The sequence below is a fragment of the Sebastes umbrosus genome, chromosome 19 (genome assembly GCF_015220745.1).
Source record: "Sebastes umbrosus isolate fSebUmb1 chromosome 19, fSebUmb1.pri, whole genome shotgun sequence".
Classification (NCBI taxonomy): Eukaryota; Metazoa; Chordata; class Actinopteri; order Perciformes; family Sebastidae; genus Sebastes; species Sebastes umbrosus.
The window spans coordinates 16,503,048-16,647,226 of NC_051287.1; the positions used below are offsets into that span (position 1 = coordinate 16,503,048).

Genomic DNA, 144,179 nt, shown 5'->3' on the forward strand with positions numbered 1-144,179 from the left:
TTATTAGCCACACTTTACTTATTATATATATATATATATATATATATATATATATATATATATGCCTATGTTTATTTATTCATGGACGTCATTTCCAGCTTTCCTAACCACGTATGTTTAAAAGTGTGGCTAATAAAATTACCACACACCTCATATTTAGTTATTAATGTTTCTGATAGATGATGATTTAGTGGGCGTGACTAGTGAGTTTCATTTGGCAGAGAGCGAGCTGTACACGTGCTGCGTCTTGTCCAATGGCCCTGGCAGAACAGCAGAGCAGCGTGGGACTCTGCTGCGATGTTTTTGGATAGGTTTGGCGCTTTTACGCACGGACAAAACAAAATCACAATAAAAAATAATCAAAGCTTTGTAGTTCCCCATGAGCTCTTTCTTCTTTCTTTAGATGCCAAGTGTGCCGTTTGAACTTATGAATGGGCAACGATCAGCTGGCGTGTCTGACGTCATTAATGTCCCTTTCATGCTGCTGTCAATGATCATAGCATATTTTTGGTGTTTTATGAAATATATTTTCAATGAAGCTGTCCAGAATGTTTGACTCTTACAACTTTCCTAAATATTGCTTTGCAGATCTATAAATGACTACCTCCCAGTGCTCACAGCAGGTAAGGTAATTTACGCATTTTGGGTAGCTTTTACGCACAGAACGAATTACTAATTATTATTGTATTGTTGCCTTTTCTTTAATTAAACAAACTAACAGTAGCCTACATGGTTCTCCCTCTTTCCTATAATGTGAGGATGTGGTCTGAGCCATGGAAGAAGCGCAGCTGTTTATGTGCCTTTATAATACAATGATATGAACTCATTCAATACTTTTGAAATTGTCATTCTCATAAATTAAATTCACTCTACTGACAATTTGAAAATGCTGGTTCGTGTTATTCATCTACAACAGTGATTGAGTGATAAAATAATTTATTTTTGTATTAAGTTATTTTTTACTTTCATTCCAAAACCCTAAACGTGCAGCAAAGTATAGCTTAAAACAAAAGTGTGTTTCATGTTGTGACTATAAATAACTTTCAAAGAACAAGTCTAATACAGTACTAATGGCTTTTTCTTTCATTCTTTTCACACCTCATGCTCATCAAAAAGAATCAAGGCTTTGTAGTACTTTGTTCTTTCCTTTGAGGTCCAGTGTGCAGTTTGACTTTTGAATGGACAACGATCAGCTGATGACATTAATGTCCCTTTCATGCTGCTGTCAATTATCACGGCGGATTTTAGACTCGGATGTAGGAAAATCTTTTAATTGAAATCCTCCAAAATTGTTGATTTATACAACTCAACTGAAGATTTATATACAGCGTAAATACCCAGTAATTAAATGGTTGCCATTAGCTCTATAAACACATTGTTCTCCATTCAAAAATAGTCTATTTACAGAAAACAGAAATACAAAAAATATCCTGACATTTTCCTTATTTTATGTTTATTTATTGATAGATAATTATGAATTTATTGAAAATGTTCAAATGTTTTCTCCTGTTCGGTTCCAATTTCATTGTCTTGAATTTTATGTCTTTAGTTTAAACACACATATACTGTCTGCATCTTTATTATTTACTATTTATGGTTATTCTATTTATTATATCTAATTAGCACTGACAATATAAAAAATGTACTTATGGGCATGCGCAATAGACATATTATGCAAAAGTATTAGGTTCCTGTGTACTTTTAAAAAAAGACAAAAATGACAAAATAATCAATACAAATTAACCAGTAATTAAAATGCAACATGGAACTTATTGAGATTTCTTTTTTTCTGCATTTGATTTGTGTCAATTATTGACCTTAACTTGCCCCCTTTGGTTTAGTCTTTCTCCTCTTTGTCCTAACAGGCTCCTAACAGGTTTCCTCATTTCTGATTAACTCCCGTGTTACTTCCCCATTAATCACAGCGCAGTTGTGCAGCTCGTAATCTCCTTAACTAATATTATTGTCATGGCTTCTTATCAAAGGGATCTTTAATATGCATTTCACACCTCTGCACACCACGTTGACCATTTGGTTTCGATACACAACGACCATGTTACATTTAGGTCTTGGATCACACACACACCCTCTGCAACCATCTGCAGAGTGACAGATCTCTTCAGAAGACGTCAGGAGAAGAAGGGGTGTGTGATTATAAAATCCCAGTCTCAGCATCTGACCTGGAGCATTTGGATTCTACCTGTGGAAGAAACAACATCGCATCTTTTGGAATTATGAAGGGACTAGCTGTGGATTTCTCTTTTGCGCTTCTTGTTCTGTTGGGTTTGGTTGTGCGCTTCGACGCACAGCCACCACCTGACGCGCTGCTCCGCGGGATGAGAGTCGTGCAGAGGCAGCAGGCCAGCAGGCTGCCCCTTTACATGATGCAGCTCTACCGGACCATGCTGACCGTGGACCGGGCTAGGACTCCGGCTGCCAGCGTGAGACACACCAGGACGGAGGACAACCCAAGTCTGCATGCCTTGGACTCTGTGATCAGCCTTGTTGCTAAGAGTGAGTACAAGTTTTTTTTTTTTTTTAAAAAGTCATTTTTTTGAATGGAGTTTGGTGTGGCTGTGAAGTTTTTTTCCCCCTATAATAAATATATACAGTGCACATGGGCTATATGTTATTCTAATTAAAGGGGACATATCATGCTCATTTTCAGGTTCATATTTGTATTTTTGGTTTCTACTAGAACATGTTTACATGCTGTAATGTTATAAAAAAACTTTATTTTCCTCATGCTGTCTGCTTGAATATACCTGTATTCACCCTCTGTCTGAAATGCTCCGTTTTAGTACATTTCAATGGAATTGCAACGGAACTGCGTTGCTAGGCAACAGCTTGGGTCCATGTTTATTCCTGTTAGCTGATTTCACTCACGTACACTGAAACAGGAAATAAACTGGGACCTATTTAGAATGTTTACGCTTAAAAAACTTTGAAATGGTCTAAATATTGTAGATTTGTGACATCACAAATGGACAGAAATCCTAACGGCTTGTTTCAAACGCACAGTTTCCGAATACGGGCTGTGTGTATTTCTCTGTGGATTAAGCGTTTTGATACTTTCCCAGTATTTATATATCACTTAAACCTTCTTTATAATATAAAAGACATGAAAATGTCACTTTTTACAATATGGGACCTTTAAAACATAAGGCGCACTCCTTAATTTAATCAGTTGTCTAATCAAACTTGATGAATGCATTTTTACCACTTGTGCAAGTCCCTATTGGGAATAAAAGCTGTGAAGTAATCACATGTTTACAGGTGAGGAATTGGTCTTGCTGGCAAATATTTTGCAAGCCCAAAGTCAAATGACAAGTCACGAATAATGTTGTTAACCAATTTTCTCTACTCGTATTTCTTTCAGGCTGCCAGCACGTTGGCAAAAGGTGGTCGGTCACCTTCGACATGTCCTCCATGTCTGCAAGCGACAACGTCCAACTGGCTGAACTCCGCGTCCGCCTGCCTGTCTTCGCAGAGTCTTCCCGAGCCTCAGTGGACATCTACCACCACTCCAACGGGGACGGGTGCTCCGGCATGCACTGCCCAGAGAACAGGCAGTTCTTGGGCCGCCTGAGCGCTCGTCCCAGTTCGATGGTCTCCCCGTCCTCCTGGAAGGTGTTCAACATGACGGAGATGCTCAGTCGCTGGCTGCTGGGGGAGCACTCGACACAGAGGATGGAGGAGGCTGAGGCTGAGGCGAAGGAGCAGGAGGGGGTCCAACACCCTACAGCAGACCGGGTCATGATGGTGGTCTTCTCGGGGCAGAACTCAAACAGCCGACGGATGCCAACGCTCATTCGCACGGCAAAGCACTCCAAGTACGTGGCGGTGGACTCTGGTTCCAGGCCGAGGAGCCGCAGGTCCAAGAGGCATCAACACACCTGGCAGCAGAGAGTGGCTGGAGCTGCTCCTGCCAGCAAGCCCACGGCGGAGGAGGAGAAGAAGGGTCCTGTCTGCAGGAAGGTGGACATGATGGTGGACTTTTTGAAGCTTGGCTGGAGCGAGTGGATCGTCTATCCCAAACAGTACAACGCCTATCGCTGTGAAGGGAGCTGTCCTACACCAGTAGATGAGACCTTCACCCCAACCAACCATGCATACATGCAGGTAAGACTGAATTCAAGAATTGTATTGTACAGTATTTGCTGCAACGGGACATGATACATCAATACCCTACATGTGTTCTAATCAATGATTTTCTTCTCTTTCTTTCTCCAGAGCCTTCTGAGACTTCGCCACCCAGACAAGGTGCCATGTGTGTCCTGTGTGCCAACACGCCTCGCACCACTTTCCATGTTGTACTTTGAGAACGGGAGGATGGTCATGAGACATCACGAGAACATGGTGGTGGAGGAGTGCGGCTGCCACTGAGCAAAAAGACACCGAAAACCTTTTGGTTAAAGTTTCAGATAGACTGGAGCCACTGAGGCCCAGAAGTGTCTTCAGCCACAGGACTGAGCTGCTCAGAGGCACAAAGTGGACGCATGTCCACTGGCACTTTACAGAGACGTCCAGTTTGACGCTGGGACAGAGGCTGCTGCTACGATGCAAGGCATGAAAGAAGTGAACTATGCTGGACACAGCTTTCTAGATTATGGATTTTAAAAATCAAGAGTTCCAAATTGTTGGTACTTTTTGTAGAAGATTAGGTGATCTAAATTGTGCTTTTGGATTGCAAGTGGATGAGCTACAATTCAGGTTTATAAGGACTGATTATGGTGATAGATTAATCCAGTCAAGATGAAGGAGAACAAGACAAAAGCACAATATGGTCACTGATTAAAGCACTATAGAAGATTCACAAAAACAGTCATACGAACTGTTCTTTTTATGATTGAAGACTGACTTTTTTAATGCCATTGAAAAGATAAATGCAAATGTCATGGTGTATAAGCGCTTTTAACTTTTTTTTAACTTATTGAAATGTTTGGGTCACATTGACCCATATGTATGTTTTCTATGTACAATAATACAATAAATTATTTCTTATCTTGAACAAGGTGTTTGAGGGTTTTTATTACTGTGTTTTAAGCTGCTCATTGGGAAAATAATAATAGACGTTTTTGGAGGAACCTTTTCATAGTTCTAAGAAAATATTTCTAAGAACCCCCCCTTTTTATTGTGTCCGCACTACAAGAACTAGGTATGATCGTAGTTCTTAGAACGCCGTTTTGAGGGACTTTTTAAGCTCCTATTTCAGAGTAGGCACTTTTGTGTACCTACGGTGATTGGTCAAACATATAAGCCAATGCAGCATTGGCAACCGCCATTTTTACAAACCCGTTAGCCGTGTCAACAACAGACAACACAAAACACAAACAACAACTCGTAATGAAAAAGAATGGAAGAAAACGCGGACAAAAGGACCGACAGTGAAGTCCAGAAGTTCAGAAGCACACCCGCTGAGACCTCCTATGTGACCAGTGAGATAACTTCTGTTATGATTTGGCGCTATATAAATAAAATTGAATTGAAAATGTAATATATTTTTAGTTATTTTATATATTTTATTTCAGTTCTACGACTGTTACCTACACAATATGGCTAAATAATAATTTCAGTAATTTATTTGTATAACATTTAATATTTTAAAGACACGTTTAAAGTAATTAAATGAATCAAATCACATAAAATATTAAAGGTTTAATTTCAACAAGACTTTGACTTACTTGTCAAATATTTCACAGGTCATACAAAGTCAAGTGTATTCAAAGTAAAAGAAACAAATTTATGCATCAGTTAGTGTTGTTTGATAACAGAACAACATTTGAACACATATTAAGTATTACAAAAAAAATGCCACATTGTTTTCAGAACGAGTCTGAAAGTGGATTACACTGAGCTCAGTAAGACTACGTAGGCTTCTCATTTTTTACCTTCATCTCCGTAAACAAAAGAGCCATAAAAATGTTGGGAATCACGTTTATTCTTGCAGCCGAATCTCTTCAGATGTCCATTTCAAACTGGTCATCTACAAGAAAAGGAAAGACATTGTAGTTGAGTAGAGGGAAGTAGACAATTAGAGAAACACATGAAAGACTGCAGCTCATCATTTTATATATGCAGATATACGTTTACCTGCGCTATCCGCTCTGTGCAGGCTGTGGTTGGTGCTATTGCTGAGTGTCTGTTCGGGCTGTTTTGCGTCGTTGGTTTTGAGCGGCGTGGTGACTCCTGGGATATCAGGCAGATTGGGAGGCGTACGAGCCAGAGGAGACGTCCGACACTGCAGGAGGAACTTTCTGTCGTAGATGATCCTGGTACCTGCAGGCAGCAACAGCAAAAAAAAACTAAAGTTACTTATTGCAAGTAAAATTTCAAGTGATCAATATTTGCAGCAGCTGTGTTCATATTGTACATTTAGTTTCATGGAAATGTTTCCACTAATACTGACCTTTTTATTTTGGCTATACGCTTGGGTCAATTTGACTTAAAAATAAAATAACATAAAATAAGTTAAAATAAAATGCATCTGCTAACTTTCACATTTTACATTTTTAAGTGGTTTAATGGTGGAAATAAAATAAAATGCAGCAACTAATTTGATCAAATAAAAAAATAATTCAGAAGCTAAAATTGACTTTGCCACTCACTTGTAACTCAAATTAATTTATTTAGGTACAAAATAAAATTCAAATTCTATCTAATATAATAAAATTCTAATTCAATAAAATTCGGCGGCTAATTTTGACATTAAATAATTGTAACTAGTTAAAAGGATAAGAAATGAAGTAAAGTAAAATAAAATAAAATACAATTCAGCTGCTAATCTCAACATTAAACTCTTGTAACTAGTGGGAAAATGATTGAATTAATTAAATTAAATTCAGCAGTTAATATTGACATTTTCACTTGCTTGTAACTCATTTCAACAGGTACAAAATAAAATAAAAATTTAATTTAATTCTATCTAATATAATAAAATTCAAATTAAAGTAAAAATAAATCCAATAGCTAACCTCAACATAAAAGACCTGTAATTAGTTGAAAAGAATAAAACAAAATAAAGTAAAAAAAATAAAAACATATTGTATGAACCACCTCCACAGTATTGTGGAGACCTACTTTTTCTCTGTCAAAGGACTACTTTGTCTTTACTGTATACACACACACGTCCATACATGCCCATGACCAATGACCTAGTTTTTTTTTCATCCATATCAGTGACGTCGAGACACCTTCACTGACCTCATCCAGTTTTATCAGAGTAAATCTGTCCCCATATGCTGCAGGACACAGTATCAGTGAGACTGGACATGTGCACGCTGCGTCAACTTTCTCACAACCACGGAGGAAAAAAAAATATTCTGTTTTACTTCCCAAGGTGTTTAAATAGTAAAATACTGAATAAACGGGTCAAACAACTGGTGAGAGTGAGACTGTCCTTTAGTCGTATAGTCGGTTGTTCTGCGTGCTGAGCCAAAAATTATATACATTTATATCTCTATATATTTAATTTTGTTTTTTGTAGAAAGCTATAATCGTGGTTAGTGGTTGAAATGTTCTCATTTTTATCAGATTCCATGTGTCCACGGAAAAATATGTTGCATTCACAACACGTAAAGTGATTATAAGCTCATTTTCTTCCTCTTTAACATACAGTAACCAGAGTGTCCTAGTGGAGGCAACACCTAGTAAACATGTTGCTGCAGCTCAACAACAGCCAGCTGTACTAACAAAACTATTAATAGGATACGACGCAGTACGCGCCTATATTTGACCATACAGTCGTTGATTGTGTAAGTATTCTACAGCTACACACTGAATTCAGAAGTCTGCCATTCATAACTGACCGATGAATGTTTATCCACATAACAAAACAATGCTCAACAGATCATGGAAGAAGACATACATTCAATTTCTATTGAAATGGAAAATGTTAATTAAGTTTGTACACCTACTTCCCCGTTAGAATAAATGAAGAAATACATCTGCAAAAAGCCACGGAGAAGATGAAATTAATGTATGAAATATTGATTGTATTACTAATTCCACTGGTGTGTTATTTCAGAGATAGGGTCTGGCAAACGTCATGTTGTCTGTCAGTATACAGACAATGAAAGCAGTTCAAAACAGTCACTTTCTATAGAAACCTACAGTGGAATGTAGGAAAACAAGCATGTCTGTAGTGAAAGGACTGTGCAGTTTGCAGACTGCATGATTTGGGAGGCGAGGACGGCTCTAATAAGTTTCCTTTAACTCGGTTATAACTGGTGGTCTTTAGCCTTCAGGAAGCACCAACATTGTCAAACATTAACAGGACGACAGACCACACAACTATAGCCTGGCTCTCAAAAGGGTTTCCTTTACAATGAACTGTTTTTTATGCCACAATAAAGGAATACTATTTATTTTCTCCTCAGTTATCCATTTACTCTTTGTTCTATCTTACTCTTCTGTTCTCTATGTATCACTGGGTGTATACTTTTTTATTTTTTTGCAAATATACTATTGCAAATACTGCATATATTGTGGATGTTTAATTCATGAGTAATTTACAATAAAAGTGAAAAAATAAAATAAAAATAAATAAATAATATATAGTATTATTATTATTATTAATAATGTTATCAATAAATAATAATAATACTAATATTACTAATAATACTAATCAAATAATCATGAGTAATTTGCAATAAAAGTAAAAAAAACAAAAACAACAAATACATAATATTAATAACACTATTATTATTATTATTATTATTATTAATAATGTTATCAATAAATACTAATAATACTAATCAAATAATCATGAGTAATTTGCAATAAAAGTAAAAAAAACAAAAACAACAAATACATAATATTAATAACATTATTATTGTTATTATTATTATTAATAATGTTATCAATAAATAATAATAATACTAATCAAATAATCATGAGTAATTTGCAATAAAAGTACAAAATAAAATAAAAACAAATACATAATATTAATAACATTATTATTATTAATGATATCAATAAATAATAATAATAATAATAATAATAAAATAATAATAATAATTCTTAACTGATCGTAACTTTTCACTTTTATCTCTATAGTGTAACAAAATCAAACACCAAGAGGTACAACCCATCCACTTCAATGTTTGCCTAGATATCACAGCTAACAAACATAGCCTACTACTGTGTGATGTTTGTGTGGAGTATCAGAGTAAAAATATGAGGCAACTTTCTGGGTCATAACTCATATCTCCACCCCACTGCCTCCACTGTCAACTTACCCTTTGCCAGATCTTCTAATTTCCATGTTTACTCTCATTTAACAGACCCATTTTCTTGTCCTTGTGTCTTGTCATTTTATGTGTCCCTTTAACATCAGTCTCCTCTGTTATTACTGCACCTTTTTTGTTAACCCTTTGTTTTTATAATTCCTGATAAGATGTGTTGAAAAAGTGTGTTGAATAGATCCCAGTTACCTCCAGGAGTAGTGCTGAACAGAGTCCCTCCAGGAGTGGTGGAGTAGTCCTGGGGCATGTGGGCAGCATCGTGGATGGTGACCCGTCTGACGGCCGGGATAGCCCGGCTACTGGTGGTCTTTCCTCCCGCTGACATGGCTCACAACACTGGGTCGGATAGTTCAAGTGTGAAGGACGTTATGAAGCTACAGTCAGGACAGCAGCTAAGCTACCTTGTGGTGCCTCCACGTGGTGCGCACACATCCAAAACAACTCCTTCAAAACAACACGTGGAGCGGAGAGCTGTGATTGGCTCAAAACAGGGGGCGTCACAACCACGTGGAGGAAGTAGTTGTTTCCTGATGCAGGCTGCTCTATCGATCACAGATGATCTATATTCAATCTATTATTCAGTCTGAAACAAGAACAGAGTCATAATAAGAACAAGAATATATATTTTTTATGTAATCAAAAAAATATGTGTAGTCATAGTAAACATAGTATATAATAACCCAATAAAATTTCGCACATATGCAGTAAGAATAAATAAATAAATTAATGGATAAATAAATAAATAAATAAATAAATGTGTATGTATGTCAGTCAATTAAAAATATTTAATTATTATATTTTAAAAATATTTAAATATATAATTTAATGATGTTTAAACATATTTTCTGTCATTATCTGTTCAAAATGTACCTTAAAGGGAGATTTGTCAAGTATTTAATACGCTTATCAACGAGAGTGGGCAAATTTGCTTGCTTTTTTGCAAATGTACGTGTATATTTATTATTGGAAATCAATTAACAACACAAAACCATGACAAATATTGTCCTGAAACCCTCACAGGTACTGCATTAAGCATACAAAATATGCTCAAATCATAACATGGCAAACTCAAGCCCAACAGGCAACAACAGCTGTCAGTGTGTCAGTGTGCTGACTTGACTATGACTTGGCCCAAACTGCATGTGATTATCATAAAGTGGGCATGTCTGTAAAGGGGAGATTCGTGGGTACCCAGAGAACCCATTTTCATTCACAAATCTTGAGGTCAGAGGTCAAGGGACCCATTTGAAAATGTCCATGGCAGTTTTTCCTCGCCAAAATTTTGTGTAAGTTTGGAGGAACATGATGACATGGTTGGTACCAATGGATTCCTTACGTTTTCTAGTGTCATATGATACCAGTATCTTCACTGTAACTGAGCCCGCTACAACCTAAAAAGCACAAGTTGCATTAATGCGTTAAAGAAATTAGTGGCGTCAAAACAAACTTGCGTTAACAGCCCTAATACTGTATGTATAATTGAAAACAAATCAGCAAAATCAGAGGGCACCAAATAATTATGAGGATGGCCTCATATGACTTATGTAAATGGAAATTCATATGAAGTTCCCTGGAAAAGACTATAATATACTAATTTCAAGGAAAACGCAGTGTTCAGGTGGTACACTTCCTAATTATTTCAGTCAGTACAGAGCAGCTCATGCAAAATCTGAGATTTGTCTCATGCAAAAAGGTAAAATTGACATGGTTAAGTGTCAACATATATGGAAAATAAATAATAATTAATTGATACCTACTTGGGTTTCAATGGAGCAGTTCTTTCAAAGAAATTCCTCTGTAAATCAACAACTGCTAATAAACTTAAAGTTCCTTTTCAGAACACATCTTAAGAAGATATTAGGATATTTTGGACCCATAAAATAAAGCATTAGATATATGAGATACATATACAGCATCAGTTAAACGTACATTGAATACACAATAGTCCATATAGGAATATTACAGAAAAAAATATACAAAAGGCTGCACTAATATCACTTTTTACAAAAACAGGACACATTGTTTATGTCACATCTTTGTTTATTAATTCTTGTAAATGGTTTGAGCTGGTGTACAGGGTAAGATGATCTATACATATCTTCATGATTGAAAGGCTTGTATACATATTCACGTTTGTTTCTCCTCTCTCCAGGACAATACAAAAGAAAAGAAAACAAGTGGTCATAGCTACGAAGCCTCTACATTCCCCATGATGTGGGCGTTGGCCTACTCTAGATAATGCTTAAAGAACATCCATAACAACTCTATGAGGGTGCATAGCATTCTAATTAAATAGATTTTGTCATATATTTATACATATATTTTCATAAAAACATCTTTTTTTTGTGCATGTGCGCAGTTGCATTCCTTAGGATAGAGTAATATGATATTGCGTTTACATTGTCATGTATCCATTCTAAAGGAGTATAGGTGATCTCTATTCTTTCGCGACAGTTTTAATTTTTTACAACACTTTTTTTTTTTTAAAGTACACCGTCGAAGGTTACACGTCCTCTCGAGTCACAAGTTTGGTAAAAACTTTCTCTCTTCTTCCCCCTGATCCAACAAGGTTTGGAACCACACACACTCACACACACATACAACACAAACATGGTGGAGTTAAATTCATCCTAGTGCACGGGCTCACTAATTCAGAAATTCCAAATTATTATTATTACTCTTATTATCCACCTCAGAGATTTCCATTAAAATACACTTCATACATCATTTCACTCGGTGGCTAAGTGTAAATTTCCTCTGGATCTAAAATTGATCAATATCTTTTAACTGTAAGTTATACAAGAGGATAATGGTTCAGAGTTAAAGTTATAATCCTTAAGATTTTAGTCTTGGTTGATCTGGCGCCACCAGTGGTTACTGGAGGTAACACGTGTGTTTTAAAGAGGACCTATTATGCTTTTGTGCTTTTTCCCTTTCCTTTCTTTCACCAGCCATAGTCTGTTTGGTTAATCCGCATCACCGAGAAATTTATACTTTTGATTAGTTTTCTATCTAGTCTGGTTCAGTTTCACATCACTCAAATTGACAAAATAAATGATCGAATAAAAAAATAATTTGCTGAGGGGCGTTTACGAAAGAGCGAATTTATCTTTTTTGTCTCGAGGGCTGCCACTTCTATCGCAGACTTTTATATATTGCTGTGTTTTCACGTTGACTCTGCACTGATCTACTGTGCGTACGAATCCCTTCTCCAGATTATCTCGAATGACTTTACAAACATCACTATTTCTGTGGACTTTATTTTGCATATTCTGTGTGTTCTCTTCAGCCCAGATGTCAAGCAAACATCAGACTTCTGCAGAACTCCAGGTCCGTCCTCTCCCGCTCATGTTAACCTGTCGTTTAACTGCGTCCATCTCGACAAATGCCTGTGCAGGCAGCCTGCTTTTTGGTTCGTAAAACCACCTCTCGCAAGCGGTCTCGGAATGGTTGTTTTGGTCCTCACTAGATTACGATTACTGCGTTCACAACTGCCCAAACGACCCGCACCAGAGTTTGATTAAAACGGACTAAATGTTGGCTTGTGAAAGTGCCTTTAGTGTGTTATATCGTTTTTGAAAGGTCTTAAAAGGTCTGCAAAGTTATAAAGCCCAAAGCTCCTGAACTTTCTGAAACACCTTGCTTCAAGTCCTGCCTTTTCTTCCGTAACGTGGTGATGTCACCAAGTAACACATTTGCATAATACCTGTCTAGCGGCTAGTTTAGCACACCCTGAAAACAAAGCTAGTTAGAGCAGAGCTGGAGCGGAGTTTGGTTCGGTTGACCAATCACAACCATGGATCAGCTGACCAATCAGAGCAGACTGGGCTTTTTTAGAGGAGGGGAGGGGGGGGGTGCATTTCAGACAGAGGGTGAAAAGAGGTGCTGCTAATTCTGATCGAATGCTATCTTGCACATTACTTGAGACGTAAATGCACCATTTTTTTCGTCTTCTGCATCACGTTCAGCACAATGCATCATCTCCAGTGAATCCTTCTTGTGTGTATGCAATTTAAATCCCATGAAGGAAAGGCCGACTCCGCCACTAACAATGACAACTACTACAGTATATACTGTGGAGGTAATCCTCCATGCAAATACATTGAATGGCTATTGCTAAAAAATGCCGCAAAGAGTTTAAATATTAGGTTTGAAATCTTAAAATCTTAAGGATTAGGGCTTTATTTTCTTTAAAATGCCCAAATCCAACCTCTTTCTTGCACTGATACACTACAAGATGTCATATTAGTCATATTACATCATCCTAAAGATGTAAACTGCATCAATCCTGCTAGTTAAGAGTTTAGACATTGTTAATATAAAGAGAGGGTGTCTTGTTTGTCCTCTGGTGGGTGGATTCAAGGCTCAGAATTATAAACTTTACTTCATGTGAGCAGCTGATTCAATAAGATTACATAAGGGGTAAAAAAAAAAAAAAGATTAACTCAAATAAAACGAATGAATTAAATGAAACTGTCTTGTTTAACTTGGTGTACTTCTTTGACTTTTTTGGTGAATTTTTGTTCATTGTCACTTTGCCCTGCAAATTTGCATGTACAGGGTAAAGAGCTGACCACATGCTCAATACTTTGTCTCCTCTTTGGTCTTATTTGAATCAAAGAGCTCCCCACCACACACACACACACACACTCACTTACACACAAACCATCCTGCTTCTCCCCCCCCCTAATCCCCGTGCATCCCCATCCCGCCTTAAATGGCCCCCAACACCAAAGTCATATTCAGAAACACTCGCTTTTGCGTCCCAACACTCGTCTCTGAGAGGAGGACTTGGAACTTAAAAAGGAAAACATTTTGATTCTGACGCAGCAGAACTGAAAACCTGAGTGGAGTAACAGTGGAAAACGTGTGATATGTCAATAAAACATGTGCTATATATCGGATGAGGCTCTCGTGTGCACGGACTGGGCATGGAAAATATGTGCATTTGTGTGATGCGTAACTAATGGATTCATTCGCTCGGTGTCTCACTCATTCAGGCTACAGTAACATTTACAGTACTTGAATATTGTGTTTTTTGATTTCCAGGAAATGTGTGCTACTATGACATGACCCCTTCGTAGTACCGCCGTCAGGTTTCTGCATAAAGGAAGTGCTTCGGAGATGAAGAGGACGATGGGTGTATGAAAACAGTGAAACACAAACAACTTAAAATGGAGCTTGGTGGTTTCCACCTCACGGCAGCAGCAGACTCCTCTGATAGGTATTAAGTTAACATGTCCTGGTTTATATTTTGCTACGTTAGGTGCTGAAAAAAAACTCTCAGGCCTCCACAGTCCCGCACTGCTACAGCCGAATCATCTGATCTCGCATCAGTGCATCAAGGTCGATGGAACCGGTCAGATACAAGCTGCCCAAACTCGAATGCTGTTCGTCCATAACGGAGTTTCTGTCTTCACTGAGGAGCTTTCAGTTCCAAATCCTTCATGTCGATATCCAGAACTTCCATCTTCTGTGTTCATGTTAGGTATTATTGCTGTGGCAAACCTCCAAAGTCTAACACTCAGACTCAGGCAATAACTATTTAATCATTATGTAATGTGTTTCTGATTATGTGTGTGCATATGCGTGCGTGTGTGTGTGTGCTTTTGTTTGTATGTCTTCACAGTTCACGAGTCTGGGGTCAGTGTTAATAAGACGATCACAGTGCTACCTGTCTGTCCTCCTATCGCAATCACATGTTGCACTGCAGTTGCGTCGTGCTACTTTACACTTGCTACCAAATCACTCACATGAATCCGATCCTCCGTGTTGTTTTCGCTTCGTTCTCTTTGTTTTCAAATGACCTAAATTCGACAGTGAGGCGCTACAGCCGTTGCGAACAGATAAAGAAGGGAGCCACACACACACAACGTTTTTTTTTTTAGCATTAGATGGAGGAGCTGTAAATGCTGATGAAGAGGCCGGTGACTTTACTGCATATTGACTGAGGCTACTGATAAAAGATTGTGAATCAAGATGACGCGCTACTGGGGAGAAATGACGGGAAGAAGGTAGAAAAGGTCACGAAGGTGGAGGGGGGGGGAGGGGAAACGTTGTGTTAGTAGAGCTGCTGCACAATACAATCAAGCAACCAACCTTTTTTTTCCAAAGAAAACACGAGGGAGGTGAACGAGATTCACTTTCCCTGTCATGGATAGACAATATTGTGGACAGAAAAAACGAAAAAACACGAAACGAGCTTCATCCACAAAAGGTAAAAAAAAAAAAGACGTCAGCGCACGCAGACGGGAACACTCACGAAGCAGGGGAGCACAGCGGCTTTCTCATTCCAGCACTGAGCGTGCCATGACATCACAGGGGCCAAAAAGAGACAATCATGAGGCAGGGCTCAGCGCCAAGCCAGAGGGCAAGAAACACATGCGGTAGAAGAAGAATACGCGCACACATACGCACACATACGCACACATACACACACTGACACATGTCCACGTAGCATAGAGTGCATATATCACATTGAGAATAATAGGGGAAAGGGTCCAGTGAAAGAAGCATCGGTAGGCTCAGCAGAAGCTTAGCTGTATACAGAACCATCCATTGAGGGACTTTTTTTTTTTTTTTTTGGCTGTAGTGTTATTGGACTCGACTTGCTGACACAAACCACTCCAGTTGGGGGGGGGGTAGGTCCTTGAAATGGCCTCAGGCCCAAGCGTGGGCCAGCCCCGTACCTTGTACCCCTTCAGTTTGTAGATAATGACAGTTCAAAAGGTCAAAGGGCATGCACCAGCAGTCATCATGCGATTACAGTTCACAGGAAGCACTTTTTGTTGCTTTTTTTTTTTTCTTGGTTGTTTTACTGACATTTATGTTTTTTTGTATAAAAAAAAAAAAAAAAAAGTCATGCCTTAAGTCTAGTTGATATTTTTCTTTACAAATGTTATAAAACTACAAGTTGAACTCCTCTTTTGTTTTTTTTTTCCTTTTCTTTTGAGGTGCCCCGCGGTCACACGTTGAGGATGATTCTGTGTTTGTCATTTTGTAGTTTGCGCTTGTTATTAGTCTTTTGTCTTACTCTTCCTCTCCTCCCTTGCATCATTTTCCTCTTCTGTCCGGTTGTGTTTTTGTGTAGGATGATTTGGCAGTGGCTTTCCGGTCCTAGAAAGACAGAAACAGACGGCATTTACGCATACAACACAGGTAGAATTCATTTGGCCTCCTAAAAAAAAAAAAGGGTACTGAATGCCAAATCTAGGGTTTCTAATTTTGAAAAGAAATGAAAAGAACAGCATGTGAGAGACTATTGAGCTCTAATAGAGTCCATTCTATCCAAGCACTGGGATGCACAAGTGCTTGTCGTGTGTCCCGTACCTGGAGGACCGGGTAGTATGTGTATTTCAGTGTTTAACTCTCCGCAGACTGGTGCGCTGCGCTGACTGAGCGCCCTTTCTCACATCCACCCCCACCTGGAGAGCAAGGAGGGAGGGAGGAGGGAAGGAAACAACACTCGGACCAGTTAACTGCTGAAGCCTCTACATGTAACCAGAGCAGAAAACTAACGCTCGGGCCACACAGTGATGTGCGTGATGTGCGGATCATAGCAAAAGTGAAAATGATCTTTTGACAGTATATTGACATCATACCAGCAACATTATTACAGTTTCAAGGTCCATATCTGTAGGATATGATATAATAACTTAACACTTCCTGTTTCCGTTTCAAAATAAAAACCCTTATAGCATTTTTTCTGTAGACAGAATTCCTTCATTTGTTAAAACAAGGCTTTTATTCTGAAATTTGTGCAGGAGAGTGTTGTAGAAAATGCAGTGACTTGTACAGCTCCATAAATGAATAGAGTACTGGCTTTTAAATGTGGATTATTATTTACAAATGAGCACACGCTTCTTTACCTTTTTCTGTCTAAAATAAATATAAATCACATTTATAATGAAATGAAATGGCCATTATGAAACGAAAAATCTATGTAGAAAAAGAAAGTTCTGGCTGTCTGTGTGGACACCACACGAGTGAGAGACGCAGCAGTTCAAGAGATCACCACCACGCGCTACTATTGCATCCAGTGTGGCCAGGGCATAACTTGTCTGTCCGCTGGCCAGCCAATGCGGCTCGCTGCAGTCCCAAAATACAAACAAATGTGCAAGCATTTCGCCAATGATGTTGAATGTCTGGTGGCTGCTGTTAATTTCCCACTCTTTTGTGCCAGACTATGTGACTGATTCACAGTAATCTGCTTGGGTTGACAGTGTTTATGTGTGAATATGACTCACATGACAAACACGAATGACTCACCTTTCTGGCAAGCGTGCGTCCGTGTTCATCAACAAACTGCGCCCCAGCAGTATAGTCCTCTTTCTCCTCTCTCTGTACAAAAAAAACACAATTTACATATAAACAGCAATTCACATTACTCATATTTTAACAACAATAAATTGTTTGCAATCAGAAATGTCAAACAAAACCAAAAAGTGCTGGACATGGTGAATATTCCCCATGTGTTACACCACACAACACATAATTCTGGTCAGGTTCCTTCATCAAAATAATACATTTTGATGATTGTTGACCTGTGAGACTAAATTTGTTGATTGTCGTGAGCAAAGAAATCAAATTGAATGACTTTGTCCTCCCGTCTGATTATTCTAAAAAGATACAAAGGATGGACAAAGGTGTTCCCCCTCCGGGCGCAGGAAGCGGCGGGTGGTCGGCGACCTGACCTGGCCCCGCCTCTGCTCCTGTTCCCAAGAACGCTGGCCCGCCTCCTGGTGAGAGAAGCCCAGCCCCTTGTCAAAGGGCTGCGTGCCCTGCAGGAGGCGCCCACGCAGCACATGAGAGTAACCCGTGTCACACACCGGAGTCAGCAGGACTTCCTGGGCCACGCGCAAGCCTTGCACGCTGCCGTCGCGTCCTGATGACACAGAGCCCACCCAGCCCTGCAGGGAGTCTTTGTCTGGTAGGTAGGGTTGAAACGCTCCGCCTCCCACCACCCTGGAGAGCAAATACAGTAAAGGCAGAAAGAAAGTTGTCATTCTGAAACAGTGGAAAACAACACGTAATGTTCGACTACATTTATAGCTAACGTACCGGTTGTCTCCGTTGTGCTCCGAAGCCCGACTCAGTCCCGACACCTCACACCGCTGGGCATACACCTGCTGGCCTGCAACAACAGAAATCCCTTCCACTGAACCCAGCACTACACCTCCTCCTTTTGCTCCTCCTCCTCCTGCGAGGACCTCCCCTCTGCTCCCATCCAACCTCTGACCTCCCAGCTGGCCGTTTAGGTTGACCTTGGGAACGGCGCCACTGGCCCTCACCCTGTCCCATTCTGCCAGTAGAGTTACTGGCTTCTGTGGCGCCTCCTCCTCCTCAACCTCCCCTTCCTCCTCCTCCTCCTCCTCCTCCTCCTCCAGCTCCATGATGGAGCCACTGGCCCCGCTGGCTCCGCTGCTCGGGCGACCCAAGCTGCAGGGGAGGGAGAGCGTGGCGCCCTCCGAGTCGTCGGCCCGACTGCTGCCGTCCAGCGACGAGTCCTCCACCGTGACCAGCGAGGGGCTGACCCCCGCCGGCCACACCTGAACGTCCGACATCTCCATTAACGTGTCTTCCTCGGTGGTGGCGATGGGGGCGCACTCGAGGCTGGACACCTCCTGCCAGTAGGGCTCTGAGCCCAGCGGGGAGGGCAAGCTGTACAGCATGGAGGCCGGGGACAGCAGCTCCTCCTGCACCAGCCCATAACCTGAGGGAAGACAGGGGCGAGACAAGAGAAAGACTAACACCACGCGGGCATAGCCAGGGGGAGGATGGGGAGGTGGTGGATCGACTGTTTCTCCAACCTATGAGGAAACAGTGGGGCTCAGCCCTGTCCCAATACACCAACAAAGAGACTAGAGTCCGTCTTTGTAAAGCCACTAATTTAGGATTGAGATATCCTTCAATCCATTTCATTAAAGCTGCAGTCGGTAACTTTGAGCAAATACGATAAAAAGCTATTCTTATAAAACTGTCACTATATCCTGACAGTAGGACATGAGCAAGCGGCAACCTCCGGTGCTGAGAAATGAAGTGCCAAAAATTGCAGTTCTTCAAATGGCCACTAGAGGCTGGTTCCAAAAGCTTGTCAATCCCCAGAGACCTCCCATGTTAAAATGCTTTACAGCAGAAATAAACATGTTTACAGCTTGGTACAAAAAACGTTTTTTTGGTCTCTATAGCTAATATCCCCGTTCATGACAACCGTACTCACTCGTTTCACTTATAATAAGGCTTAAAGTTAGGCATAATAAGGGCGTGGCTGCTTTGATTGACAGGTGGGTACCGTACCAGGTCACTAGCTGCTAGCTGTCTGCTCTGCTGCACCCAGGCTGCCTCAGCTCCACGGACGATCCACCTCTTTGCCCATTTTTGGTGTCGTCACTGCCAAGATGACGGCCGAAGCCGCCCACTTTGAGCTCCACAACGGCTCTTCAGAAACCTATGGGTGACGTCACGCAGACTACGTCCTATATTTTATACAGTCTATGTACTTGAGGCAGGTAATCTGTGAAAAAAATACTCCAGTGCTCCTAATAGCTTTTGCAACGTGCCCGAAGGAAAACAACCAATCAGAGATGAGCAGTTTCTTGGCAGCTGTCAATCATTCCCGGCAAAACTCGCAAACTCTGATCAAATGGTCAAACTAGGCAGCGCTGATCAAATATGAATCAAAATTCGGTTACTGTAATGACTATTTCTCGCCTCAAATGTTTTCAGAAACATCTTGTAGTGTACTGTTTAGCTATAAAATGAGAAAGTTTGTGATCCGGCCGCCATGTTGAAAACAGTCGAGCCAAAACCAAGCACCGCCCACCGGCCGGAGCAAACTTTCTCATTTTACAGCTAAACAGTTCACTAAAATATGTTTATGAAAACATTTGAGGTGAGAAATAGGCATTACAGTAACAGAATATTGATTTATATTCACAAGTTCACGAGTTTCGCAAGCAGTGATTGACAGCTGCTGTAGAGACTGCTCGGCTCTGATTGGTTGTTTTCCTTCGGGCACGTTGAAATCTTGTAAATGCCATTAGCAGGACACAGAGGAACATGATTTTTTCCACAGTGTATCTATCTCATGCACTACCGTCAGGATATAGTGACAGCTTTTTAAAAAATGTATAATTTTTTTATCATATTTGCTCAAAAATTACCAGCTGCACCTTTAAATGTGAAAAGAAATCTATATTGAACCAGCAGTCTGACTCCAATAAATCCCCGCCAGAATGTTTTGTACTACTTTCAGTTTGAAAGGTAGTGCACAAGAACAATACTTGTCTTTCACTCTGAAATCAGCTTCTTTTGTCTTTCCAACGTTGATTTGTCTAATTGATGTTTTGTGGGTTTGATCCAAGTACTTTTAGGTTATCGTCATTGGGACACAGCAATAAGAGTGAGGTGAGGGTCAAAGGGGTTTTGGTGTATCACCCATCGTCCGTGAGGTGAACGGTGCAGGGCTCTAGAGTTTGCTGCCGTGTAAGAAAGTGAATCTGCAGAACATACACGGTGTTCCTCGATAAGCGAAGGAAGTCTAGAGAGCATATTGATCGTGGGGTTGGCACGATATACATTTATCGTTAGTAACATCTGTGAAAAGTGTTCCAATTGGATTTTAGTATCCAGATTGCGTCTGGAGTTCATTAAGAGGCTGATTAGCAAAAATGCCCATAAAAGCTGTTGGATTTATATAATAGCCAATAATGAAATTACAATATTTAAAGTAAATACTGTACATTTGAAATCTGGCCATCACAGATATGTGTTCAGATCATTTCAAAAAGCATTTTCAAATTTGTTCTTCCTTAGGCAACTAACTGTTCGTTGACCAATCAAGGCAGAAGCTGGGGGCTGTGCTTTTTCAGGAATGACAACATGTTCTAGACAGCTGATTAAGTCCTTTTTCTACGATATCCCAGCAGCTGGGATACAAATACCAACGCCGTAATAACACGTCTATTATCGTTCCAACCCTTGTCACGCGTTCCTGATTGGGAGTCAGCAGCATCTTGCAGATTCTGCAGAGGAAAATGCAAGTTACTGTTGCTCTTTGCATTATCAGAGCCATGCATTTACTGTACGTGTCTGCATCCCAAGCATCCAAATAAAGGCCATCGTACACGCACACACACTCACTAATACATACGCACACAACAAATTTGTTACTTTTAAAGAGTTTTGAGTAATTGGTTTTGCCTGTCAATGAAGGCAATTTACAGCATTATAACTTGGTCTACTTTTTATTATGAACTGACGGGGTAATTTCTAAAAGGAATTATCAGCATGTATTATTTTGTGTTATTCTGCTGAGCCTTTTTCAGATTCAGGAGGACTTAATTGATTATAAATCAATAAATTACATTATTTGGCTAACAAACATTATTCTACCACTAGAATATAATAAGCAATATACTGTATAAATACTTTTATTACACACTGTTGGATGCTTGATAATACATTTTTGTACTACTTTGATTACCAAGACGTCATTCATTGCACACAACGCAATCAAAATACACAAGAACACACACAAACACACATTATATTAATTTTTCTATTATTGTTTATACTATTAATTTCAGGGCAAAACTAATGTGTAGTAAATTGTAATAATGTGATTCATATTATATCATTTATATTTTGATTTATTGTACATACAGTATAACAACAGGTTTGTTATCTGAGTCATTTAGGTTCAGTCTTTTTTGGATCTCAATAATTTTTATGATATGCAATTTCTTTTCCACAGCTGGTGTTTTTTTTTCTTTTTTCACTTTTAATAATAATAAATATTTTCATTCATTATCTATGATCTAAGTTTAACATAAAAGACATGGCTAAATGTCTATCTAAAAATAAATATTGAAACCAATATACTTTGGAAATGCTATGTGAATTAAGCTTATAATTCATGTGCTTTCTTTGGTGATATTTGAAGACCATAATACTCTTACAGTTTTGTACATGTGACCGGTTTGAATTGGGGATTGCCGGATTACTCTTAAATTGATAATATGTTGCATCAATGAGTTCGGATGAATGAAATAAGGTGAAATTGAACAGTAAAGGAGTACTTCACCCAAAATCAAAGTTAGGATGCGTTCACACTGTTCTGCTTCAGAGCCATAATCCACTTTAGAGTGCAACATTTTCAGCGAGGCACCAAGGTGTGATGTGATGTCAGCTTGTGTATCAAGCTGTCAGGTTAAAACCACAAACATCTGAAAACTAAGTAGAGGCTTAGTGTGTCTGAGGAGGGGCTTTCAAGGAGCAACCCAAGGTATAAATAACTCAACCTTAAAGTGTTATGACAATCCTGTCAGTTTAAATTTCCAGGCAGTTTTTTCTTTTTTATAAATTTATTATTTATTGTAATACAAACCTAACATAACTAGTATTTCTTGTCCTTATGCTAACCAGGCCGAAACAGAGAAAAGACAAGCAAAAGGGATTTGTTTGTAGGAACCAGCTAATTACAGCTCATGTGTCTGAGGAGTTGCAATAACTATAGCTATATTTCACAATCCCATTCATTTTAAAAAACAGCTTTTTTGTACTTTGATTATGGTTGTGAAGGAATATGATTTGTCTTATAATCTAATTATATATAATCACAAAGAATGCTCACTAAGAAATAATGACTTTAACAAAATTCGATCTATCTGTACATTTATTGTATGGAAACTGCCGTAATGTACAGCTGTGGAAACAGAAAGTTAGAGGCATCGCTACCTAGACACTGACAATGATTAACCTGATAGTTGTGCATAACAACTAGATCTTCAGAATGGTTTGATGCATTTTGTAAAATGTTTCAGCAAAGCTGACATGTTTTTTGCAGAAAAAAATCAATGGTATATATAGCCAGTAAGTCATTAAGGTCCAACTATGGGAAGAAAATGAGTAAAACAATATAGAAAAGTCTACCTTACCTCACCTGCCAATACATGCATTTTCTATTTTCAGATTTCAAATGCTTCCAGGTCAAATTAATTATTGCAGATAAGTTGAATTTTACTAGCACCTGTTCTACCATAATTAAAATATAACAGCAAATTGTTTCAAATAGAGCTGTGTAGCTGAAAGCTAACATAATCCATAACAACTCTGACCAGTAAATCAAAGTATGTATTAACGGGTGAAATACCTCTTTACTGTGTAAATAATTGGAGTTTTGTGCTAAGATGTACTAAAATGTGAGTAAGCATGTGTGTGTGTGTGTGTGTGTTTCTGGGATGGTACAGGGCCGGGATTATGAGATGTGGCGTCAGAATGAGGTGAGATGGGAGGAATGAGTCAGAGTTAGAATGAGAGTTAGAATGAGTTAGATGAATCTGGGTTAGCCTTTTCCCTTCACTCCTATTTAAACACAAACATACAAACACACACACACACACACACACAGGTGTCAAAGGCACAGGATGTAGTGAAGCACAAATAAACTCCACAGAGATTGTCATGGCACAAGAAAAACAAACAGACCAAAAAACAAAGACGACACACTGCATAGCACGCTACTTACTTCACCACTGTACACGCACTCACGTACACACGATACTGCACACGTATTAACACAGAGATGAGGACACACACTTTCGGCTCACAGGTGAGCCTCAAATGTATACGGAAATAATCACACACACCCAAAAGCAATACACGAACACACCTCACAGCAATATCCTAACTGGCAGATAACATTCAGACAATGTTAACAGTGAGTCTGTCATCAGACATGGGCAAAACAGAGTTTCTGAGAAATTAAATATCTGGATGTAGATTGATTTTAAAGGGTAGGGAGTTCATTTTTGGTATAATTGGGCAAAAATTCCATAATAAACTTTCATCATATTGCGATTCCAGTAGTCTGGGAGATAACTAGACTTCTGTATCTTGGCTCTGTTTTCAGGCTTTAAAAAATTTAGCTTGTGACGGGAGTTTTTGGCCAATCACAGGTCATTTCAGAGAGAGAGAGCGTTCCTATTGGCTGTTCTACAAATGGAGATGCGTGTTCAAGTCCCTTCAGTGAAAAAGGACGTGTTCTTTCAACGGAATGAATATCCTGCAGGAAAAGTTGCTATTCCAGCATTGGCACCAACCCAAATCAGGAAGATGGACTTATCAAAGAGAGAGTCTTACAATATCGGCGAAGTGTTTCAGAGATGGAGAGAAAATGTTGCTCTCCATCTCTGAAATGCTGCGCCGATATTGTAGCTCGCTAGAGCCTCAGACAAGAGAAAAAAAGTGTTCAAACTAGACCACGCTAAAGTCCCGTTTATCAAACACCGAGAATAATTTACAGTTAGTCATTTTGCCCATGAATGAAAGACGATCATGTCACAGCAACATTGTCCAGTGAACATTATGAACTACGCAGCTGACCATGTGTTACAGCGTAGCGTTAAACAACACACCATTTATTTGACAGGTAAAGAAAAAAAACAAAAAAACATTTGTTTGTTAATATAGCATTAAAAACAAGACTGCATTACACCCATTTAACAGAGAAAACATGTTACACTGTGAACAAAACTTCATACATTGAAAGCATGCCATGCACATAAAGTCAGAATCAAAAACAGCAAACCGCAAACTTTTATTTTGTTAAGGAAACACTCCTCACTCACAAGTCCCAGTCACTGCACAGACAAAAATCATCTGGAGTAGACCTGGGTAAAAAATGTATTTTAAGATATTCATTACGTATCTGGAAGTATTAAATGGAGCCTACTTTATCTTGCAAGGCATTTCAAACACTTCTTGTATAAAAAAAATATAATTTACTTATAATTTATAAAAATATATGCTATTCAAACACATAAAATCCTTGCAAGATGAACTAAACTAAAAGTGATTTTCTTGACTTTCTTTGAATACTAATAAATTAAGATAAAACTAACCAAAGCCCAGGTCTGACACACACTCACACAAACACACACACACACACACACACACACACAAACAGATACTGTAACAGCGATGCATGCAGCATGCACGTGCACAAACTGTAGTACACACACAGAGCTGGATTGAGAGAAGGAGGAGGAGAGGGTCCCCGCTCGACTGAACGAGGGAGGAGGAGCGCGGGAAAATAAGATGACAAGAGAAGGAGGAGGCCCAGAGGTCAACATGAGGTCATATGAGGTCAGAGGTCGGACAGGAAGAGCTGTGAGGAAGAAGAGCAGGAGAGGAGGAAGAGGAGGAGGAGGAGGAGCAGGGCGGCTGTGCAGCAGATATGACATGTTATAGGTTCACAGACAGACTGAAAGTATAGGATGAGAGAGAGATTGTCCTGAGCAAAAGACACAATTGTGAGACCGCTAGAACATTGCAGTTACATTAAATTCTGTCTTGTTCTCAGGGAAAGAAAGAGAAAGAGGGAAGGATAGAAACAAGGTATGAAGGCCCAGAGCACACTATCATCTGTGTACTAGCGCCACTTTTAACTAGTGTATCCATCCCGGACACAAATGTATGCACACACACACACCTCCGCATGTATGTGTGCACACACTCACACAGACACACATGTACTCTATAAACACATCTCAAACGTCCTTACTTGAAAATCAGAAATTACCCATGTGTTAAGTGTCGGCTTGAATAAATGTCTCTTCTAAAATCCTACCAGTAATAGCAAAAAAGGAGTTATCCTCGTTTCTCATATTGAGTATAAGAAGAATAAGAAGCGTCATGTTCCGGGCTTTAAGTATGAGGTGTGAAAAAGTGTAACTGAAAATAAATGACTTGTGCCCCAGTGAGGAGGAATGAGGCGGTGTTAGTGCATGCTGCAAAAAAGGCCGGGTGTATGGTGGGAGAATGACACCATTCCTCAGACCTCAAAAACATCATCTGAGATTCATTATCAATCATCATCATCACCATCATCATCATCATGTACATGTCATGAGCAGCAAACCACCATGCAGCCCGAGTCCCCCTTCAACTTACCCCTTCTGAAAAACGGGGGTCTAATAACTCTCGGCTTGTGCACTAGGCGCGCTGGCCTTTTCTCCGTGACCTCTTGTGGAGCAACAGAAACAAGGTGAAACGGCTTGTTACCCAGACTCAAGGGAAGCAGGGAGATTTTCAGAGGTGGAAAGTAAATGAGAACAACAGCTCACCTTATTGAGCTGAAGAATTTTGTCTCCGATTTTTTAGTAGTGCTGCTGACTATACTCAGCTGTTGCGACCAATACGCTTGTTTACAAAAAAATAGTTTATTAAAGGTCCCATATTGTGCTCATTTTCAAGTTCATACTTGTATTTTGTGTTTCTACTAGAACATGTTTACATGCTTTAATGTTCAAAAAGCCCTTTATTTTCCTCATACTGTCGAACTGAATATACCTGTATTTACCCTCTGTCTGAAACGCTCCGTTTTAGCGCATTTTGACGGAGTGCAACAGAATTGCATTAACATTGCTAGTCAACAGCTTGGGTCCATGAGTACTTCCTGTCAGCTGATGACATTCACATACACAGCAACAGGAATAAACTGGAACACATTTAGAATGTTTTACGTTTAAAATTGTGTCAATGATCTAAATATTGTATATTCGTGACATCATGAATGGGCAGAAATCCTAACGGCTTGTTTCAAATGCAGAGTTTCTGAATACGGGCTGTGTGAATTTCCCTGTGGATTGAGTGTTTCGATACTTTCACAGTATTTATATAGGACTTAAGCCTGCTTTATAATAAAAAAACATGAAAATCTCACCTTTTTATAATATGGGACCTTTAAGTAAATAAATCCTGGAGGCATTATTGTGAAATAAGGGTAGAATCCCAGTGATTTTTTTAATCAACACGGTGAAGTTATTTTTTTTTCAGAGAATATTCTTGTTATATTCAGTATGTTTTGAAATTCTCTTTGAGCCATTGAATTCCTAATCCTTTATATATATCTGCAAATATTACCACGTACACCAAATACTGTACATGGCAATTGATGTAATTAACTTTCCTTCCAAATTCTGCTTAAGTTTCTTTTAAACTTTCCATTTCTGATCGTTACAGATCGTCATGGCACAATCAAACAAGCTTAACATCAGTCTCTTCTCTATTATTAATGTCTTACATCTTGAATGAGGGATACTTTCTATTATTAACACAAATGGATCCATAACTTGCTATTGAAAAAAAAATTAAGTTATCCTTGGTGATAGATTAGCTTTAAGGTAACAAGGTGTTAATACAAGATTAAATCACTTGTTTAAGCACATTCTGCAGTCTAAATGTAGTGGGGGTAATTCGCTGTTCATTGATAAGGACACTGATTTGAATACTGCACGTCTTGTGGTGATGTTTGATGTGTTTGTGGGTCTTACCATTGAGGACGCTGGGGGACAGCAGGGTGGAGTCGCGGTCGCCGAGTCGGCAGGCGCCTTCGTCCAAAGAACCGGGCACCGGCTGTGGAGCCTGACCCTCCAGGGATGTTACAATGTCCGCACGATCGATGTTTCTCAGAGCGGTGTACAGGCTCTCCACTGAGAGGGGGAACACAATGGACGGCGGGTGGGAGACAGATAACAAAGTATGGAAGTATGTGCACGAGGACAGGGAAGGTCAAGAAAGGTCGGAAGTCAGAGAGCGTTAGTCTTGTAGACAGCCAGAGTAAAAAAATATAGTTAATCTGACAATTAAATAGTACAAATTTACAGCAGTTTGTATGTACTAATAAATTCTAAGTAGCATTAACAACATTAGCTATTAGTAGCTAATTTCGAAGAGATAAACAGTAGTGTCGGACTCACTCTTGGCCCTTTTGCCTTCTCTGCTGGCCCACAGGTTGAGCAGGGCGGAGCTTTGGTCCAGCAGGGAGTTGGGATTCTCCACCCGGATCCTGTTGATGTCGTCCACACCGAACAGGAGCTCGCGTGCCAACTCTGACAAACGGACAGTCAAGTCAATAAAGAAATGTATAAAAAAAAAAAAAACAGTACATACAGTCGCTACATTAGAAGCTTGTTTGATCTTTTACATGACTAACCTGCCCAGCTCAGACCCAGCTGTTCAGATATGATGTTGATCTTGAGCTCGGTCCTCTCCATGGCATTCACTGTGGCTAAAATGAAAAAAGAAAACAAACAGCCACATTAGACACTATAGCTGCTATGCCAGTGTCAAGAAGACAAATAAGTGACTGAACTTTGGAGACTGTACCCCTGACTCTAATTAAAGTAAATAAATAGAGTATGTCAAAAGGCCTTTACACACCGGTGGCGTGATGAATAAACAACACGAAAATGCGAAATACACGCCTATGAATATTATATGTCTAGGGCTTTTATTGTGAAAGAGGTTTTATTTTGCAAGATAATCTTCACAAATGAATCATCACTTTTATGATTTTTGAAGTGTGAATGCAATCACCAGAAGTCAAAAGCTAACGTTAGGCTGTAAACGAACTACACAACGGTCGCATGAGCGCGAATATACACAACGAGGCTGTAAAGGCGAACAAGTTGACGTGATGATGTTTAGTAGTCTCATTTAGCCACTTGTTAGCAACCGTCTTTTTTAAGACACAAAGGCTTAAAAATTCACGAGTGAGGTATTTATTGATGTATTTTATGTCATAGAACAAAACGTTAAAATCTCTCCAGCTTGTGTTAACCACAGAGCTTAATTCAGACATCTAGCTAAAAACCCATTCGAAAAACCCACTAATTTCCATAAGAGGGAACGGGACATGCTAAAATGCTAAATCATTTCCGGGTTTGCGGACTCATTCCTGCAGCACTCTCTTTAGGCATCAGGCAACTCGTTCCACACAATGTGATTGGTTGATGCCTTTATTCGCTTGGCGAAAGCTCAGAAAATTGAGCTTGATCTGAAAAAAAAAGTCGCTTTTTCGCAGCGTAGTATTCGCATTCTGTGTGAAAGTACTCATGATAAGAACAACAGTTAGAAAAAATAAATTGACGCGCAAATGAATTGCTCGAAAAAAAAACGCTGCCGATGTGTTAAGACCTTAATTCACAATTTATTTGGACGGTCCAGCTGATATTCAAGTGACAACAAATTTGGGACTCAGTGGATAGATAGTATCAACTTTGGACCATTCAAATGTGTGTTATTGACAAATATTAAAATAGTTTCACGCAGTTGCTAGTATTTTTTATTATTTTCCCTTTTTTGTTTCAATAAATCTTCTTTGAGTTGCTATTAAAATTGTTAATAGCAATACTTACCTTGTCAAAAGCATTGCTCTGTTGAAGGAAATACCCAAAACATTGTTTTTTGTCCAAATAATCTCCAGGGTTAAAACACCATTATGGACAGGGGGGAGGTTAGAATTTGGGGTTCATTCAGGTGCTATAGTCCCACCAATCAAAGTAGCATTCAGTAACCATTACAGTAGGGACTGAGGTGCAATGTAGCAGCGCTGTGTGATAGACAGAAAAGGCCTTTCCCTCTTCAACCCAACCACCCGCCATCAGCAACGTTTAAACCAAACCAGAGCGGCCATCTTGGCTCTGTTCATTTACCACAGGCCAATCAATATAAGGGCTCCTCTGTCTAGCTCCACTGCGAGGTCCTGCCCATTCCCGGTGCTAAGCTACGGTGCTAATGCTAGCAGTATATGCTGCCATGCCATTGGAAATCGCAGTGGAGACACTAGCGCCATGCAAACCAATCACAGAAGTCATTCATCTGTTGTCATAGCTACCAGGACACTCAACACTCAGAAAAGGCTAATGTGCCGTGGTGCCATTTTGGGCCATGTTGGGGGACGGCTGTTCATCTTTTGGTCGCGCATTCAATACGGTTTCGTCTAACGGCACTGCAAAGAACTCTGGGGCATACTTTGTGCCATGCGTGCACGCGAGACAGATAGGGGGGGAAATAGAGAGGGCAGAGTAGGAAGCAAAGGGTTGTGGGTAAAGGGGCGGTGCAACATTCAGTGCCCGTCTCCACTGTGAATAAATCAGGAGAGGGCTGAAGGTCAGGCAGTGAAGGACTCACCCAGACCAGGCTCGTTCAGTGCACTGTAGCGTTCCCTCAGGGCGAGGGGGGTTAAGGTTCGCCTGCGCTCTTCACTTCCAACAACCTAAAATATAAATAAAAACAGCAAAAGGACATTATGATCAATTTATAATTATTATTAAGTGTCATAAATGTAGCACTTTTTAACCTTTTTAACGCCCTCTGTTTGGCCCGCAGGACATTAGCACCATAAAAAAAACAATAGAAAACTACTAGTACAATGAAAAGCTGCATGAATATGCACATGTAATATATGTATCAATAGATTGGACTTTCATCTTTTTGGTCATTTTCAAAAAGACTGCCCTGTTGTAACAATAATCCAAGTTTAATGCACAGCAGAGTATACAAGTGAAACCTTAGAAATATGATTTCCCCCCACTTTTAAAGCGTCAGTCTCAACGATGTAATAAATCCTTGGAAACTAAATGTCCAAATTCATCAAAAGGGTCAAACAATCCACTTAAATTTTATGAAATCACTTTTTTTATTGACGTGACTGGGAGGTAATGTTTCTAAATGTAATCCAAATATTTTGTTGGGGTTTCATTCTGTCAGCAGAGTTTTGCAGACATAAAATACACACTGGTCTCTCCGCATCTCCCACCGCAATCACTGTGAACCCAAGAGCAAGAAAGGCTTCGAATATCTGTCGTCATATTTTACGACGTTATCACCCTAAAGAAATGGGGGGAAAATAGGATTCTGTGTTACTGTGGTCATATAAATGTAATTTATGGTGCTGTTAGATTGCTGCTAGACTGCTTGAACCGTTTTTGACCGCAGTGTAAATGTTGCTTTTGAAAGGCTAAACGGCAACAAATATGGATTGAAGCAGGATATTTCGTCAGATAAAAAACATGATGGGAATTTTGGATATTATTACATCCATCTTTTTTCAAAAACTTTTGACTTTTGGGCTGAGGCTATATTACAGAGACGGACTAAGCGCTACGTTGCTCGCCATGTGTGTGTGTTTGAGAGAGAAGGTGGAAGGTAATGTTTCTGTACGTTTTTAATAATAATAATTTGAATGTCAGCATTATGAAACTTCGATGCTCTGAGCTACTCAATGCAGCCCTACTTGGTAATATATTTCTTTCGATTACTGTCAACTGAGCACGTTGTTTTGTTCGTCTACGAAGCATCATCTGTTTTTCTTTTTGCCCCTGTCAAATATCTGCCTGTTCTGTAAACCTACAGACTACCTGTCTGAATGAACACCATTGCTATAGTCGTGAAAAAGATTCCGACGTTATCATCACATTTTCTACCCGGTTACACACGCGCCTCACCTTTCACACCTCTCGCGACACACACCTTGAGAACCACTGATTTAGGTGAACCACCCCAATAACGGGGGGAGATGTTAAATGGGTAAAGAAGTGCTGCATACTGTTTTACTATTCTCCAAGCAGAATTTGAATAGCGCACACACCGGTATACAGTATGTTGAATGACTGAAATTGACTTCCAATATCACATTTTTTTTTTTGTTAAAGTGCAAATGTAGTGTATATATATGCAGTACTGGCATTCATTTTGCAAAATTGCTTTCAGTTTATTTAAAATCAAAGATACACATTATACACAGTTTCAACCAATGACAAATATTGGACAAGCCAATAGTTCATCCAGTAGTAATAAGTATAGTCTTACTGTTCTCTAGCCAATCAGGTGTGGCAAGTAACGGCTGACAAAATCCCACCTCACACTTGGTAAGTAAGACATAATAGCTAATGTAGATATTGTGCTATACCTTAAAGAAAACCTTCAGAATAACTGATTTCTTAATTGGAGAATGCCACGAAACGACCTCTGTCTCATCAAGCAGATGGACATCTAAGGAAATTCAAGAGCAAAAGTTTGTGTATGTGTGCTTGCGCGGAGTTGCTTAAGTTCTTACCTTGACACAAGGTGGCATGGCTATGTTTAGGTTACACAGTACATGCTGCACGTCCTCGTACTTGGTGCACTTCCGCAGAAAGGATAAAAACCCAGCGGCATCCTTGTTACTATCTCTGACCTAACATAGAGAAGTGATGGACAGAGAGGAGAAGAGAAAGAAAGAGGAGAATATGGAGAGAGAAAACCAGAGAGAGGAACGGAAGAGAGAAGGGCGAACAAAGATTTTAAGCGAAGAGAGATGGAGCAAAGAAGGGAGTGAAAGAAAGAGACAGGGTTGAGAAAAGAAGAGAATGAAAAAGAACAAGACAGAGGAGGAGGAGGAGGAGGAAGATGGAAAAACAGATCAAAACGGGTATTAGAGCCCTCCACAATGTCTCGAACATGTGGCGCAGTTACATGGGACGAGAAGCAGGGGGAAACAGGGATGGAAGCAGTCCACAGGCAGGCGAGAGGGAGAGATTTACCTGCACATTTTACCTGGACGTCTGTCAGACCAGACAGTTACAGAGTGACCGTGAGAGAGAGAAAGAGAGACAGTGAGACAGACACGTACAGACAGGCAAGGCCGCAAAGATAGGAAGGCAGGCAAAGAAAGTGAGGGAGTCACACAGGACATGCAAACAATTACCCAAGAGAGTCGACAGGTAAGACAGGTAAGTTGTTTGTCGCTTGGCTACACCATTAATGAAACGATATTTATCAAAGTAGTCATCTAGCTGATACTGAGCAGTAGTGTGTGTCACTCTGACGGACAGAAACACACTGATAGACAAATAGATGGATTATTTATCAAATCAAATTAACAAACCAATGAAAAGACATGAAAAACATGCACAGTATGAAACAGACAAGTTATCTGTGCAAGAGAAGGGGTTTAAAGAGCATCAATAAAATGCAGAGGGTGAAGAAGTGACAATTACGATCAGAAAGAAGGACTACATGTACAGTGATGCATCTGCAACCAAAGGGACACACTTAAAAAACAGTGTATCATTATATATTAGGGAGGTGTTTATTATTGTATTACACATTCAATTAAAATAAAAAAAAAAACACACAAAAAAAATCAGGGATGCATTTGTTTAAAGGGACTGTTTGAAACTTCTTACACGTGTAAATCAATCCGGGTCGCTGTCCCATGCGCGCGTTCGTGTGTGGCTACGCCGTTCAGACAAGACTCCGACACAAACTACACGGAAGCACCAAAACCGCAAAGTTATATCTAATGAAGCCCGTCTTGCAAAACAGTGTTGGCCGCGGTCGGAGGGCCGGAGTCTCTGCTGTACTCTGCTCCTCTGCCTACCTGCTTGCCTTAACTCACACACCACGCTCGTTCTCGCTCAGCTTGCTCCACCTCACGTGGATGCGCACAAACTCCACACTGCAGAAGAGTTAGTTTAGCTCTGAGAATATCTAGTGAATGTACAGTGGACGTTTGTGCAGAAATAAATGCTGCAGCTCCTCCAGACCAACAGAGGTTTTCCGTGTCTTGTGAAGTGACGGTGCTCCGCAGCAAGAAACGTTATCGTCTCTGACCGGGTGCCGGTGTCTCCCCTGTTTCCTCCGGCCGCGGTCGGGAGGCTGAAGCAGGAAAAGCCAACACTAAGATCAGCATTGATTCATGGAAAGACCTTCGTCTGGTCAGCTAACATTACTGCCAAGCAGCTGAAATATAGAGTGATATTGTGGTTTTAGCTGACGTGTGTCGCCTCACTGTTGTGAGCGATGCTCGTTCATGTCTATGTAGAGCGAGCACAAGCGCGAGCCCGAGCAACAGGACGCTGACTTTCGTTGACTTAACGGCCACAGGTGTCGCTGTTAACAAGCATTTCTGATTCTTACAAACAGTCCCTTTAAAGGTCTTATTGATAACATAATTATATGGACAAATATTTAAAAATAATAACAATAATACATCCACAGAGCCTTTACAAAGGTGACGAATAAAAAGTATGGCTTTTCCTGAAAAAAAAAAGAGATTATGATTGTGAATTAATCATTTTATAAATGTTGGCAGGTCCAACAAGGCTTGTGAGCCAATAGTAAAACCACGTTGGTATCACGTGGTGTCTCTGTGTCGTCAGTTAGTGTGGAACAAACGGGATAAATGGCTGAGATTGACAGTAAGAGCCTGGCAACGACTTGTTGTGAAGTGAATGCAATGGAACTGGGGAAGGAGACATCTAATGGCTAAATGATATCAATAGCACCTTTAACTTGTCATTTGTTTAGGAAGAATGATTTGACAAACACGATTTGACACCCACGAAGAAGAATGAACTGACTGACAAACATACACAGATCAAGAAATGTGTTCATCAATATGTTAAAAATCATCAATAATAACAATTTGTAATGAAATACCTTCATGCTGTATGGATATATGGTGAAATTCACATGTTTTCTTAACCTTAGGATTGTTAGGATGTTATTCTGTCAATTTTTTTTTTTACTTTCACTGCGTGGTGTTGCTGATTAACTGCAGAGAGTGCACAGCGCTGTACTGTACATGTTAATGGTGAGACAAACTGATAGAAACGACAGTGAAAAGCACACATAAAAAACCACCGTACGAACAGGTTGTTTGGGTGATCAGCAGGTGGGGGCTCAGGAGGAAAACTGACTAACACGGCGAGAGGATCCTTGGCACACTGAATCCAACAGCTGAACATCAAAACCACAGTACTGTACAGTATGAATACGTAGCGAGTGACAGAAAAAGCAGGCATGTGAACAGTCAGATAGAGACAGACCTTGACAGAGACGGGCAGCCGGTTATCTCGGAAGGCCTGGAAGCTGAAGCTGCGAGGCTGCTGGGTGGCCTTCCTGATCGGCACCAGGTTCCCAGAGCACTCCAGGTGCAGCGGCATGCCCTCCATCAGCTGGGGAAAGTTTCACAAAATGTTAAGGGTGACAAGATTAGAGCCGAGACGATTAGGCGAGAAAACGATTAGTCGATAGGCAGGAAAAATAATCGTCAACTATTTTGATAATCAATCAAGCAGAAATAGCCCAACAATTATAATATTCTCTGATTCCAGCCTCTCAAATGAGAGACTTTTCTTCATCATATCTCATTCTAAACCACGGCTGCCCAAAGTGGGGCCCGCGGGCTAAAATTGGCCCACCATCAGGTTCAATTTGGCCCGCCAGATGTTAGCGGATTTTGTTTTTATAATTAAAAGGCCCACGGGATTAGCGGCGATCCCGACCAACTTTACTGTCTTTTGGAGGCTGTAGCAGGCTCAGTCTTAGAGTTAGGCGAATGCACTGGTATCATATGAAACTACAAAACCTAAGGAATCCATTGCACTATGCCATGTTAGCTTGTCGGGAAGGATGCTAAATAATGCTCCAAAGTGGCGAGGGAAAACTGGGTATGACTGGAAATGAGCCCAATTGTGTTCAGCAGGTGGGTTTTAAGGGTTAACTACAGTATGTAAAAGCTAAAACAATATTAAATTAGGAGAACTTGGGATCCTAGTACCATTTTGAATCTTAACAATACAATACATTAGCTATGTACTTTTGGTCCATGGCCCACCATTAAGTTACAGTTTTGGCCCTCCAAGGGAAAATGTTTGGGCCCCCCTGTTTTATACTAAATATTTTTGGGTATTTGGACTTCTGGTAGAACAAAGCAAGACATTTGAAAACGTCATGTTTGGTGAAGTTGTAATGGCCATTTTTTCACAACTTTTTGACGATTCACAGATTAAATGATTATCGTTTAAAGCTGCAGTGGGTATAAATGGAGCAAATGGTGTTAGGCGTCTTTCTTTTCGTCTTGAAAATGAAAAAAAAGAAGATTCTTTTCTTGCATCTTCTAACCTAAGTATTACTTTTGAGTAGCCACAATTAAATTTATATTATATAAATTATTCTTTAGAAACAATAGCCAATCAAAGTGAGTAGATAAAAAATATATGTCACATGTTATATATGCACTGTCTAGGATAACTCCTACTGCTTTCCGCAACACCTTTCCCGTTTTGTGATCTTGGCAACATTTTCCGTTTCGCACTGTGCTGCTGACCTCGATGTCTCGACTTCGGGCAACTTCGGTGAAGTTTTCGTGCAGCTCCAGCGTTTTGTCCATCTTGTCATCTGTCATGCAGTAACAACGCAAGCGTCCCTCCCGCGCTTCGTTCATCTTAGCGAAAATAACAAACTTGGCCATGTACGGGACGGACATCAGCTCCCGGTACAGCAAATTGGCAAAGGTCACTGCCTCTGCCGTGCGTGGGCAGTCTGCCAGCCAGAATCTGGATAAAGGTAGGAGAAGACGAATAAGAAGTGTGCGAAAGAGAGCAGGGAAAGAAAGCTCGCCTTGATTACTGCTGAGGTGCTCACCTTGCAGATACATTGGTAGTAAAGTTGGCACAGCTATGGGCATACATTAGCTTGGTGGTTCCAGTGATGTCCTCCCACTGAGCTGGCGCTGTGCCACCTGAGACACACCAAGCACACTGTGTCATTCATGCCATGATAACCACGGTAACAGATGCCAACATAAATGCTCTTGCAGCACATTTTATGCTTTAAGTACATCAAAACCAATACAGAAAGTCATTGGATCCTACCAATGACACTGCAGAGGAGGCGCAAGCTGGTGGTGTCACCCTCCCCAGCATCCCGAGGACTCTCCCGCCAGGACGGTGGCAGAGGGATGCGCAACCCGATTGGCCGGTGGAATTTGCGTCGGCGGGGCTCGATGGTAACCACTGGGCTGAAGGTCGCCTGGTTACCAAGCTGCCGAGTCAGCAGTTCATCAGGGATTGGCTGCGCCTGAGGTGGGAGCGGTGGTGCAGGGGAAAGCTTATTAAAAAGGAGGATGCTAAAAAAAAAAAAGACAGTTTAAAGGATATGGAGTGCAAGAAGGCTGGGGTGCATAAAATATATGAAAGATAAGCTCAAGCACAAACACAATATAAAAGATCCAAATGGATAGTAAATAGGCAGGGAATAGAAATAAGGGGTACAAAAAGAAAATCTGTGCAATAGACTGAAACATCAAACTCACAGCCATACTCACACATGCAACCAATTCATATTTCACACCTGACCCAACTCAGATCAGTGCATCAGCTCGGTCAGTGTGGCTCACAACTTAAATCAGGCAACTGAAGAGTGATGAATGGCTGGATAAAAGGAAAACATAAACAGAGCAGCATAAGGCAAAGCAAAACTCAGTCCCATGCAGTTTCCTTAAATAACATCAGTGCTGTGACAAAATCTGACAGACAATGTAAACAATGTATGCTGAAGTGACCAAAAAAAAACGGAAATGTAGAACCCATAATCCGTCATAATCTCTCTGTCATGAGAAACAAAACCAAGCGGAGGTTCCGGGGTGAAAAGAGACAGTCAGCATGAGTGTTCGCCAAGTTCCCATATGTGTGTCTGTGGAGGTCTGGATGAGTGACAGTCGGCCACACGTTTGCCAAAAGCTCCTGTTTGGCAGGACGGACACCACGTGTTGTAAATGCTAATTTAGAAATGGTGCAGTATGGCATGACAGGCTGAGACACTCCACAGGTCTAGTTCTTGGCACCTATATGCATGGTGATGTATTGAATTGTAAAACTTTGTTATTTTGTATTTTGAAGGCACTGAAAACCTTTTTTTCTCAATCACTGTTTCTCAGTCAGTGTTATCTAAAACAGTGGTTCCCAACCTGAGGGTCTGGGTCAAAGATCACAGGAGGTGCGCCAGAATTTGTCTGCTCTGAGACTGTCAAAATTTGATTTGCACATGTTTGAACCCGGTATTTGTGCACAGTTGCAGATAACGATCAGGCTACACTAATATTATTAGTATTACTTTGGTATACTATTTGTATTTGTATATTTAGCATACCATTCGTAGAATTAGATTCCAGTGGTGGCTGCGTAGGATTGTTTCCGACTCGAGTGATCCAAACATGTCCAATAACTCCGGAGCTTTGTAAAGTACAAAAGTCCAAATTTATTGAAAAAAAAATGTAGAGATGAAAATGTAATAATTTCTAAAATTCACAACATGTTTTAATCTAATGAAATATTCTGCTTCAATCCATATTTGTTGGCGTTTAGCCTGTCAAAATTAACCTTAAAAAATCGATTTGCACTCCCACTCGCTGCACACAAAGGGAGGCACGCACCTGTATTAGCAACAATCCAACGGCACCATGAATTACATTTATTTAACCACAATAACGAAAAAATAAATTTCGGCTCTAACATTTAAGTCATTACAAAAAAAAAGGAAAATAGGTTGGGAACTACTGATCTAGAACAGTTTTGGCTATTTCAAGAGAAATTTCTGCAACATTTAGCAACCTTTGTATCAAAACCGTTGAGCCGCTGTTTGTTTATATTGCCAGCACTGTCAGTAAAAAAGAGCTTGTCAGTGTTAAACTCTAAATAATAAATACCTACCTGAATTTTTTTCAAGGCATAAACTTTGATTGATGCTGATGTAGTCATGAATATTTAATGTTACAGATACATTATTAAAGGGGCTTTAAACCTATGAAATAAACTGTATCTAACAGGTTAATGTTTCTCATAGAAAAGGACCATACCAGTGTTATTTAATATTTTATCCATTTACTGCAACCATGCATATTTTACATTACTGCTGAGCAGATTCTAAGGCATATCGTTTTCTTCATATCTCGGGATGGTTGTTGGTTTTTTGGTTCAGTATCAGCAAAAGATGATGTGGTATTCACTGTGAAGAATTAACTAAAGCAAATGTATACTGTGATTTAATAAACAGAAAACGATTACTATAAGAAATGTAAGGTAGGAAAATTACATTTCAAAAACTTTAACATGTAAACGATTTGCAGTAAATGGGGGAAAAAAACCTGCAAAAAATGCAAATATGGAATCAAAAATGGATCCGCTGCTTGTCATAGATGCAACAACTCATACGACAATTCATAAACTTCCTTCAAACATAGAGATTCATAAGAGAATAAAGCATCTGTCTGCAGTCAGCAGTACAGCGTACGCATTCACCCTCAATGACTGATAGCACGACTCTCACAAATTCAGGCTTGTCGTTTGTCAAACAGACAGAACATCAACTTCAGGATATGAAATCTGTGAAATCGCAACTCCAAGAGACTCAATGCATCACAAATTGAAATACGGCTGGCACAAACCAGCGATTCACAGACTGAGAGTCAGCTGTTTTTATAATTCAAACATCTGTCCTCGGTAATTTCTGAAAAGAACCAGATTGACTCTGTTGTACAAGCAGAATAACAAATTATGAAAGGTGTGTAGGGTCTGTGATGTCATGTCTGCAATTCCCTCTCCTCTTCATCATTCCTGCTCACACATAACGCTCTCCGTCTACTGTATTTTATCTCCCCCATTCTTACCTGCAGCCCCAGTCTCACTCTCTTGGTGACGGCCGTCTCGGGGAAGATGGCCTCGACGTGGGGCACCAGCTTACTGGTCAACCGGCCGCCCTCTGGGCCAATCAGATCGCTCTCCTGCTGAATGCGGGAGACCACGGCGAAGTAGAGGGGGAAGTCGGTGGAGATGATCCGACGGATTCTCTTCTTCTCCAGCTCGTCTTGACTCTCCAAGTCTACACACAGGGAGGAGTGAAGATGAATAGAAAAAGAGACACAGAGGGAACAATAAAGAGAGGTTGGTAAATATTAGAATGCAAGTTACACGTGTGAAGGTGAGAAAAAATGCCCTTCCCTGTGCCCTTGTTCTGCAAATCCAGGGTCATACGTCAAGATTAAGACTGACTCATCTGCAACTGTGCAACGTCTCACGAACCATCACACTGACCTTCATCCATGCCATTCAGAATAGTTTCCAGCACTTCGTCACCATAGCGATTGCGATGTTCCTTCCAGACTGAGCCATTTTCGCTGCGGAGGACCACGAGCTCTCTGTCCCCTCGGCCCAGTGAGGCAAAGTGGGGGATTTCTACAATTACTGGCCTGTGAAAGAAAGACAAATCAGGTGTCTTCTATTCAGGCACAAGGAGCATCATGAATCCTTTTGAAAAATAAATAAATTACAAAATGGGGTTTGTGATATAGAGCAAATAGATTTTGTGATCTCATTAAAAAAAAAAGAAAAAAATATCCAATTATGTTTTGTTCCAATACTGTTGCTGGTATACCATGATTTACAGTATTGCCCTGAGATATATAGACTTATTAATCTCCACTAGATGGCATCATAATCATCAGCAAAATGGAGCACATTATTGTCATTCTTCCAGTTTCTGTTTGAGTTGAGAATTGGTATGCTAATTATCTTTAGAACAATTTTATAACTCTTACAATTTAATGAAAATTGAAAGAATTAGGGGCTTTAACTAACAATTATTTTCACTGTTGATGAATCTGTTGATTATTTTCTTGATTAAGCGATCAGTTGTTTGGTCCAGAAAATGATGATTGTCAATCAGTGTTTCTCAAAGCCCAAGATGACGTCCTAAAAAGTCTTGTTTTGTCCACAACTCAAAAATTCAGTTTATTGTCATAGAGGAGTAAAGAAACCAGTAACTATTCTCATTTTAGAAGCTGGAATCAGAGAATTTAGACTTTTTTTTTCTTAAAAAAAGTTACTCAAACCGATTAATCGACCATCAAAATAGTCAACGATTAATTAAATAGTTGAATCGATTAGTTGTTGGAGCTCTAATGCAAACATTTAATTTATTTTCTGTTTTATTTCTTTCATTTCACACGAGTACAAACATTCTGATTCCTATATTACCCACCAAAACATAAATATGATTTGCAGTGACTGCCCAATGCTGAAAACATAAATGCACAAATGGGCTGACACACAAAAAACACCAAATTGTGCTTGACAAAGTATTTTTTTACATGAAGGTCATAAAGCTGTTCAAATGCAGTAAATAAACCAAAGTTGACTCACCCAAGGAACTGCATACTGGATGGCCCTAGGGAGATGATACGGCTAGCGAGCCCCTCCCCCTCCACCAGCGGAGGAGGCGTGGTCAGTTTCTGAGGTTTGACCAGGCGGCAGGTAATGCGTGTCGGTGCGGTGCAGGTTCGAGGAGGAATGATGACTCTTAGGCCGTGGTGTCGGCTGCCCCGCATGGAGCCTCCTCGAGCATCCACCATAAAACTCACCAGGAAGCTGAGAGTCAAACAGATGATTAAATAAAAAAGTTCAGATGATCACTTTAATGTTATTAAGATGCATTTAATATTGGGTTGGAATATATATATACACAGGGTTGGAATATAAAATGTATGTCAATACTGGGCTTTCCTGAGGGGAATTCTTCCACTGAATGAGACAGAGGGATCATTTGTGGTTTATTCAGCAGTGTTTGGAATTGATCTGGTCTCTGTCTGTTTCAGAGTGATTCATACAGCACAGACACCGATTCATTATGTGGGTGCCCTTTTCATTTGATTATCTCAATATGGCAGCGGAGGACAGGCCATCTGGAGTGGCCACTAAGTGCAGCAAGAATGACATAAAGAGACTTTAAAAAGAGCCCCGTGGTGTTTGATCTTGCATTAGACAGGCAACTTCATACAGGTGTGTGTGTGTGTGTGTGTGTCTGTGCATGTGTGGCAGGGTGACTTTTCTCTCATGAGTTCATCTTGATGTGCAACGCCTGCACATATTCAGCTTTTTTAAATGCTGACTCATCATGCTGTGTATAAATTACAACACCGCTATCACACCAAAGCGTGTAATAGACCCGTCTGTCCACCAGAGGATAGCGTGTCAGTGTCACATTTTGCCTCACCAAGGTTGTGAATATTACATGCGTGTATGAAGGTGCAGTACCAGCAGCGGGCAACAAAACCACTCACTTAGGTTTAGGAAAAAAACATCATGGTTGGCCTTAAAATAAGTACGTAAACTAAGTAAAATACATATGGAAACAACGTGACATAACTACGGAAAACGCGTCACAAACACGGACGGAGAGTTAAAATCCTCAAGTGACCAACATGTATCATTTATGTATCATCCCATTTAAGGTATAAATCCTGGGTTCAATTTAATAGAAAACAGCGCTACATATATTATTAATTTTTGTCATTTGCCGGCACTGTAGGGAGTGGTGTGGTGGGTGGAGAATCTGTGGTTCAGCCTTGGCATTCATTGATGTTTTGATGTCAGGGATGTCACGACATCAGCGATGATCAGTGATCATATAAGATGACGGATGATTCGGCAGCAGTTAGTAGGTGTGGAGTTACTGAATATGCCTTTAGAAATCTGTGTTTTGTCACTGCTAACATGGCAATTCATATTTAATAAAAACTTTTAAAGGTTGTCTAAATGCCCAAATGAGACCCCTGTCTCTAACATCCTAAACATGTAAGTCTAAATTCAGAGTATTCTTTGACTGCGTTTTACATATTTTCCCCTTTATTCCATCTTCACTGCCCTTGCATGCATTCTGTACTTTTAAAAAAATCATTTGCAATACTATTAATCTCATTGAGTCTGCCAAAAACCCTTCTTTATGACGAGCATGCAGCAAAATGTTTTATTGTCTGACCCAGTGTGAATAGGGCTGGCCACGGGGCTGACGTTGTCTGAAGTCTCCGTAGCCGGACTGCTCGGGATGAGAGAGTCGTCATCATACTCCTTTGGCAGTGGGATGGGGGTGTGCTGAGGTCAGAAGGGGGAGAACAAAAAAAAAGACAGGCAGTGAAAAATTGAGAGGCAGTTAAATAACCATGACTGAAACGATTAAGACAGAGAAAAGATAGAGAGAGAAAAGGAAAGAGAGGAGGTGACACGGCACAATGAGAGAGTGAACAAATGAGACAATGATAGACAGAAACAGGCAGAGGAAACCAGAAAAAAGAGCAGAGAGTCTAATAGAAGAGACGGAGAATATCAGAAGCCAAAAGAAGAGATATAAATAACCACTATTCGATGAATTAATAATCTGTCTTCAATTGGATAAAGAAACAAATGTTTACAAAGTGTAATGCTCCCTCTAAACGTCACAAGCTAAGCCTACCTGATCCAGCAGTACAGTCTCTGGGGACACACAAGGGATCCTGGGAATAGCAGGAGAATATGGCCTGTAGGAGAGGAAGTGAGAATAATGTAAGACAAGAAACTGACTATTATTCTGCAACAAACAAATAATTTTATCTCATCCGCGTCATAATTTAGGACAGAGATACTGTAAGTGATCCATGCCAGCCATTCAATAACTTGCTCAATCCTATTTTATGACTTCTGTTACCGGTATGTTAGGTATTTTCTTGAAAATACCAGTAAAAAACTCAGTTTCAACCATAGACTGTATATAAAGATGGACGACATGACAGCTCCCCAAAAGGGAAGCCAAAACATCTCGATCGCCCCCTGGTGGCTGGCTGCAGTGTAGGTCATAAATCCCGCCTCCCTCCATGTTAGTGGATGGGACATGGGCAAAACTAAAAAAATCAAAGTACACGTCAAATTGAGTTTTTCCCAAACATGGTTTCTGTCATTTTAGGAAGTTCTTATCACGCTGGTTTGTATATTCAAGTGTTGATTTTTCTCATATGTTGGTAAAAAGGAAAATGTTGTGACTACATGCTGATGAAAAACTGACACCATTTTTAAATAGAGAGGATAAAGATAGAGCAGATAAAGATAGAGGAGAGCAAACAGGGCTGGAGTTGAGAGCAGAGTACGCCTATGGTTTCAACTGTCACCTGCAGATCCCCCATTTACCAGACAGCACAAATGCAGAGACGTGAGTACACAGTGACTTACGTGGTACCCAAGCCACCCTCAAAGTCTCTGAGGGTTTTCTTCGGGGAGAGGAAGTCATCGTCCTGGTCCTTGAAGTCATCAAGCTTCAAATAACGTGCTCCGTCCATCCCGAGCAGCTCGTCTCCTGTGGGCAAAATAAAGAAGTAAGAAAGTGGGGAAAAGGAGCAAAGAGGGAATAACAGAAACTGGCAAAGAACAGGTTACACATAAAGACTTAAGAGAGAAAAGGACGAGACCGGGGGGAATACAGGGCAAAAAATGATGCTGATCTCAACTTCTTCCACTCATAAAGTCGTAAAATGTAAGTTTCTTAAATCAAGTAAAAAATATGCCAATGGAATTCCCCATTTTTACAATTGTTTTTAGTTTTAATAATAATAATAATAATTAATTAATTCAATTCTCAATGGACAAAAGTAGTAATCGTTAACACCACTCTCCTTCCCATCCCTCCACCTTCATGAGAACCACAGAAAAAATGGCCATAAAGCAACCTCAAATATTTTAGTCAAAGCAATGGAGGTCAAACCAACAACAACCAGAGCCGATGGAAACCAAAGGAGTGAAAGAAGAGGATTGATAAGACAGTGAATATTAACACAGTTTAAGACACTGCATGGACGGCAAACTGCAAGGCACCTGGTGACAGCTTTTTTTAGTGAGCATGCCCATTAAAGATGAAATCACATGTGGTGATGGTTGTTTCTGTGTGGGAGAAAATAGCTCAATTATTAAGGAGGAATGGTATTGAAATAATGATCAGAACAACAATAGTAAACGATAAAGCACTTCACAAAACAGAGTTGATCACAGACATTTTGACCCTTCGCTGAGCCCCTCCCTAGAACGACCGCTGTCCAATCCTACGTTAGCAACCGTAACTAGGCTCAGGAGGCGCGTCAAGCTTTCAGCGGTGTGTATGGAACCTGCAAGTCCGACAGCAGATATGCTCAAAGTTTAAAGGGGAGTGTTGTATATTTTTTCGCTTTTCCGAAGACAAAAATGCAAGAGGAGCGATGTCGGAAGTGTGGCATCACTCGCACTTTACTTTGGAGGTGTTACGTGACGAGGCATTATCAATCGACTTGACAAGGGCGGCTTCAACCGCAGGTGCTTTCCCCATGCACATTTATTTTTTATTCAGAGAAAATCACGTTCTTTTTCCAGTTATCATATCAATGTGCAAGCAGCACAGGTATCCAGCCAGAAAGCCCGAAAGACGGCCCGCGAGGCAAAGTATCATGGGAGTAAAGTAAAAAACAAAACAAAAATCAAATTGTTAGTCTAACGTTTTCAAATGATTTTCCATATGTTGTCATGTATGAAAAGACCCGAAATGAACATTGTAAGCAGACTACTTGATTACTATAAGCAAATTATATAAACAGCATTTGTATAAGAATGATCTGTCCCAAGCTTTTTGATCCATATAAGCGGTTGGCCACTGTAACCGTGGTCACTATAAGCGGTTTCCACTGTATATTAGATAATGAAAAAGCTGTAGGGAGTCGTAATTAAACATTAACTTAGCTTAAAAAAACCCAATTTATTACCTTAACCTGCTGTGCAACAACATTGTTCCTGTATATGTTTGTCCTTCACGTGAGTTGTCAAGATGTGGGGTGTCTGACGCTTCATTCACAATACTCCGCCGTCAAATTAGCCTTTATTGTGAATGTGTAATGTGTAAACCTTTCTGTCTACTTCTCTCTGATATATCAGAATGATTATTCCAGAAATCTGCCAATATTTCTTTTGGAGTATCTCTCACTGATATCGTTGAAATAACGCCATATTGTTATGCCGGGAGGGAAAGCTTGACAGACCTAGCAACAGTAACCAAGGGGGGAGGGGCTTAGTGAAGGGTCAATTAAACATTCATTAGTAGGCTACAAAATATACAGGTAAACAAACAAAAGAAATGTTAAAGAAGCAATACAATTAAACAAGTACAACAAGAACAACATGAAGCTTGCGTGTAAAAATGCTTTCAAAATTTGTTGATTTGATTTCATTCTGAATTTCTTTAAAACAGAAAGACGACTGCATAAACAGCAACTGTGCGTGCTGAGTGTCACAGCTGGGGCACAGCATGCATGTAATTTAGCTTATTGATCAATTAAGCTGTAAAAGGCAGGAGCACTCATTTTCATAATGGCTCGATTGGAAGTGAGCTGTTTGTCTTTCAAATGCAGAAACACTGGAGCTCTGTCAATAATGAGTCCACGGACAGATGTGCATTGAACGCTGGTAAAAAGGAAAAAATGTCGTGACTACATGCTGATGAAAAACTGACACAATTTTTAAATAGAGAGGATAAAGATAGAGCAGATAAAGATAGAGGAGAGCAAACAGGGCTGGAGTTGAGAGCAGAGTCAGAGGAACTGATTAAAAAGACAATTAGTGACACACGGAAGAAAATGAGAATTGCAATGAAGGCACAAGTTCACTAGCCACCGGACCGGACAAGCCAGAGATACAGACACAATCCTACCTAAAGTTAGCTGGGCAACCCCTACAAAACAAATGGAAAAGGGTGTTATAAACAGTCATATCCATATTGAAATTCATGGTGGTACATTGACGTGTCAGTGTACCTCCCATACAGTCTTCTTCTACCATAATAGCGAATCAGAGCTGAAAATCAATTATCAAAGCTGTACAGTTGATAACATGGCATAATTAAATCGGATAGCCTACCTTCATCCTCCGAAACATCCAAAATCTCATCTACTGTCTCAGGGAAACTCATCCGATGCTTCTCTGTAGTGATCTGTGCAGAGCAAGAGGAGGTTGCAAGAGAGAGAAATGGCAGTGACAGAGGAGGGAGTGAAATGGAAAGGAGAGAGAGGAGAATAGATGGAAAATGCTGAATTATGTTTGCAAACAGGTGAGGGAGCTGAAGCTGATCAAGACAATTATTTGATTGAACATCTGAGTCATGGTCTGTCAAGGTTACTTCTTTGCATACTCTGGTGTAACCATGTGAACCATGCATGATGAGTTGCTCACCGCGGAGACGGACTCCTCGGTAACCAGTTTGAGCACATCAATGACAGAGATGTAACCCAGCCGCTTAGCTATACCCAGGGGAGACGTCCCATTCTGCACAGAGAGAGATGAGAAACATCACGCTATCTATTTCCATACATTTTTAACTGTGTTTAAAAGCATTTAATTCTTTCTATGTATAGTATTCTATAAAACAGTACATTTTCACAACATCTGTTTATTTTGCCACATCATAATGTCATAATGTGATAAACCTTTTAATTGTTTAACAATAAATCAAAATGCAAATAAATGTAGCCTATGCATATTGTTTTTTTTCAAGAGGAAACATTGTTATAGAGGAAATCCTGAACTGATGTTCACACACAAAGTAATTGCAAACCTACAGGGAGCAAAGAAATGCATATCTAGTACCTTACTTATGAACCGGGGAGATGTGACATATTGACCATTGTCCACCAGAAAAATGCAAATACAATATATTTATTTTGTGTTAAAACAGCTACCTGCTACAAATTAGCAATATATCACTAGAGACAGAAAATATATCTCATATCAACAGGGGAAAATTATATAAATTGCAAAAATACAATACAGTATCATCAGCATATAGGGATGAATATAGGGATATAATTTCCCTGAGCGATCCTTACTGCTTACAATCACCACAGATGGGTGAGGCATCTAAATTTTAGACTAAAAAACTAAAGTTAGAATCCTACAGGTGCAGTATATTGACCTGTGTCAAACTCATTTTAGATCATGGGCCACATACTGCCCAATTTCATCTCAAGTGGGCCAGACCAGCAAAACCATTGCGTAATAACTTATAAATAACAACACCTTCAAATGTTTCCCTTTCTTTTAGTGTAAAGAAGTACAAGCACATTCTGGAAAATGTTCGCAATTAATGAACAATCCATTTACAAAACAGATGATGAACCGCCTGTCTCACCGATCTCTTGGCTACGACTAAAAACAGACTGCTGTTTCTTCAAACCTGCCAACAATTAATTTATCTTCTCTGCTCTCAGTTGTCCTTGCAAGTTCTTGTATTTTTCGCCATAAAAGTGTGATAATGGTGCCAAATATTATGTTCCTTGAACACTACCTTCCCGTTTACCTCTGTGAGGAAATAGGATTTGGTCCATTTTTCTTGGAAAACCTGACACTTTTTGACAAAGACATTTTCCAATGGCAGATCCTGCAAGAACAGTAGCCTACGCTTGACAGTGTTGTGTCACATAGCCTCTACGTAAGCATCTGGAATCTATAATAGCCTGCTATTCTTATTAGGACAGTGGAACCTCCAGTGGACAAATAGAAATAGCAATGCATTTTATTGAAACATTTTAAATAATGACTTCTCTGCAATTGTCACACTATAGTGGGCCGGGTTGGAACCTCAGGCCGTATGTTTGACACCTCTGCTTTAGAATATGTAGGATGTGGTTGACATTTTCAGAGGCAAATTAACATTTTGTCAAGTCTTTCTGATCATGGTGTTCATACAGTATGAATGGGGCCCTGTGCGCTTTTCCATGACCTTGTTCAATTTCTGGTAGAAATGACAGTTAACTTGAATTATGAAATGTGTATCTTACAGGTTTTACTAAATTAATGTCCGTCAAGATGTTTGAATCATGTTATATAACAGGTGTGACAGGAGAGGCCAGAAATTAGGTGTCACCTCAGAGGGATGCCTTCAAAGAGTCTTTTCCTTATTTGTTTTCACATTATCTATAGGATGCATGATTATATTTGCACAGAGAAATCAGTGTTTAGGTACAGAGGGAATGACCGGTGTTGAAAGGAAGACTATAACAGGATAAGGTATGGGTAAAGGTGTCTCACCGAAGTAATCTCATTGGGTTGGGCTCCGCTTTTCAACAACAGGGTGACAATATCAGTATGGCCCTGCTGAGCTGCCTGGTGCAGAGGGGTGTAGCCCATCTGGAGAAAATAAGAGGGAGGACGGTCAGAACAAAAAGAAGAAACACAGAGAAAGTATTCCCATCTATTATTTTGGAACATAATGCTAATACTGTACCAATGGTGCAGTTAAACAATACAGCTTCTAACAAGTAAACAAAAACTCACAGCTAGTCATTAGGCACACATGCAGTCATATATTATACAAGTGAGACGGAGATCGTTTACCCTCGTCTTGCAATTCACATGAGCCTGCTGCTGCACAAGGAACTTCACCATCTTGATGTTGCCATAGTGACAGGCCACATGAAGGGGTGTGTATCCCATCTGAGAGAAGGAGAGAGATAGCTGCTGTTCAGTAGCTTCATTAATCCCGTCGTTAAGTCGATAAAGAGGCCTTGTGCAAACACTGGTAAACAAACATGAGTATGCAAAATTGTAGGCGCATTAATTACTTTTATAAAATACATTTTATGTTGTCTTGAAGATGTTTGAACGATTTTATAGACATTTTTTAACGTCTTAAACACCGATGAGCAAGATTCATAGATTATAATTTATCTGTATAATAAAGAAATTTAATTATATCAAATTGCTATCTACTTCTTCATTCCCAGATGGACAGAGAGCTAGCAACCTCAAACTCTGAGATGAATAATAGATGGAAATTGTCAAAAACAGAGAAGCTCAATGACTATGACATACTGTAAGTCTGGCCCATTTTTGACTGTCCTTAATATGACACTGTTTCCATCAGAAAAGTGGAATAAGGTTTTTTTTCAGGGGGGGAAGGGTATTTATTATTAGCAATAATAACAATAATAATAATAATAATAATAATAATAATAATTCTTATTAGACTTTATTTGTTTATTTTATTTAATTATGTATATTTCAATTCATGTTTTGTTTTGAATTATATAATTTTTTTTATTAATAATTTTCTATTTTAATCTTTAAAACCCAATAAATTTCGATCACAAATAAATAGTAATAAAGTGGAATGAGCTCCATTCAGAGTCATCTTTTAACTCATCTCACATAATAATACTTTTTCTATCAGTTTGTGCACCAGAGGAGGAGGTGTAACGTACTCGTGAAGCAGCGTAAACGGAAGCTCCTTGTTTGACCAACGTGTCAGAGATTCCCACGTGACCTTCCTGAGCCACAAGATGCAGGGGGGTCAACCCACTCTAAAAGACATGAAGGATGGACAAGGAAAGGGTCATTTTTTAATGGTGAAAAGCTATGTAAATCAACTCTGACTCTCTTGGATTGACACGTTTTGATCCATTCTAATATTATACCTTGTTTCCCAGGTTGACGTTGGCCTGTTTGGAGATGAGCAGGGCCACCATGTCGGGCCGACCCTCCTGTGAAGCCAGGTGTAGGGGCGTGATGCCTTGGAGGGACTCGACGTTGGGTGTCGCCCCGTTCTGCAGCAGACAACTGGCCACCTCCAGCTGGTTCTGCTTGGCCGCTATGTGCAGGGAAGTGTAGCCGTTCTGTAGCGAGAAACAAGGACACACACACGCACACAAGAAGTGGGCTTTTCTTAGCACTGTTCATGTCTAATTTTAGATTCACACTTGAACGCTGTTGTGTCATGATGAGAGAGAGATTCAGAGTACAAAAGGTTGTCATGGAAGTTGCTGTATGTTTTAAGCGTCACACGCTCATTTGACCTCGTTTTGGTATGTGTGTCAGCGATGGCTTGGCATGCTGTATTGTGGCCTGCCTGTGTGAGTATGTGCACACACACACATATGTGAACGTCTTACTCGGGCAGTGCTGTGTGCAGATCCTCCCTTGCTGACCAGGAGTCTAACAACATCCAGGTTGTTGTGATGGACGGCCACATGAAGGGGTGTCAGACCGTTCTGTTAAACACATATACACATGTACACATATATAAACCCATAGACATACACACACACACAAATACATGTATATATGAAACACATACTGTGATAATCTATAAATCAGCTGATATCCCCAAATCATAGTACACAAGTACAGGTTGTCTCACCTTCCCAGCTGCATTAGGGTTGGCCCCTCTCTCCAGAAGGAGCTCAGCTACGTCCACCTTCCCATATTTAGAGGCCACATGGAGGGGAGTAAAGCCTTTCTGCTCAAAAAGAAAGCATGCTTGTCATTATTGTATATTATACTCACCGTTGTTGGAAAGAACACAGAGACAGGCTAGTTTTCTCATTAATTCTCATGTAGTTTAGAGCAGGGGTTCTCAAACTTTTTGAGGCCAGAGGCTTTTTCCAAGGACCCCCTCATAATTGTGACACCGATAAGCATATGCTTACTACCATTTGTACTCTTAGATGCCATTGGAACTATTTGTAAAACTTTTCAAATTAAATACGTCAGACCTGTTTGATAGTGATTAACAAACATATTTCAATATTTAAATCATGTTAAGATAAGATAAGATTAGATAATTCTTTAGTAGTCACACAGCGAGGAAATTTGCAATGTTATTGAATTTAATACTACCACTAATGTACCTTTAAACAGAGGGGGATTTCATTCAAATTGCATTTGGACTCAACTTGACATCATTTAGCCTACATTTCAGGTAATTGATATTACAATCAAATGGTCGCCATCTGTAGATATGCACTTTTTTAATGATACAGCACAATTTTATAATTTATAGCAAATCATTTTGCCCCACTTTGAGAATCACTGGTTTAGAAAATACACATTTATACTAATACCCAACATAAAACTCAGTCTCTGTGATAGAATGAGAACAGAATTAGATATAATTAAGCAAAAAAAATACCAGGAAGTGCTCTTGAAGTAGGAAAATTACAATTGAAACATTCGCACAGGAAAGTTCCCAAATACAAATGGCCAAAAAAAATTACAGTAAGTAAAATCTCCAAGCAAGATATAAAACATGTTTGCCTTTACTGGTGTAGTGCCTAATGTAGACCAGTTCAGTTGAGGCTGAAATCTTCTTGCAGAAATTGAGCATTAATGCATACAGATGCAGACACCTAGAATTCCCCCTCCCAGCTGACTGCCAGCTGGTTGTCAGCCAGTTCCCAGCCAAGTTCCAGCCACTGGGAGTCTCCCCCCATCCTCCTGTTTCCTGACAGCGCGTGTCTAGATTCCACTGTAAACACGCTTATTCATTCAGTTGCAGAGCGTCACCATGATATGGCGCTTCCTTCGCAAAAACACATAAACCAACTGAAGTACACCAAATAATAATGTTTCTTTGTTGACAGTATGAAACTATTTTTTTTTCTCTCTACCTTCGTCATCTTGGTCTGCTGTGCCCCAGCATCCAACAAGATTCGAATGGTGTGGACATGTCCTTCACGTGCAGAGATGTGTAAGGGTGTGTGGCCCGCAGTTGTGGCCGAGTCGGGGCTGGCCTTGTGCTCGAGGAGCATCTTGACAAGCTCCTTGTGGCCCATGCGGGCCGCACAGTGTAGAGGTGTCTGGTCATCCTGGACACAAGGAGAAAGAGGTCAATTTATTTATTTTAAACAGGGAAACGGATATCATTAAGTAGTGGGTAATGAAGTAACACTACGAGCCACACACCCAAACCAATCTACCATTATGCTAATTTTATTATGTACTTGAGGTGGGCTTTAAGAAACTTTTCCTGCAGTTTAAAAGGCAGCAATGACCTCCTTCTCAAGAAATACTGAACAGCAGCTACAGATACAAACATACAGTGCAAACACAAGTTTTTTTTAGGGTTGGCATGACTAAATTAAGACTACACCCAGCTCGTACCTTAGCCCTGGCGTCCGCTTGTGCTGCGTTCTGTAGCAGGAACTGAGCAACTTCACAGTGTCCTGCTCTGGAGGCCATGTGGAGGGGAGTCTCCACTTTCTGTTGTAGATAAATACAGATCAATACCGGTCACTCTAATTACATATTAGTGCGCCACATGCATGCATGTAACTGAGATTTTCAATTACTACATATTGCTAAATAGGTTCAATCTGCAAACTAAGTACATCTGAGAATATTATAGCCCATACAGAAAAAAAGATGATTTTTTATTTCAATCTTTAATTTATCATCAGTTTCACAGTTAAGAGGCAATATTTTCTAAGTCCGATCTAAAACGTTCGCTCTCCTTTTTTTCTTTTTTAGTGCTGAGGGAAATCTGTTTATTACCAACAGGTAACAGTATGCATTAAAATACAGTGTATTTTGTGAATCTGCCAATCAGGAACATGAAAGACAAGAATAAGTGCCAGTGATTAATTGTATTAGTTGTTTTCTCTCCTGTCTTTATGACTTAAGAATTAGTGGGAAAAAAAAAGATTTTGCCAAGATAATTCTTTTCTAAGTTCCTTAAAAAAATTTAATCTGTGAACCAATGGGAAAAAAAATTGCCAGGTGAAAAAAAAAAGTTTCGCCAGGATCATCTTTCGAAGCTACTTTTTTTTTTTTTTTTCCACTTGTGAAAACAGGTGAAAAAATAAAAAATGTTTTGGCTGGCAATTCTTTTTTTTTTTTTACTAGTTTTCGCCCGTAAGAGGTGAGTTTTAATTTCTTCATGCACTCTAAACACAAAGTTATTTTGGCAAAACTTTTTTTTCCCACCTGTCCCACCAGATGAAGAAAAAAATAAATAAATAAGGAACTTAGAAAGATTATCCTGGCTTTGTTCTTCAACCTGTTCTTAAGTAATAAACACAGGAGAGAAAACAATTTAGATCAGACTTAAAAAAATGGATTACCGGAATATTTTTTTCTCACTTGCCTCTAAGGGCTTCTATACATTTTTGACTAAGTTTGTTTTTCAATCTATATATCATATCAGGGCCTTTAGTTCATATCAGTCTATTAATTTCAGTCATTCAGAACCAATTCATGCTCATTCAGCAATATCCTTTTTTAAAGCAATGGCTTTCTGTTCTGGCGAAAAAAGAGACTTAATTCATCATTTGCTAATTGTTGAATGTTTGACCTATGAAATTAATCTTCTCCAGTAATTAATTATTAATTAATTTATCGTGGATTTCTCTCTAAAATCTCTCTTAAAAATGTGAGCACATAGAAAGGTAACTGAACGTGAATTACATCAAAACTGGCAATGTTGAATAGCGATTTAAAAGAAAAGAGAAATGACGAAGGACTTGTTCTCACCACATTGGAAGCATTGGGTGAAGCCCCTCTCGTGAGCAGGTTCTTCACTATGTTCAGATGGCCCATGAATGCTGCTACATGAAGAGGAGTGAGACCAGACTGCACACACAGACACAGACAGAGAAGGTCAACAAGGCTCCTGAATGCCACTCGGGGTGAAAACGTCAGAAGAGTGGATAATTATTCATCTTCAGACTCTGTCCCTGGCGGCCGCATCGTCTCACCTCTGTGACAGCTTCTAGGGAAGCAGAGTGCTTAAGCAGCAGGTCCATGGACCGCATGTGGTTCTTCTTGCAGGCAATATGGAGAGGTGTGAAGCCATTCTGGAAACACAGAGAAGCCAGAATCACTTCATGCCTTTTGATCTTTCTACAGCATTACTTTAATATCACAGTTGTCTCTCGACAGTGATGGTGTGTGTCTGATGTGGTACACTGCTAAATGAATCCAGACTGAAACACTTAAGCGGGCGTTAAAGATTGGTTTTCCTTTAAAGCTTTTGCATGTCTTCAGTTGTATAAAAATAAATCTGTACACCCTTTATGAAGTCGTTCTGAGCAATAAGAACACAATATTAGCAACTAGAGTTACCGCCTCGCGGTTGTATGCCTTCGCAAACAAGTCAAGTTGCAGTTTACATCCATGTCCGTCCAAAATGTCATCACTTTACCATTTTATCCTGTTAGACATTTGTGCGAAATTGTCATTATTACCTTATGAATTCTTGAGTTATGGCCAAAAATGTGCTTTGACCTTTGACCAACAAATTGTAATCAGTTCACCCTTAAGTCCAAGTGGAGGTTTGTGCCAAATTTGAAGAATTTCCCTCGCGGTGCTCATGAGCTATCACGTTCACAAGAATGGGATGGACGTAAGGTCACAGTGACCTTGACCTTTGACAACCACAATCTAATCAGTTCATCCTTGAGTCCAAGTTAACTAAATGTGAAGAAAATCCCTCTAGGCGTTCCTGAGATATCGTGTTCGCGAAAATGAGTCGTACGTTTGTACGTGCGTACGTACCGGACAACCCAAAAACATAATGCCTCCAGCAACGGCTGTTGCCAGCGTGGAGGCATAAAAATATCATATGATAGATGAGTAAATTACACCTAAAAAAGAAAATTTAGAAATAAATCACTGATACATGTATTTCTTCACAACATGGAGGTCACAACAGACATAAGACAGTCAGTATGGCCAATTTTGATTGATTGTTCACCTACCAGAGCTCGTGCATTGGCTTTGGCCCCCTTGTCCAGTAGGACTTTGGCCATCCGATGGTGACCACAGTGGGCTGCTACATGAAGAGGGGTTAAATGGTCCAGCGTGATATCATCAATCTCGGCGTTGTACTGCAGTAGCTGCCTGACACAGTCCATGTGATCCCCCTGAGCTGCCATGTGGATGGGGGACAGACCGTTCTGCAGGTGAGAGAGAGAGAATGGGACACACAAAGAGGCAGGAGAAGTTAGGGAGAGAAAGAAGGTGGATGTGCATGTATCATGCAATAAGATTACATTTTTGTTTGTGTTCATTAAAAGCTGAGTCTTTAGAGGGGATATAATCACCACACTGTGCTAAAATTACTTGCAGATAATAAACTGGCAAGGAATCGTGTGGCAATTATATCTGCTAAGTATGAACACCCATAGCTGTTGAGGCCCAGATTTAGGAATGCTCAGTAAACAGAGCAATGTGTCAAACATCTTGATTTGAGCTAATTAGCCAAAGTTGGTTTTATACGCAGATTTTCAGTTGGGAACGTCATCAGTCTCACGGAGTAGTCAGATTGAGATTCACAGTCAGAATCAGTGCTGAACAGTAAACCCTGATGATCACTGCTGATTACAGGACAGTAATCGCTAAAAGACAACCACAGCGATTGCAGTATTCCACGATCTACCTTGGTTTTAGCCTGGATGGGAGCACCGTGTTCCAGCAGGATCTCAATGATGCGAACATGACCATTCCTGGCTGCACAGTGGAGAGGAGTCAGCTCATCCTACAAAGACAGAGAGAGAGAGAGAGAGAGAGAGAGACAGAGAGAGACACGGAGGAGAGTAACTGGAAAGGTGTCAAAACGACATAAGAGACAGAAATGAGCAAATCAGCAGGGAGGAAGACAGATGGAGGAAATAGATATTGGGAAGGCGTTAAGCATGCGCGAATGACCAAATGCCAGAACGGAGTGGAGCTGAACAGTAGACTACCTTAGTTACCGCATCGATCTGTGCTCCTCTGTCCAGCAGTAGTCTGACCATCATCACATTGCCCCTCCTGGCGGCTATGTGAAGGGGCGTGATGCCATTCTAAAGAAGCAGGGGGGGCAAGAAATAAGTTAGTTGTATTAATCATCAACCGTTGTAATCCTAGCATCAAGTCTCCAGGTTCAAAATATGACAGAAAGTTGAATGATCTATTGAAAAAACTCCTGTATTCTTTGTAATAGCTCTTCTCTACAGAGAGTAGATTGAGTGAAATATACATTTCAGTCTTCATAAATCCTTTTGTAAATGTAGCTTATATTATCATATTAGATAGCACAACGTAGTCTGATATGATAAATGGGTACTGTAGATAGACATACTGTACTGTGATACTGTAAATCTGTATGTTGTCTGTATGTTTTTGCATACATTACAGCTCCACGTAACATACAACATTTTATAAAGCTAAAAATGCTGTATGTCCATATCCCAAAAACATGCATCATTCTGCATTTTACATGACAAAAGGAGGTTTGAACATGGGTCAGATAACCCTGGTCCGACCCTGGTGGTCATTGGTGTGAGAGAGGTGTCTGTCTGAACCACTGTCATCATTTCTTTCAGAGGTCGCTTTTGATCCCGCAGCTGAGACGAACTGACCTTGGGGGTGAAGTTTACATTGGCTCCTCTGTTCAGCAGCAGCTGGGCTACGCTCATGTTCTCATAGTGGGCTGCGATATGGAGAGGTGTGAAACCAGTCTACAGAGAAGGAGACATAAAAGTAGGTAGTAGATAATAGAAGATAGTAGATAATAGAAGATAGTAGATAATTACAATCCATTTATATAACTATAAAAAAAAACAAGGTTACAACAATATGCAGGACACAGATTAAATAACAGTCCGGGGGCTTGAAGTTAGAAAGAACAGTCAGACAATAGTCCAAAGGATTTTATAACAGCGTGTTTTACTTTTATAATAAATAGCATTTTTCTTTTGATAGTGATTTCCATTAAGAAAGCTGTGGCACCTATCTGATTCCCTTTAGTATTTGCTTGGAGACTTTTCGTTTCTTTCAAGGAAATCACATTGTAATTGCATTGTTTCTGTTCATACAGTGGATTTTTCTTTTTCTTTTAAAGCTAATCTCTATAAACAGATATCTGCATATGAAAGCAGAATCTGTAGGCAACTGGACAAGATTTTGGTATCCGAGAAGTATTGACCAATCGCGTTTGAGTGGGCTTTGGTTGTACAGTATGAAGGTAAACTGTCCGTGTGGAGAGCAAAAGTGTCAGAACGCATTAGCTGAAATGCAATCTCGGAACGCATCGGCCATCGTCTGCAGATATCTGTTTATAGAGATTAGCCATAGACGCTGTCTCTAAACTCAAGCTCCATTCTCGGGTTTCAAGTTGCTAATCGAACTGTAAACCATGACCGGTGCACTTACGAGGAAGTTTTGGCCCGGATATCCGGATAACGGATATCCGCTGGCTACAACAGAAACCCCTAAAATATTGTCGTCAGACGATGGGTTCCAGATTGCTTTTTGCCTAATTGTATTGACATAGTACACCAAGTAAACCATTAACACCAGTACGCACAATCTCAGTGAGTGCATACCTTGCTGAGAACGTCAGCGTTGGGGTCGTTCTGCAGGAGCACCGCGGCGGTGCGCGTGTCGTCGTTTCGCGCGGAGATGTGCAACGCGGGGAGGCGGACTTTGCCCTTGGTGCCGTAGTTGATGAGCAGCGCCACAACGTTTTCATGGCCCTGTTGGAGGGCTACTGCCAGGGGGGTGAAGCCGTCCTGAGAGAGGGCGAATGGAGAAGAGGAGGGAAAAGGGACAAAGCAAATTCAACACCATGTAATATTATATTCTATGAGCAGATGACAGTGAAAGATAAAATATCCTGTGGCCTGATATTTAATTTCCTTTGCATGAAAAAAGCACTAGCTGTGTGTTTTTTTTTTAGTGCAAACTCACAATCCAAAGTTTGATGAGACACGTACCTCAGTTGGGAGACTCTGATTGGCGCCGTTCTCGAGCAGGAACTTGACCACCTCTAAGTGATTCTCCTGTGCTGCCATGTAGAGAGGACTGAACCCTTTCTGTTAGGGCACGAATACATTATGTATTGTTACATACAAACAATAATATGGGCCTCAATCCACATACACAATCTGCATACATACAGGGATTTGAGCTGACCTGAGAAATAAATGATTAACAGGTGTTTATCTTCACACTTGTCCTCAGATACTGTATGTAAATATATGGACAACTCTTTAGCAGGCGTGTGACATATGCAAGCGCAGAAATACACACATGCATGCATGCACACACAGCCTTGGCACCCTCTTCTCTCGCTCAAAGCTTGCGGTGACTCACATGTGACTGGGCATTAACGTTGCCACCGTAGTGGGCGAGCTCAGCAACCACTTTCTCCTGCCCCGCCAGCGCTGCGATATGGAGAGCTGTGTTCCCTTTCTGGAGGTCGCACACGCATAGACACACACACACACACAAAACCACACGGAAAGAGAGAGAGAGAGAGAGAGAGAGAGAGGAAAATTAGAGTGAACCGGAGGAAAATGATTGCAACCTAATGGCCTAGATCTCTACACGGAGAACTCGACACTGAAATGCATCTAGTGTTTTGTATTCATCCAGTATATATACGAAAAAAACGTGACGATGAAAGCGGCAAACCCCGGCCTTTTCTGTCTCTTGTGACACTGAAAATCCAAACTCAATAATGTATTTATCAAACAGCTTTGTTACAAATTCAGATCATCCAGTTCTGGTGGCATAACATGATCTTAATACCTGGTCAGTGCAGATAACCTGTAGACAGCTACAGATGTTTCTTTCCATATATTGCATTTATTGCTTTTTCCCTTTTCGTTTAATGCGTTATATCGTTTTTTTTGTGCATGCAAAAGGTCCTGAAACGCCTTGTTTAAGTCCCGCCTTTTCTTCCGTAACGTGGTGATGTCACCAAGTAACCCATTCCCATAACACCTGTCTAGCGGCTAGTTTGGCAACGCCCTCAAACAAAAGCTGGTTAGAGTGGAGCTGGAGTGGAGTCCGAAGAGTTTGGTTCGGTTGACCAATCACAACAGAGTGGACCAGCTGACCAATCAGAGCAGACTGGGCTGGGGGGGAGGGAGGGGCAGGAGCACAAACAGAGCGTTTGAGACAGAAGGTGAATAGAGGTGCTGCAGCACAGCCGGTAAGAGAAAAATAAAGTGTGTTTTGAACATTAAAACATGTAAACATGTTCTAGTAGAAACCCAAAATACAAGTATACACTTGATAATAAGCACAATAGGCCCTCTTTAAAATACTTTCTTATTGCTCACGTGAGGCTCATCCGTAATCTTATAGATGTTTTAGATTTGGGTAGTTGTGGGTACAGGCATGGATGCTTGCTACAGTGGCTTCTATAGTTGCACATCTGAATTAGCTCGCTGAAGTTAAGAAAGTTTGTGAGAAAGGTGTGACAGTTTATTCATTTCAGTTCAGTATGAAATGCTCCTTTAGATCAATAAGCATACAGAGAGAACAAAAGTACCTTGGTGGTGGCTTCCAGCTCAATGCCACGGTGTAGTAGGTTCAGGACCATTTTGACGTGACCTTCTTTAGAGGCCAGGTGTAACCCGTTTAGACCATTCTGAGGGAGAAGACAGAGAGGTTTAGTCACGTTAGAGTTAGAAGAAACACAGAAGACACAATATTCTCTGTAAAGTTATCACCAACTCACATTAAAGTATTAATAATTCATAATCACAAACTACTGAACTTTGGATTAAACATATCATTATATTGTATGTTAATGTTCTAGTAATTGTTAATCCTGTTAATAATCAGGATTATTATAATCCACATTAAATGAAAAGTGATACCACATCTCTCAGGGCAACTTAATGAGTTAAGTTGTGGTCTTACACAACCCAGATGTAAAGTGACACAGTCTGTCCTCCTAAATCAATTAATGGAACAGATCTGTGCAAAGATCTCTCAGAAATCTCGACACATCCTCGGCCATCTTTGGCCTTGTCCTCTCCTCGACCTCCAATGATCATTGTGGTCTCGGCCGCGACCGCCGACATAAAGCATCTCACGACCTTTCAGAACTGCCAAACGTGCTATTAGTGCAGCGGTCTGAGAAAACCAGACTGTAATGTGTTTGACTTCTGCTACTGAACGTCGTCAAATTCCCCGAGTTTATATTCAATCTGTATTACATGAAACCGCTCTACGGATGGAGGTGTAGGAAGGATGAGAAAAAGAAGTTCTCATGCCCCCGTGAGCACTGCAACATATGGCCATTTTCTCCAGCTGTGCGGAACACCTCTTGTCTCGTTACTGTATCTCTAAAAATAACTGGTAAACACGCAGTGACAGCAGGAGGATTCGGTTCTGACAACGTGAAAAACTTGATGAGGAGAGGGAGGAGGCGACGACAGACAACTGTTCTATCTCAACATTGTCCGTCCGTCTGTCTGATTGTCCCTCTTGCTGGCTGCATATTGTGATTAGTGAAGTCGGAAGCTGCAGCCTGCCTTGCTGTAACCAATCCGGCCACCAGGAGTCTCAGTTAAACCACAGAGCTCTCAGGCTTCCCATCATACTGCGGTGTCACTCAATTGAAATGGGTAACACAGTGTCTCCGTGAGCATGCGCAGAATGATGGGAAACACACTGTGTTTCAGTGGCAATTACACACTCTGTTAAATGTGGTGTGTGTGTGAACGTCTGCTGTGCACACATTGGACTAAAAAGAATACACCGTGACATTCAGTTTTGTTTTTTAAACACCTTCAATGTCCATTAACACCCCTTCCACGAACACCTACATATGCATTCATGTACACACAGTCACAGACAATAGCACAACAATGGTAGGTTGTTAGACAATGCAATAAATACAGGTAAAGAGACGGCGAGAGAGAGAGAGAGAGAGAGCACCAACAAGAGCCTGCAGGGTTGTAGTGTAGTGTATAGCGTGGACAGTTTATTGCTGCAGACTCACATAAATCACATATAAAGATACCGTCTCTGCCCTTGCCTCAGTCCTCAGGAACAAAACCATCAATATAATAGTAAAGATAAAAAAAAAAAACCCTATGAAGGAAAGAAAGAAACACAGGGGATGGAGGAAATAATTCCTTTAGAGACTCACATTTAGAGTCTTTAGAAATAGAATTGATAACATGGTTGTGGGTATGAAATTCAATTACTGTAGATCATATTATCTAGTTGATTAAAATCTTAATACACAGATATTAAGGCCCCTTGAAAATTGTGCAAAATGTACATTTCTTTTTATTTCAACAGTCGTCTATCTTCCGTATTTCATCCTCTGTTTCTCTCTCTCTCTCTCTGGTGCATTTGTTGCATGCAGAGTCTGAATTTAACTTTTGAAATTTATGTGCTAAATGAAGGAATAACATTCAAACATTCAATGTTCATTATATTCTACATAAAAAAACATTGTATGCATGGTAAATTATAGTGTTCGAATTACACTGTAGCTTCCAGGGGAGCCCTATTTTTCGTGGGTGAGAGGGTACAGTACCTAGTACTGTATTGTACTTTGTTATTGTCATCTATAGTGGTTTACTAGCATAAAAACACACATTTGAAATTATTATTTAAATATTTGCTATTTAATATACTGTATATTTGGCATCAGTAGTTTTAATGATGCATTATAAGCTGCTTAGCGCCAGTGTTAGGAAGTTAAACAGCTCATAATTTCCTCTCTAATATTTATTTTATATTGCTGTGAAAACACCTACAAACAACAGGATTTCTTCAAGTTTCTCGCCAAAATCTTTTTACGCGATTACATTTGAACACATCATGATAACGTTGTAATTTAACTTCGCCCAATACTCATTTTACTGAAAAGAGCATGAATGCACCATCATGTAACTCAATGGAACCTCTGTTAACGTTAGTAGCTCCATTATTTAGTCAAGCAGGACTGTGCTGCCCGCCGGCTGCTAACAGGTAAATAGGGTCATTGTGCATGCGTAACTGTCGTAAAGCATCAATAAGAGGAATTGATAGTCACAGAGGGATTAGATGCCGAGGAATCGATCAACTAGGAACCGGTTCTCAAGGGGAACTGATTCTTTATTCACATCTCTGACAATTTCACCCACCACTACCAGCAATTTATCCAAATTTGGCAGGTGGCGGATGCTAATTTCAGACCCTGGCTGCATGCAGCAATAGTACAACACAGATTGAGAGAGTTGGGCGTTCAGACTTCCATCTCACTGACAGTGTTTTGTCTGCACATATAAAAGCATTTGTCTGTTCATTCACCAAACATCACTCCCACTCCGCGGCACAACAATGTACTGGCGAGACCGTGTATGTGTCCAAACTACACATATGATTCACTTACACACATTAACATGATATCCAATCGTCTGATTTTGTTGTGTTTTACGGTCGTGATGCAATAAGGTGTAAGTGTGCAGACAGCAGGGCTGAAGATTGAGAGGACTATAATCTAATATATTGAATTATTTATGCACCACTTTACACAAAAGATAGAGAATCAGGAGGTCTGAGGAGTCGTGAATTTTTAATTTTCTTTTTGGGACGTTTTATTTCACATCCTTTTGCTGCGACTGCAGAAGGGAATTCCGTCGGGATTATAGTGACATTATGTGGTGCATTCAAACCCCTCTTCAAGCTCTTTTTTAAATTTTGTACAGATTGTTCTTTCTCTGAGGAATAAAATTAAGCTCCTAAAGTACCATTCTCCATTAAATGTGTTTCATAATCATGACCTTGTTACTGAGGGGAAAGCCTTTTGCTTTCCCACAGTGGGGTGAAAAAGGGCTAAATAATCCCCCAGACATTATGCAAGAGGCAAACAAATTCTCTTTATTTGTTTTTATTTGCAATTAAATTCTTCACCCAATGCTTATGAGTTCCCTTGGCGTTAGTAAAGGTATCCAAATTATTATTTAAAGCAATGAACAAAACATTTGGGGACACTTTACAACAATTTGAATATAGGTTGGAAGGGTTCTTTATCTTTGAAATGTGTTATCGGGATTATATCTCGCATCTTTGCCAATAATATCAGACTTTTTGCTTATTGTAGCCTGAGCAAAAGGGTGTGTCTTATGCCTGGTTCAGACTGCACAATATCAGCCCGATTATAGCCTGACACGGCAGTTGTAGGACGGCGGCTTGGTTCAGGAACAACAATGGGTGTCGGGCGCAACAATCGATAATTTTTTCCCCGTGTATTGTAACATAGTAGATGACAAACGAGGGCGCGTCTGGGATGCCTCACGACGTCCCGAGAGAAAGTTTATTATGTTTGTGGGTTTTTTTGCCGTGATTTTGACCAATAGCAGCACAGAGCGATCTGCCGCACAGGCGCGCCCAACTGTAAATAATGGCGATGCGAAAGGGGAACGATGTTGGTGCTGTGAGGTGGAATTGTGAAATGGAGGAAACATTTGTGGAGCTATGGAAACAACCCCCCAGCCTTTTTGACGTTTCCTTGAGGGACTACCACGACAGAGAGAAGAAAAAAAAAGATGACCAGCGATGACTGTTCGATGTAGCAATGCAGTCTCTCAAGTTTCTCGGCTAAATCACAGCAAGGATGTGTAACTCCCAATAGCCTAATCTAACATCGTGACCATCGTAATATTGTGTAGTCTGAACCATTAATAGCAGGAAGACTCACATATTTTATCCCAAAGACAGCGGTGTCTCTCATGATGCTCAGAACAAAAGGTAGCCAGAAGGCACTGACTGAGCAAACCAGAAAAAAAAAAACTCTTTGCTTTTTCCAATATGCTGCCCTTAGGCATGAATGAATGAATGAATTGGAGGGTGGTTTCAGGGAAAAGAGCTTATAAAGTGGAATGAATATCCGCCCTCCTGTAGTATATAAAAAAAATATCATTCAGACCCTGCACCATTGGAAATTTCTCCTGAGGAACATTAACAACTCAAGCAATAACGTTCCCTTGCCTTGGCGTGCTGCTAATAATGGACTCAGCAGCACTCTTCCCTTTTTACTGACAATTTAATTGCCTCAATATCTAACCTCATCCTAGACTTGGCAAAATGGTGGGTACTACACTACGTTATGTGGCTTGGTTATATGGCTTTCCATGTAAATTAAAACACAAATGTATAAATAATGTAGCGATGTTCCCGCAGAGATCCAAATGAAAAAAAAAAAAACTACGTATGATTGGCACCGAGCACTTTTAAAGGTACAGTGTGTAGGATTTGGCGGCACCTAGTGGTGTGGTTGCATATTGCAACCAACTGAGTACCCCTTTGCTCACTCCTCCCTTTCCAAGACTGCGGTATCTGAAGCCATCCTTACCATAATAACACTACTTTAGGAGCAACAGAAGTCAGACAGCGGCTGGCGGTAACACGGTTTCGCACACTGCGGCTTACGATTTCACAAGCGTGTCGGAGAACTACGGTGGCCGCGAAAGGCTCTCTTACTGCAGAAACATGGCTGAATCTGTGAAGAGGACCCGCTCCCTATGTAGATATGAAGGGCTCATTCTAAGCTAACAAAGACACAATGATTCTTAGTTTCAGGTGATTATACACTAATGAAAACCCAGTTATGATGAATATTATATTCTATTTCCGCTAATAGATCCCCCAAATTGTTACACACCGTTCCTTTAAAATTAATTCAAAAAGTAATTTTGTGAAGTGTGATTCTCAGAGCAGGTACTCCTGGCTGGGCTGCTGTTTTTGTTAAACACTGTGAGCACTAAACAAAATGTTGTAATTGATTTTGATACCAGTCACGTTTTCATTTACAGTTTTGTTAATTGAAATCAGTGGTTTGCGTCTTGTTCTACTCCCACCGACACACAAACACATGCACACAAACAGCTTTTTTGGATAGCTGTGCCGGTGAGTTGATTAAAAGTGATCTTACTTGATTAGATGTGTTGATGTCGATCCCGTTCTTCAAGTGATCGTGAGCCTTGTCCAGGTTCCCTGAACGACACGCACGCAGGAAGCTGGTGGATGCATCGGCCTGCAATGAAGAGGACGAGGAGGACTGTTAGAAAAAAGAATGCTATTTTTCTGAGTACGTAAAAAGTCAACATGTAACACAGAGTATTCATTCCTCCCTACAGCACACAAATTGCACATCTATACCAACGTCAACAGGTCTGAAATACACACAAACACTTGCTCAACATCAACTGTTCCTCCAAGATTAACCACATGTCCTTGATATCAGGATGTAGCTGCACTAAAAGCCCCAGTCAGGTTACAATCCATTACAATAATATAATAATCACCTTAAGGCAAGACACAAGGCTATACGCAGGGAATATGATCCTACGTTCAGGGGCTCTCCTGCCCTCTGTACAAGGCTAAAAAAGCTTCGCCCACAATGTGAGTTTGGCAGCCGTTCACAGCCGAGCACACTCCGCCACGAGCTCCGCTGTCTGCCCGTCTGATCTCAGAGGAAAAGCTCTTGTGGTTTGTGTCTCGGTGTGTGTCAGTGTTGTTTGTACGCCCACCTCTGAATTCATTCATCAGCCAATAGTGTAATACGGCTGACCTGCACAATGAGATATTTCCAATGCCCTGAAGAGGAAATGCTGTGTAATGCACTGTACTCTTGACCCTCTCTCCACCGGCACGATGATGTATCGGTTTGGGATGTTATTCTCAAGTGCTTTAATTACACTGAAATGCTGAAAGATTTGCCTGCCCTTTTCAAATGATTAGGCTGTCTCTCCTCACATCTCTTATCTGTGCCGATGCATCCGGAGCCAATGTCCTTTGCTTTTGTGAACCATGCATTGCATTAGATTTTATCTAGCAAACAAATCAGATTTATTTTTGTATTATATAAGATTCTTTCAACAGTCTCCTCCCCATCCACTTACCAATCTTATATAATACAAAAATAAATCTGATTTGTTTGCTAGATTGGAAGGAAAAACAAGAAAAAATACTAAGAAGAGAAGCTCGGATTACAACACACACAGAGGGAGAGCGACTTCATTCTCTGCTCAGGTAGACATTACTCTTCTATATCTTTACACAGCTAATAGTTGTTTGCTGCTATATTTAGGGATGCACCAATCCAACTTTTTCAGTCCCAATACTGATAGCTATACCTGGGCTTTGGGTATCGTCCGATATCGAGTACCGATCCGATCCGATTGTTTAATTAATAAGCTGTATGCCTCGCTGTGTGGAAGTGACTGCATCATTCCTTTATGTGTAAGGCAACATCAGGCTTGACTTAAACATTGCATTTCTAACTTTGTAAATCAAAATGTAACAAATAAATACGTAGATATAAATGTACTGAATTGTTATTTATTCAAATAATGGTATCCAATACCAAATCATCCCTTTGTCACCGACACCCAATCCACCTATTTGAGTCAGTATCAGACCAGTATCAGTATCGGTATCCGTGCATCCCTAGCTATATTAATGCTCTGGATATAGAGTATAGAGCACCTTTAAATAAACAATAGAAGAAACCTATGACTATTTATTAGATTTTATTAGAAGTTTGTGGACTTTTCATAGCTGTCCTTCCACTAATCTACTTCATAGTATTGTATAGTATTTGTTTGATATCCAATAGTATCTTTTGATATGTTTCTTTTTTCCTACGTGCCTCTATTTTCTTCTCTTCTTGTAGCCCGTCACTAAGCGTCGGAGAAGCAATATGATCTACTCACTATTTCATCTCTTTGCTTTGAACGTGATTACTCAGCCCGAGAGCACTGATATGAGAGACAGGACTTCAAACAGTCAGTGACAGGAGCCTCTCCAACTTAACAACCCATGGTGTCGGTACTGTATGTATTAGGTGTCTGTCACATTATCTGCAGAGTCCCTATTAAGATTCTATAGTATAGGAACTAGCATATGAAAAGAAAGTGTATTCCATACAAATGTGTTTGCTTCCATATAAACCTCTACATGATGTGGTCACTCGTTTTTTCTGTCAATCCCGTCACATTGCAGTGTTACGTTTCATCCACTGAGTGTTCAGCTGCATATATTTCACAGTGAACTCCTTTTATGTTTCTCTTCTTCTGCGCTATGATCGTGTTCATGATATGTACTGTATTACTGATCATAGCCTCCGCCTGCATCCTTCTTCCTCTTCCCTATGACTCCACCACCGCTGCTTCGTGAACCAGTTCTCTATATTCATTTATCATCATGTGTTTGTTAATGAGTGCTGGTCATTTTGAGTGTGTGTGTGTGTGTGTGTGTGTGTGTGTGTGTGCGCATTGAGGCGACAACAGCATGAGCCATGAGCTGACCACATTTTGCAGTAAATGAAAAATCTTGCAGCACCTGCCAGAAACTCATTCCTCACCAGCTCGTGTTCACGTTGCTGTCTGGAGTCCATTTTCCTCCGTGCTCCACTACCGTCGGTGCAGTTCCCACCTCCTTCTTATTTGACCGTTCCCTCCATCCACCCTTCCTTCCTTTCATTCTTCTCTCTATCGCAGAGATTAGAGCTGTACATCTAATCCTGGCAGTTCACTTTATTTGTAATCATGGTCCCAGTTACACCCGATAATCAGATTGCTGAAACCCCCTCAACGTGCACCACTCAATACTGTAAGAATGATCCCGGCCTCTCTTTCGCCTGCACCTTAATCTGATTTTCATTTTCCAGCTGTCTCTCCCATTCTGGCCATTTCCCTTCTTTCTCTGACTCACACATTCGACTTTATTTTCCTGTATTTGTTAATACCATCACCATTTTTGTCTGTAATATATGGATCAAATAACCCTGAGTAGAAAAGTTAGGTATCATTGCTAAAGTACATATCACTCTGATTCAGGGAATGTATACAGCATTCTGTTCTCATACACTGTTCGTAGCTAACTGTTCTGTGTGTAATTAACGTAATCGTGAACCAGGAAATATAAATAGCGTAGGGAGGAGGTCGGAGTGGATGGGTGGCTCCAAAAATACTGGACTTTCGCCCAGGAGACCAGCGTTAGTGTGAAACCAGAAGTCAACGTTGATTTGTTTTTGTCATGTAAGTTACGTACTTAGGTAGCGGCACGTCCGGAGTTATTTTAAGCCAAACCACGATCTTTTCCTAAACCTAACTAAGTAGCTTTCTTGCCTAAACCTAAGGAAGTTGTTGCCTGTGAAGATGGAAGTTTATTTTGAATAGACTGTATGCATGTAACGAGCGGAAATTGACCTGTGTTGCTGGACATTCGTAGGAAAACGAACGAAAAAGGAGGAATCACTTTTTCGTAAGATATTACACGCATGAGAATACGTTGTATACAGTTAAATCTTGATTTATTCTTTCCAACTATACTTAAACACAAAATATTTCCAGAGGGGATGCATTGGACAAAACACATGTGGTTTATTTGTGTATTCGGGTTGTGATGTGATCTTTGGCTATACAGGATTATATAGTCTATTGCCTCAGGTGACTGCTGCAATTAAGAATTTCATAATGTGTGTAAGATAGGAAATACAATGATTGTTTATCAAGCCGATTCACAGCCCCTGAGCCAATATGATCTGCATGGGTTTACAGATTCTCAGGTTCACACTCTCTTAACGGATGATGCTTACCTCAGAAAACCTCTGTGTCTGTGATGTACATTTTAAGCTCAACTTCATATTTTTATTCAAGAGGACTAAACTGTTTTTTAAAGTTTGTGAATGTGGGGAATTGTAAAATGTTTAACGATTCGATTGAACTTTGTCAAAGGTAAAATTGTGAAGTTAAGTGTTTCTCTGCCAGAAGCAGCGATGTGTGGGCGACTGCCCTTTCATAGGCAGCATTTTGAGTGATTTTCCAATATGAAAAATGGCCATTAACAAAAAATAAATCTGCAGTCAGTCTGCAGTTTGTGACAAAAGTTAAGCAGAATTTCCACTCTATACCAATAACAAGACACGGTCTTACAGATACTGACTGACGCACATGAGTAAAATGGAAAAAAAACTATCTAGAGATCTACACAAACATAAATAATAAATGTTAATGGTCTTAATCGTACATCAGCCCACAGCACAATCTACAAGTCTATACCACAATACACAGAAGAGAGGAGACACGACAGCACTGGAAAAGCACAAATGAGCGTGACTAGAAACTTGCCGGCAAGGCCACAACAACATAGCGACTTTCCTGAACACAATAACCACAAGGACATGAAAAGAAAGCAACAGCAACAGCAACACACGACTACCACCACCACCACCACAGCGCAAAAAAAACAGTCAAGCTAAGAAGTTATTCAATTGTGTGGACGTTTTAAAATCAGACTTTTATCAAAAAAGAAAATCTGCCAGTGGGGTCAGTTACTTTATTTTATCCAATTTCAACTGAAATGTTCAAGAATTCATTGGTTGTGTAACAGCAAGACTTAGCAAGGTGACATTTTGTTGCTGTGCCTTAAGAAACCCCCACTGCAGCTGATGAGGAAACACAAGCAAAGTGTTGAGGACATAAGCAAAGTGTACACAAGGATGTAAACAAACATCATATTTACTCTGTTATTAAAGAGCCATATTCCTCAGGCTTCCTCCAACCACTCAGAGCCCACAATGTACTGACCTGACGGACAAGTCAGCGCTGAACCATATGAGCCTAGAAGACAACACACCAGCCAAGACAACACCAAGACAAGACCAGACAGTTAATGGCAGACATACAGACAGAAAAAAAGCAAAATGCAAACTGGTTGAAATGGTGCAAAAAGGTGAAGTTATTCAATATCACCCAGATATTGTCCTATATTCGTATTACAATTTTGTAGCTAAATTTTGAAGATTTACAAGCATTAAACACTCACAACTATATATATAAACATATAGCTTATATGACAATCGGTTAAATAGGTGATTAATGCAGAACACATCACATATATTCATTCAATATACACACTGATCTGCTGTTTATTTAAGAACTTCATATTTCATTCTGCATGTAATACAGTATCACATCTATAAGCTCACACAGGGAATATAGATAGAATACTTTATTAATTTCCAATAAGTTGAATAGAATCACAATGCCATGCATACCGTCTATAATTTTCTTTGTGTTTATGATCCTGTTGTTCTTGTGCCTGCACATTTCATTTCTGTGTGTTCAAGATCTGATTGAATATCCGCACAGTGAAACACAGACTCATAAGCTTTATGCTGAGCCAAAAATAATCATGTAGACATGAAAAAAAGCCAGAAGAGGCTTCAGATATTAATACTGAAGAGGGAGAGAATATTGAGGCAAAACTGCAATAACTGCATACACGTGTGTAGGCATGGGACAATATGATGATATTTTCAAAATAATTTAATTGCGCTTCACGATATTATCCTGGTAATTATCATATTATGCTGAAAACCTTTAAAATGGCACTAAAGCATACTGGAATCATTTTACCTTACATTTTGAACATTCTTATTAGTGAAAAACAAACGCTCAAAACGATCTTAAAGGTATGGTGTGTAGCATTTGGCGACATCTAGTGGTGTGGTTGCAGATTGCAACCAACTGAGTACCCCTCCGCTCAGTCCGAGTGCAAAACCGTGGTTACGTTGTTCGCCTCGCTTAGAGGCCATCCTTACAATAATAACACTACTTTAGGAAACAATGGAAGTCAGACGGCGGCTGGCGGTACCACGGTTTTGCACTCTGCGGCTCTACGGTGGCCTTCAAGTATAACGTAAAAAAGTGATAGGCTCTCTCTAGAGCCAGTGTTTGGTTTGTCCATTCTGGGCTACTGTAGAAACATGGTGGACTCCGTGAAGAGGACCCGCTCCTAAATATGAAGGGCTCATTCTTGCCAACGAAAACACAGCGATTCTTAGTTTCAGGTGATTATACACTAATGAAAACATAGCTATTATATTCCATTTCTGCTATAGATCCCCCGAAATCCTGCACACTAGCCCTTTAAGAAAAAATATTTGCCTCACCGATAGAACACATTTTTTTTTTAGTGAACATCCTTTTTAGTGAAAAACAAACGATCAAACAATCTTAAATAAGGTAATCATAAATCCTAAGGTCCCCCCCGCATAAATAAAGAATAAATACATTTAAAAAAACAAAAACATTGTGTTAGTCTGTTCTTTCTTACATGATAATTACTGATTGTTCACCACAATCAACTTATTGTGAGTGTATTTTATGCAGATCCGCAATACAATCTTATATCGTCCCATCCCTTCACGTGTGGAAATTAAAAGCATAAAGGTTAAAGCCACTGATTTCAGGTTTGCTATTTATTAAATCTTATCTCTGCCTTTCTATAATTGGAGGCTATATTCTGCGCACACACACAAACACACACACACACACACACGCACACACACACACACACACACACACACACACACACACACACACACACACACTCACATATGGTATGAAACAGACCCATATGTGCATCCACACACATGCTGAAACACACACAAATGGTCTTGTGCAAGTGACAGAAACGTAGGTTGATAGAAACCGATCCGACAAAATGAGTAACACCTCGTTCCATTTAAAAACATATTGAGTGACACAGAAAAGTGGGTGATTATATCAAAACATAAGCTGTTATATAAGCTGTTTTTGGTGTAAATTGTACATAATGGTGTGTGGTGTTCATAAACATTGATATTATAATATTTCAGCTGCAGGCTACTTGCTCCTGGCTTCCCCTTCACACACACTATCGTTTTCTATGATAAGCAGTCAGCACTTTGGGGCGAGGGGAGACATTCAATCTCTGAACATCACAAACTCTCTGTCCTGGAAGCATTTTGGTGGTTTTCTGTACTGCGGGTCTCCTCTGACTGAAGTCATTGGCAGAACATTGGATACGTGTACTTATTGTAGTGACAGCTCCTGTCACTTCTGATTTTGAAATGAGTTCTTGTGTCACTTCAAGTTGAGACTTCTTCTCACAGTTCAACATGCATCTCATCTCTTTTGCACTGTTACTTGGAAGGTGCTTGTAGAAATACCTACTACTACTAATACTACTACACTATATGTACTACTACTGTCGGCAGACAGAAGATATGTTTAAATCTACGTTTGATAAGCGACACCTTTAATTTAGTATAAAACTGGCAGAAAGGGAAGAGGATCAGTAGAGCTTAAAAATAAAGAAAAACATGATGCATTTACTGTATATTGTGAGTGAACCTCTTTCGTTCATTTCTTTATAGTTGTCATTGTTTGTATCAAGAACATGGCTATAGTTAAGAGTTTTTAATAAGATGCAGGAACATTTTGACACATCGCCATCAGAGTTCTCGTCGGCATTGTGTTAATATTTGTAAAATGCACTTAAACAATCCTCATATCTTCATCATCTGATTTCAATTAAAACATGTAACTCACTACTGTTGTGCAGCCAACAAGAAGCTCTACAGCAATGAAATACCTATGGATGAAAAAAAAATGCTGAGTAATGATTTGTACATTTATCCATGGGACATTTCGAAAAACTATCCAACCAATTTATACCTATAATTACTAAAACATAGGGCTGTGTATTGGCAAGAATCTGGTGATACAATACGTATCATGATACAGGGGTTACAATTCAATACATTACGACACTGTATAGAAGGCGATATATTGCAAATTTTTAAAATGTAATTTCAGGAAAACTCATAGTATAAAGAACACACCATCATCTGCATAAATCTGAGTAAAAAAAAGTAGATTTTTTTATGCAGTCAGAAACAGAGAGATCTGTATTTGCATTCATCCCAGTCACTGTAACATCCAACATCATAGCACTACTTTGAGAGGGCACATACACTGAGAGGGAGCATATCTTTGCAAAGATATAACGTATTGATTAGACTTTGCATGTAAACTATTAATTGAAAATCAATACAGTGTTTTTGAGAATCGATACAGTATCATAAAACATAATATCGCAATACGCAATATTTTCTTACACCCCTACTAAAACCTTTTTCTAATTGTCTCTATGTCTGTCATCTTTACTGCAGAAAACAAAACATTGTGAGTTGAGTACGTGTAGGGAGTTCAAAACTGTTGTTCTCATCATCTAACATCATTAATTGGAGAGAGAAAGAGGAGGAGAGGAGGAGGCAGAAAAGAGAAGCAGACAGGAAGGGAAAGAACAAAAAAAAACAAAGAAATGAGAGAGAAGTAAAAATGTCTTTATTATCCTGACAAACATCCTTCAGTTCATCAGAGATATCTAGCTAGTAGAGTAGGTAGTAGTCTGTATGTTGCATGAACTGACAGCATATTTTGAGTGATGAATACTGGTGGACAGTCATTACAAGTGTAGATTACAAGTGTATATGAAAAAACTAAACATGAAACTCATTCACGTAATGCTAAAAAAATTGCATATGGAGACAAATTACCTACAAACACACACGCAAACCGAAACTAAAAATAGCTGCATAGACGCCACAGTATGTTAGTGTTGGCACTAACAGGGAGGGAGATGGATCACACTAATGAACCCTCATGGGTTTAAACAAAGACCCACTTCTACCACAAAAGACAAACTCGGATTCTCAAGCGAGCTCACGCACACATAAAATAGGGGGAGACACAAAATCTAACAATGCAGAGTCCCACAGTAGAGGGTAGATTTAAGTACAAAGCTACCGAACACGATGATTTGCAGGCTCTGACAGCAGGAAACAGCGTAGTAGAAGCCTCGCAGGCCCCTGCTGTCAGGTCCCTGCTGTCAGGTCCATCTCACAGTCAGGAGTGTGAGTACAAAAAAAGAAAAGTCAAACCAGATGTATGTGTATTAACAAACACTCACGACTGTATAAAAAAAGCCACATCTTGCATGCTATTTTGGGATTTTCCAGTACCTGCTGTGCTCATGTTTTTATCATAGGTTGTTCTAGTGGGACGTCAACCCCAAACCCTGGAAGTGTTAATGACATCCGCCACCACAGATGCACAGAGAAAGGAATCTCTAAACCTGCACTGTGCAGCACAGGGACACATTAAAACAAGTCACCAAATCTATCACTACACCGTTTCTTCTTTCTCACTTGGTTCCACATCTCTTCAAACCATTCCCTTATTCCCTCGACTTAGACCTCTAACTATAAAATATTACCTTGTCAGAAAAGATCCAGAGAGTTAATGAAAAACAGCGATCAGTATAATCATAATGAAACATCTGGTCCAGACCACTCTCTGTAGCTATTTTTCACCCACTACACCTTCTATCCTGAGACCCTAAGGAGAGGAACTGGAAGGATGTCGTCTTCAGTGTTACCAGATCAGATTGACAGTTTCCGGCCCAATCACGGCCAATTCAATACAAAACAGCCCAAATTATATCCTTGCCAGAAACCCGCATGAAACCGTAAAACCATTACATGCGCAATAGAAAACACATCCTAAGCAGACAAAGCTTCATATCTGCATCCGATAATCAAAGATAAAATGTTGGATAAATAAGCTATTGCAAATACACAAATTCTCATGTCAATGTCAATGATGATGACGTCAAGGTCAGCAGGTCCTCCATTATCCCTAATGACGATTCTCATGTCAATCAAATATATCTCAAATTAAATGAGTCAATAATATGAGTGAGTGGACACAACTAAGTTTGAAAAACTCAGTTTCATTCAAATAATCTGATAATTAGTATTCAAGATAATACATGTGACAGACGGAGGAACGAAAGTAAAATCAAATTAGCATTTTACAGCCTAATTTAGTTATTAATTTACCTTGTGTGTTGCACATTGTTTTATCTTGTAACACATTTGTCAATAATTGATGAATGCTTTGTTGGGTTCTTTTATGCTCCAGGCACATTTGACATTGTGATGGTATCGCTTGCATCAATCTGAGGCATGAAAAATGTCAAGATAAGTATCTAAACCATTTGTGCATAAAAAATAATTAAAGCTGAAGTAGGCGAGATTGGAGCAAATATGATTAAAAAAAGTTATTTTTATAAAATGGTTGCTATATCCTGACAGTAGTGCATGAAACAGGTAACCTGAAAAAAATCATGCGACTCTGTGTCCTCTGGTGCTCCTAATGGCATCTGCAAGATTTCACAGACCGGAGGAAAACAAGCAGTCAGAGCTGACCTGGGATCTGCTGTCAATCTGCTGTCTATGAGAGCCGGCTGTCAATCACTCGCAAACTCCGACCAAACGGTCAAACTAGGCAGCGCTGATCAAATATGAATCAATATTATGTTACGTTAATGCCTATTTCTTGCCTTAAATGTTTTCAGAATCATCTTGTAGTGCACGGTATAGCTGTAAAATTAGAAAGTTTGTGTTGAGATATCTTGAAGGAACGCCAAACGCCAGTCACATGACCGGAGCACAGCCAATAGGAACGCTCTCTCTCTGAAATGACCTGTGATTGGTCAAAGATTTTTTAAAGCCTAAAGAAACAGAGTCTAGTTTTCTCTCAGAACACTTGAATTAAAATATGCTGAAAGGTTGTTATGGAATTTTTTGCCCAATGATGCCAAAAATATACTGCCTACTGCCACTTTAATTGTGTTAAAGAGATGTCATAACGTGATAAATGATCATAGCCTCAATTCATAAATGAGGTGTCATAATTTTACATTTCCTGCCCAGGAGAGTGGAGACTACTTCAACAGCACTATCAGTCTCCGCTTGGCAAGATGAAGTCATAGCCCTGAGAATAAAAAATCAATGGAGTCCAGCAGGCTGCAGAGTTGATCCAGTATTGATGGATGGATGGCATGAGTGTGTATGTGTGGGCTGGTGCTCCATAAACACATAGGTATAGGGCTGCTGTACATACAATAGACACACAATTCAAGTGATGCATGTTGCATCTAAATACAGGTAGAAGCACACATGCACACCGACGCATGCAGGAAATGTGCCTGAAAGACTGCATTTGATAGGCGTGACCATTTTTTCAGAGGTTGTTTTTCTCTCGAGGCTTCAGAGAGGCTTGTTAAGCAGCGCGGCTTTTTGAAGTTCTCCAGATTGCACAAAGAAAGACTGTTTGCCTCTGACTTATGTCTAACAAATAGTGAGACGTCAGATGAGCTTACATGCAAGTTATTCAACTGCACGGAGCTTTCTAATGAGAGAGGTTCATAAAGATGTTTGATGTGTTCTCGTGTAGTTCGCTCCAAAATCCTCACACTAATCCCACTGAGCAGTATATGTACACTATAGACTGCACAGTCATGTACTCATGCCAGTACAAAACCATAATCATAATCACAAATAGGGTCTGAAATGAACTTTTTTCACTGCATGCCACTGTGGCATTTCTTTTTGGTCTGCCACTCAGAAATGTTATCTGCCACTTTTGAAATCTATAACATTTTAGATATGATGTCATCAATGTTCGATATATATATATATACATATACATCTCCTTCAAACAACTATATTTATTCAAGTTTATAGCCAAAAACGTAATTTTTCGCGCAATAGTCATTTTTCCTGACCAGAGTTTGAACGCCTCATAATAATAACTCAATGGCACCTGCATTAACGTTAGTAGCTCTGTTATTTAACCAAGCAGGACTGTGTTGTCCACTGGCTTCTAACAGGTAACGTTACTAACTTTCCTCCTGCTGATTTCAACATGAGTTTGTTGTTAACAGTGTAGCATTATCGGGGAAAAAATAGGGTGCGTCCCCTCAGGTTTAGTAGCGCCATGCTGTGAGCGCTTTTTTTTTCTCTCCAACGTGGCACCGGTCCTAAACAAAGTGAAACATGATACAGCGTGCGTATGCATCATTGTGCATGCGTAACTATGGGAAAGCATCAACAAGAGGAATCAATAGTCACAGAGGTATGAGATGCCAAAGAATCGCACAACTAAGAACACTGCCAACAATTTACCGGCATTTGGCGGGTGCTAATTTCAGACCCTGATCACAAACCAGAAATACAGTACTGCAGTTGAGTGTACATCAATCCTAAACAACATTCTCTTTTGAAAAGTACAATAAGCTTGCATGCTTATAGATAATGTATCTGCGTGCAAGCTGCTGCTAACAGCTAATGTTCAAGTCAGATTATTGTGATGAGAAACAAACAAATGTTGGGAGCAGAGTAGTCGAAGAGTAAAACTAACGCTGGCCTCGAGTAGAGTAGTAAGAGTCTAACATATCTTTGTGCAACCAGCTCTGTGTCTCCAGAGAGCTGCTCATCTGAAGCTTAGCTGCTCTTCATCTTAAAAATAAAAAACAAGAATTGAAGGCTGAATAAAAAGATTAAATGATTTGTTGAGATGAATATTTTTCGCAGTGCACCACCAAAATCTCTCTTTCCTCTCGAAACAATGATGAGACACATCAAAACGAGGATCTTCCTGTTGTCTTCTCTATCCCGCTGCTAAAAAAGAGCATCTGAAATATTTATAGCCTCTGTCAGGCCACTGCTTCTGCAACCCATTACAATCAAAGCATGCTTTTCCTTATTTATATATATATTTATAGATATCTTGATGTCTGTCTGCATGCACATCCAACACACTCACACACATGCATACTGTATGCGGATATTTGGGCATTTTACTGTATATGATATGCAGGTTTAGATTCTTTTATGTCTGAGACACAAATATAATGCAATACAATGCAACATACACAAATACATACAGTGATACACAAGAATACACACAAAGACGCTGAGAACAGAGCACCTTACACAGCTACTGCACACACATATATACATGCGCTTTGTGCATGTGTACATGATAGATGTTACATGACTCGCTTGCTGCCTTGATGATGGCAGTCTGGGATAAAATGTTGGTAACAATGATTTGATCAATGAAATGATTTTGGTATCAATAACCATTTCAAAAATGATGACTGGGAACTATATTTCAAATGACTTCATGTGTCAGAAAGTTAACAAAGATAACGACGTCAGAATAATCAGTATAGAAGTATCTTTGTCGATTAGTTGACGGTCATTTTTCTAGTCTATTGTGCTTTTTTTCATGCTGAATGACTCATGTCCAAGAAACTTATGAGTACATCTCTGGTAAACACTAGATTTGAAGTGGCGCTTTTGTGTGATTCTTTGTGGAGAAAATACGTTTTACAGATCTGTTGATTAAAGGAGCTAAATACGGGATTGGGAGCATTTCTATTGCCTCTCAACGGCTCTCAACATGGCAACGGGCGAGCCGGCGACTCGCAGCCAACTGCGCTAATAGCGAAAACATCGGCGAAAGTGCTGACAGAGATAACAATGTTTACCTGAGATTGTAGCACCCACTCTAGCCAGTGGGACACGCTCGCATGCATGAATATGCACTAAAAGCATGCGCGGCTATGTAAACAAAGCACAGATAAACTCTGATTATGACACACACACAGAGGGAGAGGGACTTCATTCTCTGCTCAGGCAGACATTGCTCCTCTATATCTTTATATAGCAAATAGTTGTTTGATGATATATTAATGCTCTAAATATCGAATTTAGCACCTTTAAATCAACTAATCGAATAGTTGATTTAAAGGTGCTAAATTGAATCTTTCGACAAGCCTCACCTCCTTCAGTGTCAACCAGCCTAAAAGAAACACTGTTACGTCCTCCTCTAAGATACATAATTTAATATTCTTCCATTTAACTTTCTAGTCAAAACCTATATCTCGTGAGAATAATCCCCCAGATTGCATATGGACTGTGCACACATGCATGGGGAAAGAAATAGGCTACACATTTCTGTCTTTTTACTGACGACTGCCTTTCTAAGAGTTGACCAGGTGACATGGACGTTTCCCCCTTTAACTCACACTTCTGCCTGCTTCTACTACTCCATGAGTTCCTTTTCTATTTACTACCCAATTTCTGTTGCACATTTCGGCCAACAGCCTAGAAAAGAAGGGAGACACGAGCGAGAGAGAGAGAGAGAGAGAGAGAGAGAGAGAGAGAGAGAGAGATAGATAGAGACAGGGAAGGATAATAAAGAAATGTGACACAGCCCTGAACTGCTCAATTCACAAGCACTTCTTCATTTGCTCAGCGACACATCATATCCACTCATTTCTTCTCATTACTCCCTCAACCTCTCTCTCAATCGTTCACCCTTACAGCTCTGAGCAACCTCTCTCTTTCTCTCTTTCTCTCTCTTTCTCTCTCTCTCTCTCTCTCTCTCCCTCAACCTGCCTCCTCTCTCTCTCTCTCTCTCTCTCTCTCTCTCCCTTCATAACCTTTCAATATTCATGAGCACTGCAGAAATGCTACTGGCAAAGCATGCTGGGTAGAGCTGTCCCTCAGAGTCTGTTCCGGACGTCATCACTCTGTGCTGACATTCAGGGTTCCCTGTATCCGAACAAAAGTCGAGTTCCCTGCCAGCACATTTAAAAAATCCATTTTAATAACACAAAGGAAGTGTCGTTAATTGGATTCAGTCATTAAAGCAGCAGTGGGTAGAATTGGACCAAATATGATTAAAAAAAAAGTTATTTTCATCAAACGGTCACTATATCCTGATATAGTAGTGCATGAGATGGGTGATCTGAAAAAAAATCATGTGCCTCTGTGTCCTCCGGTGCTCCTAATGGCATCTGTAAGATTTCACAGACCGGAGGAAAACAACCAATCAGAGTCGAGCTGGAGCCTTGCCGTCTCTGAGCAGCTGTCAATCACTAACAAACTCCAATCAAACGGTCAAACTAGGCAACGCTGATCAACTATGAATCAATATTCTGTTATTGTTATGCCTATTTCTCGCCTCAAATGTTTTCAGAAACATCTTGTAGTGTACAGTTTAGCTGTAAAATGAGAGTTTGTGACCCATGTTGAGATCAGTTGAGGAATTACCAAGCACCGCCCAGCAGTCGGAGGAAACTTTCTCATTTTACATATCATTGCAGGACACGCTTGTTCTGCTATGACACTGAAAAATATCTAGCCTTTATGCTTTATCAGGGATAACTATGACCTCTAAAAACACTATACCAAACAAACGCAGGGGGTAACAGCGCTGCATCAATTCTTGTTGATGAACCACAGCATGTAATCTGGAACATTTGTAGACAAAGATTATTTTGTAGTAGGTGCTTGTGCAGTCCTCTTATAATGTTTTATTATAGAGGCTTGGGGCTGATTGGCCAAAGCCACTTTGACTTTGCTCGGAGCGAAGCTGTCGGTGATTGCTCAATCAGCTTTAAGTGGTGGGCGCTATAAAACAAAAACCACGTGATGATTCAGCTGTATATGATCACCCAGGACTTGATGTGACTGACCTTAAATGTGTGCTGGCACAATGAAGCGGTATGCCTCCCCCTTTTGATAACTCTTAAAATCCTAATTTGGAACACAGTAAACGCTGTAGTCTCTCTAAATCTGTCATTTAAAGCAAAAGTGAATTTTGGGAAACGTGCTTACTTGCTTTCTAGTAGAAAGCATATCTGTCAGCTAAATATGGAGCTACAGCCAGTGGCCCGCAAGGCTAAACAGGTCTGTCCAAAGGCAAATCAGTCAATCAGCATCTCTAAAACTCATTGATTAGTAGTTTAACCTTCTGAAATATGCTTATTTGCTTTCTTGCGAAGTTTGATGGGAAGATTGATACCACTCTCACATCTGTCTGTTAATTATAAGGTTAAAGCCTTATAGCCTTACAGAGAAACTAGCTGTTCATTAATTAAAACGTTGTTTGTTTAATCCGTACAAAAACTGAAGTATAAAAATGACTATTCACATATTTACGGAGGGGTCATGTGCCGGACTCTTTGCTGTTTGCTCGGAACCAGTCCAGCACATAATGCCGATTGTCGTTTTTACACTATTACGTACATATCGATGAAATTGTAAAATGAAATACTAAATCATTGTTGTTAGAATTAGATTTAGAAACAATGCCAAACCAAATATTTTGAAGATAAACCATATACTTGAAAGAATACAATTCAAATGTTTAGTTCAAGCCCATTTTTTATGGGGTTAAAGTCCTTTATGAAAGGAGAAGAGAGGAGGGGCAAACCCGGCAACTCATAAATGGTGCATAAAGACGCACAAATACTGCAAAGACAGAATCGGGAAGAAGATAAGGAAGAAGGGGGAGAGCCATAGAAGCTAGGGAGCCACTATGTCTGAAAGTCATGTGTGCATAACTAATGCAAAGCACTCAGCTGCACTTGGTCAATGACTGCACTGCCTCCCATAAGGCCGATATACAATCACTATGACAGGAGGAAGCAGGCAGCGGAGGGAGGAGCAAGCGTGATGGATAGGAAGGAGGAGGAGGAGGACAGGAAGGGCATACAGAAGACAAGGTGTTGGGGTGGGGGGTAGGGATGTATAATAGTGTAAAACCAAATAAAGGAAGGCGTAAAGGACATAAAGGGTAATGAGAGAATGAATGAGTGAGAGGAAGACAGGAGGGAGGAGTGTGGAGGAGCTGGGAGGAGAAAAAGAGGTGGAGAAGAAGGAAAGAGGAAGGCCAGGTAAAAAAGGACTGAGGTTTGGAGAAAAAACTTCTACATATCCGTATTGAAGCCGATATATTTGAAAATCCTGTTTACATGCTGAAAGGGGTTTCTGAAACACACGATCCAACAAGTTAAGCATGTGAATGCTACATCAGCCAACACTTTTCCCTCCACATGGCTGCTTTTAAGTTGTTGTTGTTGTTTACGGGTCAAACCTGAATAGCATAGTAGACACCTGAGGCCTGTACTACAAAGCAGGATTTGCAGTTAGCGAGGCAACTTCAGGGTTAACCCTATCAGGGTTTTCAAGTCCTACAAAGGTGGTTCATTTCTTATTGGTGTAGATCACCATGGTAACTTAGGCTGAACATGCTCCGGAGCAGGTTATGTTCCAGATGAGAAATCAACTCATATAAAAGCATCGCCTATTGGCCAATCAGAGCTCGGTGCGCAGATTGTATGATAATATTACACACATACGAAGAAGTTTAAGTCATAATCCAGGCTGAAAACAACACAGTTTAAACTGACGAATGCAGAAAGGACAGCTGGCTGTATGCTGAGGGTGCTTACCGCTTTGAATTATATTTTTATATTGATTTTTTTACTCGCTCTCAAGTCCGTTTCACACCGCCGGAGTTGGGGATGCAGCTGAAACAAGGCTGAAATACTCATACATGCCACATTGTTGTCAAAGGGTGTAATGAAGTGTCATCTATTCATCCATTATACTCTGACAGCTTTTAATATCTAGACAACTATATCTGACTATATCTCATTTATTCTGAATTATGTGTTTAACTTCTTCGTATTTGTCTTAAACTATAGTTTGCTCTTGGTTTGTAAAAATGTGCCGCTCTGCTGACAGTAGACTCGTCCATGTTTGGTGATGATTGGTCAGATGCTGCAAACCCCGCCTCTTTCATGTGAACCCGCTCATAGCTAGATTGAGAAACCCTGGGTTGATTTACCGGGGCTGATAACCACCGTCGTAGGACCGCTTAGCGGGAAGGATGGCGTTTGTTAGGGTTAGTTAAGCCAGATAACAAGAAGATACCCTGGGCGTGTTGAACTCGCTTTGTAGTACAGGCCTCTGAAGAATGTTAGATAATAGCCTCGGGCTGTTTTTTGACTTCTCAAGCGTGTCCGAAAAGGTTAAACAGTTGAAAATACCGGCTTTAGTGTGGTTGAAAAGCTTAAGCAGAAACAAATACATTAGCGAGGTCATGACTACATTGAAACAGAGAAGCAGAGGTCAGGCATACAGTAAGTGAGAACGATAGAGAGAGGAGGGGGTGAAAGAAGCCAGCTGTGATAGAAGTTAAAGTGAAAGCAGGTGCGATGGGAGAGATATATGTCTTATAGCAATGGATCCCCAATGGGAGATTTTCTTTTTACTTTCACTCGCTTCACAGGAAGAGGTCAGAGGTCATGGTCAGATACAGAGCAGCACCTCTGGGGCCTGAGTGTGAACTTGAAGGGAGGTTTGCATAGTCACTACTACTCTCTGCTAACTCTATGAGACAACACATTCCCACCTGATGACATCTGTCAATGCAATGATTCAGCCCTTAAACATAGCCTGTGTATCTATCTATATGTCCATATATACATCTTTATATACAATCTACGGTCCATCCATCCATTCGTTCGTCTATCGGTCAGTGTGTTGGCGTATTGGCTGTTTGGATTCGGGATTCATGCCATTAATAATGAAATTCTCCTCATATCAGCTAAATCTTTCTTTCTCTTGTCTTCTCAGAACACTCCTGAATAAACAGACACTATACATGTGCACAAATTCACACACAAATACACACACACACACACTTGAATTCCTGCAAACATGAGAAACAAAAGCTTCTCCGCGCTGCTGTCTCAGTAGATGACACACTGTTGTAACACTTCTCGTTTTAGCGCTGTCAAATTCATCACTTCATCCTCCCCCCATCCATCTGTCATCTGTTCATTTTGAGGTGATCTCGGGCCAAGACTGGGGTCGTTTCCATTACCGTTGGGGCTTTGATGCATCCAGTCTGAGGATATTTTACTGCACGTTGGCAAGATCTGACAAATTGTTTTTTGGTGGTTTCATTCCTATAAAAGCTCATGTGTGACATTTTATTGGCCATCTTATAGCATTAAATTTTGTTTATAGAAATAGATTCAAGAATGTGTGTAGCACAATGACAGATATATAGCATCACATTTGTAAAGCTCAGCGAACAAAGAGTTCAGCGTTACATTTTTTATACAGTGTTCATTATTTATGTTCCTGCATTACTGTATGAACTGGCATAAAATACAATAAAAGTCATGCTTGTAACAGAGCGTTGCTCAAACGTACATCTGTAATGTTATGCGAAACTCGTGAGACCTAAAAGAGTACTATGATGCACTCAGCCTGGCTGATTCATAAACATCTGTATATCTATTTGAGTATGTGAAGCATGTTTGAAGAAAGCCACATTCTTTAGGTACTTTTCTTTCTTCATAAATGCTTGTTTCTGAAAGAACAAGACCCAGACGTGTAGCACTACCTAAGTACCACCCTCTCCTCCACACTTCACTATGCCTTCATCAATATGTTGAAATCCTAGACTGTATATAAGAAGTGGACATAGTCAACGGGACGTCACCCTGTTGTTTTGAAGTCTTGAGTTCTGCGTTTTGGCCGTGGCCATCTTTACAACCAGACGTGACACAAGAGAGGGTGGAGTTAAGTACAACCGAACGCTGAATAAGACACTTTTAGGTGAACAAAAATGTTAAAATTAACTTCATTGAACTGAAAACACACTGTGAAAGGGTTAAAGTTGTAAGATGAAAACACGGACAACTCCCAGACCGTACAACGTCGTGGTAGCAACCTGTCAATCACAAGGTAGCCACGCCCTAAAGCATACCCTGCTTTATGGTCTTTTTGACTCTAAATGGGACCATAATTTACTAAATTAACATCATGCTGTATTGAAGAAGACTTGAAACTAGCGACTGAGACCATAAACTCATATTTACAATGTTCACTGAGGTAATAAATCAAGTGAGAAGTAGGCTCATTTTCTCATAGACTTCTAGAATGCAAGTTTAAGGCACTTCCGCATTGACTTCACTTCTCAGGTTGCCGACTGGGTGAAATTGACATGTGCATATCACTTTCTGAACGTCTTAAGAGATTAAGCAATGCTTTGTAAAAAAAAATATACAAACTAGTGTTCTCCCTTTTTAGGCTATATGCTCATCAATACTGAGTAATAATGAAAGGTTATTTGTTTTCATGCAATAAAATAGAACATTTGATATAGAAAAACAAATAACCTACAGAAAAGGAATGAAATAAAGTATACGAACAAACAAACAAAGCACCAACATGACAAAACCACAACTAGACTAGATGCCAGCAAGTAAGTTAATCACAAAACTCAACAGGGAAGTCGCTATAAGGTCACTGCAGTATGACTCAGTAGTTGGAGGCACAGTTGGATGTTAGATGTCAGGGTATCTGTGATCGTGGCCTGGGAGGAGGAGATGGATGGGCTGAGAGGCGTGGGTGGTCGGGGGGTGGTCGGCGCGGGGAGCTGGAGCTGCTGCCCTATCGTGACGTTGACTGACTGACTACCAAATCACCCGTGTCATGAATCAGGACTGCGGAGGGCTCTGGAGCTGACACATAACTCACACAAGCGCGCTGACAGGCCCAAGACAAATACACACAGGCTTAACCTGAATGCACGTGTCATGCACCCAAAACGATTTTAATACGCAAACATGTGCGCTCAATTCACTGTGCAGATACGTTAAGCAATTTAACATGCTACATCGTCTTCAGCTGTGCTGCAAATAGGCGGTCGCAGAAGCCGATATATGCTCCGTCCTCACTGCAGGATGTAAAGACTCCCACAAACACAAGGATGCACGTGTCAGCTCGCTGCTCGCAGTATGCAGTCAGTGCATGCAACACAAGTCACCGGGGCCTCCGCATGAACAGTGGTCAAAGGTGTCCAGTTCATGAGACATGACCTCACTCCCTCTACCAGCACAGTTTATTCAACATGTTCCATACTAAATGTTTTTCTTCCAACACAAAGAAAAACCAACAATATCTCATGAGTAAATCGCAACCCGGCCCTAAGAGCTTATCTCCCAGCAGCCTTTGCAGCACCGCTTGGGATGGAAATCCCTTCAATATCATTCACTCTCTTTCTCAGCGAAAATCTGGGGGACAGATGAGGGAAGACTGATGAACCTCAATCTAGAGCAGGTTTTGCTCTCTCTCTTTGTGAAAGAGAGTACATGCTGTATATGTTCACATTTATTGGTGCATATCATACACCATAGACCATGAAGGTGTAATCATTTGTTTCATCATTTACCCATTTCCGTCTTTTTTCCACATCTCATCACATGCAGTTAAACACATTCAGAATTACAAACTAATATAAACTGATATGAACTTTGTACAGTCCGTTTTGTTTATCGAGCACCGATAATACCAAGAAGCATTAATATAAAGAATATTAAATACCTGTGTTTATATCCATGTGTTTACAAGCAGGGCTGGGCGATATGAGGAAAATTAAAATATCACAATATTTTTGATCAAATACCTGGATCGATATTGTGACGATATTGGAGGAGATTTTTGATAAATAATCCTCAGTTATGTGGATGTAATGACTAAGTGTAACGACAAATAATAGAATAGCTAGAACAGAACAGGAAAAAGACAACACTTAGGCCATATCACTATATTACAATATCCAAAATCTAAGATGATATCTAGTCTCATATCACAATATCAATATAATATCGATGTATTGCACGGCCCTATTTGCTAGGGCTGCCCAAATATTAATCCTGATGACAATTTTGGATTCCCACATCGAAATGAACATGATCGACTATGATATTGACATTAAAAATGTGTGCTCCGCTCATAGAAAAGCTGCATTTCATAACATAAACCTGCGCTTTCTTAACTAGCCAGCCTCCAAACAGGGAACGGACAAGATGTTTTGGCTTCACTTTTAGGGTGCACCCTACAGCGGCAGCCTGTGAAAAACGTTCCTGAATGTTGTGGCTGTAAATTAACTGAATTCAGATGAAGAAGAACCTCATTTTAAGTCTTATTTTGTTGCAAAGATTACATGAGCAGGAATGTAGTAGGGCTGCACAATTAACCAAAATTTTATCGAAATCACAATATGGCCTCCTGCAATTTTCAAATCGCAGCAAGCGCAATACTTGTTAAAGAAGAAATGTGTGTCAAAATACCATTTTAAATTAAATATTGTGTGGCCTAAAGGCTTAAGTAAACATATTTGTTTGGTATGGATCCGTGCAAAAATCACACCATAATCATTTCAATATGTTTTTCAATGAAAAAAGGGAATAATAATGTAAAAATGATAATTCCCTCTATATCGCTAATCTTATCGCAATTGCAATATCAGCATCAGATTTGTTTGTCAAAATCGTTCAGCCCTAGAATGTAGGACAACATGGAAGTGAAAGCAGTGCTCTGTTTAATTTAAATGTGAAAGTGCAACAACAAATAACTGACCCTAAAATGAATGAATAATCGAGATAAATAACTGTGATTATCATTTTGGCCATAATCAGTGCAGCCCCTAAGTGTTTGCATGTCTGTGCATATATGTGGCAGCTGCATGTTGCGCCGGCCCCGCTGTGCATGTCTGTGTCAGCGACAGCGGGTCATCACTAATCACCCAGTGGGTGCAGAGTCATAGCAGTAAGCCTCGTGCTGAGAGAGGGATAGGGGCACCGAGGTGCTGATGATGGGGGATGAAGAAGGAAAAAGTCATATAAGAGGACAAACGCCAAGATGAACTAGAAGACAAGATCGCAGGAGGGCATGGCTACCCCCAGCTATTACTGTGAGTTCACAGCTACGACTACTGCTTCTAAAAATAACAATGACACAGCAGCAATAGTGTTAACAATAGCAGTATCAAGCTCTGTCTTGCTATCCTTAATGCGCGGAGGATGAATCTCAAAATTGATCAAATCTGGTGCTTTGGTATCTGGTATTTTCCAAGTTATACTCTAGAATGAAATGTAGTGAAGATGACATATAATTAAAGTACATATGCTACTAAGAAACATAATCATATCACAATCAGAACCACAAAAATGGCACCATGCCACCATAAGAGAATAATGGTATTATCCTCAACCACAAATTGCTGGTCTGATGGATTTCACGGGATGGTGACCGGCCGGTCGATAGAGACAACTCCTTATGATTCAGCATTCTGCACAGGTTCACGAGGGGCGTTTTTTAGCCCACGGCGAGCTATTCATCAACGGGAAAAACTCCTGATACCAGGGTCAGGTCTGAAGGTCTGGTAGGGGTTAACACAAAGCCTGTCAATTTAAAGCCGCAGCAAGTGGCTTGTCTCCAGAGGCCAGCCGACTACAAGTTTCCATATTGTCTACATTGGAGAAGCGAGTCACAGAAAGAGAGAAAGAGAGAGAGAGATACAGAGAGAGAAAATGAGGGAAACTGATCTAAACTCATTACCATATTGAAAAAGGGTCCTTGGGCCAAAGCAAAAAGCTAAAACGATCACAGTGACACTGACACACACACTCATCATGAGAGACTATTACATCTACCAGAACAAGACAGTAAAACGGCACAGATACTGCAAACATAAAACCATATAGTTGTTGTTCAAGTAAAACGTTTGTATCTCTAAAACACCACGCTTTTCATTTTCACTGATGCAAAACTCCTAATACACCCAAAAGAGAACATACTGTGCCCTCAGTTTAAGGCACAATACATTCACTATTATCAGGCTTTGTCCGAAACACAAGCTGGTGAACAAGGATGCAAAGTGGGTAGCAGCATGTCTATGTCACACATGATGTCACGAAGAGAAGTCACTGAGCTCTTAAAGCTCATGCTATAATAAACCGTATGCACCAGGGAGAGCTAAAAATACGGACTAGACGAGCTGACACACTGCATTTGCAGAAGGCTGCACGTCGTACAGAGCGCCATCAATCATCCTCATCAGCCGCGACAGCAGTGTGGCTGGTGTTGTTTTCACCTTGTGAGTCTGTGTGTGTGTGTGTGTGTGTGTGTGTGTGTGTGTGTGCGTGTGTGTCGTCGTGGCGAAACGTAGTCCTGGAGACACCTACTGTAGCGGGAACTACCACGGAGGCGGTTTTGAGTTCTTTGCCAGGTGTTTATACTTGTGTGTCTGTCTCTGTTTGTGAACAGATTTTGTCACCGCGATGGTGTCACAACCGTGCAAGATGCTGTCACGAAACCTTGCAGGTGTGTAGTTGAGATCAAAATGAAGGCCGAGTTCGATGGGTGCTGTCCGAGCAAGGGCGCCGGAGGAAGGGGCGGGGGTAGGAAGTGGGGACGCCTGGGTCAATTTGGCGACGCGGCTGGTGTGTTTCCAGCTGCTCTAGCTGCTGATGCTTGCTGTCTGTGCTGTGCATCAAACACGTGATTTATTCATACACAACTGTACACTCGCATGCTATAAATGGCTACACATAAACCTTAAATGTCAGGCTTGCACAGGAAATAGAACATTTTTAGAAAATGCTAATTCCATTTTGGGATAAAAACCCTGCGTGTTAAAAGAAGCTCCATTTGAAAGCTCTATTCATGAGTGTGTTCATCGTTTCTCCGCTGCAAGACAATCACGGCTTTAAAAGACAAACCTTTCATGTTGGAAAAAAACACATATCACACAAGTATAGCTGGCTTTGAGGACAAACTACAGTATTAAGCATTCTCTTTCTAATTAATAATTCATGTCAGAATAAAAAAGGCACCTGAAACCACGTTATAACCATGACACTAGGGACAACACTGCTGCAGCATCACGTATCAACTGTGTCAGATATTTCTTGAAAGAAATTGGAAGGTAGGTTTGAAACACAAAGACAAATAAAATATCTACAACAGACAAATGCAATATCTACTGTTCCACGGGAGATTTTAGCACTATTATGGCAGAAGGTGTGCACTTAGTTCCAGATTGAAACATGCAGCAACCAGAGACAGATTTGTAAACCGCGATAAAGATAACATGCTGCATTTACAATGCCAGAGTTGTTTTCTCCTGTGGGGGGATGCCAATTATAGCGTAATCAATCACTTCAGACCTTTCTGCATGCTTCAGCGAGCTCGCAGACTTGAATTCTGATGAAGGAGAAGAAGCCTCAACTTGCTAAGCTATAGGATTAAGGAGGGCGATTTTAATATGTATGCTATGTGCATATTTGAGAGTGGGTGTTCCATCCTCTCACCTTGGCCTCCCCCATGGGACCGCCGGGTGCGGAGCAAGTGACACACCCTGACACCCTGTCAGACGGTCATCCCGCCTTAAAGCAGCTGAGTCAGACTCTCTGCGACATTGCAATCAGGCCACAATCCGCAAGCATTTTAGATCGGGCGTGTTTGTGTGAGTCATAGATGTGAGACGGAGAGCAAAACTCAAATGTGTGGGAGAGGATGTAAGAATTCGAGACACATGCTTTCAATCAAGTCAGGCGTCGCAGTGAGCCACGTGTGTCCTTCTGCCTCACAGAAAACTTGCATCATCATCATCATGCTACTGCTTCCATAGCTGATCTGAATTAGTCTTTTTGCAAACCAGAGGTGCTGCTGTGAATGAATCATACAGCACCAGCAGTGAATGATGAGAGCATTTTCTCACTGTCAGTAGTTTAGTCACTGGCTCTGCTCCATGCTCTTGTGACTTCTGTAACAGAAAGCTAACAGGAAGTTAAACAGATGAGAGGATGCCAAGCCAATTCTCCAGGGAAAAAACCTCTGTGTCATTCCTTTTACCGTTTTGTCATTAAGTCCGTCTCCGGCTCTGCGATTCTTTTTAAACACCAGGGCGACTGAAGGATTGAAATCACGATGAAATCGACACTCTCCACTCTGTTGCCTCCAGAGCGGCATTACATTTCCATCTGTCCCTGTGTTCCTGCTAACTGGATATCATCGAAATGCAAGAAAACATTTCATGACTCACAGGCTGTTCCGGCAGAAACACAGTGCTAACGTTTATCTAATATACTCATCCTCTCATGACTCTGTGTTTAGTCTGCCGACGGCTGGTTGTGCTGTGGATGAGTTGTGTTACCTGGTTATTTGCTGGTTTTGCCCATAAAGACTGTATATAAGAAGTGGATACCCTGACGTCACCCGTTGGTTTGTGAACTATACGGTTTTGAAGCCTCGAGATTGGCATTTTGGCCGTTGCTATCTTGTTTTTTTGCAACCAGAAGTGACACGAGAGGGTGGAGCTAAGTACAACCGGACGCTGAATAAGACATTTTTAGGCGACCACAATGTTATGATTAAAGGATTAAAGTTAAAGACGAAAACATGGACAATTTCGGCAACGCCGTGGTAGCGACCTGTCAATCACAAGGTAGCCATGCTCTAAAGCATACCCTGCTTTATGGTCTATTTGACTCTAAATGGGACCATAATTTACTAAATGAACATCATGCTGTAATGAAGAAGACTTGAAACTAGCGATTGAGACCATAAACTCATGTTTACAATGTTTACTGAGGTAATAAATCAAGTGAGAAGTGTAGGCTCATTTTCTCATAGACTTCTATACAATCAGAAAGTCGCCCCCTGCTGGCTTTTAAATATAATGCATGTTTAAGGCACTTCCACATTGGCTTCACTTTTCAGACCCAGAAGTGGCCCACTGGTTTTGCCTTATTACACTAAAAACTCATTGTAATGCTGGCGCGTGACTATAACTGCTGATAGACCAAGACGCTGAAAAATAGGGGAAAAGGAAACCGAGCATGAGAGAAACTCGCTCTAATCTGTTTTCAAGTGTTGTGGAATGTTTGAATGTGTTTAACTCATCCCAGCCGCCTACTATCCCACAGTCCTAGTTTGTCTGATAACAGGTATCAATGTTGGATCAATTGGCTGCGGTCAATATCACCGTGGCATTAGGGAAGCCTCAGGGGGGGATAAAGGGATGGATGGGGGCAAAAAGGTGGAAGGATATAAAGACAGCCAGGGGAAAAGGCTGTCTGGTGAAAAAAAACCTCCATGTCAGTTAATGAGGCTGAATCTGCACACCATGCAGTAAATTAACATTTGGTATGGCATGGCGCACGAGCAACACGTCCTTACCAGTCGATAACAGCACAGCGGTAAAGCACTCTGCCACACACACTGGTAAAAGGAGACTGTTTTAGGCAGGTCATGCTCTAATGCCGCCCATGTTTGAAAGTAAATTCAGACATTTTAGAGTTATTCATAAACATTTTCAGATTTGACTGAAGTCACTGCTTGACTACTTGATGATGCGTGACATTTATCCCAGACTTTTAGAAGCTGGAATGAGGCCAAATACATGCATATTCATTTCCTGGCTTTTGATTTTACAGTTGACAGATTAGTTAGCGGCTACTGGCCTGAATGATGTTGGCTGTGGCACTGACATGTGAAGTGAGTCAGTTTGGCTGACAGCAGCATGTCAGGGATCCCAGAAAGAAAGCCTTTTAATTGTTTTTGAATCCTTGGTATACAGACATTTGACTTTGAGGCTTTTGGGAGGAGGACTACAGGATGGGTATGGACTCTCTTTACATAGGGTTCTTGGTTTTTAGTGCTCTGCTTATGCAACTATGGAACTACATGTTTGGATATATTGTTTATCGGCTTCTTCTTCTTCGCAGTCATATATCATTTTTTGAGCTTGAAAATGACATTATTGACCTTGGGGATGGTAAAAAACAATTTTGCACAATGTTTGCTCCCTGGAAATTTTCTGAAACTTTCAGCTACTTTTCCTGGCCTTCATCTGCAGATTAAGTTTACTCTGTACTGAGCAAGCTAGTATAGCTAACAGGACAGACTCAGTCCTTCAGAGTAAACCAGATTTGAATAGCTCTAAATAGGATTTTAGGATGAACATATGGCACAATACTCGCACACAGTGGGCTGCATCGTGATAACTTGCACTCATGGCATGGGCCATACAGTATCACATTTATATAATACTTATTTGTTTTCCTAAACATAACTGCTGCATATGTAAGTGCTATATTTATGTATCGCATGCTAGTCATACAGAGGTGGTCGGGGCGGTTTGCCATCATACAAAGCGCACACTTTGGACACTGGAGCATCCTGAGACTAGCATGTGGTTCCATTTAGACAACAAAAGCAACTTAACCAAGCTGCATGACTGCCTAAACAAAACCATAAGAAAGTTTAATCATGTTTTAGTTGCTACTAGTGGTGGGAATCATCAGAGGCCCCATGATACGATATTATACATTTTGCGATATGCTGAGTATTGTGATGAGATATATTGCAATTTATTAACTTTTTTCAACTGCAAATTATGCAGTTTGTCAACATCTGTTTTATCTAATTAGATACAGTTTCCACTCTCAGAGTTTTCATTCACATATCCTGAGGTTAGAGGTCAAGGGACCCCTTTTTCAAATGGCAATGCCAGTTTTTCCTCGCCAAGATTACGCCAAGCTAACATGACTTGGTACCAAATGATTCCTTATGTTTTCTAGTTTCATATGATGCCAGTATCTTCACTCTAGCTTTAAGACGGAGCGTGCCAGCGGGCCGTCGGATTGTTAAGAGGTTAATACAAGGTCGATACTTGACGTCGTGTGTCGACACAATATCGCAAAAATATTGCGATACTATGCTGTATACATTTTTTTCCCCACCCCTAGTTACTATGAGTAATGTCAGTAATAGTAATATCAACATTTTGCACCTTGCCAACAATTTTAATTCACTAGGTTTCCTCATTATGTTGATAAAAAAAAAGAAAAACGTAATCCGGTACAAAAATGTCAAAGGTGCAAGTTCAGTGATCATTTATCTCCAGTGACCTCTACAGTCAAACTGGGCAAGAGAGGCGTCACTGATTTTACATCCTCTACATTTTCACATACAATATTGGAGATGTGATTATTTACTTCGAGACAATAAGCATTTTCAGTAACTCATATAACTGCACTACTTTATCTGTGTCTACCATTAATAATCTGAAGGAATAAGTGCGGTAAAAACAAAAGGCATGAACACAAGGAAACGGTTAACGACAGGATAAAGGAGGTAGAAGGAAGAGAGGTGGGGAGAGAAGGAGAAAGACAGAGAGAGAAAGATGGCGGGATGCAGAGAGACAGACACAGCGAAGAGCAAGGGATAAGCAAAGAGACAGAAAGATAGCTGAAGGAGAAAAGTGCTGAGGGCATGATGAAAGAACAAACAGTTGCTTCGCTTTCCCTCCTTCCATCTAGAGTTTAAAAATTGAATTAGCAATGAAGTATTTATACAAGTGCAATGTGCATTTTCCAACTGGATGCCTCTGTACAGTAGACAGCAGAGGAGGAGGATAGAGCAGGAAGACATACAGCACTGTTGATTGGTTTCTTTTCTTCTTTTCTTTCCTACATGCATGTCATGGGCATAATAACAAATTCACAACCAGAAACACCCAACAACAGATCATACCCACGGGAGGAAGATAGAATTATAGTGAGAGAGGGAAAAAAGTAGCAGAGGGATGACGAGGATTTAGAGTCAACTGAGGAGAAAAAACACTCCAGTTTGGGTTTTGCCGTCATGTTCCCAACCCGGCTGCCATCAATGAGTGCTGAGGCAAGCTCTCTCTCGGATCAGAGAGTGTGAAGCGATATCAGCGAATGAATGGCATCTTGGCTTTGGCAGGGATGTTTGGAAACCGCTGATGTTAGATTTTGTCATTTTCTTGAAGTTTCACAACTTGGAAAGAAATATCGTTTACAGTACGTATTTCCTCTTTTAATCCAATCACTGTGATTTTATCAGGATGGTGTGTGTGTGCCTTGTCCGCCAGCATAGATTGGTTACTGAGTGATGAGCCCTGAGGAGAGAGGAGCCATTACAGCTGCCGTCAGGCGGCAATCCCAATGACACATGACACCCCTTCTCATAGTGCAGAAATACGCACACACAAAACCAATTAAACCACCTACACACGTGCATGCCTCAATGGGTGAAGTAAAGGTGACGCTACTTGTCACAGAACACTTACTTCCAGTGCATCGAGCAATTAGCATTTTTCAATCACGTCATATTAACAGGTTACGTGGGTGATGTCACAAATCGGTGAACGTAGCGGTCATATCCTCAGAGATTTCTGATTTACATCCTTGATCCTAAGTACTCACTGCCTTTATAGGAAGGCTAATAATCTAGTATGTAGCCAACATCAAAAAGAATGCGGTTGTACTAAGCAGCTCCGAAGCACAAAAATGTTTATAACAGACATCAGGCCTTTTAAAGGCATAGTCAGGGGTTAAGATTGGGCTAAAGCCTGGTGTAGCAATAATATGCACGATTAAAATTGAACATGTTAATGGCTGAATTTTCTAAAACAGTCTCAACCCAAACTGGACAATATAATCTTCAAAGAGATATTATTTCTTGCAGGGCAATTATATTAAAATGCACTATATTGTATGGGTGTGTCCATCCACATTTTACTATTAGACTCAATATTTATCAATACCAGATTTGTTCACGGCTTAGGATCAATCTCAAGTCAGTTTGGAGTATGTGACAAATACATAGTCGCACTACATTTTCAAGCACTTCAAAAGTTATACATTCAAAAGTATAGGCAATAACAGGATGAACGTGCAACAAATAATGAAAATATCCTACAGCATATAGAGACAACTAAAGGGTGGGATGATATGCTTATCTTCCGTTTCGATACTATCACGATACCTGGGTGCTCTTGCGATTTTTTTTAAGTACTGCGATTCGATATTACAATTCATTGTGATTTTTGTTTCCTTTTTTAACACCACACCATGGGAAAAAGTGGAATTATACACTTCTAGTGACTTTTACTTTGGAAAATCTCTAAATTGATAGCGTAAAAATGCTTCATTTTCAGCATGTATGTAGTCTGCGATATCCTGAAGTCAAATATATCAGTCACTTTATCATCAGAATTTTGGAGCAATATGTTTTGCTAGTACCTCAAGTATTCAGAGCTAATTCAAGGTACAAATATGGGACTTTTATTTTGGAATATCTCTAAATTGATATAGTAAAAAGAAATGCTTGAATTGGGGTCTGTATGTAGTCTGAGATGTCCTGAACTCAAATGCATCAATCATTGTCAGGATTTATTTTTCCAGCAATCCAAAAATCACAGAATAAAGACATTTCTTTATAATCTTTATTAATCTTTTATTAAAGGGACATGTAACATGTTTTGCACTAATTGTGAATATAATCCAATTGATGTCATTTCACCCTTTGTTATCACTTTATTTTGAAAACCAGACAGTCACACGTGTATCCTTCCACTAACTTCGCCAAGTCCAATCGCTAGCTCTCCCCATCAGCTCCGTTCTCTTTATACATCCATGGTCAGCTCCACCGGGGCCATTTCAGCGCATTAACTATTAATGTCAGTATATGGGTGCGCTACAGTTGTAGTTTCGGCTGATTGACGGCTGGCTTGACCGCTGTTGAGCAAGACAGACACAATACGTTACCTTGTCCATGTCAGAGTAAGCATGCAGCTTTAGTCATCATGTCTAACTCTGCTTTTCCTGTCTGAAACCTAAAGTGTTTCCATACTTTACTGTATGTGTAGTGTTTACCATATTTTGGATTTAAAATGTGACGGTGCAGGTCGTATCCCTGCAGATTAGGCATGAACAAAAAAAATCAATTAAAAATCGTTTTTAAAAAATCGCGATACTTAAGTGAATTGATTTTCGATCCCTTGTGACCTCTATATGAAATCCTTGATTTTTCATCATGCATTATGTCCATTAGCCAGCACACATACTGCAAAATATGTTTAGGGCAGCAGAGGAAAGTGATGGAGTCAGGGTGTGCCTGAGAGCGGCTGCTTCAGTGCATTAGCGGGCTCCTGCAGGCCACATGATCCATGTAGACCTTGAGGAGCACTAATTCCATTACATAATGCCCAGCTCCTGCTCTAAGTGTGTATGCGTGTGCTCTTTGTGGGCATATCAGTGTGTGTGTGGCACTGTGCCAGTCCGGATCACTTTCATTCTTCCTCTAATGATTCTTGAGGAATTAACGGCGCTTAAGATACTGATTTTGCTAATGACCTGTGATAAGTCAACTACATCATATAGTACTAGGTATATACTGTATGTAGGTCAATTATGGGGCTGTAATCATTTGTGTATTTGTGCCAAACTGTCACGGGTCCTGGGGTCACGATCCGTTGCACACAGCCACATACAGAATACACGGTATGTAGATTGATGCACATAATGTGGAACCAAAGCTCACAGGTTCCGCCGTTAGGAACATATGTTGAGGTAAGCACAACAAGCTGGTTGGCGTGCCATAGTGTGTATGGCGAGCACACATGAAAACCCGTGTATGAACCGAACCGTGACTTCTGTGTAGCATTACACCCCTAGTCAATTATGTAAATTCAATGTTTTTATAAATGTTGTATATTTTAGATGTCTCTTTTGATGTGAAATGGAGCTCCCTGATGCAATAATACCACTACATTTCATTGTGCAATCCTGTATTGTATAATGACAATACTAAATCCTTGCATCTTGAAGACAAACTGCTGTCTGACTTATGATTTCCTGTTGATGTAGTCTCATCAGAGGCACTGTGAGCCGAAATGAAACTCAGCATCCACATAAATCTGGGACCATGCACAGCAGTTTCAGAGTGTGGCCTAAAGCAACAAGCTTTTTTTTCACTCTGGCATTTGTCTAGCTGGCAATCTGTGCAGCAAGTCAGAGGTCTCATCGCCAACCATGGCATGCCCTCGTCCATCTCCTCATCCCTTCATCATCCCGTCACATGCAGTGTCAAAACTGTAATCACCACGGTAACATCAGTCACTTCATACACGCCTGCTGACTGACCCCAGGGTCAAAATAAATTTTGCCAAAAGATTTACAGCTGTTACCCCTGCCTCTGCGTGCCAGGGCTCCACGTTGGTTGGCCTTGCTAACAACAGTGATGGATGCTCTGGCTAACAGGTACTGGCTGGCAGATGAGCTGTGACACTTGAGGAACTCCATGACTGCACATTGATCTAATGGGCCATCTGCACAGTGAACTCTCTGACCACGTCAACTGTTGCAAAACAATACCAAAACTACTAAAGAAATGTATATAGATTTAAAGGTCCAGTGGATTTAGTGGCATCTGGCAGTGAGGTTGCATATTGCAACCAACTGAATACCCACCCTTACCAAGCATAACGGAAAACTACGGTGGCCTTCGAGTAACGTAAAATGGCAAAAGGTTTGGTATGTCCATTCTGGGCTACTGTAGAAACGTGCGATGCAACGTGACGGACTCCGTGAAGACAACCCGCTCCCTATGTAGACATGAAGAGCTCATTCTAAGCTAACTAAACTTGGCTACAGCGTAGTTTGGTCAGAAGTTGGCGCTACAGGCTATGCATGACTGTAATCTGCTAATAAAGAGAGTAGTAGAAGAAGTAGAGGTTGTGAATCGGAAACAAAACAAGTCGGCCATCTATCCATTTACGATATAAAAAATGGAGAGAGATCTTCAGGAATTTGTTTCAATTGGGAAAGTTTTAATTGTTCTTTCATGTTAGCTAGTATTGGCCATGTTTCATGCTGTTAGGAGACAAAGACAAGCAATCGCATGTTATAGGAATATCCGAGAAGACGCTGACAGCGGAAACAACTGATCAGTCATGTGAGTTAAACGTTCGCAACATCAGAATGTATTCGGCAAAGGCGTTTCCATAATCCATTTAGCGCATCAACTGTTTTTCTAGAAAGGTAAAAATCACCTCAAACGAGCACAAAAACGTTTTTTTTGCAATTGATAAAGTTTTATCGAATTTTGCCGTTTCCATTCAGCTTTTCTAAATGCGAATATATATATGTGAATGGAAACACGGCTATTGTAGGATAGGGTTAGACTCTCTAAAAGCCACAGTAAACCCTAAAACTGTTAAATTCTATTAACATCCACTTCAATACTAATATTCTAGCTTTGTTATTATTCAGTTATCTATCCAGATATCTTGGAATTGGGCTTCACATGTTTTTTTTTTGTACAGATTTATTCATTTTTGAGAATTTCAAGTGAGGATTACAAATTGAAATTGGCAGATTTTGTTGATTTGTTTTATATTCTTTATAAGGATTTCATGTCTGACTTTGGATTAATGAATTTCTACATAATACACATACAGTACGCTTTTCTTTTAGTCCATACACTAAAGACATACATGTACCAGAATTGCAGGTACACAGTCAGAATGGGTACCAAAGTTTTGCATTAACAGAGCGAAAGTTACTTTCCCGATATCTATCAAAGGTGTCTGACAAGGCGTGCTTACGTATCTAAAATCACTTTGATCTCTAGATCAAAATGTGTGTCATAGTCGAGTCCCAGATAAGCCCTCAGAGAGATCTGATAAATATCGGCCATCGTGCTTCTATTCTGGAATCTTCCGGTGTTGTTTGAGCAGGTACGGATCCGGGGCAACATCAGATACAGTATCGAAGCAGGTGCTCTAGCAAGCACACAGTAGTGGTGTGTAGAGAGATGGGTAGCTCTGGTCTCAGATGCAGTGTAATCCTAGGCTGGCAGGTAAATATAGCCTGTGGCGGCTTCGGGCTGGCCTGAGTGCTGCTTTTGCTCTGCTCGACCTTGGCTCATCCTGCCCTCCCTTTCCTCAAAGGGGATGAAAAGGCACCAGCCACACACTATTACGCTATACCTATTACTGTTGTCTGGCCAAAAAACATGCGTATCATGTCTCTAAAAATGTTTTCAAGAACTGATCCAATATAAAAGCTTTCACCATACCCTGCACCACCTGGAATTGTATCAGTATAATGCCGGGTACACACTTCATGAGAATCACGCTGATTTTCTTGTGGTGTGAGGTATGTTAAGAGGTTTTTTTTACATCCCCCCATCGGCTCGGAAGTGCATCCTGGCTGCACTGATTTCAAGACGTAAATATTAAACATGTTCAATATTTACAATAGGATATCCTGTTGTGTGTGAGGAACCCCGAGGGGAAAGAACGATAGCCAATTGAGAACCAAGCTGACTGAAGCGGAAGGACAACCAGTGCCATCATGGTGGCCATGGCTAATGCATGAGCTAATGCTAAATGCGAAGCATAAAGTAGCAGTAAGATGGACCTCAGAAATGGAGGACCAACTGGTTCATTTGTGGCAACAACCCGAGTGTTTATTCAACGTCTCTCCTTGACTTCATCCATCCATTCTTCGTGGATTTTCAGTACAAAGTAGTGCAAAAACTAACCTCACTAATTCTTCCTGCCCATCGTCCACCATATTTGTTTACACTAAAGTCATGTTTGATCCCAAGATGTTTTGCGGGGTTTCCATTTTTTTGCTCTCCACACACTTTAGGAACAAAACCGTTAAATTTATAACATGTTGTTATGTGTGGGGTCAGTCACATTTTCAAAATCTGCTAAGATTTGAACAACCTTTTAGTGTTGGCCAGCCTTAACTCAACATGTATGAATTGATATCGCGTATAAAAACGTAAGTTATACACGTCCCATTTTATAGCAACAATACAGTTTAGCTATACAGTTGAGTCTTACAGCTCTCATCAACCCTGCGTACAGACATTTTCAGAAAGCAAGCTCCGATAAACCCATTGTACATTGCCTGTCCAGCACCAAACGACAGACGGACAAACGTAGCAGCTATCTGGTTAAGCATAGCAAACATCTACCAAGCTAAAGACGGAGGCAACCAAAACAGAGCAATAAGGGCAGTGGAAATTGGAATTACATTTCTCGCATTGCCACAAACACAACTCTAAATGGGTGCTAATGTTGCTCTGTGTCTGCTGCATGTACAGCATACATAGGCTAGCCTGTTACCAGCCACCTAACCAGTATGAATCTGTCACCTTGTTTTGATGTTTTTTCTTCCTCCATAGTGGCAAACAATGTATGAAGCTTTAAACAAAAAGTGTACTTTAAGAGTAATGACCACAATGTTAAAAATGATGAATGAGTACATGCATGCAGGCTCGTGCACATCCATCTACACCAATACACAGGTTAACCCCCAAAAAATGCACAAAAAAGGACAAATCAGACATATTAGTCCTTTGGATTCTAGGACACGTCCTTAAGAGCTCCACTCTCATGGGAACAAATAAACATACTCCATTTCCTCCTCACAGCGAGTCAAAGTATTCTTTTCATACCACCTCTTTCGTCGAATCTGGGACAGCATACAATACTGCATTTAAAAACAGAAACAAGTCTTTGACCAGTGCTGCCCTGTGTGTACCCTAAAAAACGGTCACATAGAAAATACATAAAGACTTGTCGTGTGACTAAGGAGCACAATAATGCTTCCATGTTATCCTCTGGGCTTCTTGTTGTTGTTCTATCTGAAGTAAATCAATTCAAATAAAAAATGTTCATACAGTTCACAGTGGTCAGAGGAGTACTGTTTCAGTCCAAACTGTCTGATTCAGTGTATGATTAGACTGTTTTTTGAATGATTGGATTGGACTGCAATGACATGAATCACCTAAATGATCTATCAATTTGCATCCAAAGCTCTAAAAATAGCCAAATGCAGATTAATTGTCCCCCTTGTCTAAAACAAACACTTTTAATTACCAAAGTTAGGCATTACTGAAAAGTATCACCGATGCCATTGTCCCATGTGTTGTTTTGTGTGAGGACAAAAGTGGGCAGAGAGGCAAAGAAAGAGGGAGCGAGAGAGACAGAAGAGGGTTTTGGCTAATTAGGCTTGGGTATCCATAAGGTCACATAAAAGTGGAATGAGATACCCCGAAGCTCTGCTATTTCGCTCACACAAACTGCATGTGCACACATGAACACAAAAAGCACATACTATCCATTAGCAGATCTTTGGATCCATTGTAATAAGTGCAGGCCTGGAGGAAACAGGGGAATGTAAATGCCAGAGGAGCCTCATGCTGAGGTACTACAATAAAAAGGTTTCATGTCCCAGACAAGTCTATCTCATTGGTTACAGAGAACTGAAAATGAACCCAAACAATCGCTAGATGACGAAGCATTTTCATGTACTTCCTCATTCACATTATTCAATTCTTATCATACTGTATATGTTATCACCATTTCTATTTCATCACAGTTATTATTTGGCCTGTAAAAAGCATTGATTATTGGTATGCAACGCACCCCAGATGACTGTGGTCCAAGTAAATGTTTGTTTTCAACCTATTTAATGGTGTGCTTTTATGGTGTAAGACCAAATCTTCACACTCCTATGGAGATTTTATACTTTAAATAAAAAAAAAGTTATATTCATAGTAGAAATGTCCAAGAATCAGGTAGCAACTTCTCCTTTTTAGCTGGCGCTGACCATCACTTTCACCATTTAAAATGACTAATGTTGCCAGCAGCAGGTCATATCAGCTGTCATCAGTTAATGTTAATTCCGTGAGTAACTTGATAACAGGCCAAAATTACATTTGTCTGGTTAAAGTGCTCTCTGCAAAGCTGGTGTCTGTCTTCGGCCAAACATCGTTTTCTGAGGAAAGACGCTCCTCTTTGTGGTGCAACCGCGAGTGGTTTTGTAGTCCCAATAACAACTCCAAGAGAGTGATACTTCTTCTCTCTCGCTGATTGCGTAAATTTCAAGAGGTGCATTCTGCTGTTAAAACTTTAATTCACATCATATTGATAATTTAAGACGATCATTTTTATAGTTTTGAAGCAGGATCTCCAGTATTTGGATGAAGAAGCTTGTGAGAAATAAGGAGTGTGTTTGTCTACAGCTATTATTTCAATGTATCAGATACATATTTTAATCAACATTTAGGTAAATATAACAGATATATTAGATCGGACTCTGCTTCAGCAGATACCCAATGTTCAGGACTCAGATAGGGAACAGGGCCGATAAAACTCGATCGGGACATCAATAATGCATAGCGGCATAAATCAATGGCAGTCATTGGACTGTTGTGACTGGTGATCAGTAAACACAACACCAGTGATCAATGATATTTAGAAAGTGACCCATAGTGGTCAGGCTACAGCCAGTGAGGCAAGAATACATACTGTCAATGCGGCCAAGCATTAAACTCCACAGATTATTCCACATTATGACACAATCATAGACTATGGTTACTACTACAGTTTTAAAGCCTCAAGTTTGGCATTTTGGCCGTACAACCGAACGCTGAATAAGGTATTTTTTAGATGATCAAATGTTACAATTAACTTTCATGAACTGAAAACACAAGGGTTAAAGTTCTAAGACGAAAACACGGACAACTCCCAGATCGGACAACGACGCCGTGGTAGCCACGCCCTAAAGCATCCCCTGCTTTATGGTCTATTTGACTCTAAATGGGACCATATTTACTAAATGAACATCATGTTGTATTGAACAGGTCTTCAATCTAGAGATTGAGACGATAAACTCATGTTAACAATGTTTACTGAGGTAATAAATCAAGTGAGAAGTAGTGTCATTTTGTCAGAGATTTCTATACAATCAGACTTCTTTTTGCAACCAGAAGAGTCGCCCCCTGCTGGCTATTAGAAAGAAGAAAAGTCACTTCCGCATTGGCTTCACTTTTCATTGCCCACTGGACACAATGCATTACATTTAGCTGTATTTCAAACCGACTTGATTCTTTTGTGATGAACACCAAATAACAAGCCTAGCTCTTTATTGGACTGAGAAGAAAATATGAATGCAGATACGCGATGCGTTTTCCCACTAATATATGTACTGTTATCTTGGTGTTTCCTTTCAGTCACAGTGCTTCCCTGGCAACACTCACCCCTAAGCCAAAAAAAACAACATTTAGTTATATAATTCAGTTTGCCTCAGCAACATTTCTGCTCTTATTCTTCTCTCAAATATATATTTTTTTCCAGATATGAGTGAGAAAAGACAGGAAAGATGAGGACAGACAAAGGTTGTTGATCTATTCCAAACCTACGACTCTGCACCTTAACCAGCAGAGCTAGCAGAATGCTCCTGCACTTTCTCTTTCGGATTCCCTAACTGCATTACTGTCCAGTCCATCCAGAGTTATGATGATACGATCTCCGTTGGCACTGTAGTGGATGACCTTTGCGCGAGGGGAGGAGTAGGGAAGAGAGATGCCATGCTGCCGAGTTTGATTTACATCGAATGGAGCTAATTAACATCCACAGAACATTAAGACCTGCCTGTGACTCCTCTTTCCCTCTCTGTCTCTTTGACTTGCTTCCTCACTCTTTTCTGGGTGCATAGCAACAATTAACTGGAGGGAGAAAGACAGATTCAGAGAGAGATACACAGAGAACAGAGTTGATGATTGAGGTGAGAGCGAGGGAGAAAAGCCACTGAGGCAGAAGCAGTGAAGCAGAGATGGGTTCATATTTGCTACAAGTTCTTCCTTATTGCTGCATCAAATGTGCCTTAAGCTGAGAAATCCTGTGGATGACAATACAATAACACTGTGTTGCTTTTCATCTATTTCTTATTTACAATGATATTGATACAAATAGATGAGACTTCTTGCTGATTTATACTTGAAAATCAAATTATAACTACAGGAGCAAAGCAGGAGCACATTTGTTTTGGCAACTTGCAGGCCTTTTTATGAACTGAGTAATTGTGCTTGCATATTTGTTTTACACTACAGTGAAGCCAAAGGAACTCTTCACAAAGGAGCCAGTTGAGATGGAGAGTTGATCTGAATCAAATGGCCATTAATGAAATCTTAAACATAACAGCTTTGATTGATTTTTGAAGAGTAAAATAAGGTAGCGAACATTAATGGCATAAAAATCAGTGGATGGGCTAAGTGCAGTAACGTTAAGTAAGCACTAAAACTGGCTTACACGCATCAAATTATTATGTGCTGAGGGGTTAAATAGCATTAACATTCTTCATTTCATTTGGCCTGCAGTGACAGTCAGCTCAGTAACCTAATGACTAATGACTAAAAATGTCCACACAGCCATCAGGGCTGGGACGATACACCTATCTCCCAGCAAGCATGCTGATGCTGCGGGAACCAACGCACGGGCATCGATCACAGGGAAGTCCCACACCAACACACATGGACGTACTGAGGAGAGATGCTGGACAGTGCTGGCGAGCTAGCCAGATGTGTGGTGGACTGAGACAGCTGGAAGCTCCGCTTGAAAGCCCGTCTGAGGACGACCCAATGACATCAATTCCGATAGTTGTACTATCACTCTTTCCATCCACCACTATTGGTTTTGTGTTATCAGTCCTACTTGTATTAGCTATTACAGCTGCTAGGCTATTATTGTGGCTGCTTCCCTCTCTCTCTCTCTCTCTCTATCTATGTATCTATCCCCCAAGCCGGTCTCGGCAGATGGCCGCCCGCCCTGCGCCCGGTTCTGCTCCAGGTTTCTTCCCAGTAATCGGGGAGTTTTTCCTGGCCACAGCGCGCTTGGTGGATCCTGTTGGGTCTCTAAACTAAGGTGTACGGTCATAGACCTGCTCTATATATAAAGTGTCTTGAGATAACTTCTGTTGTGATTTGACGCTATACAAAAATAAATTGAATTGAATTGAATTGAACCTATCTCCCGATTCGATACTATCATGATACTTGGGTTCCAATTTGACTTTTAAGTATTGCGATTCTACAAGTACTGTGATTCGATATTACGATTTATTGCGATTTTTGTTAACTTTTTAAACACTGGACCATGAGAAAAAGTTGAATCATATACTTCTAGGGACTTTTACTTTGGAAAATCTCTAAATTAATCCAGTAAAAATGTTTGATTTTCAGCATGTATAATGTACAAATTAGTGGTATTTTCTTTTTAATTTATAAGGGACATGTAATGTTTTTTGACCACGGAGATGCGAGTGGCGGCTGGCTTGACCGTATGTTACCGGAACACGATAACGTTTCCTGTCCAATGATAGTGTGAGCATGCAACTTTAGCCATGATGTCTAGCTCTGCTTTTCCTGGCAATGTGTGAAACCCAAAGTGTTTCCATACATTACTGTGTGTGTAGTGTTTACCACTTTGGATTTTAAATGTGACGGTGCAGGTCGTATCCATGCAGACCCTCTGACGTTTTCTACTCTGTCGTTTCGGCTCGCGGCGGATGGCTGCGGTTTGTTTTGGTGACGAATACGGAATGGATATGACGTCACGTTACTCAGACTACAACAAAGAAAGCGATAACTTCCTTGTACCTCCGTATAGACTCAAATGAAGCAAATATATCGATTCTGGCATTAAAAAAGCGATTTCAAAATCTTAAAAAAGATATATATATATATATATATATATATATATATATATATATATATATATATCATGTGAACAGTTTAAATTTAGTTATTTAATCTGTATTCATTCATTTTATTTTTAACAAGTCTCAAAGATTTTTGAAGAGGAAGAGCCTACCTAAAATGAATCAGAATTAAAATGCCTGTTTTCTGGCTACTTTTTTAAATAAATACTTGACAAACTTTGATGCAAAAATCCAATATTGCCATCAAGCAGTCTTGCTCACTGCCCACGATGACCTAATACAATCAGAAAGAAACAAAGGAAAACAGTACAGCAACATCCAGAACCAGTGTGCACCCATTGTCTGCCTGAGACAGATATAAATGTCTCCCGTTTTACCTCCGTCAGTTCTCAGCTCGGTGCGTTCAGTGTTCACACCTGTAGTAACTATTTCCAAAACCTCACATAATCTTAGCAAAGTTGTTACTACTGCCTAATCATAGTCAAAGTTAAGTCAACCTTTAGTTGCCAAAACCAAACTCTTAGTTAACCTTGGTACACAACAAAAATGAAATGACCAGATCAGTTCATGCTGTCCAACATAATCCAATCTATGGTGGAGTTATGTAATCCTCAAGAAAATGGTATCCATACCAAGTCATTTTTGTAACCATTTGATGTAGTTGTTGTCATTCCTGCTAAAATAGAACAAGGATTTGCTAATTACATCAGATTCTGCATATTCTTCTATATCGAAAATCAATTGAAATTGTACGATTTTACCTACAATATTAGATTTTTGAGATGAAAGATCTAAGAATATATAAGGATAGTGCATGTGGGATATTAAAGAGGGCATGTTTTGCTGACAATATACAGCTAACACAAATGCTTCCGTGTTACTGTAACAAAAAAAATAATGCACTACATTGCCACATTTTCATCCAAACAGTTTGCCAGGATCTTCGACAAAATGTAAACCAGTAAAACAAACTGTTAAAAGCCTGCTTCATGGCCTCGGAAACCGTTAGCAAACCACAAAGCTCTGCGGTCAGGACAAACAATCTGTTTTAGGTTGAAAGAATATTAATACAGCAAAAGGTATTACACTCCATGAGCACCCAAGCTCTCTCTCTCTCTCTGCAAATTCAATTTTTGTGACTATAGCTCTTTCCCTTTGTGTCTGTCAGACAAATGCTCATTCTCTAAGTTTCACACACACATTCACACACACCTCACAGAGTGAATATATAAAAAAAAGACCTGTCTATTCTCTGTTGCCACCAAACTCCACATCAATATGTGCACACTGAGATATTGCAAGAGGAACAGAAAGCAATTGAGAGCTGATGGCATTGCACTGAAAACTGAGCCTCTGTATAGTAAATGGCACAATATTGGTAATTCCCACTATGGGATCAAATTCATAAAAGTTTTTCTTTTTTAAAAACCACTCAACAAGTACCTCTCACAATAGAATATCATATCAGTGCCGCCAAGCATGAGTGCAAAGGCGGCACAACCCCAATAAAACCTACACCTAAAGGCACAACCAGAGTGGGAGAGTGCAGGGAGGGAGGATGAGAGATCTCATGCCTAGGGGATGATATTCTGCGTGCCTAGTTTGTGACACAAATTTACATATTAATTCTCTACGCAACAAATATTACTTTAGCAGCAAATAATATTAGCTTGGAATTCTTGATTGAAAAAAAAAATACATGTAGCACAAACATACCCCCCCTCCCCTGAAAGATATATACAGATGGGTTAAAATTGCATCTATTATTAGAGTGTACCTCCATCTTCCCCCTCCATTTTACATCTTCCCCAATGAAGAAAAAAAAAAAGAAATCTGGGGGAAGACGCCAAATCTAAGACTCAACACAGCTTCGTGGGAAAGAACAGAAGCCTGCATGCAGAGCATGTTAACGCTGATGGGATTATATGCATACAAATGCAATGCAAAGTGCAGTCTACACTGAACTTGCATTGCATTAATATGAATGAGCTGCACCCATGGAAGGATGAAATCCCCCCAAAAAATGCTGGGGAAAGAAAATTGACATTATTTAACCAACAGCCTGTACTGGTCACACTCCAATCATCATCTGCTTCCTTTTTCATTCCCCTAAGGCTACATATCTGACCAAGCAAAGCAGCCTATATACCAGAGCATACATATGTGCTTGACTGGTTTAGCCTACACACACACACACACATACACGTATACCAGCTGAGGCCGCAAGACCAGCTGTGTAATTACACATGTGTAATTGCATTCTCACTAATCTTGCACAATAGATGCAGTGAGAGAGACAGAGAGAGAGAGAGAACCCTAGGGAGATAGAGAAAGACAGGTAGACGGATGTAAAGAAACACCGTCACCTCCCCTTGTCTCCTGAGACAAGTCAGCCATACCTTGCGCCGGCGGTCCCTGGACCGATTCCTCTTTTTGATCTTCTCCTCCTCCTTCTCCCGCTGCTCCTGGGCGGCGGCCTCAGCGAGGTCCTTGGTCTTACGGAGCTGCTTGGCGGCTTGCGCCATGGTGCCGTTGCTACTGTTGCTGCTGCTGCTGCTGCTTTTACTGTTCTAGTCGGCGTCGCTCCAGCCCTCCTCCTGAATGCGATGCCACCAGTCGTCCCTTTTCCCTCTCCCCTCCGTCCCCCGAGCCCCGTCGCTCACTACCTCTTCTCTGGTGGCCACCACGACATGTGTGCGTTTGAGGCGAGCAGTGGAGACGTCTGTGTCCAAATATGTGTGAGTGTGTGTGGATGATATTGATGCTACGGCAGCCACAGGATTGCCTCCAGCATCCACAAAAGAACGATGCTACAGCTCGTGGTGCTGATGCTGCTGCTACTCATCCAGTCTGCTTGCACTGCGCTGAATTGCCTCCCCTCCCCCCCTTCTTTCTTTCTTTCCTAACCTTCCTCCCTTCTCTCCTCTCTCCTCTCTCCTCCCTTTCTGCTTCCACAGACCAGTCACGCAGTCCTGTGTCGAGGCACGGTGGGGATCCTGCTGCAGAGCTCTCCCCCTTTTAATCTGTCAAATGTCCTCCTCTTCCCGCTGCTCTGCCTCCTCTTTCTCTCCAGTTGTCTCCTCTTCTCCAGCTAAAGGCTTTTTCTTTCACAATAGCTGCTGTTGCGTCTTGCAGTATAAGTGAGGTACAAAAAGATGGGGGAGCCGAACGCTGATGAGGAATGCCTCCAAATTGTTATTTTTCGCACATCTTCTCTCTTCTCTCTCTCTCTCTCTCTGACCATGGCTTTTCCATGGCACCTCCCACCTGGAAACAGATGGAGAGAAAAGGACAGCAGTGAGAGAGATGGAAGCTTGTAAAAAAAAAAAAAAAAAAGGACATTATCTTTTAATCTAAATGTACAGATTGCTTGTTCTTCTGTTGCATGATTCTTTACACAGCCTGGGTCACTTTTTGACTATCAAAGGGTTGATGTTAAGGTGGCAAGGAGACATGGTGCAACACATTAACATCCACACTAGCCTACTTCCCTCATGTTTTAGTGTCAGAAGGAGAGAGGGCGGAAAACATCAACAACATGAATGCTTCATAAAAACTGCATGTCCTCCTCTCCCTCTGCTTTTCATTCCACCACTTTCCCTTTTTCCATCACACCGGGAGGTCATGCATGGCCGTTTGATGTTGCAATTCAGCTTGCAGATGAGTAAACAACAGCATGGACAGACATTGTGATATAAAGTTGATAAAAGCAGATTGTGACTGGTCTATGTTTTGATGTCCATAAAAGCAATTTCTGTAAAAAGTATTTATTTAATTCACACAGTAGAGTACCAAACTATAGGCTTTACTATGTGGTTATTTTATATAGACGATTTATTTATTGAATAACCAGAAAACATGCTATATGACGATGTATATCGTTATCAAGATATGAAATAACCTATATTGGGATAGAAGATTTTGGCCATATCGCCCAGCCCTGTTGCATGTTACAGTATTTACTCCTATGAAGACTATATCATGTTGTCCTGATAGTTTCAGTTTAAATGTATTAAATTAAAATGGTATAAATTAGGGCTGTCAAAGTTAACGTGATAATAACACGTTAATGCAAATTTGTTTTTAACGGCACCAATTTCTTCAATGCATTAACACAACTTGCAATTTTTAGGTTGTAGCTGGCTCAGTTTTAAAGCTAGGGGAAGAGGGAAGATACTGGCATCAAATGAAACTCGAAAACCAGAATCAAATGGTATCAACCATGTCATTCGTACGGGAAAGAGGCTAAATAACGCTCCAAACTTATGCGAAATTTTGGCGAGGTAAAACTGACATGGCCATTTTCAAAGGGGTCCCTTGACCTCTGACCTCAAGATATGTGAATGTAAATGGGTTCTATGGGTACCCACGAGTCTCCCCTTTACAGACATGCCCACTTTATGATAATCACATGCAGTTTGGGGCAAGTCATAGTCAAATCAGCACAGTTGGGCTTGAGTTTGCCATTATGATTTGAGCATATTTGTTTTATGCTTAATGTAGTACCTGTGAGGGTTTCTGGACAATATTTGTCATTGTTTTGTGTTGTTAATTGATTTACAATAATACATATATACATGCAGCATATTTGTTCACTCCCATGTTGATAACAGTATTAAGTGCCTGACAAAACTCCCTTTAAGATACATTTTGAACAGATAAAAAATGTGTGAGTAATTTGCGATTAATCGCGATAACTATGAACAATCATGCGATCAAATATTTTAATCGATTGACAGCCCTAATTTCAATGTGAGCAAAAATGTGACTGAAAAATGAATTACACCCATCAGGCAATCAGTACGACAATAGTGCATGACTCATCTCTTTGTTGTCATCTTAACGTTTACATTTACAGTCATACGATATATTTGCTCTCTGTAGCCCACTTTTCCACATCATTGAGAAGATGCAGTGACATTAAACTCTCTCTACCTCATTTATCCTTCCCCCTCCCTCACTCCTGCAACATAATCTTTCTGCAGAATGATGTTGCAATGTAACAAAGCCTTCAACAAAGACGCCATGTGACAGGACTAGGAATGTATACGTTTTATATTCATAGATGCCATCCGTTAACAGATTAACACCAGACCCATTCCATCATTTCGAGCCAAAAGGCATGACGTGAAAATCAATACAGTGGCAATATGAGAATATGCAAAATTGAATATTCTCTCAGTATATCCAAATATTTATGAAGACATTTTTCCTTTGCCAAATAATGTAACCGCAACTTTTAGTGTTTGTGTGCCCCTGTACAATTGTGCTGCCATTTGAGTGACAGCTTTGCATTTTCTTGTGCCTGATGCTACTGGATCTATAAAGCTGGAGGTTAAGTGCAACAAAATAATGCCATACCCTCCACTGCACTTTAGATTTGCCTGAGCTGAAAGGCCGGGTGGAATAGCTGTCAACGTAAGCAGACTGATTATTCCAAATTCCACGTAGAAATTACCCTCAAGGTGATGCATGTGTGCATTCAAGGTTATGTGCACATCATAAAGGTTAAATAGGCAAACTGCACTACTGCACGAGATTGATGCTCCCATAACGGTTTATTCAGTAATGTGTCAAATGGTCTTTGGCAGGCACATTTTTTTTTTTATTTGACATGTTCATGACATGGTCATTTAAGACATTTAAATGAATAAGCCATAATGAAAGGACCAGTCCAGTGTGTCTTTATGCTTCTATTGTCATTAACTGGCTAATTGTAAGAAAACAGGTCATGTATCCCATTGTTATGAAAATAAGACAACTAATGGTAAATGGACTTGCATTTATATAGCACTTTTCTAGTCTTCCGACCACTCAAAGCGCTTTACACTACATGTCAGCATTCATCCATTCACACACACATTCGTACACTGATGGCAGAGGCTGCCATCTTTGCACATCTAATCTAATTGATCTATCTAATTTAAATAATCATTCACACACCAATGGCAATGCCTTCGGGAGCAATTTGGGGTTAAGTGTCTTGCTCAAGGACACATCAACATGTGACCGGAGCAGCCAGGGATCGAACCACCGACCTTTCGATTGACCCAATACCAACAGAACCAAAAAGTTTTCATTTTCAGGAAAATTTGTATGTTGCTAATTCTTGCCAACCAGTGATGGAGAAATAATTTAAATAGGCATGTTATTGTGAAAGACAGAGTCCATAGCCCATCATTTCAGCCACTGTTTGTAAGATTAAATGCATAACCTGTTGGAAGTCTTTGTGATTTACAGTAGCTTAGCCCTGCTGTTGCAGTTTACATCCCACTGTGCAGGTGGTACATATACCTTTATTAGGACTAGTATCATGATGCACTCTTCTAATCCTGTTAACAATAGCATCAAAATAATTTAGTTGCTCCTTTTTTTTGGAAAGACGGTTTTCCCAGCATAGAAAATCAGTGGCATCTGATACAGCCAATGGAGACAGTAACGTTATGGTATTCAAGAGTGAACTGGTAACGTTAGCTAGCTACCAACTCATATCCTTGAACTGAATCATTTTATTGCTGTGGCATTTAGCCAGTCTGTGCCTCTCGTGTTTTATCATTAACCCTAATATGATAATAATCCCCCTCATACACGGATGGATGCATTAAGAGGACTGGATACAGCGTTGGAGGCGGGTTCCCGTTCATTCCTATGAAAGTTGCTCAGTGGCGCATGAAGCCTAAATGGCTCGATTTCCGTCTGGAAAAGTACCCGGATCTTCCAGCGGTCTTCCAGCATCCATTGGGCCCATCGGACACGCGCAGTAGCGTCAGCTCGGTCACGGGGTCCCAACATCACGCCTTCGTCACGGCTTGCGCTATACAGCCTCGGTCTGGGTCTCATTCACATGAACGGAGGAAGGGAAATAACTCTAGATTCGGCTATTAGTGCGTTCTACAACTTTTAGTACCTAATGATTTAAATATTTGGGGGGCAGTGGTGGCCTAAAGGTTAGAGAAGCGAGCTTGAGACCGGAAGGTCGCCGGTTCAATCTGCTGGACCGGCAGGATAAATCTGGGTGGGGAAAGTGAAAAGCAGCGCTTGCCCCTCCCTCATTACCACCACTGAGCTGCCCCTGAGCAAGGCACTTAACCCCAACCGCTCCAGTGGAGCTGCTCAGTGGCCAACTCTGATATACTTAATGTTATTTATCTTGGGTCACTATAGAAATAATTGAGTGTACTAACCCTTTAACACATATGTATAAGCACCACAGTCCATATAAGCTATATACCCTTTAACCTCTGAAATAATAAACACACCCAGAACCCGTTTTAAAATAGAAATAAGTAATTTCTTACTTTAATTGTAATAAAAAATAAATAAAACAATGTTAACTTAAACCTTAAGTGATTTTACTTTTCTTTCTTAAACAAAATGTTAAACACAGCTCCACTTAACATCAATCACACTGTGTATACACTCATATTCATACACTAAGCCGGTTACAGCAGAGCAAACTTCGGGTAGAAATTCTCTGTAACTCTGTCACTAAAGCATATCCTCTTGGAGATTCTCTAGTTGACAAACTCTGACATGTTTAATACAAACTTTCTCTGCAAAACTTCGGAATACCACCTCAAAACGGGCGCATCACCTCGTTAACTCCTTTTTCGCTCTTCCTCCTCTCTCTCTCTCCCATGCCCTCTCTGCATGAGAGGGCATGCACGTGATTAGATACACAGAAAGATACCACTCTATCAAATTAAAAGCTTCATCAAAATGAAATAAAAATACATGCATGCATTTTTACCATTCTTAACATTTTTTATCCCATGAACTCAGCATTTTAACACACAATGAAAATTATGTTTTTTAACCATGCTTTTTTAAAGGGACTATTTGTAACTTTCAGAAATGCTTCTTAACAGTGACACCTGTGGCCGTGAAATCAACGAAAGTCAGCGTCGAGCTCGCGCTTGCTCGCTCTCAATATACCTGAACGAGCATCGCTCAAAACAGTGAGGCGACACACGTCAGCTAAAACCACAATATCACTCTATATTTCAGCTGCTTAGCAGTATTGTTAGCTGACCAGACGAAGGTCTCTCCATGAACATGATTTAGATCTGATCTTAGTGTTGGCTTTTACTGCCTCAGCGCAGGCTGATGCAGCGGGGCTCCGCAGCTTGTCTCCCTGCTCTCTCCGCCCGCAGCCGGAGAGAGCAGGGAGACACCGGCACCCGGTCGGTAACGAGACGATAACGTTACTAGTTGAGGAGCTCCGTCACTTCACAAGACACGGGAAACCTCTGTTGGTCTGCAGCATTTATTTCTGCACAAACGTCCACTGTACGTTCACTAGATATTCTCAGAGCTAAACTAACTCTTCTAGTGTGGAGTGAGCGCGTTCACGTCTAGAGGTGGAGCGAGCTGAGAACACGCGCGCTCTCTGAGTGAAGGCAGGCAGGCAGAGGAGGAGAGGCATCGGCCACACGCGAACGCGCATATGCGAGCGCGCATGTGTGGCGACCCGCTACATTTATACGCTTAAAAAGTTACAAATAGTCCCTTTAACAAACCTTATTTATTTATTTATTTATCACAGACAACTATTTATGTATGCATAATTTTAACTGGGCTACATGTGTAACTGTGTGAATGTGATAAGGGCGTTCCTGAAAAAGAGAGAATTGCTCTCAGTGAACCCCTGAATAAATAAAAGGTAAAAAAAATAAAATAAGGGCTATTAGAGTGTTCATACTGGGAAGTTGATTCACCTAAAAAAAAAATGATCCGCTGAGTTTCAGATGTGTCTTTCCCAATGTAAGTCTATGGGAAAAAGCATGTTTGGGCCCAATGACATCACATGACGGTCACAGAAGTTGTAGTACCGCCGTTTGGCCACTACGCAAGTTGGGATCAATGACTGGCGCTCTAGGTAGCTTGTGATAAAGGGTGGTATTTTTTGCTATTTTTTAGGTAACATTACCCAGCTTGTTAACTAAACATGAAGGTCATACAAGCCAGAGTTTAGTTTATAACTAAGATTACTATCAAATAATGGATGGGCAATACAAATAAATACATTAATAACTTGCTTACCATAATATCCTTGCATATACTCATGGACGTGTTATTATGTAATGTATCATTTTGAACCCGAATAATCTGCGTTCCTCAACACAAACCCATCGATGCCAAACCTGTGAAGGTGTGGTCTCAGCCTGTACTCTCTCTGTGAGACTCAACGACAGTATGAGTATAGTCATGCTGCCTCTGCACTGCATCACAGACCGGTACGGTAGCTGCAGAACTATTATAATGGGTGGATGCACATAATTTGCTGGGAAACAAGATAACTTTAAGCCATAAATCTAATGGCACTATAAATCTGCTGACAGTAGCCTAGAGAGGATTTCAGTGGTGACGTCACATATAAAGAAACAGAATGAGTTGGAGCAGATGGTGCTGGGATCTATCATTGATGACAACAATGACGATATTGGTTCTGGGTCAGATCTGATTCCACCTGCTCCTCAGCCAAACTGTGGCCTGCTAAATATGGAAAATGATGAAGCAGCAAAAATATATATTTTCTGTTACCTGAAGAAGACTGACATCTATATGCAAAACAATTTGAAGGGGTTGTGTAGTGAAATAAGAAATGACATCATGCTCTTTGTACCTAGAAATATCTGTCCTTCATGGTTTATTATTGTCTATAGGTCTTGAATAGGACTTAATTATGAGTAGACTCCTATTGGAATTGACCTAGATGTGATTATCTTAACAATATAACTATATCAATACTGTAAGAAAGAGCAATACACTGACTGCTGGGAACTAGAAGATTTGACAAAAGGATGATTTTTTTAGTTTTTAAAAATGTCTGCTGTGTCAGCCACTCTAATATCTTTGGGCAGGGCGTTACATATTTTATAGGCACAATAGATAAAGGCACTTCCTATTTTCTCCTGAGTGCTTTTTGGGAATATTTAGCTTGCTGTGTAGAGGATGCCCAAGGATGTTGCATGTCCCTGACTAAACAATTAAGCACTTAAAAATATTAAATCTAAACGAAACAGGGCAGTGATGCAGTGGTTGCAGCTAGGAGTGAATTATGTGTAATCTCGCTGTTTATTTTTAGTTGCAACAGTGAAGTCATGCTTCATCAATAAACATATGGTATAGCATGAAAGTGTAATATTTATTGCCAGCATGTCACGCTCTACATTCCTGAGTAGATTAAACTGGTGATTCATGGTTCTACAGTGCTGAGATGTACAAGTACATCACTGCTATTTAAAGCCTGCACTGCAACATCTTTGACCGTCTCATGTCCACTGTGTTGTATCACCATCTGGTGGTAGCTGGTTGTTATTACTACTGATGGAGTATTTCAATTTTTATTGTAAAAATTAGCAATTACAATGTGTGACAATATGGCATAACCAAGAAGATTAGGCATCAAACTGATAAATGGTACCAAGGCAGGCATGTTTCCATTCTTATTAGTCACATACATTCTCTGTTATATCAGGACATAGTGTATTTATAATAAACTCTAAAAGATAATAAAATAAAAATTTAAAAAATACAATAAATAAATTATATAACTAATAACTTATGAATAATAAATAATACATAATTCACATTTCTTAAAAAAAATCTTGTAGTAAATTAAATATATTAGCACATTTCTCATTGTTTATAATTTGGATAGACTCATAGTACTTTCTAAATTCAATTCTGAAGGGTTCAAATGATGGACGAGACCTTGAGAAATTGGCTTTAAGGATGTGAAATTTCCCCAATAAAATGAATAAATTGACAGTCTGCTGAATTTTCTTTTTTTTTTGTTTTCATAGTATAATATTACATCCTTGGCTTCCAGATTAATTCGATGATTGGTTACTACTAATGGACATTTTCTCTTTATCTCCATTCCTACAGACAGTTTTGCTTTTTTGAAAAGTTCGATTTAATTAATGTAATTGTGGAATTGTTGGAGGAGTTTCCCCTCCCTGTTTAGCTTGAAAAACATCTTTGCATTTTTACATAAAAAAAAAAAAAAGAAATTAAATTTGATGTCACAAATACACTGACTCAGATATTTTTTATGTGATGATAAAAAACATGATTTTGTGCATGCATATATTTAGTGTTAATGGCAGATGTCTTGTTTTTAAGGGCTACTCTAATTATTATTAGTATGGTGATTATTTACAATTACATCTCTGCACAAAGAAACGTTTTGGTGTGATTGTATCAACACAGAAAATGTGAAATTTGTCTAGATAAAGTGATTTCATTCTGTATGATTCCAACATGCTCTATAGTTTATTTTTCATAACATTTGGCTTTTTATATTTATCTTTCATGTGGTTAGATGTTGCTCTTTCTATTTGCATTTCATTGTTATTATTTTTTTGTAGCACAAATATTAATATTATGTTATGCATACAGTACAGTATGTTCTTTGAATATCCCTGAAATGCCCTATACGCTCTGCAGTGTCTTTCCAGCTGTGTCACATGCCATCTGGCCTAACTCCAAAGCAGACCCGGTGTCCACTGGTCTTTGCCCTTGATGATGACTTGCACTTCCCTCAGCAAAAAAAGAAAAAAAAAAATTCTGGGACTCAGCCAGTGCTGCTGTGTCCAACCTCAAGCCTATAGCCATCTCTGAAATAAGAAGAGAGGTTGTGAGTGCTGCAACAAAGGACACGTCTTTCTCTTCACCTTCATGTGATGTTTACCCTACACGTTGTTCTTGGAATAGACACCATCAGCTAAACGTTTCAGCATGTCAAATCATTTATTAATTAGGTGTTATTTTGTGTGTAGTGTACATGTGTTTGCTAGAGTTGTAGATATATTTTATAACCTTTGGGACCTGAATACAATTTTTAAAAAATACAAAAAATATAGGCCCATTTAGACCTAAAATAAATTGACTTTGATTGCAATTATATATTGACCTTTATAAGATATAAATATCAACTTTACATTTCATGTGGTAATATTTCATAAGAGGGAGTTTCTCTGCTTCCTTTTTCTACTCCTACAATTACCATAGCAACTAATGCCCTTACTGTACTATCACTATCACTGCTGTACTGGCACACACAGTACTCAACACACTTACACACTTGAAACTGTAGGTGTCAGCAAAGGTTCAACATATGAATCTACCACACAGGACATTATGAAAGAAAGCATTTAGTAGGTACAGGAGCACACTCTGAAATATCTGCTACAAAATTGCTTTTCTTAATCTTGTTCTTATTTCTTTTCCTCATTTTATGGGGGTGTTTTCTCGTGTCACTCACTTAAAAGTGCAATGTAGCTATGCAGAAATCATGTGACATTTGTATAACACAGTGGTTCTCAACCTTTTTCTTTTGTGACCCCTGAAAATAAAGCTATGTCATCTTGCGACCACCCTCGTCGAATGTTACAAATTTCACTCTGTGGTGGCGTCTTCAACCGGAGAGTGTTTTTTCCTTCTCCGATTTTTTAAAATTAGTAAAATAACTCATTGATTAATTCTTCTGCTTCCCGAATCTGTTTACTCATGACTCTCAGATTTATCTCTCGGCCCCATGTGGGGGACCCGATCCCCATGTTGGGAACCACTGCATCTGAATAAGTGATGGCAGTCAGGTACAATTTTCCAATAATTTGTAAGAAAAAAAAGGAACATCTAAAAAATGTACCTGTTTGGCACCCCCTAAGATTTCCCAACCCCCATGTTGGGAACACTGGACCATCTAATTAAGCAACCTCAGCGTAACAATAAGTTATTGTATAACCCTTTAAAGAACTGTATAGCTACTGTACTGCAGGTTCTCTTAAGCAATGCTCTGCAGGGTAGAAATAATACATCGCCATGTAAGGGCACCAATGCGGATACACAGTAAAAACAAAAAAGGCAATTTCAGTTTGCTCAGCACTTCAGCTTCTGCACCAGTGGACAATTGGAAGGTGTGTTTTTCATTCTGAGAAATATTTACTATCACAGTGTGGCAAAGGGAAAGAATAAACAAAAAACATGAGAATAAAAAACTTAGATTGTGTGACATGATGCTGAGTTTGTCTGATATTACGTTGAAATTGAGGGGTGACGTAAACCCACTGTGTTAACATACACTGCTACTGGCAGTCTTCTTGAAACATCTGAAACTGTTGTATTTTCAAATATTTATAGCAGCAGTGACAGAATTTTTTTTTTTTTCACATGACAGAAAATTACTTTTCATTTAGATTTAAGAGTGCTTAAATGTGTTAAATGTTCTTATCTTAATGATAGGTTAAAAGTTTCATGGCTGTAGCTTCATATTAAAGGTGCTAAATGCAAGATTGGGAGTCTAAAGAAAACACTATTGCGCCTGCTCTATTGGCCCAATGACTGCGGAAAATCGCCGGATGATCCGGGTAATTTTATACTCAAGTCAAGCTTTTTTTTGCTTCATGCGCCACTGAGCAACTTTCATAGGAATGAACAGGGGCACACTTCTGACGCTGTATCCAGTTCTCTTTATAGGCTACACCCATGGCACTAACATGCAATAAAAGGCACGCGCAACCAGCCCGGCTATGTCAACAAATCACGGAGAAGCTCGGATTACAACACATACAGAGGGGGAGCGACTTCATTCTCTGCTCAGGTAGACATTACTCCTCTATGTCTTTACATAGACAATAGCTGTTTGCTGCTATATTAATACTCTGGATATCGTATAAAGAACTTTTAAGCATACAGACACGAGAGTGACATTGATCTTCTCATCTAACTCTAATCTCAGAAATCAAAACAAAACTTCAAACTATTTCTGTAAAGTCTAAAAATACTTGCTAAATTTAAAAACCTATGCAATATATTCTTGGGATGACTCCTGCATGTTTGAATTGGATCATAATTAGATTGGAGAAATTGACTTAATGCTGCCACAAAGAAAAACGGCTTCAGAGAACGACCCAAAATCTCTATATCCTTTTTACATCTCACACTGGGCATGACCGCTCTTCCATTAGCAACCATTGATCACTGGAGCTGGGCAATGCTAGACCCACTCTGTGAGAATCAAAGTGCTTGGGGGTGAAAAGCTTTTGGCGGACACCCAAAAATTATCTCAGAGTCACCCCTGTGGTAGCCAAGACGCCACAATACTGCAGACCAGCTTCCTGTCAAGGAGGAGAATAATGCAAACTTTCTCCCTTTCCATCTGAAATGCTGATGAGGAGACTAGCGCGGCGCACTGCAATTCTGCATCGCTTATAATACAGTCTCCTTTTTCATTGTCAAAGCCCTTTCCGTAAGCAGCTGATGATGATGCAGCTTGCATATTTATCAGTTTTTTAAACACACTTATTGGATTTCTCTTAACATCTCCCAGCAGCCTCCAAGTTTCTGTTGGAGAACAAATATGACAAAGGTGTTGATTAACTCTTAAAAAATCACAATTGAATTCAGCACCAGATTACTTTGTGTCTTTCAACCCCGGAGCTGCAGCTTGGCCTCCCTCACCATGCCGGGAAATTCTGCGACCTCTGAGGCTCGCATTACCTGGCATGGCCAGAGAGTGCAGCTCAAGAGCACTTGAGGACAAGACTCGCGCTGCTCCCGATCAATGCTCATCGACTGGGCGCTCTTTTTTTACACGAGTTACATTACAGTAAATGTGTTTGCTTTGCAGTGGTTCTGCAAACTGCAACGGCAAATACCTTGTTCCATAGATTAGGAGGTGCAGATGAGATGTAGAGGTCTGATCCTCCTCCTCAAATGGCCGCCCCTGAGTATGACAAAGCAAGTGCCTTTCATTATTGCAGCTGTAATCTTGGGTTTATGTCATTCTGCGGCATGATGCGACATGACATGACATAATGCGATGGGAAGGGACGGGGCGTGATGGAAAGTGATGGGATATGATGGGATATGATAGATATGATGGGATAGGATATGTGGTATGTCATGATCTAACAGGAGGTCACATGACATGACCCCATCAACCTTCCCCACTTAGCGACAAAAGCAATGGGGCCTTTAACTCTATAGTGTCGGTTTATGTGATATGCTAAGAAAAGCACAACCCATGACATGGAACAGTTGCACTTTATGTAACCTGACTAATGACTTGGTATTGTTACTGCCACCACCTGTTGATCAGTTGAAGAGGTTGAAACTGTATAGACTGTATATGAAGATGGACGACATGACAGCTCCCCAAAAGTGAGGCAAAAACATCTTGATCGCCCCCTGGTGGCTGGCTGCAGTATAGCTCATAAATCCCGTCCCCTCCATGTTAGTGGATGGGACATGGGCCAAACTAAAAAGTCAACCTCAAATACATTAGTCCCAAAGATGGTTTGTGTCATTTTAGGTAGTTCTTATTACACTGATGTATGTTCAAGTGTTCATTTTTCTGTTAAGTTCGGTTTTAATTAGTTATTTGATGCTATAAAAAGGGGTTGAGACGGCATGATTGACAGCTGTGAGGAACGGCAATTATACGAGTCTGTGTTATAGAACATGTGTCAATTTGATCATAAATGTAGTTACAGAGATATTATGGTTAGCTGTCATGTCTTTCTAGCCAAACAGCTACAGTGGTGCTAACGTAGCAGAAAGTTCATTCTTGACCTTGGAAACAGTATTTTCAACTTTCAACTGAATCTCATGGTCTTCAATCGATAGATACAACTGTGAGATGAGGATGAAAACTCAAATACAATCTCTACCTGAGGTCAAGGTTAGAGTGCTATACTCTACTCGTTGAAAGCCTCAACTCACTGTTCTGTTCTCTTCAAACCATCTGTCGCATGTGCTAGGCAAAATGCAATCTTCTCTATGCGACTTAGATTAAAGCCTTCTGTCTTTTGAAGGAATATCTCTTCCTTATCTATCATTAAATCACAGTAACATCTCCCAAACTATCCCTCACTCTCTGTGATGGCCTCATCCTTCTCAAAAGATGCAATCTAAGCCTCGAGTCTCTTCGCTTTTTCAATTAATCCCAAAGAACCGTCTGGCGCTGACTTACACAACACTGTTTTACCACATTAACAGTTCTTCTGGGATAACAGAACTTAATACATGCACTTTAAACAGTGCATCATTAAAGTTATTAAAGTCATTAAAGTCCGTTGAAAAAAACTTTCAACAAATTAAACTCATTTAGATGATGTGCTTGAGTCTGTTTAAGGGGTCATTAGGTTTTCCTAACAGTGGATGGGAGGGAGGCAGAGGTAATAAAGTTGGATTTGTGTCTGCTGCAGTGTTTTTTAAAAGATAACATATTTATTGACTGAAGATTTGTGGATATTGCATTATTTGTTTTTGTTTTTAGGGCAGTGCAGTTTTGAGCTGACGAGTGGCTCAAGAAAACTCACTTCTCTGTCCCTTTGCCCCGTCTCGGCCTCACTGCAGAGACACAGAGGCAAAGAGGTAGAGAGAGACAGAGGGAGGCAAGGGTGTTCACAACGGGAGAAGGAGGGGGGGCAGAATTTTGTGGAAGCGGGGAAGCGAGCTGCACTGCAGCAACTGGGCGTTGGCTCAGCCCACGGAAGGAGGCGGAAAACGGCAGAGGAGAGAGGGAAACAGAATAAGGGGTGCAGGCGAGGATTCGATATAAATAAACACAAAATGTCACTATAAGAGGAAGCAAGCTATCTTTGTATCGACAAAATATCCTCCAACGTATATGAATGACTTGAGTAAATTCTGGGTTAGGGTTATGGTTTAGAGTTATTCAATGGTGTAAAGTAATTAAGTATATTTAGACACTAGATTTAAGTACACATTTGAAGTTACTACTCTGCAAATCTGGATTTTCCATGCAAAACATAAACATAAAATATGCCACATAAATTATAGATAAAACTATGCAACAGTAATTATGAGTAAAAATAGTATACATAATGATCTAACACTGTGAAAGCAAGTATTTACTTTTGAAACTTTAAGCACATTGAGCTGATAATATGTATGCAGTTTACCTGAGTAAAAATTGTCTGACTTTTACTTAACAGAGTATTTTATTACCGTCATTTGTACTTTTAATTCCATGTAAAGGATCTATAGTATTTACCCCACCATTGGTTAGTTCTGCTATGAGTTAGTGTATACTGAGGGGGAACTTTTATTTCAAATTCTACCCAAGATGTCAAAGTTTTCCAAAGACAATAAAAATATCAGGCTGTAGGGAAACAGGTATAAAATGATACCGAAAAATAGATTTATTTTATGTAATTGTGTCACACAAAAAAACATCATTGCAGATACAGATTATAGTGTATTGATATACTGGAGCGTAAAGGGGAAAAGTGACTTAACAGAAAATATCACAGGAAAATCAGGGTAAAGCTGGTGTTTGGATTTAGTAAACTAATCTGAAATTTATTTTTGAACAAATATTTGTGCATTAAAGTAATTAGAAGGATCCATATTTGCTAGATTTTTTTCAACTCCTTGTTTAAACTGCTGTCTGCTGCTTTCTTTCTTCTTTCCTTTGTGGGGTCATTCAGTTCACATAATGTCAGTTTTTATTTGTTTGACTTTTAGTTTGGGTTCTATGTCCATATCTAGTACTTTACTAATGTTGCAAACATCTAAAACGTCCTTTTATACTTTAGTATGGACACTAAAATAGTGAATTAATTGGACTTGAATGACTAAACTGCTGTGTCACTGTTCTTATACTGTGCATGCTTGAGTGTATTAGCTATAGTTCAAATGAGGACACATCCCAAGCTCACTCCAGCTGTCAGGCTGTAATATATAAAGCTTTAATGTGCAAGCAGCGTCCTCATCATCCAACCCTCCGTAAGAACGGCAATATAATGTTTATGACCGTAAGCATTTTTTTAGCCCCTCTTATAGTTGCCTCTGTCTCTCTCTCTCTCTCTCTTCCTTTCCTCTGCTGTCCCGCTTCTCCTCTCTCTATTTATGATTCTCTCTCTCTCTTCCAGTCTCTCAATCTTTCTTTATCCACTTCTCCTCTTTTCTTTCTTCCTCCCTCCCTCTCTCTTCCTCTCTCTAGGCCAGGAAAATGTGCTGTGTCTGCAGGGAGGTTATTTGGTGCAGGAGACGGGGAGTAATTGATAACGGTGCTGCTCTCGCTATCAGGAGAGCTGTGTTTGCTTTTCAAAGAAAACGAGACAGAGACAGAATCACGGGGAATTGCAAGTGAGAGGGATAAGAAGGTGACAAACCGAGGAATATAATGTCAAAGGAAGACTTATTTACTGTTCTGACCAGACTCCTTTTTAGTTGTTGCTTACGTGAAGTCAGACATTTCTTATTAGTCATCTACCACTCAACCACCTGTTATATTATGTATGAATGTGTGTTCACCTTGTGTATGCTTTATATAATATTTCCCATGACTGATTATAGTTTTCCAAGGTTTTTGTGTTCATCAGCTTGCTGCAACTATTTTCTTGACTCAAACTATAACTTTTTAAAGGGGACATATCATGCTCATTTTCAGTTTTCAGACTTGTATTTTGGGTTTCTACTAGAACATGTTTACATGCTTTAATGTTCAAAAAACACATTATTTTTCTCATACGGTCTGCCTGAATATACCTGTATTCACCCTCTGTCTGAAACGCTCCGTTTTAGCGCCTGTCTCTTTAAGATCCCCTCTAAAAAAAAGCCCAGTCTGCTCTGATTGGATTGAGAGAAAAATAAAATATGGTGCACCTTTGCAAAGATAGTTCTCAAGCCGTGGCTGGTATATTCTAATGAGCCTGCATGTGGCATAGGAAGGGGAGCCAAATCTGAATGGCTTGTTGAATCACATGTTTTCTGATTTAAGCAGCCCACAAAAAAAACAAAAACTGACTGGGTTGTCTTATTTCACAGTTTGTGGGTTGGTAGTAGGCACTCCAGATACCCAAGCACTGTATGTACACAAGCACTGAAAAAGTGAGTTTTTCATGATATGTCCCCTTTAAAAAATTAAATGTCAACTAATTAATGAAACTAAATAGTGTTCATTCATTGAGTACTTGGTTTAGACTAAGTACAGTCATTAATATATATTTTGATAAATATATTTACACACCAATGTGTGATGGGATAGGCTCCAGCTCCTTAAGTAGTTTATAGCTGCAGTAGGCAGAATGTTTTTGGCATCATTGGGCAAAAAATCCATAATAACCTTTCATCATATTGCAATTCAAATGATCTGAGAGAAGACTAGACTTCTGCATCTCCTCATGGCTCTGTTTTCAGGCTTTAAAAAAAAAAGCCGGTGACGGTCAAACGGTCAAACTAGGCAGCGCTGATAGAATATGAATCAGATCAGTAATTTTTTTTTGCAGATTATCTGTTTCATGCACTACTGTCAGAATAAAGTGACCATTTTATAAAAAATAACTTTCTTTTTTAATCATATTGGTTACAATCTGCCTACTCCAGCTTTAATGAAATGTATTATAGCATGTATACCTTTACAAATTTATACTAAAAATATACTTACAGTATAGAAACTATATTACTGTCTCACTGTGTGCATTGCAGTAGATTTTGTGGTTCTTGACGATTGAACTTGTATAAAAATGTATTTGTGGCACTAACGTCATCAGTCCTAACAATATGAAAATGATTACAATGAGACTCAAAATTATTGTTGTCATATCTGTAGTGTTTTTACCTTCAGTGTGATGCAGGACTGAAACAATGTCGACATCCCACAGCAGTGATACCAAACACTGGGAATCTGATATGTGGCATTTAATACTGCAGTGAAACACGGTAAAGCAAATTGTTTCCCTTGTATATCTTGTCTTGTTATTTCAAAAATATCTCTCGCCTTGGATAACGGTAAAGCTATATTTATCAAACTTGCTGCAAGGAAAGTATGATTTTTTTAAAATTCAGCACAAACTAAAAAAAAAAAGAAAAAAAGATTCACTTCTTATTTTCTCTTTGAACTGTTGTTGATGCAGTCGATTACAATTCAGGGTTTCCAGCACTGATGCACGACTGCACCAGACCTGCTTCATGTGCTTCTTAAATATTGATGAGATGTTCTGGGCTAAAGCCAGGCTCACTGTGGCCTCAGGTTAGAGAATATAACACCCAGAGAGGTATAAAGGCAACCACTATAATATACTGAGAGCATAAACATGTACACTGTACTGTAGCTGCACAACAAGGTATGAACATGTGCAAACACGTCCTGGCACATAATGCACAACCAACGCATACATTATATTGACTTGCATTCCTTTCCTGGAGGCTCAAATATATTCAATCATGACTGGACATTTTCATATTTCTACGTTTTTGTCTCTTTATTAATTTATTAATTTAGTTCTCCTTGACTTTGAAGAGCTCAGTCAGAGAAAAACAACAACAAGTTGGAGGGACAAAAATAACAAAAGCTGCAACGAAGAAGAAAGACTTTTGGGACTTTCGCACTCATCCTGCAGCCGGGGAACATTTGCCACACCCAAAATGAAAAAAAAAAATCCCATCCCATCATCCACCACCCCCCCCCTCTCCCTCTTCAGAGAAAATGAGATATGCTGTTGAAGCTGGCAGGACGAAGAAGAAGCATTTTGGCACTTCTGAGACATCAGAGTGAGTCAGGCAACCCGAGGGGGGGAAAGCCTGTGATATTTCATCTCTGTCTGGTATTTTAACTGCGCTTGTTTCTCTCTTCCTCGTAGAGTATGTTCTCAAAAAAATGTGTCTCTGTTCAGGTAGTCCGACTCTTTTGCGTCTCTGATACTGCAAACCCAGTGTTTTCTCTAAGAGCTTAGAGGGTCGACGAGCTCTTTTTGTGTTTGTGAGAACTTCTTGGAATGCTGTTTCTGAGGTGTTTCTAATTGAATTTAGTAGAACTGTAATAAGCAAAACCCTCTGTACTCTCTGTAAAAACAATCTGCTGTCTGAGTGCTCTCAGTTTTATTTCTTAAAGTGTTTCGAGAGGGCGGACACGACTGCTATCCAGTTAATTTCAAGCCACTTGCTGCACTGCTGTGAGCCAAAAATGAAACAAGTCAATAAATGGATGTTGGGAAGTAAATAACTAAGTGGATCAGAAGTGGATTGAAAAACTTGTAAGCACTCTGCAAAATAAAAATGTTCCTGGACTGAATTCTATTCCTGCAGCCTATCAAATAATTCATTTATTTGGTCTGTAAAGCTCTTTCTAACACTATTGCATGTTATTGAATTCTATTAAAACATGTTTTTTTCCCCCCAGGTAGTTCCAGTTATCTCATAACCAGGATGGAGGACTGTAAAAGTGTACATAATGTTTTTCCGGTGTGCAGCATTTTCCTTTTCACAGCCTGTGTCAGTTTCATGAAATATGCATAGTAAAGCTCAGTCATTGCCGTTCACCAGTCGGGGGGTTGCGTGACTTTGAGCTTCGTGACCCAAACCAAAGAGATGGCTTACTCAACCGTGATACTACTCTTACTACTGTTCAGCCTGACTGCCTTACAGCACAGTTTGTAGTATTAAAGTGGAGGTTAGTGTATTATAGAGAGGAAAAAAAGCAACACAGTCATGCTTTGAATTTCTTCAAATGATGTGTGTGGATGCAGACATTTGTTGAGTGAATCATCCCTAATGTTATGTTGCTAAACGATGCCCATTAACCTACTGTACATTACTACGATGAACATGTGGTCAGGCTTTTATGATGTGTCATACTAAGAGATAGTACGAGAATATCCATACAATATTTTCTGCCTCTGGATCTGCCAAAGATTTAATAAACACACTGTATATTGAATGTTTCTCAACCTAACAAGTCATTAACAAGACATTGACCCCAACCCTCATCTGGCTGGAGGCTGAGGTCCCTCGGGACCAAAACCTCACGCCACAAAACCAATTTCTTCCCGACTGCATTCAGCCTCATCACCACCACTGACTCTGACTTTTACATCCCCTAGATAATCATTTGCACATCCCCATTTTTATTTTATATTACTATAATACCGCTAATAGCACTAATGCAGTGCCCGTTCGGAGCACGTGCCTGTTCAAAGTGCTGCTTCCATTGTTGTAAAAAAAAACGAGGTATAGCTGCTTGTACCCGCCAATTGTGAAGTTGACTGGATGAACGGTTCTCGAGATATACGAAGGGCAGTCATACATAAATACACAGATAGACAGAGAATACTTCCTTTATAGTTAGATGTTGATGCTGCTACAGCGCCACCTATAGGCTAAATGGCCCCAAATTTACCATGGTCACTCAGACTTCATATTTACACCTGTCCACCAAATGTGGTCCCAATTGCACAAAGTGTTAAGGAGATATGACATTTTTTGTAATATAAGCCCTTCCCACAGCATTTGAGCAAACTGGGAGGGCCAGCTACAGCAAAGCTGTATGGAACATCGAAAATCCAAATGATTAAAATCAATTTAGACGTAAATGGGCATGGCTTATATGGATAGATTCGTCTGGACCCACAAAATCCAGATAAAAAAACATTTGTTTTTGAAACTTTTGGTTAAAATGTTACAGGCCAAAACGTTCAAAAATGGTCAAAAAACATCATTGTTCTAGCGCCACCATTTGGCCAAATTGCACCACATTCAACACTGCGCTCCTTTCGGTGCCCAGCAATACACCTGCCAAGTGTGAAGTTAATCAGAAGGACGGTTCTCGAGATATACGAAGGACATACGGACAGAGATTCCTCGCTTTATAGTTAGTCAAAAAGTCAAAATCCTTGTATGTGCAAACCAATTTGGTTTGTTTCTGATTCTGCCAACATATTTAACATACCAACATGGCTATTTACAAGAATAAACTACTGTAAGAGACAACCATCATAGCAAAATGTCTTAAATCATTATTAATATAATATAATTAGTTACTGTATGTAATCATCATGTCATCTAAAAAAAAAAAAAGAGACAGAACACATGTGGAAATCTGTGTTTGCTGCATCTGTTTCTGTCTCCTTCAAAATGACTAACAGAATGCCCCTACCCCCATGATAGTGTGTGATACTTTAAATGAGGACCGATGCAAAACATTAACTTAATAAATAGTTGCATCTATTAAAATTGCATAGGCTGCTTAGGGTGCTTTTGAATGGGGTCCCCCAGGATCTCAATACAAAAGCACTAATTAAAACAGACACAGAAAACAATGATATGAAGTCATTAGGAAACATTGAATGACAGAGTCATGCAAAATTGCAATAATAGAATAAACTCCCTGTGAGATATGACAAAAGCCTTTGGGGGGTCTGTGGGGACCCCAGTTGGCAGGATTCAGGTTAATCTAAAAGTCTAACTTTGTGAAAACAAGTGACAACAATCTGCCTTTTAGGTGAGATTAGTGGAAACAAACATCTTCCCATTATCTTTCTCATATCAAGTGACACTAATCAGCTGTTTCAAATTTGCAGTTGGGGTGCTGCAGTAAGAAGCTTGGCTCATAAAAGAACTACATTGTTTATAATCAGATTTAGACTTTGTTGTCCCTGAAGGGAAATCTAGCAAAAAAAAAAAGCAGAGAGCATTATACATTATAATAAAAACTGTAGTTTATATAAGCCTTATAAATGTACAAATTGCACAATGGAAAGAGGAGTGGTTGTGCGATCGGGCGAAGGTGGGGGCGACTGCAGGAGTTTTAAAAAATTCAAAATAGAAAAAGGGAAGCACTGACTTCAAGGATTTTCATGTAAGAGCAGAGCTGAGGCACAAAGCTGATGCAAGGTTCCAACAACCATGAGTCATCTCCATTAGGGAGGCACCCTCCCTCCATCCATCCACCATCCCTGCTTTCCTTTAATGCGTCTCCTCTCTGCATCTCATGATAGTTTCTCTTAGATTGAGAGTGAGTGCGCCGAGTACCTATATAGTAAGATCTGCATTAACAAGCAAAAAAATGTATTCATGTATAATGTAGTGTCACATATAGTTTCAAGAGCAGACCTCAGGAATATGCTCAGTACTGTAAGGCTGCGAATGACTGAAAATACCCTAAATGTACATGCCATGAGAAAAACTTTGAAAAAATATTGTATTTGAGGATCAAGCAGCATACTTTACTTCTTTGCCAAACCCTGTATATTTAATACAAACTATTTAATAGCCAAAGTGTAAGTTTGTGTAATTTGCTGAGCTGCCTTTAGTAGTACAAATACAGCTTTACAAATGGGTTGAGACTGTATTAATTTGTATGCAAATATCAAAAGGATGATAAAGAGATACAAATTAAAAGGAAGGAGATAAGGGGACAAGTAAAAGAGAGATAAAGAGCAAAGAAAGAATGAAAATAACAGACTGAGAGGAACTTTTCTACTTCAACCTTCATCTCCTGCTTTCAGCAAAGTCACCACGGGGAAAGCTGTCAGTCACTGGCATTAAAAAAACAAAAAAAACACTGAACATGAAACACACCCACACAAACCTTTGTGCATACATACTTGTGAGGATGTTCAGTGTCAGAGCACATTCCAGTGGCGGACTCAAGCTGTCTGAGGGGCAGGGGCGCAAATCATTTTAAAAAAGGGCACCAGCGTGGAGAATGTTTTCTAGCATATAGGGCAGTCTTTATGACACTTTATCGTGTTTTCTCCACTGGAAGGGCACCCTAGAGGGCACTTTATCATGTTTTCTCCACTGGAAGGGCACCCTAGAGGGCACTTTATCATGTTTTCTCCACTGGAAGGGCACCCTAGAGGACACTTTATCATGTTTTCTCCACTGGAAGGGCACCCTAGAGGAAACTTTATCATTTTTCTCCACTGGAAGGTAACCCTAGAGGACACTTTATTGTGTTTTCTCCACTGTAAGGGCACCTTAGAGGGTACTTCATTGTGTTTTCTCCACTGGAAGGGCACCCTAGAGGGCACTTAATCATGTTTTCTCCACTGGAAGGGCACCCTAGAGGGCACTTTAACATGTTGTCTCCACTGGAAGGGCACCCTAGAGGAAACTTCATCATGTTTTCTCCACTGCAATGGTACCCTAGACGGGACTTTATGTGTTTTATCCATCATAGGGGTATCCAAGAGGGCAAGTTTTGCTGTCTTTCTTTCAAACATGGTGGAACCCTAACCTCAAAGTGTCCAAATTGTCTTCACTTTCAAGTCTGACATTCAAAGCCGTCCTCGCAAAGATAGAAGAACCAAACATTCATACATGCATGCAGACACACATGCTTGTTAAGGGCTAGCCCTTAGACCTAACTTTAACCATTACAGCAGCACATGTCTAACCACATCCCTTAAACATTAAAAATATTAAAAGGCAGAGAAAGGTGTGATGTTATTGCAGGGGTGGGGACAAAATCACAATGTATGGGGAGTTCACATGCTCTTACATGTCTCATATGCGATGGCAGAGCTGACACACAAGCTCACACACGATTATGTCTAGAGGCAGTCACACTAAATGGAGGGATTACATACTGTCTCAGAATACAAAGTGGTACTTAGCAGGATTGGCTACAGGCGCCCCACAATGACACCGTGTTACTGAACCTATCACTGTCTGTAAATAAACGTACCCTCGTTCACCTCCAGCCATTGTCTGAATCACAATTTAATGACAACTTTAATCCCATAGTCGGAGAAACGTCATTGAAATTCCCTTGATGGTCCTGGTGCAGAGAAGCACTGACAACTTAGAGGGTTTCTCAAACATTTGCAAGTGCTTTAACACACAAAGCACACACTCAATGTAAGACTGAACTGAACTGTGAAAAAATAGACTACATTAGAACTACATTTCACATGTACAAGTACAAATGCACTGAAATATAGTCATTTAAATGCTGTTGAAACAACGGTTAGAATTCACCTAAAGATGCTGAAAAAGCCTTTTACTTTAGAAACACAGTTACACCCAATTTTACTCTAGATAGCCTGACATTTTCTCACTTGCAAATCAACAAGAGCATTTATACTGTCCCCCATTGAATGTTTGGGTGCACAAAGTATGCGACTTTGATCCCAGAGACCACAGTTTCCATCTCAGGTTGCAGCATTGCATGCAAATGTTATGTTAAATGTGAAGCGCGGCCATCCAGGTCCTACCTACAGCCAACGCTGATTTGTCAGCCCATTCTCATTCCCAAGCTGTTCTTTCGTGTCCCGTTTTCAGAATGTTCAGTTTCAACTTCACTTTATAAACATAGTAGTTTTAAAGGATAAGTGAGTAACAATTAGGGGTATCTATTGGCTGAAATGGAATATAATATTTATAAGTATGTTTTCTTTAGTGTATAATCACCTGATAATAAGAATCATTTTGTTTTCGTTACCTTAGAATGAGCCGTTTATATCTACATAGGGAGCGGGTCCCCTCTCCACGGAGTCTGCCATGTTTCTACAGTAGCCCAGAACGGACAAACCACACTCTGTTAACTTTTCCTGCTTGGACCGGAGTCAATAACATTACTTGCTCTGGTCGCCGCTGCTCTCTCTCTCTGGCTTCACCACTCACTTCCCACGTACACTGTAGCCCTCCAACACGCTTGGCACATGGGAGGCTTCTGTTGGTTGCAATCTCCTCACCTCACCGCTAGATACCAGCAGATCCTACACACTGGACCTTTAAGGCCAACCATGCAATTTTTTTCCTAAACCTAACTATGTGGTTTTGTTGCCTGAACCTAAAGTGACGCCAAGGGTCGTGACAAAGCGGCAGCGTGTGACGAATTGGGTAGTTTAAATTTGTTTTAAACCATTTAACCTTTACCCTAGCCAAATAGTTTCAGTTGCCTAAATGTAGCCAGAGGTTAGCTGCTAATAGAAAACAGCCTTATGGAGCGCCTCGGTAGCCGAAACGGTTACAGTGCGTGCCATATAAACGGCTGCAACATCTCGGGTTCGATTCCAGCCGTGGGACCTTTGTTGCATGTCATACCCCTCTCTCCTTCCAGTCTGCCTCTACACTATCATCTGTCCAATAAAGGCGACAACGCCCCCCCCAAAATATAGTCTTTTTTCATTTAGATGTGAGGACTTGTAGAGGGCAACAGTTTGACAGAGACACAGACCATCCCCTTCACTGCAACAATGTTCTATTCATGCTGCAGCAACAGATACAGTTACGTAATGAGTTTTGAACGGATAGTTAGCATCCCCAAAACACACCCACCCACCTCAATGCCTCTGTTCTCCCTCCCTTTCTCTCCCTCTCTTTTTTCCTTGCTCTCCCCTCCCCTCCCTCTTCTCTCCTCTCCCTCCCTCATTCAGCGGTATCATGATTCTGCAGCTCAACCTCTGCAGCATGACTCTGCGCCTCAGTCTGCCTCTCGAGCAACTCGTTGACATGTCGAAGAGAAACACTGGAATGGCTTTAAATAACTGTGAGACAGACCTATAGTAGCCTATACATACCACCGTGTGTTTTACCTCACACATGCACACAACAACAACACACCACACTAAGTGGTATTTGTAGTAGCACGGACAGTTTAATTCTTTCTTGCTGCAGTCATTAGAGCTTTTAAGGATGCCCTTGCACATACATCAGGCAGAAATAGCGTGTAGTAAACAACATACAGCTGTTCCACTGGAGTTGTTCGAGGAAAAGAAGACCAGTTGATGCCCTACAGCACCACATAAACAAAATGTTAACGCAGTCTCCCCTAAAGCGTTACCTCACTCTGTTTTTATGCTTTATGTCCGAGCAGCCCCGTCACGACTCAAAGGAAACAGAGCAAAAACTGTGTTCCAGTGATTCGTGAGCATGCAAGTACAAAAGAGTTCATGAAAGCAAAAAAACGAAGGGCAAGAAAAAGATGAATCTTTTAAATGAAAGCACCAATTCTATAGTGAAGGCTGCCAGAGAAAGATGACTCTATCATTTCACTGACTACCAACTACCACAACCCTGAGATTGATGTTTAACATCTTGAATGTAAATGTCTATACTTCACTGAGTGCTAGTTTTGAACTCTGTCCAGATACAGCATCCCCCTCTCATGCATTATAAGTAACCAGTCGAGCCCATTCTTTAGTTCCTCCAGGCAGATTTCTTCAAGGACACATGCAGTTCTCTCATCTTGAGGACTTTTGTAGAGGTTCTTTTATGTCTGTGACGAAGTCTGGAATGCGTAATTTCAAAGTTTTAAGAGAAGCTACTGTAATATCAGCATTATTTGGCCCTATTAGGAGAAAACATGGTAGCTGTTCTGTGAAGCTGTACTTAAGCTTAAGTTATAGGCTACTTTGCGCTAGCCTACTCGCAGTAGATCCGTGTGGCGTTAATTTTGTCATCAGAGGGTGTATGCGTAGGCTCTGTGCTGACCAAAGAGTATAGAAGCAAAGAGACGAAACTCCAGTGCTTTTTTTTAACAGCCGCTAAATGCCGCTGCGGTAGCGCTGTCGCCATTTTGGACTGAAAACACAATTTTTTTTAGGTAAATCAACTTCCCAGTACAAACACTTAAATAGCCCTAATTTAAATCACTATGTCCTAAAAATTAACTAATACCTGAATCCAGAGTTTCCTCGGCATAATAAACGTTTATCTGACCCGAGGGGACTGCACCGCCCTGCACGCTCATATGACATATCTGGTGTAATTCATCACTTGTATTATATTATAATACACCCATGGGCTGTATGCTGTAAGCCTGTACCGTGGTGGGTAAATTAACATCTCTGTTCCCAAACAACCGGCTATCAGCCAGTAGCTAGTAGTGCTAGTAGCATGACATAAACAGAATTTAATGTAGTTGTAGGCTATTTACTAACACGCAGGGCAAAAGCACAGGGCTCAACCTCTTATACATCCATGGTCTGTGGTCTATTGGACAGTGATTTAGGAGGTCCTTGACATGAAAAAGATTGAGATTGTTCTCAGAATCTGTGTGCTGGATTTTTCTAACTTCCATTTAGGTCCATCGCTGACTTTATGCTCCTCTGGGAAGCAGCCAGGCATAAAAGTCTAATAAATAAATAATTAAGTAAATAGTTGTAATAGTATGAATATTATATACATTAAATATGACAATAAAATAGAAATAATTTTCTTTTACTTTTGTACGGCACTTTGTAGGCAGACGTTTTACTGGCGTCCGGTAGTGGCTTTCAGTCCAAAATGGCGGAAGCGTAGCTCTGCTGCTGGGCGCTGATGTTGCAATCGAACGATCAATCGGCTTTCACTTTTTATCAATATACGTTCTTTGTGCGGACGTCGGCGTATCCGACAATTTGTTGTGACCGCCACGACGCTACAATGGGATAGCATAGTGATCTACTGTGCATATCATTTTGTTTCACATAGAAACACACACAGGTACTGTAGAACAACTGCTGACTCATATCTGTAGGATTCAGGTGAGTCATCCAAGTCGAACAAAGACAACCTGAACAGTTTGAACAGTTTCTTTAACTTGCAGTATTCTCCAAAGCAATACAACTCATTTTCTACAGCTGTGATGAAACAAGTGCTTACGAAGACATGATTTATCATCTGACAAGTGTTGAATGCAGCAGACTGTTTTATGTTATGCATCACAGCCATGACTGGGCCTCCTAATAGAAAGCTGGACCCATAAGACTCCACTGGCTTGTGTGTTTATTCTCCCAAGTCATTTGGATATGTGGCTGCACAACCATCAGTCAGACAAACAATGACGACACACGTCATTCAAGTTATTCTAATTTCTTCACACTTTGTCTGGCGCTTCAGAAAATACGCATTGAGGTAATTTCCTGAAGAACAGCTACCGAGTAGACGATTCGCAGAGGGCATAGCATTAAAATGTCTACAAAAATGATGGAGGAGGATAGAGACATGAAAAGAGAGACAGTGAATCTGTTTCTGTGTAGGTGGAGACAGCAGAGGAGGGAGGAGGGTTGCAGAGAAGGAGGATGATGATGAGAGACTGCAGATTAAAAACATGATGTCAGACCACTAAAGATGGTCCAGGATATTGGAGACCGATAGATAGAACTCTGGAAATAAACACAAAGGCTTTTCTATAGCAATTATAGAGCCTCTTCCTGATGACAGGATCATATGCATGACGCAGGTAGTTGGCAATCTAGGGCACCAGGACCTAAACATCTGTTTACAAACGCTCACACAATTCGTGCAGTATAATCCAAGTCTCATTTATCCAGTTGTATGCTCAGTACTTCCCAAACACATGCATCTTCGCTAAAACCTTACTATTTAAAGGGACAGTGAGTAGGATTTGGCATCTAGTGACGTGGTTGCAGATTGCAACCAACTGAGTACCCCTCCGCTCACTCCTCCCTTTCCAAGACTGCGATAACGTGAGCCGCCGATTTCAAAACCATGGTCCGTGCGATTCCGGATGAGTCTGAAGTGTTTTAAATTAGTAAAGTTTTAGCAAAGAAGCATGTGTTAGAGAAGAGCATATGACTGGATAAATGAGACTTGGGACTATAATGCACAAGTTGTGAGAGAGTTTGTAAACTGATGTTTTGATATAGTTTTGCCGTTGTTAAACGTGTCCCCCATGTATTTTAATTCTTCAAGACTTTTCTCTGTTTCTTTGATTCTTTGTTCGCCGTGGAGGCATGCAAGAAAAAATAAGTTTTCTTCAAGAATTCAAAGTAACACAGGGTAAGTAACTTAAATGCAAATGGTCATTTTGTGGGTGAAGTGTTCCTTTAAGGCCGACCCACCTGGCGACCGGATTGTTTCTTTCATTATATAAAAAAATCTGTCAGATCATGGAGTTAGTGTTTAAAAAAAAATAACCTTCTTACTTGATGAACAGGAAAAAAACAAGACACTGATGAAATAATTAAATAGGGGTTTCACAATGCTCACCCTCAGTGGGGTAATTCCATTTGATCTCGCGGCTTCTGCTGATCCTTCACTCCCTCCTCCAGACGAGAAAAGCTGCTGACTTCAGCTTTAAATATGTTAAGACTCACCGTGAGACAAGACCTTGTCAGCATGTGTGAGATAGAGAGTAAAACATACTGATTTAATAATGCTATGTGTGTGTTTGTGCGTGCTCAACACACTGTGTGATCTTTCCTTTTCTCCCGAGTGACCCTGAAGTGAACAGCATCTACAACAGCTTCCTGCAGCACAACGCAGGATCTCCCCCCTCAGACATCAGGTCACTTTATTTGCACAACACAACATGTGTAAATGAGTTTGTCTCGATGACATTGGCGCGGGGACGTATCGACAACTTACACAGTGACAATACATGCTGACACGCATTGGTTCAGGGACAACAGGGGCTCACGTAGCGAGGAAGAGGACGCCAAAAAACACGCTGGAAGTGGCAGAGTGGGCTTTACATATACAGTATACAGTTAACAGTCCATAGGCACTGAATATGGCAAAGCATTGTTGCGATACTGTTAGAGTACTACTACCATACAAAGGTAAACAAGAGTAAACATTTTTGTTTCTAAAAATACTCTTCACTCAAGCAACGAGCAAATGGGTGAATGTGATGACTTCACAGGGTAACATTAAAGGTGCTCCATTCGACATTCAGAGCATCAAACAGCTATTTGTGGAGTAATGTCTACCTGAGCAGAGAATGAAGTCACTCTCCCTCTCTGTGTGTTGTAACCAGTGGGCAACTCTGGGGTCTGAGAAGTGCAGCCAATGCTGAAGTGCCTTATACTTGCATTATTTCTAATAGCCAGCAGGGGGCGACTCCTCTTGTTGCAAAAAGAAGTCTATGAGAACATGACCCTACCTCTCACTTGTTTCACTACCTCAGTAAACATTGTAAACATGAGGTTATGGTCTCAATCGCTAGTTTCAAGTCTTCTTCAATACAGCATGATGTTCGTTTAGTAAATTATGGTCCCATTTAGAGTCAAATAGACAATAAAGCACAGTATGTTTTAGGGCGTGGCTACCTTGTGATTGACATGTCGCTACCATAGTCCGGGAGTTGTCTGTGTTTTTGTCTTAGAACTTTAACCCTTTCACAGTGTGTTTTAATTCATGAAAGTTAATTATAACCTTTTTGGTCGCATAGAAATACCTGAGTCAGCATTCGGTTGTATTTAGCTCCACCCTCTCGTGTCACTTCTGGTTGCAAATACCCAAGATGGTGACGGCCAAAATGCCAAACACGAGGCTTCAAAACGTCAGTCCACAAACCAATGGGTGACGTCACGATGACTACGTCGACTTTTATATACAGTCTATGGTTGTAATCTGAGTTTCTCCTTGCTTTGTTTACATAGCCGGGTTGGTCGCACATGTTCTGCACTGCGCTCATACGGTGGTTAGCATTGATATCACCAAGTCAAATCATTCGTTCTTGATGTGTACAATGGCCATGTTTGCCTGATAGTCTACTAGCTTTAGTTTTCAGACAAGATACAGTAGCCTATGTTGTAAATCCAATGTTTTTTGGCGGACAAGTCACAATTCTTTAATGGTGGGATGTTTCATTTCAAAGTTTGACCAAAATACAGCTACAAAATTGTTCACTATGATGGCTACCTCCTATACTAAATTTAAAGACTTTACAATTTTCATATTCACTAAATCATGATAAAACTGCAGTCCACTGGCCACCCCAACCATAACCTTAAATACAGACAAGGTAACCTTAATGCAGTGTGCAATAATACCGGCAAACAGATTACAGGGCCATTTACAATATGAAGAACAAAGCTAGTACTTATGCGGCTATATATAATGTACTTAGAGAGTACTCACAGATTAAATTCAAGGCCATGCTAACCATATGCTGCTAGCTGCCGTGTGATCATAGATAACAGGAAGACACAGTACAAAGCTCTCAGGGTAACTGATGGTGACGTGACTAGGTGAGAGCAAAAATTATCATAGTATGAATAAGCAGTCTGATTATCAGGCTGGACCCTAAATCATTTATCTATAGCACCACCAAATGCTGCATAAAGTGCAAACACTATAAATCACTGGAATATATACAGTTTAGTGGAATATAAAGTGTGTGTGTGTGTGTGCTTTAAATTGGTTTTGCATTCACTCAGGGAGCCAACAGATTTATACCACACTCCCCGCTTTTTCTGTCATATATTTTGTTGCGTAACTTCGTTAAAAGGTGGCAGGTAGAAACTAATGTTGACATTTTATTGAACGTTTGATGTCTCCTCTGCTGAGGAAGTACCTACGGAAAGGTTGCCTTCCAAAACTTTACAGAGGAGCAAATGATTTGTATGTAGGTCTTGTTTTCCCAGGTATTCCCATTATTAATTTGTGCACATGCATTATACGTTAGTGTACAAACTACTAACTCCCATAAGGACAAATGATCAATTTCTCTCGAGGGCTCCACACAAGTCTAATCCGATAGCTTATTTTTTTGTGTGTATATGTGTCATAAAGTGTGTGTGACACAACTGTGTCTTGGGTTTTTGCCAGCCGTTCCCCCTGTGCGAGGAGAATGTGGAACAGTGTTATTTCTGTGGCTACTTAGCCGTCCACAGAGAATCACCTACGAGAAAAGACGCTGCATCTGCCCGATCTACAGACACCGAGAGAGAAAGCTACTGATGCATTGCAGATAAACTGCAGATCCCCTCCCTTTCTCTTCTCCAATGCACTCCCCCGCCCCCCTTCCACTCTTGTTGCTCTTTTTTTGCCCTGCCACTACTCATGACATCATCACCGCCTCCACACCTCCCACTAACATCACCCCATATGGTTATCTACAGCCTGTCACACCCTGCTTACTGTACGTCCTCACCTGTCTGATCACCTTACACCTCTCACCCATCCATCTCAACAGCCAGCAGGACTTTGACCTTTGCAGAATACTGTAGGCTGAAGTGTTAAGCTCCATTACTAGTGTTGGACTGTTTAATGACTCAGTTTGTTATCTGCTTGTGTTTGTTTTTTTACTTATAATGTGAATTGTTTGCACTTTCCGGCTAAGAAATAAATCTGAGACATTCTAAAAGTGCAATCAAATCATTATTTTTTATGAACCTATAATACTCATCCTAAGAAATATTTTTGTTATGCTTCTCGCACAGGTTCTCTTTGACCACAAGATATGATAAAAGAAGAGTCGGTGGTGGAGGAAGTACTCAGATCCTTTACTTAAAGGTGCTCAATATGTAATGCGGGTCATAGCTATTGCCTCCTCACAGTTCTCAACATGGCGACAGCTGAGCCGACGGCTTGCAGCTATTGGCGCTAACAGTGCAAACAACGGCAAACTCTTTCACTATATCTTTACGTGGCAAATAGTTGTTTGCTGCTATATCAATGCTCTAAATCCTGTATATAGAACCTTTAAGTATAAGTATCACAAAATGTACTTACAGTATTAGAAGTAAAAGTACTATTTATGCAAAACTGCTCCATTCAAAGTGTTACATACAATTATATCATTACATTATAGTATTTAACTGTTGCAATTGCTCAAGGTGGGAATAATTTATTAAATTAAAGTAGTTAACTGTTAAATATCTACTTTCTATACACTTTAGTCTATAACGATATCATCATCTTTTAGAGGCTGATCACGTGTTTTGTAAATTACTTGATCTGCAAAGTAACAACACAACTAAAGCTATTAGATAAAATGTAGTGGAGTTAAAAGTACAATGTAATTTCTGAAATATAGTAAGAATCTTATAGAAGTATACATTTGCATATTGAAAACCCCTCAAAGTATCTCAAAATTGTACATAATTACAGTACTGGACATGTAAATGTGTTCAGTTACTATATAGAGTAGGATTACATTTATACTTCAAAGTGCATTTTTGCTTGTTGCCATAATTACAAGTAACTCACTATACATGCTAATCTGCCGCTGAAAATAGACCCCAACAAATACACTATTTACTGCTATTTGAATAATGTTTGCTAAAATTAGTGCCCTGTTGTTTTAGGAAAATACTTCCACATTGTTGGTTTGGGTCTTTTCATCGGATTTATATATATATAAAAAAAACACCAAACTCAGGGATCATGTTTTCACTGGGTGAAACCCCCAACTCTCTTTTTATAGCTGCAATATTCCATCAAATGGAAATATTCAACAAGTCTTGTGCATAACTTTATACATATTTCCACATACAATTCAGACATAGTTGGTATCTTTGGACATTTTGGAATCTCAACTGGAATTTGAAATAAAGTTCTGGGAATTTTTACAATGTTTGGCTGCACAGCATAAGTTTGTAATGACTCACGAGCAGGTCAGTGAGGTTTAAACCGTGAAAGGAGTCAATCTCACCAGTAGTATGCTGAGATTTCCATACTCAAGGGCGATATTTATACATAGAAAATATAATGTTTAGTTTCTGCAGGTTCAATGTCATGTGTTTTACTAAACATTTTTCTCTCAACACAAAAGACAACCCACATATAGATTTTTTTCTTGGCCAACATCAGCAGAGCTGTAAAATCCTCTGGGAAAAAAAAGTTAATCAATATACAACGAGTCTCAAATGGGAGCTGAACATGCAATAATCTAAATCCTCTTCTGTCAAGGAGTGCACACACGTGCACAAACATGTGAACAACGATGCAAATGGGGAAAAATAATGTGATGTGGTAAAGCCTCCAAAACACATCCTAATAAAATGGTATGAAAAGTTATGTTAAATTTTATGCTATCAACTTGTAATACATCTTTATACGTGACGAACTGGAAGCACGCAATGCCTCAGGTGTAATGGTGCATCAGGACATAGTTACGACCTTGGTGCCACGACATCTTTATTATGCTGTATCCTGTGAAGGACGTTTCCATGACAACTGCCTGTGGTTAACAGAAGGTATGTGATGCCAGGTGTAGCAGATGGATGCTAGTGTTGCAGAGGGCGGAAAAGCGATAATGTTATTATGGGGAACAAGAGGAGAGAACCGTTATGGTGACTGGGAGCCAGACTGAGTGACGTATGGAGAGACAGAGAGGAGGAGGAGGCGGGAAGGAGACAGAGTTAGAGGGGGAGCAGGGGACACATGGAAAGACTAGGACGTGATGGCAAAATAAGATAAAGACTTAGTAGAAAGGCAGAAATTAAGTATAAAGTGAGTGAATAAGTAAAACTGAGGGAAAAGTAATCAAGAAATAAAAGAGAGGATGCAGAAAAAGAAGAGAAGAGCAGCGGTGATAAAGAGGAGGACAAGCCGATAGATAACGACAGCGGCAGAGATGAAGAGGGCAACACTGTTCCAACTGGTGTCCCGAGCAGCATACTATTTATGGCTGCGTATGTGGCAAGTCATTCTGTCTGGCCACCTGCATTCACCCAAAAACTGTCCTCTACATCTTCCTGAAGCTGTGCCGCATGCACGCACTCAATCACTCACGCACGCGCGCGCACACTGAAGGGCCTTTATAGAGTCCTAGTTTCATGAAATACACTACATGTATTGCCATAAGTATTTGGGCACATCTGTCTGGAAGGGTGTTTTGGAGGGGCTGTTTTTCATGTTTTGGGATTAAAACCTTTAGTTCCAGTAAATGCTACAACATACAATGATATTGTAGACAATAGTATGCTTTGTGGCATCAATTCAGGGAAGACCCTTTCACTTCAATAAGCTGTAAAAAAAAAAAAGAAATGCTGTCATCCTAGGAAACTACTAACTGATGTTTTGCTGGTCGCTGTCCGTGGTGCTGAAATGACAGGACCAATTCAGCAGGAATTGTTTCCAAGGATCAGTCACTTCAAATTCATATCTTGATTGGTTGATTCATAATGGTGAATTTAGGGTCTGACTGAAGACATTTCAGACTTTTTTTTTTTTTTCTTTTTTTTTATTCAAAGTATATAGGTTGTTTTTCTAATATAAACTTAAAGGAGCAGTGTGTACGATTTGTCGGCATCTAGTTGTGAGGTTGCAGATTGAAATCTGTAACCAACTGAAGCTTCTCCCCTGTTCAAAGCATGTAGGAGAACTATGGTGGTTGCAAAAATGTGAAACCACAAGTAGCCCTAGTAGAGCCAGTGTTTGATTTGTCCGTTCTGGGCTACAGTAGAAACATGGCCACTGGCTCCGTTAAGAGGACCTCCTCCGTATATAAACGGCTCATTCTAAACTAATAAAAACACAACAAATCTTATTTTAAGGTGATGATACACTAAAGGAAACATACTTATTAATATTATATTCCATTTCCGCCAAGAGATCCTCCCCTAAATGCTGCACCTGTTCCTTTAAGGATACTATCTATCGGTCTATCTATCTATCCAATGGCCCTGTGCACAAAGTTAGGTCCATAAAGAACTGGTTTCCCCAGTTTGGTGTTGGACTTGACTGTCTAGGTCTCCATCCAACACTGTTAAGATGAACTGGAACAAAACGAGCCGGGCCTTATCGCCAAACATCAGTGCCCGACCTTACTAATGCTCTTATGGTTGAACGTGAGCAAATCGTTGCAGCCAGTTGAGATGTTCAACAATCAAATGTGGGTGTAGAGTTCATGTGTCCACATACTTATGTAAGTTAAGTGTATAATAAAAAATGTAAAGCAAAAACAGGTTTTCACCGGACTAACTCAACACTTCTCGGACTTCCTGAAAATGCTAACTTTTGTTAATATTCATCAATATACTACTGCTGCACAAAAAACAACAGGTTAAAATTTCAACTAAAATTGCTTGTGCGTAGCAATCACAATTTTAACACAACCCACAACATGGACTCATCTCCGGGCCTCACACAGTAGTGGGACTGAGCATCATCAAACGTAAATCTCAAGTAAGGGCCCCACAATTGCTTCTCACTCTATCTCAAAGGCATTCTTCCTCTCCACTGACTCATGACATTCTCTGTTCCTCCTCATGAATATATTAAAAGGACAACTGGCAGCCACGTTAGTTGTGCGACACATCACAGCAGTGGTGGAGGAAGTATTCAGATCCTTTACTTGGGTCGGTAATCTTGAGAAACTATAAAAGAGTAGGCTGGATTTTTAAAATGATCCAACCCAAAAACCCAGCCCAGTGTTGCCAACTCTTTTCCAATGAAAGTAGCTAGCAGCTCCAAAAGTCTCTAAATCTAGCGAGAAAGTCGCCAAGTTGGAAACACTGACAGTCCGTCCGTTCAGGCCTCCCTCCAAAGACACTGCCCCGACATTATCATTATGAACATAAACAAATGAACATGGTTATTGTTAGTACTCACAGCTGTCAAGCTAGCAGCTTGTGAAAGACGGTGACGCGCAATAAGTGCACGGACAGAGTGCGCTCAGGTAGACAAGGCAGGTAGCCCGTCCAGTCATTACATTCGGGCAGAATGCCACAATACTCCCCAAGTAAAAGTACAGCATTCAAGACTTTACTTGAGCAAATGCATATGACAAAATGTGACTACACTAAGTAACATCACTGTGTAAGAAACATTA

General features: G+C 40.2%; 3 protein-coding genes across 11 annotated transcripts; 1 reads left to right on the forward strand and 2 right to left on the reverse strand.

The window, feature by feature from the left end:
* The first annotated feature begins 2,024 nt into the window (after positions 1 to 2,024).
* On the forward strand, positions 2,025 to 4,916 carry LOC119478365 (nodal homolog). 2 transcript variants are annotated; one of them, XM_037753075.1, is made up of 3 exons: positions 2,025 to 2,514; positions 3,380 to 4,122; positions 4,234 to 4,916. In XM_037753075.1, exons 1-3 carry the CDS (start codon positions 2,235 to 2,237, stop codon positions 4,384 to 4,386), a joined length of 1,176 nt encoding a protein of 391 aa, XP_037609003.1. In that variant the 5' UTR covers positions 2,025 to 2,234; the 3' UTR covers positions 4,387 to 4,916. The 2 variants fall into 2 exon arrangements, with proteins under 2 accessions (XP_037609003.1, XP_037609002.1); XM_037753074.1 differs by lacking the exon at positions 2,025 to 2,514 and adding an exon at positions 3,060 to 3,276.
* A 727-nt stretch (positions 4,917 to 5,643) lies between these two features.
* On the reverse strand, positions 5,644 to 9,695 carry LOC119477684 (eukaryotic translation initiation factor 4E-binding protein 2-like). The gene is made up of 3 exons (XM_037751765.1): positions 9,435 to 9,695; positions 6,094 to 6,279; positions 5,644 to 5,986 (listed from the first exon to the last, which is right to left on the reverse strand). The coding sequence occupies exons 1-3, from the start codon at positions 9,568 to 9,570 to the stop codon at positions 5,961 to 5,963; spliced, it is 348 nt and encodes a 115-aa protein (XP_037607693.1). The 5' UTR covers positions 9,571 to 9,695; the 3' UTR covers positions 5,644 to 5,960.
* Positions 9,696 to 15,768: 6,073 nt separating this feature from the next.
* Positions 15,769 to 109,444, reverse strand: ank1b (ankyrin 1, erythrocytic b). 8 transcript variants are annotated; one of them, XM_037752629.1, is made up of 45 exons: positions 108,364 to 109,444; positions 65,154 to 65,255; positions 59,766 to 59,864; positions 58,580 to 58,678; positions 58,201 to 58,299; positions 57,811 to 57,996; positions 56,845 to 56,943; positions 56,188 to 56,286; positions 55,881 to 55,979; positions 55,201 to 55,398; positions 54,199 to 54,297; positions 53,975 to 54,073; positions 52,607 to 52,705; positions 52,114 to 52,311; positions 50,865 to 50,963; positions 50,617 to 50,715; positions 50,143 to 50,340; positions 49,930 to 50,028; positions 49,064 to 49,162; positions 48,758 to 48,856; positions 46,904 to 46,996; positions 46,592 to 46,664; positions 46,386 to 46,406; positions 43,892 to 44,015; positions 43,143 to 43,206; positions 42,672 to 42,784; positions 41,057 to 41,281; positions 39,950 to 40,104; positions 39,526 to 39,737; positions 36,734 to 36,938; positions 36,504 to 36,600; positions 36,187 to 36,415; positions 34,904 to 35,032; positions 32,149 to 32,268; positions 30,222 to 30,306; positions 28,243 to 28,317; positions 28,007 to 28,138; positions 27,581 to 27,739; positions 26,199 to 26,270; positions 18,306 to 18,957; positions 18,074 to 18,209; positions 17,939 to 17,983; positions 17,514 to 17,585; positions 16,575 to 16,669; positions 15,769 to 16,361 (listed from the first exon to the last, which is right to left on the reverse strand). In XM_037752629.1, the coding sequence occupies exons 1-44, from the start codon at positions 108,487 to 108,489 to the stop codon at positions 16,601 to 16,603; spliced, it is 5,751 nt and encodes a 1,916-aa protein (XP_037608557.1). In that variant the 5' UTR covers positions 108,490 to 109,444; the 3' UTR covers positions 15,769 to 16,361; positions 16,575 to 16,600. The 8 variants fall into 8 exon arrangements, with proteins under 8 accessions (XP_037608557.1, XP_037608565.1, XP_037608558.1 ...); XM_037752637.1 differs by lacking the exon at positions 26,199 to 26,270 and having other exon boundaries at positions 18,306 to 18,378; XM_037752630.1 differs by lacking the exon at positions 16,575 to 16,669.
* Between the last annotated feature and the right edge of the window lie 34,735 nt (positions 109,445 to 144,179).

Coding starts and splice junctions, on each gene's coding strand:
- LOC119478365 (XM_037753075.1), top strand. CDS start 2,235: ATGAAGGGACTAGCTGTGGATTTCTCTTTTGCGCTTCTTGTTCTGTTG. Junction 2,515..3,379: donor GATCAGCCTTGTTGCTAAGA/GTGAGTACAAGT, acceptor TATTTCTTTCAG/GCTGCCAGCACGTTGGCAAA. Junction 4,123..4,233: donor CCAACCATGCATACATGCAG/GTAAGACTGAAT, acceptor TTCTTTCTCCAG/AGCCTTCTGAGACTTCGCCA.
- LOC119477684 (XM_037751765.1), bottom strand. CDS start 9,570: ATGTCAGCGGGAGGAAAGACCACCAGTAGCCGGGCTATCCCGGCCGTC. Junction 6,280..9,434: donor GTTCAGCACTACTCCTGGAG/GTAACTGGGATC, acceptor TGCTGCCTGCAG/GTACCAGGATCATCTACGAC. Junction 5,987..6,093: donor GCACAGAGCGGATAGCGCAG/GTAAACGTATAT, acceptor CTTTTCTTGTAG/ATGACCAGTTTGAAATGGAC.
- ank1b (XM_037752629.1), bottom strand. CDS start 108,489: ATGGCGCAAGCCGCCAAGCAGCTCCGTAAGACCAAGGACCTCGCTGAG. Junction 50,716..50,864: donor ACCCTAATGCAGCTGGGAAG/GTGAGACAACCT, acceptor TGTGTTTAACAG/AACGGTCTGACACCCCTTCA. Junction 39,738..39,949: donor TCTGAATGGCATGGATGAAG/GTCAGTGTGATG, acceptor CCCTGTGTGTAG/ACTTGGAGAGTCAAGACGAG.